Raw genomic sequence first — 144,179 nt, forward strand, 5'->3', positions numbered from 1 at the left:
CAGTAAGTGTTAAAGACACCTCGGAGAAAAAAATATATAAGGCACGCTGTGTAGTGCAAAAATTATACTGTCACTTTCAGAGATGACAATCCCCAAAATCTAGAACACCCCACATTACCCTCCTAAACACGTGCAGAATACTGCTGCTACCTTGCAGAGGCCTAATTTCAAATCGTGCCAAAACGCACTCAGCAAGTATGGCCAAAACCCCCCTTTTCCACCATGGATTTTCTTCAAACCACTTGCAATCAAAATTAGACATTCCAACAAGTGTTCCAAGACCCCACCCAGTCGTAAAAATCTAGAACCCCCGCCCAAACACATGCAATACAATACTGCTAACCCTAACGAGCCCTAAGTTAAGAATAGTGGCAAATGCTTTCTTTAACTAGGCCAAATGCCCCTTTCCCACCATGGATTTTCTTCAAACCACTTGCAACCAAAATTACACATTCCAAAGAGTGCTCTAAGACCCCAGAACCCAGTTGCAAAAATCTAGAACACTCTCAAACACATGCAATACTGCTGCCAGTGCTAACCCTAACGAGCCCTAAGTTAAAAAAGTGCCAAAACGCTTTTCAGCATGGATTTTCTCCAAACCACTTTTATCCGGTATTAGACTTTCCCAGCAATGCCCCCAGACCCGTCAACCCAGGCGGAAACAAGTAGAAGACCCCTAAACAGGCAAAAAGCAACCCCGGAAAAGCTCACACTTAGAAATATTTAGGCCTCATTCCAAAATCACTCCAAGCGCGCTGTGCAGCTAGGCCATAACTCCCGTTTTCCACCATGGATTTCCTGAAAAACAAATGCAATCAAAATTAGACTGTGCCAGCAGTGCTCCCAGGCCCCAAAACCCACCCCCAAACACCAGGAACCCCCCAAAAAGGCCCCAAAAAGACATGAAAGTGAGTAAAAAGGCAAAAACTTTTTCAACTCTGATTTTCTCCAAAACACTTTTACCCGGTATTAGACATTCCCAGCAATGCCCCCCAGACCCGTAAACCCAGGCGGAAACAAGTAGAAGACCCCCAAACAGCCAAAAACCAAATATACAAAAATGGGGACTTAGAAATTTTCAGGCAAATTTCCAAAATCACTCCGCGCGCGCTCTGCAGCTAGGCCCTAACTCCCCTTTGCCACCATGGATTTGCTTCAAACCTCTTGCAATCAAAAGTATTCATACCCAGCAGTGCTCCCAGACCCCAAAACCCACCCCCCAAACACCAGGATCCCCCCAAACAGGCCCCCGAAAACATGAAAGTGAGCAAAAAGGCAAAAACTTTTTCAACTCCGATTTTCTCCAAAACACTTTTATCCGGTATTAGACCTTCCCAGCAATGCCCCCGGACCCGTCAACCCAGGCGGAAACAAGTAGAAGACCCCTAAACAGGCAAAATGCAAAACCGGAAAAGCTCACACTGAGAAATATTTAGGCCTCATTCCAAAATCACTCCAAGCGCGCCGTGCAGCTAGGCCATAACTCCCGTTTTCCACCATGGATTTCCTGAAAAACAAATGCAATCAAAATTAGACTGTGCCAGCAGTGCTCCCAGACCCCAAAACCCACCCCCAAACACCAGGAACCCCCCAAACAGGCCCCCAAGAACATGAAAGTGAGCAAAAAGGCAAACACTTTTTCAACTCTGATTTTCTCCAAAACACTTTTATCCGGTATTAGACATTCCCAGCAATGCCCCCAGACCCGTCAACCCAGGCGGAAACAAGTAGAAGACCCCCAAACAGCCAAAAAGCAAATATACAAAAATGAGGACAGAAATTTTCAGGCAAATGTCCAAAATCACTCCGCGTGCGCTCAGCAGCTAGGCCCTAACTCCCCTTTGCCACCATGGATCTGCTTCAAACCTCTTGCAATCAAAAGTATCCATACCCAGCAGTGCTCCCAGACCCCAAAACCCACCCCCAAACACCAGGAACCCCCCAAACAGGCCCCCCAAAACATGAAAGTGAGCAAAAAGGCAAAAACTTTTTCAACTCCGATTTTCTCAAAAACACTTTTATCCGGTATTAGATCTTCCCAGCAATGCCCCCCAGACCTGTCAACCCAGGCAGAAACAATTAGAAGACCCCCAAACAGGCAAAAAGCAAATATACAAAAATTGGGACTTAAAAATGTTCAGGCAAATTTCCAAAATCACTCCGCGCGCGCCCTGCAGCTAGGCCCTAACTCCCCTTTGCCACCATGGATTTGCTTCAAAACTCTTGCAATCAAAAGTATCCATACCCAGAAGTGCTCCCAGACCCCAAAACCCACCCCCAAACACCAGGAACCCCCCCAAACAGGCCCCCGAAAACATGAAAGTGAGCAAAAAGGCAAAAACTTTTTCAACTCCGATTTTCTCAAAAACACTTTTATCCGGTATTAGACCTTCCCAGCAATGCCCCCGGACCCGTCAACCCAGGCGGAAACAAGTAGAAGACCCCTAAACAGGCAAAAAGCAAAACCGGAAAAGCTCACACTTAGAAATATTTAGGCCTCATTCCAAAATCACTCCAAGTGCGCCGTGCAGCTAGGCCATAACTCCCGTTTTCCACCATGGATTTCCTGAAAAACAAATGCAATCAAAATTAGACTGTGCCAGCAGTGCTCCCAGACCCCAAAACCCACCCCCAAACACCAGGAACCCCCCAAACAGGCCCCCAAGAACATGAAAGTGAGCAAAAAGGCAAACACTTTTTCAACTCTGATTTTCTCCAAAACACTTTTATCCGGTATTAGACATTCCCAGCAATGCCCCCAGACCCGTCAACCCAGGCGGAAACAAGTAGAAGACCCCCAAACAGCCAAAAAGCAAATATACAAAAATGAGGACAGAAATTTTCAGGCAAATGTCCAAAATCACTCCGCGTGCGCTCAGCAGCTAGGCCCTAACTCCCCTTTGCCACCATGGATCTGCTTCAAACCTCTTGCAATCAAAAGTATCCATACCCAGCAGTGCTCCCAGACCCCAAAACCCACCCCCAAACACCAGGAACCCCCCAAACAGGCCCCCCAAAACATGAAAGTGAGCAAAAAGGCAAAAACTTTTTCAACTCCGATTTTCTCAAAAACACTTTTATCCGGTATTAGATCTTCCCAGCAATGCCCCCAGACCTGTCAACCCAGGCAGAAACAATTAGAAGACCCCCAAACAGGCAAAAAGCAAATATACAAAAATTGGGACTTAAAAATGTTCAGGCAAATTTCCAAAATCACTCCGCGCGCGCCCTGCAGCTAGGCCCTAACTCCCCTTTGCCACCATGGATTTGCTTCAAAACTCTTGCAATCAAAAGTATCCATACCCAGAAGTGCTCCCAGACCCCAAAACCCACCCCCAAACACCAGGAACCCCCCCAAACAGGCCCCCGAAAACATGAAAGTGAGCAAAAAGGCAAAAACTTTTTCAACTCCGATTTTCTCAAAAACACTTTTATCCGGTATTAGACCTTCCCAGCAATGCCCCCGGACCCGTCAACCCAGGCGGAAACAAGTAGAAGACCCCTAAACAGGCAAAAAGCAAAACCGGAAAAGCTCACACTTAGAAATATTTAGGCCTCATTCCAAAATCACTCCAAGTGCGCCGTGCAGCTAGGCCATAACTCCCGTTTTCCACCATGGATTTCCTGAAAAACAAATGCAATCAAAATTAGACTGTGCCAGCAGTGCTCCCAGACCCCCTGACCCAGCACCGCAAATCTAGAACACCCCCAAATAAACCCAAAATCCTGCAATACTGGTATATTGAAAATATGGCAAATTGCGCTGTTCACAAAAAACAAACAGCAATTGGTTTCAACAGAGACAGGCAGCCATTACTGTCCACTGCATGCCACCTTCTCATTATTCATTACCTGTTCTACTTTATGTCCGCATCTTCTTCAGAAAGTGAGGGCCCACAGGGCAGCCTCTCCTGTAAATTTCAGAAGTAGGTCTGTCAACAATCAGCAAGCATGTAGTCAGTCAGTTATTTCAGTCCCACTTGAGGGGACTCGTCTACGAAGACAAAGTTTGTTTTTTCTCCATAATCCATCCATCTCCCTTGAGGGAAATGGATAGGGGGAGTCTGGAGGAGGAGGATAGAGGAGCATGATTGAGTTGTGAACTTGTGAACATCTGAATGCAGACTGCGGGACCTTCAAATCAATAAGGAAAATAAGATAAAGACAGTGCTGATGATGGACTTATTGTGATTGGGTGACTAGAGTTTTGTTGTGGTAAAAGTAGCAAAACAAAGAAAGACACACAGGAATAAAAGTGAAAAAGTACGGAAAAAAAGGAAGTAATTTTCAGTCCTCGGTGTCAGGGAAGCAGAGCTCGTCCTCCAAGTCTATGAATTGAGACGGGAGTAGGTCTGGTGACCGAGAAGAACTTCGGTCGTCGTCACCTAGGTCGGTGTCCTCTTCTTCCTGCGTGCATTCACGTATCTTGTAATCGGGTGGTATGAAGTGCTGATTCATCTTAATTATTGTTAACCTCTCCACATTTTTGGGCAAAAGGCGGGTCCTTTTTGAAGTAACAATGGCACCAGCAGCACTGAAAACACGTTCAGAAGACAAGCTTGAGAGTGGGCAAGACAAATAATTCAGAGCCAGGTTGGTGATCAGTCGCCATTTTGAGCTTTTCGTATACCAATATCCCAATGGGTTCTCATTATGACAGACCTCTGTTGGGTCATCCAGATAGGCCTGCACCACCGACTCAAGGATCTCCAGGGTTGATCCACTTTGCGTACCATCTGCGACCTTTTCATCAGTGGACCGAGCTAACCCTTGCTGAGTTAGCCAATCCCCTTCCGACAATATTTGTTTGCGGCCTGGTGCAGGTGAGGATGATGATATGGTTGCTGGTGTCGTTAACGGCTGTGAGGGAAAGTGACTCCCTTCGGGCGTGGATTCAGAAGTGGAACTTGACGCCGGATGGCCTGCTGATTCAGTTGTACTTGTGCTGCCTCCTTGAAGGTTCTGCCGGTCTTTTTCGAACCGAGTGGCTGACACAGCTAGCCAATGTTTGTACTTTGAAACATCTGCTTCAGAAAAAAGAATGAAAGTATTGGTGGGAGTGCCTTTTTGTACCAGGGATCAAGAATAGTGGCACTAATGTAATGTTGTTCTGTATGTATCTTTTTAAGCCTTTCATTGTCAAGTAGGCGCCATAATAACTTCTCTGCCAAACCATATGCTTCTCGCTTTTCACCATCATCTCGAAACGTTGAAGACACCTCCTTCAGTTGGTGCTCTAGCATGCGCAACAATGGGATAGCTTTGCTCAAAGAACAGTCCTCCCTGCTGACTTCACGCGGGAAGAGCTCAAAAGGACGAAGCATGTCTGTCAGGCTTGCAATTAGCTTCCATTCCTCCAACTCTAGCATCAAGTCTTTGTGAGGAGAACCCAGTTTAAAGACAAACTCATGTATTACCTCCCACTGCTCAGACCGACGCTCAAGCATGTAAAAGGTTGAGTTCCAACGTGTTGCCACCTCCTGGATTAGACCTTTGACTGGCAGTTTACGTTCATATTGAAGGCTCCTCAGCTGCTTCCGGGCCTTAAAAGAATGGTTGAAATGTGTGCAGATTTTTCGGCAGGTGGTCAGTACGTTGACGACTGGCTCTTCTGTTTTCAAGAAGGCTTGCACCACGATGTTAATACTCTGCGCCAAACACGGCACTCTGAAATAGCCACCGTTCTCCATGGCCTTAACTATATTACTGCCATTATCCGTGGAAACATAACCAACTGTGCGGTTTCTTGGATGCAGCCATTCATTGACCTTCCTGTTAAACCAAAAGGTTAGGTGCAGTGTGAGATTTCTCCATGGCAAACATGCCTACTGTTGCATGTTTGCTAGTAGCTTAAAAAACTTCCTCCGTGTCAACATCTTTGTGTTTTAACTTTTTTTCGACCCCTGCAAAAGAGACCCAGTGTGCAGTGATGCATATATAATCAAGGGCTTGGCAACTGGTCCACATGTCTGTTGTCATGTGGATAGTGTAAACAGCACTCTTCAGAATAGCTGCGCAAATTACCTCCAGCACATCTTGATGTAGTTCTGGAACAGCAACCCTTGCAAATTAGGACCGGCTAGGAACCTCCCATTGAGGGCAGACTGTTGCCACCAATTCACGAAAACCCACCCCTTCCACGAAAGAGAAAGGGAGAAGGTCCAGCGCTAGCATTTTAGCCAGCTTTGGGTTATACAGACGCACCGTTGGGTGGTTGCGTTCAAATGGCGCATCCGACCAAAACATGCTGCTAATGGTGCGCTGGACCGTTTTACGTGATGATGATGATGCAGACTTCAAACCAGTTAGGCTCATTGATTTAGCTTTTTGCATTGGTGTCTGTCCCAGACTCTTAGTGTGCCTCATACATGTTGCAGGGGTAGAGGGTGTGGGCGCTGCCACTGCAGTGCTGCTGCCAGGGGTACTGGGTGTACCAGAAAAAATGTCTGTCGCTTCTTCACTTCCCCCCTGCACGATCAGCCTCTCGTCATCGTCAGATTCAATATCAAGGGATACATTTGGATTTGTTTTGGTCTTTCCTTCCTCGATGTCACTTAGGTGCTTATAGCACTGGATAGGGTGGTGTTTTTTGAGATGACCTCTCTGGCCTCCGGTACCATAGTTGGTACCAAGCTTACCACGACTAACTGATACTTTACAAATCGAAAAAACGACCATGTTTTCCGCATTTTGCTAACAGTAAAGAAGTCCCAAACTGGGGACTGGAGATGTCTGCTGGTGGTGGAGGCGCTACTTTGACTTTCAATTCCAGATGAAGTGGAGGATGGGCGTGGCTGAATTTGTTTCTGATGTTCACTTACAGCACCACTACTTGAGGTAATGGAGGTCGAGCTGGATGAAGGTCCCTGACGGCCCTTCTGACGAGAAAATATGGAAGCTGGAGGTCGTGTTGGTGTTGTAGTTAACTGCGTTGGTGGTGGTACCAGTGCCACGCCGACCACATCCCGCTCAGCAGCCATACGGGCTAGGGTTAAAATGTTTGTCTGCTGCATGCCCGCTGTGGCTGGAGTGACGTCTGTGATGACTGGGTCATCGTCAGACTGTTCATCAGCAGCAGAAGACACTACTTCTTGTTCGTCGTCAGCAACCATAAGTCGAAGCCTTGCGGGAACCTTCCTTTTAGGCTTAGCTACCTTTGTCGGCTCATGGCGTGCCTCACTGTCAGACTGCATTGGTGGGTTCCAATCAGGATCAAGGTCATCATAATGAAGTGGGCTTGAAGAAGAACTTGTAGTAGTAGCAGCCCTCTTAACCTTTTTCTTGCTGGGGATCTGGAAGACAATGGATCATCCTCAGGAGGAGTGGCTTCCTCGGATGATTCTTCCACTTGAATATCAATTTCCTGATGTGCCCCTACTTCTGGAGGAACAAGCGTTATAGGCAGTTGTGCCCCTCCATGAACCTCTAGTGGCACCTCTCCATGCACCTCTACTGGCGCCTCTCCTTGTGCATGTACTTGCGCCTCTCCTTGCCCATGTACTTGCGCCTCTCCTTGCCCATGTACTTGCGCCTCTCCTTGCCATGGACTTGCTCCTCTCCTTGCCAATGTACTTGCGCCTCTCCTTACCCATATACTTGCGCCTCTCCTTACCCATGTACTTGCGCCTCTCCTTGCCCATGTACTTGCGCCTCTCCTTGCCCATGTACTTGCGCTTGCACTTGTGGTTGTCGTTCAGGCTGTGATTGTTGAACACTCGTCAGCTGAGTTACACCCGGCGTTGATTGGATGGTACTTTCTTGTGATGAGCCAGCATCACTGGTCGATGGTGATTGAACAACAAAAGTGGCTGCCGCAGCAGCACTCATGGTCTTGGACCTAACTCGGTCTTGGACCTAACTTGGCGTGGTGGCACTGACCCCAATGAGGCGGAGGTGCTGCTTCAAGCTTGGTCCCCGGCGGACACCGCTGCTGCTGCAGGCGTAGTTATTTTTTTCTCCAAAAAAGGTGTCGGTGGGCACACCCATCTCCTTGGTAGGTGGTGCCACTTGCTTCTTCTGCTCCTTCTTACTGGCAGTGGCACTGGCAACTTTCTTCGCTGAAGCGCTACGGCCACCTTTCTTTGGGCCCATCTTCTTCAGATGCCAGAACAGCAGGCCGCAGTTGCACGAGTTGCAGAGTTGTCTTGTCTGTGGCCACACGTGACGTCGCGTGACGTTGTGCTGCACACACCGCTGCAGGACTTCTTCCTGGCACTGGTGGTTCTCTTGTGCACCTAAAAGCAATAGAAGACAGAGGAACATCAGTTATACACCCCAAAAAGTCGGAAAACACATAAAAATCACTACAATCCCATGCCATCCATGCCCTCAATGAGGTTTAAATTCAAGACACCCCACAGAAAGACTAGGCCCATGCACCACTCACTACCCCTGGGCATAATGAATGAAAGCTAGGCAAAATGGGTGCAGGCCTGAGAACACTGCCTGCCTTCAAAGTGGCCCCTTGCCCCCCAGCACATGGCCCGTCCCTGCCTGCACCAGCACTCAAAATGGCCCCCACCCACATGCCCAGTCCCCAACAACACCCCCAAAAATCGAAAAACACATAAAAATCACCACAATCCCATGCCATCCATGCCCTCAATGATGTTTAAATTCAAGACACCCCACAGAAAGACTAGGCCCATGCACCACTCACTACCCCTGGGCATAATGGATGAAAGCTAAGCAAAATGGGTGCAGGCCTGAGAACACTGCCTGCCTTCAAAATGGCCCCTTGCCCCCCAGCACATGGCCCGTCCCTGCCTGTACCAGCTCTCAAAATGGCCCCCACCCACATGCCCAGTCCCCAACAACTCCCCCAAAAGTAAAAAAACACATAAAAATCACCACAATCCCATGCCATCCGTGCCCTCAATGATGTTTAAATTCAAGACACCCCACAGAAAGACTAGGCCCATGCACCACTCACTACCCCGGGGCATAATGGATGAAAGCTAGGCAAAATGGGTGCAGGCCTGAGAATACTGCCTGCCTTGAAAATGGCCCCTTGCCCCCCAGCACATGGCCCGTCCCTGCCTGTACCAGCACTCAAAATGGCCCCCACCCACATGCCCAGTCCCCAACAACACCCCCAAAAATCGAAAAACACATAAAAATCACCACAATCCCATGCCATCCATGCCCTCAATGATGTTTAAATTCAAGACACCCCACAGAAAGACTAGGCCCATGCACCACTCACTACCCCTGGGCATAATGGATGAAAGCTAGGCAAAATGGGTGCAGGCCTGAGAACACTGCCTGCCTTCAAAGTGGCCCCTTACCCCCAGCACATGGCCCGTCCCTGCCTGTACCAGCACTCAAAATGGCCCCCACCTACATGCCCAGTCCCCAACAACACCCCCAAAAATCGAAAAACACATAAAAATCACCACAATCCCATGCCATCCATGCCCTCAATGATGTTTAAATTCAAGACACCCCACAGAAAGACTAGGCCCATGCACCACTCACTACCCCTGGGCATAATGGATGAAAGCTAAGCAAAATGGGTGTGAGGTTCCGTAAAAATCGATACGGTGTTGTGGGCATTACCAAATATGGACGTGTTTGGTATCTACGAACCATAAATGGCAAGTTCGGTAAGTGTACGCGTTTTCGCTACACAAACTGATAGGGTTCGCCTAAATTACGTGTTTCTTCATCTGAACCCTCGGGTTCCATTTTAGGTACGGCATCCATTTTGTTTCTTGCCCTCACGTAGTCAGCAAGCAGGCAACTGTTCGCCTCCTGACCTTCTAGTTCCAAAGACTTGCGGAAGACGCATATTACTTTCACACGTCTTTATGACCGGAGGAATGACACTGCAGAGGCAAATGGCTCAGCTTGAGGGTAATCGTGCCGTGGCGGCCTATTGTTTCAGCCGTGCACGTGCTGGGACCAAGCTCCTTGATCCTTCGATCATGTTTCCAATATTACCCCCACACTCTTTTTATCTAGATGTGTCTGACTTCCTAGCAGCTGTTCTTGTCTCTCTTCTTGCTCATTTTACAACTCTAGTGGGATGTGCCTAATGGTGGGAAGATGTGCTTTTACAGTTGGGAACCGGTAATATTACTGTGATTATGTTCCGGGGTTCTGAGAACATGAAAGCGACCCTTTGTGAAGTTTATTGTTGGAACTGAGATGTAACCTTTTGTTCACATGTTGTGCAATGGAAAAACCTTGTATAAAAGAGAGCGACTCACATATGCAAGAAGAAGCAGACTCGTAGAACCTACACGCTGTTGTACTTCTAGTGACTTCTGCCTCCCTGCAGTAATAAACTCTGATCTTTGACGCCGAAGGAAGTGTCCCGTGTCTCTGTCTTTAGTGCGCCGAAACAGGTATCCCACGAAGGTTATAGGTGTTGTTCCCTGGCACTGCTGGGCCTTAAATAGCCCAGTCCTTCAGTTGGCGCCCAACGTGGGGCGACATCGGCGGTACCGGTCCAAAACCTGACGATTGCGAGGAACCTCGTGTGAAATCTCCGAGGAAAAGGTGCACCCCGCTTCATCGATCCTGTTGTCGAAATAAGTGGTCCGAAGATTTTTCCCGCGAAGATTCCCGCCTCCTGACGGCTGCGACGGACCGATGCCCTGACTGTCGACCTGTTTCCGACGCCCGGCGCAGACCTTATGTGCAAGCGAGACGATAGACGGGCCTTCCTGGTGACGCCATTGAAATTCTGAGTTAAGTATTGGTGGGTCGCTCCCAGTCCTTAGTGGTTGTTCTAGCTTCTTGGAAGCTTTGTTGTTAGCTTACTAAAGCTTTGTTGTTCTAGCTCATTGAGTTTTGTTGTAGCCTTTTAAGGCTTTGTTGTATTGCATGGTTCCATTGCATTTGTGGTTCTTGGTTGTTGGTCCTTAGTTGTTATTTGACAATTGCAATTGCCAGAAACCGAGGGTTTTTGTCTTTCACGAAGATTTAGTACTTCGGTAACCCTTGAAGTTTGATACTAGGTTAGTGTGCACGATGCCTAGCCATAGTGGATTCCTTGGTTTTCTTAAATGTTGCAACAAGGATTCCCGATTGGAGGACTCGTGTCCGATACCTCCGGTTGGAACTCCGATATATGAGCTCTATAGTCGACATGGGGTGGGTCCTATTATTTATAATAAATATTGGGTACGATACACGAAAAGGGATGGTGTCCTTAGTTGGCCACCGCATGGAAGTTTTGAACTTACGATTTTAGATAATCTTGAAGCCAAATTATTCAAAAGGAAAGCTAGGCCAGCTATGTTTGATTCTTTTCGGTTGTGGCGTAAAGAGGCCAAGCAGAAAGAAATCAAACAGCTTAAAAAGGATCGAAGAGAAGGGTTTGTACCAATAATGCAAGTTGTACAACAATGTCAGCGAGATAAAGAAGAAAAAGACATAGAAGTTTCTACTAGATTACATCACATGAGGATAGACAAATGTTATCCGGTTTTACAAACTAGTCCTGATAAGAAAGAGGAGGATCCGAAGGAGGATCCCCTGTTAACGTATTTCATGAACTCACCACCTCCTTATGCACAGGGTGCTACAGCCCCCGTAGTTCCTCCAGTAGTCCCGCCTGTCGTTCCTCCTGTTGTCCCTCCTGTTGTTCCGGCGGCTGCTGGTCAGTCCGTCGTTAATCCTACGTTTGTCCCACCACCTGTTCCTATTTCTACTACACCTTTGTCTGTACCTCCTCAACCGCTAGCCTTTGCTACTTCGACTGTCTCGTCTGTCTCCGCTGTTCCTACGTTCACTTCTAATATTGTCGCCCCTGTTCTTTTTCCTTCTTCTCCTTGTGCTTGTACCCGTATCCCTAATACAGTTGCTACGCTCTATTCACCACTAGCTGGATCGATACTACCACCACCCAGCGTTTCTGAAACTTCTCAAAGACGAAGTCAAATCCCTGATGGAAGGGAAAGAGAGACGTTAGTGACGATGGCACATAGGTGGATAAGGCATCCTGGTAATTACCCTCCACGTGTGGTCTTCGACACATTTTCTCAGTTTAATGAGCCTACACAGAGATTCGTGTTAGAAGAAATGTGTAACTTTTTGAGAGAGCAATGGTATAACGATGATTTAGATACCGTACCGCCCGATGTGACTGAGCTTCAGAGTCAATTTTCGAACGGTATGATCGTAGGTGGAGATGTACGACGTGCCTTAGAGCGATTGTTAGCATTTAGATCCACCGTGCCTTCTCAAGTATCGTTTGATAACGACCTAGAAACTTGGAAAGCGGCTCCTGGTCAGTATCCTATGCGAGAGGTTCCGCCACTTTGGGTGCCAGGTGATCCGCAAGCTCACCCCCCGGTTTTACCGCACTTCCGAAGAGTTTGGATACACCTCCCATGGAAACGATCCGAAGTCTTGCAAGTGAAGCAATCTTTGCCAGATCCGCGTAAGAATCCGGCTGGTTACTATAAGGAGTTATCCCAGTTGGTGGACGCTTCTGTTATGAACCTTGCCGACATCGACATGCTGTTTGGTAATGTCGTACCGCAACCGGTTTGGGCGAAAATTCGCCAAGCAAATCATGCAAACGAGTTAGGTGGCGATTGGGCAGCACTATTAGCGGCTGATGGATTACAAGTTGGTGGGGCTAAGCCTGATCAGTTAATTTTAGATTTACCCCAGAAAATTATTACACTCATGAAACCTCTCATGCCGGCGATGAAGGTGAACTGGGATAAATTAGCAGCTTGTAAACAGAAGAAGGATGAGAGTGTCTCCGATTTCTTTACGAGATTCGAAGAGGCATTCGTTGATCATAGTGGTCAGGACATGGGTACGGAGGGAGGTCAACGGTTATTTGTTGACAAATTTGTAGCGAATTTGTTGCCTGAACTATGCAACAAATTGAAAAATTCAGAAAGTGCATGGGCTGTTTCAACCACTGCACAGATATTAGCAACGGCTCAATATTATGAAAATAGGGAGAAAGAAGAAAGTGATCGGTCAGACAAGAAAACGAAAGAGCTTAAAACGAAGGTTTTGTTGCAACAAGCGTATCCTCCATGTTCGACTCACAATGATTTGCAACAGCAGTATAGGCCGCAGTCACAGTCCTCAAGAGCGCAGTCACGGTCTGATTCCTCTGACTATAGATCTACACTTGGGTATAATCAGTGCGCATATTGTAGAAGAGAGGGACATATAAAATATGATTGCCCGGCTTTGCGTGATCGACTTAATGGTATATCGGCACGTGGAAGTCGTGGTGGTCCTCAACAAGCATCTCGAGGTAGAGGCCGCGGTACCTCCCAAAATCAAACTGAGCGCTCTAATACGTCAACAGAGGCGAATAATTGTTTCGACCAGCGAAATGCGGGGTCAGTTAGATCTACACAATATCCTGTGGACGATTACTACGCAGAACATGGGACTGTTGCAAACGATCATTACTAGGACAGCCACCGACAAAGAGAGGGAGTAGTATCAGTTCCGGTTGATCAGAGTGGGCCTTACGGAGCAGTAGCTACTTCTGGCGTAGTTGAGCCTTTTCTGTTAGACACTGGTGCGACGAAAAGTTCCATCATGCATTCGAAACTCCCTGGCGCACCTTTGTCTGGCTTAACAAATGTTTCCGTTGGATTCTCTGGCGCCCCTGTTAGCAATCCTGTTTCCAGCCCTTTGCCACTTACGATTGGCCCTCGTGAGCTGGAGGCTCCATTGATTCTATCTACTGGTTGTGGTGAGAATCTTCTGGGCTTGGATTTGTTAAAACGGTTATATGCGACTTTGTATTGCTCCCCTGAAGGAGTGGAGCTTACATTAGGTCGGAGAGTAATCTCTCCTATGTACTTGGCGATCGATAAATTCCCGCCGGAATTGAGCTCCCTTCCTGCGTCTCTATGGGCCACAGGTCCCAATGACGTGGGTCTCTTGGACATCCCACCTTACATGATCAAACTGAAACCAAATGTGCGACTGCCACGTATACCACAGTATCGTATCTCCATTGAGGGAGAACGAGCGCTATTAGCGATTGTACACGACCTGATCAAAAAGGATGTCGTTGAAGAAACTCGAGGAAATGTGTGTAACAGTCCTGTACTATCAATTTTAAAACGCACTGATCCATCTAAACCTCCTGTGTATCGGTTCATAATTGATTTGAGGGAAGTGAATAAAATAGTGATCCCACAGTTTCCCGTGGTCCCTGATATAACGGCTTTGTTGACCCTGATTCCAGCTTCTGCCTCCTGGTTCACGGTGATCGACCTAAAGAATGCCTTCTTTAGCATCCCGATCGCTGAGGAAAGCAGAGACCTATTCGGATTTTCGTTAGGTGGTCGCAGTTTCAGACTAAAACGCGCACCACAAGGCTATTGTGAAAGTCCGTCGATCTATAGCCAAGCACTTAAAAGTCAACTGGATGCATTTGTGTTACCGACGGGTGCGGTTTTGATTCAATACGTTGACGACCTATTAGTGGCAGCCGATACGGAGGCTATTTGCAAAACGGCTACAGTATCACTATTACGTTATCTACATGACTTACATCACAAGGTGTCACCTTCCAAGCTGCAATATTGTTGCCATGAAGTCACCTACTTAGGTCACTTATTGTCGAAAGAAGGGAGAAGGTTGACCCCAGAGAGAATTGCAGCGATTTCTCGAATGACTGTGCCAACAACTCAGAGAGATGTACGTGCCTTTCTAGGTATTACGTCATACTGCAGACAGTGGATTCCGAATTTTTCACTATTGGCGAAACCATTGTTAGCTCTCACGTGCAAGGATGTTCCGACTCCTTTGCCATGGACTGAAGAGTATCAGAAAAGTTTCTCTGAATTACGTGATGCGTTGTGTTCGGCTCCTGTGTTAGGTACTCCTGATTACAGTAAGCCGTTTACACTGTACGTTCACGAGAGGGATGGTTGTGCGTTGAGTGTTCTGGCGCAACAATTTGGTGACAAACAGCGCCCATGCGCATATTTTTCTTCGACCTTAGACCCAGTAGCTAGAGCTTTGCCGAGTTGTTTACGAGCAACAGCGGCAGCTGCGGCGTCCATTCGACAATCCGCAGGTCTGGTCATGGATAATATGCTTACGGTGATGGTTCCTCATGCAGTTGACACTCTCTTGAACCGAACAAAAACTCAACATTTGACAAGCGCAAGGTTGTCTGGATATGAGTTGACGTTACTGGCTAGTCACATACGCATAAAAAGATGTAACGTGTTGAACCCAGCAACATTGTTACCGATCAACATGGAGTCAAGTGGTGAAGCACCGCATGACTGTTATCTGAGGACTGAGGAGGAAACAAAGGGTCGTATTGACCGGAGAGATGCTCCATTGATAGATCCCGATGGTACTTTATATGTGGATGGTTCCTGTTTCAAGTTGCCGAATGGTGATGTGACGACTGCGTATGCTGTAGTGACATTAAGTACGGTTGTAGAAACTGCAAGATTGAGTCAGAATTCGGCTCAGGCTGCTGAGCTGATCGCTTTGACGAGAGCGTGTGTGTTGTCCAGAGGAAAGCGGGTGAATGTGTTTACCGACAGCCAGTATGCTTTTGGTGTGGCGCACAGTTTTGGGCGATTGTGGAGAGAAAGAGGATTCTTAACGTCGCATGGCACGAAGATTCAGCATGGACAGCTTGTGAACGACCTTCTAGACGCACTAACACTGCCTAAGCAGGTGGCCATAGTCAAATGTAGTGCGCATCGGAAAGTGACGGATGATGTTGGTCGTGGTAATGCGTTTGCAGATGAAATTGCTAAGGAGACAGCTAAAGATCTGACAAATCGAATGTATGTTACAAGTTCAGTGAGATGGCCAACGGAGACTAGTATGTGTGAAGACACAGTCGAGAGTGTGAGGGGAATACAAAATGAGGCCACTGAGACGGAAAAGACTAAGTGGAAAGAGAGCACGGGGAGGTTGGATGAGAATGGATGTTGGGTTGATTTGTCAGAGAAACAGAGATGGATGTTACCGGATGCATATGTGCTCGCTGTTGTTACAATGGCTCATGGTACAGCACACATAAGCGCAAAAGGCATATGCAAGTTGTTGTCCCCTGTATGGAAGAATGATGGGATTACTAAATGTGCAGAGAGAGTGGTTAAGAATTGTATGGTGTCTTTGATGTATAATCCCGGCAAGGGCACTCCGACTCCACCTGGTCATTTTGCCCCTCCTACATGCCCTTTTGAAGTTATCCAGTTGGACTTCATCCATATGGAGAGATGCAACAACTTGAAGTATGTTTTGGTCGTAGTATGTGCGTTCTCCAGATGGATTGAGGCTTACCCCCTCAAGGATAATACTGCCCTGTCCACAGCAAAAATTCTGCTCAAAGAGTATTTCCCCAGATATGGAATGCCTCGGATTGTATGGTCGGACAACGGAAGTGAGTTTGTGGGGAGTGTGATGAAGAGTGTGTGTCGTGGCTTAGGGATAGTACAGAAATTTCATAGTGCTAACCATCCTCAGTCAGCGGGCTTGGTGGAAGGATACAACGGCACCCTGAAACTAAAACTTGCTAAAATTCAGGCAACAACTGGTTTATCATGGCCAGATGCTTTGCCTTTAGCTCTCTTATCGACCAGGGCAACTGTGCACTCTCGAGTAGGGCTTAGCCCATATGAGATTGTGTTCGGCCGTCCAGCTAATATTTGGGGAGTCCCGAGGCCTAAAGAATTTGATAGAATTGAATATCCAATGTTGATCGATTATCTTCATGATCTGACTGCTAAATTGAGTTTGATTCATCAACAGGTCTTTGAGGCTCTGCCATCACAAACAGAGGGTCCTGGTCACCGGCTCCAACCAGGGGACTGGGTGTTGTCCCGTAACTTCGGCCGAAAACGGAACCTTGAGCCGAGGTTTGTGGGACCTTTCCAGGTGCTCCTGGCAACGAGGACGGCGGTTCGGCTAGAGGGACGGAAGCACTGGGTGCATGCCACCCACACCAAGAAAGTCCCGTTTCCTTTGCCGGCGGACACTTGGATGAGAAGAGGTTTTTCATCGTCTGAAACCGACGCTCCACAACGTCTTGTCCCGTTCAGCGAAGCTCAGCCCCTATCTGACACCCCTGTTGATCCCCCTCTCACAATTTCCTTCCCGCCAACTTCGGAGAATTCGAGTGCTGAACAATTGCCTGAACGATCGAACACTCATTTGCCATCCAATCCACTGTTTGAAGATCAGACTCGCCCTGGGAGCAGCCGATACTTTCTTCGTCCACGCACAAAAGATAATAAAAGAAATTTTTGTTATTTTTGAAATTCACATTTGCTCTGAACATTGTGGACATTTTATATTGTGTACCTTTTTCCTTTTCTTTTTCGTGCAGCCAAGAATCTTATAGTAAATTGAATGTTCAATTTATCTAGAACCTATCATCTGGGTTGGCCGTAGGGCCGTGCGGGTACTTTCTTCTGTTTAGCAGCTATCGACACTAGGTCGGTTTCTTTTGTCAATTTCTGGGAACTCCTGGGGATTGATAATCGCTACTCGGAACAAAGTGCGTCAAGAACGTCGCGGACGGTCGTTAGAGGATGGAATTTTCTAAGCTGTCGAAGGAAGAGAAAATGTTGGCGCAAAGATCTACGTTAAACAAGGTGTTTCGTACAAGATGCTTTTTGTTACAGGTTTTCATGTTGTTCCTGACTGTATCTATGCTACTAGTGGGTGGAGTGTATTTTGGTTTTCAATCACTGTTGCCCTCTACTATACCTACTCCTCCTTCTCATGACCTAAATTTCGTCTCTACTGTTTCACCACATTCTTTTCACATACTGCTCCAACATGAGGAAGTCAGACGTGCGGAATTTAGAAACAATTCTTTTGTGCAACTGTTGCATCAGCATCAGTTGGTGGTAAATACTACAAATTGTTGGGTGTGTGGACTAATGCCACATACAATGGACAGGGGTATCCCGTATTTCGTTCTTCCATACAGCCCCCAAGGGTCAGCCCGAGCATTTCAAACTATGTTTCGCAGTGCACTAGATTCCTACCCCCATCGAGAGCCACGCTCAGCACACTTCGGTCCTGGCCCGTACCACAAGCCTCTGGCGATAGCTATTGCTGATTTAGATAGAGATATTTTTGACGCATCGCTTATCCCAGAGGAGGAGGTGCGAGCCTATAGGGAACTAAGTGAGACTGAGTATAGTGTATCAGTGGGTGATAGGCAGCTCAAAAGCTCATCTCCAATCTGGATTGTACCTCACCTAGGCCACTTTTGTCTTCAAGGTCGTGGCCGAAATCCAAGAGCCCTGCTTGGGAAGAGCGCTTGTGTGGATACTTACGTTCTACCGATGCTCTCTTCCCCTGTCTTCCTAACTGCCAAGGGTACCTATTTTGCATGTTATGATCGAGCATATACGTGGTTACCTCATGACTTCTCGGGTACCTGCTATATTGCAAATCTCTTGCCTCCGACTTTCACTGTTGCTTCAGATTATCACCGAACTAGAGTTGAGAGAGGTGTTATTAGCAGAGAAGATACTGCCGGACAAGAGGCAGGAGACTTCTTTAAGGGGTTCCTACCGTTTTGGGGCCCTATGGTCAATAGTAGAAATTTGAGGCAGTTAACTCGAGTAGTAGAGTCAACTGCTAACGTAACCGCAAGTGCCCTTGGTAATTTGACAGCAGAGCTTCAAGCGGATAGGCTTATGACGTTACAGAACCGTATGGTTCTAGACATTGTTCTAGCAGATAGAGGAGGTGTGTGCAAGGTCATCCATTCGAGCTGCTGCATATTCATACCTGATAACGCTCCAACGGTTTATCAAGCCATCTCCAAGTTGCACAAAATCTCGGAATCCATACACGTGGACGAGGGAAATTGGACGCTTCTAGGATGGTTTTGGGACCTGATGTCGACCTGGGGTTGGAAGATTCTGATGATTATAGGGGTTGTTGTGACGTTTCTGTTCACGTGTTGTCTTTGTGTACAGTGTGGTCCTGCCGTATGTGGCCTTTGTGCTACAACGTGTATAAGAAGGCCATCTGTTACCAATGAGACATTGATGGATAGAATAATGTTTCAGCAACATCTGAATGATCTGATGAACATCGAGATCGATTATGATTCCGACTAGTGCTTGCCTACATGAGGGCAAAAGGAGCGTCTGAGGTTCCGTAAAAATCGATACGGTGTTGTGGGCATTACCAAATATGGACGTGTTTGGTATCTACGAACCATAAATGGCAAGTTCGGTAAGTGTACGCGTTTTCGCTACACAAACTGATAGGGTTCGCCTAAATTACGTGTTTCTTCATCTGAACCCTCGGGTTCCATTTTAGGTACGGCATCCATTTTGTTTCTTGCCCTCACGTAGTCAGCAAGCAGGCAACTGTTCGCCTCCTGACCTTCTAGTTCCAAAGACCTGCGGAAGACGTATATTACTTTCACACGTCTTTATGACCGGAGGAATGACACTGCAGAGGCAAATGGCTCAGCTTGAGGGTAATCGTGCCGTGGCGGCCTATTGTTTCAGCCGTGCACGTGCTGGGACCAAGCTCCTTGATCCTTCGATCATGTTTCCAATATTACCCCCACACTCTTTTTATCTAGATGTGTCTGACTTCCTAGCAGCTGTTCTTGTCTCTCTTCTTGCTCATTTTACAACTCTAGTGGGATGTGCCTAATGGTGGGAAGATGTGCTTTTACAGTTGGGAACCGGTAATATTACTGTGATTATGTTCCGGGGTTCTGAGAACATGAAAGCGACCCTTTGTGAAGTTTATTGTTGGAACTGAGATGTAACCTTTTGTTCACATGTTGTGCAATGGAAAAACCTTGTATAAAAGAGAGCGACTCACATATGCAAGAAGAAGCAGACTCATAGAACCTACAGGCTGTTGTACTTCTAGTGACTTCTGCCTCCCTGCAGTAATAAACTCTGATCTTTGACGCCGAAGGAAGTGTCCCGTGTCTCTGTCTTTAGTGGGCCGAAACAGGTATCCCACAAAGGTTATAGGTGTTGTTCCCTGGCACTGCTGGGCCTTAAATAGCCCAGTCCTTCAGTTGGCGCCCAACGTGGGGCGACATCGGCGGTACCGGTCCAAAACCTGACGATTGCGAGGAACTTCGTGTGAAATCTCCGAGGAAAAGGTGCACCCCGCTTCATCGATCCTGTTGTCGAAATAAGTGGTCCGAAGATTTTTCCCGCGAAGATTCCCGCCTCCTGACGGCTGCGACGGACCGATGCCCTGACTGTCGACCTGTTTCCGACGCCCGGCGCAGACCTTACGTGCAAGCAGGCCTGAGAACACTGCCTGCCTTCAAAATGGCCCCTTGCCCACCAGCACATGGCCCGTCCCTGCCTGTACCAGCACTCAAAATGGCCCCCACCCACATGCCCAGTCCCCAACAACACCCCCAAAAATCGAAAAACACATAAAAATCACCACAATCCTATCCCATCCATGCCCTCAATGATGTTTAAATTCAAGACACCCCACAGAAAGACTAGGCCCATGCACCACTCACTACTCCTGGGCCTACTGGCTAGTGAGGCTTCACAGGCACCCCAAAATAAAATAAAAAAAACATATAACAGTGAGCTAAATTTCCATGACATAAATGAGAATAAAGTTAAAATAAAATCAGAGAAACATTGTATCATGCACCCATGACTAACCCTGGGCCTACTGGAGAGTGTGGCTAGCTACCACCAAAATATATATTTTGTTAAAGTTGTGAAAAAAGTTTTAGAACTGGAGTTGCCTCAACTGCAATGCCCCAAACAAACAACACCAACTTACTTGTAAAATCTCAAGTCCAAAAGTGATTCAAACTCCAAAGTCCAAAAAGTCCTCAAATACAAAAATCCACCAGCAGCAAAAAAAAGTAATCCTTCCAGCTCAACAGCCAAATGAAAAGTGGCCAGTACATGGACAAAGCACTGGGAGGAGCCTGCTGGACAGGAACTGGAAGTTGGAGACTCTGAGGCACTTCCTTCCTCCAACCCCAAAAAATGGACTCCTGCACCAAAAAGTGCAGCCAAATGTCAATCTGAGGAGTTATTCTGATAAAAATCATCATTTTCACAAGGTTTATGCTTCCTGCGGTGGATTTCTTGTGCAGAATTGCAATTTTTGCAATTTCGGGAACTCGAGCTGTTCAAACCTCCCGCAGGAAGTCAGCTGCGCGCCGTCGCGGGCATTTATGACGTACTCGCGTTGTCAAACTCTCGCTGTGCAAGATGGCAAGCCGCGATGACGTAATTGCATTCGAAAAACTCTCGCGCAATCACGCAGCAAGATCGAAAATGGCGCAGCACACGCAAAACCGGGAGAAAAACAACTCGGCAGGCTCAGAGTCAATGCCGCGCGCGCAATATTGTATTTTTCAAGCGCGACCAAGCAAAATAATTCGTAGCTTGCGAATTTGCGTATTATTGGGTACATTCGCGCGATTCGCGGATCGCAAAATCGTCAAAAATCCGCAAATTCGCCCGCGAAACGGATTTTACGCCCATGCTTAGTATTTTTGAGTGTGTGTATCAAAGATTATTTTAGGGTGAGAGGAGGTCTGCCACTCTATCACAAGGATGATGTCATCAGTGATGTCATTTGAGATGTCATTAGTGATGCCATGAGTGATGTCACTGACCATGTCATGAGTGATGTAACATGTGACGTCATCAGCATTGCATTGGGGGCGCATGAGTTATAGTTAGCGGAACAAACTAAAGCGGCGGGAATTTCTATGGTTTTGTATGAGTGAAATGTCCAGCTAACTATAACGCCCCTGAAATCTATGATTTTTTCAGTGAATTTCATAGGTTTTTTAAATGCTAATTCCTAACTATAACGTGTATGAAACCTATGTTTTTTCAGTGAATTTCATAGGTTTTTTAAATGCTAATTCCTAACTATAAAGTGTTGGAAACCTATGGTTTTTTCAATTAATTTCATAGGTTTTTTAAATGCTAATTCCTAACTATAACGTGTCTGAAACCTATAGGTTTTTCAGTGAATTTCTAAAAAAATTTTAAATGGTATTTTTTAAGTGTAATAATAGTTTTACATATATTTTTGTACTGAATTTCTGGATTTTTTTAAAACTGTTTTTTAAAAATATATATTATTTTATTTATTTATAAAGTTTTATATAGCGCAAACTTCACCCAAGAGGGTATCAGAGCACTTTACATTTAGAATTGTTGCGTTACAAGTTACATCAGATACAGGAGCATAGTAAGGTAGAGTACACATAAACAATGTTTCAATAATTTGAAGGAGGGAGGGGAGGAAAGAGTAATAGCGGGGAGACGAGGAGGAACAATGCCCAATGTCTGGCTGGGTAGTTGACAGTCAATGGGGAAATCAGGGCCAATCTCCTCATTAGCTGTCAAGCAGCTCCACCGGTCATCAGCCATGTTGCTCAGGTCTCAGCGTTCAGGAAAAAACAGTTTTTAGTTTATTTGATTTGCGAAGGTTATATAGCGCTGTCTAGACCCAGAGGTATCAAAGCGTAAAACCAGGGGAACGTTGCATTAGGAGGTACATCAAAAGGATTAAAAAGGGCTGGCTTTACCCATTGGTATCAGAGCGCTATAACAGCGGAACATTGCGTTACAAATTACATCAGTTACAATAGCGTAGTAAGGTACAGTAAACAAACAACGAGGTTGAGAGAATTTATAGGAAAGGAGGGGAGGAAGGAGCAATAGCAGGGAGACGAGGAAGAACGGTGTCCAATGTCCAGCTGGGTAGGTGACGGTCGAGGGAAAACCAGGGCCAATCTCCTCATTAGTTGCCTAGCAACTCCATCGGGCATCAGCCATGTTGCTCAGGTCTCAACGTTCGGGACAAACAGTTTAGAATAGATACATAGGCTACGAGGATAGAGGTAAAAGAAGAGGTGGTGGGAGGGCGTAGAAACAAGCCAGAGAGGGAGCTGGGGCTACCATATAGGCCGATGCAAAATGAAGGAAAAACAAGCTTTCCTATAGTTGTGTTCATTCATCCCTCGGGTGTCGGCGGGTGGATTTGACTCAGTCTACCACTTGCAGCGGGCCTCTCACGTTTTCTGATCACGTGCCCACCCCTTCGGCCCCCTGGGACACTTCTGGGAATCTCAGCACCGCCAAAAGCCCCAAGGCCCGCGCCACCCAGGCACTGGAAGGCGTGGAGAAGCTCAGGGACCAGCCATTCAATTCCTGCAATAGGGCATGAGGGGGAGCCATGGACGAAAGAATTGTAGAGGTCCTCTTGAGGGTAGGGTTAGTCCTAGAGGGGTTGAGAAATCAATAGTCAAGCAAGGAGGTAGAAGTCATCATTGTTAGCCATGTTGGGGTCAGGCATCCTGGGACCCCTTTCCTGACAGAGTGTGCCGAGTACAATAGAGCTTAGCGGGGAGGGAAAAGTCAGGCTCTCATTGGATCCAAACAGGGCCACAAAATCTTCCCCTGAGACCCTAGGCGCTCCAATCATTGGGTAGACCCAGAAAGCGAGCAGGGACACATCACCCATTAAGGTGTGTGATGTTGGTCCTCAGTCCCACATCAGGTAACAGACAGACACAGACACTAGAGGACGGGGGCCCTTTTATTACCGGGCCCCCGTCACTTGTGACACCCGTGATGGATGGATGTGGGCATGCAGTGTGTCCAGCCCTCAAAGGAGTGGCTGGGATTACAGCTTCCTGCGGAACACTAGAACATGTCACGCAGGACATTACATTCCTTCCCAACTTTATTGGAGAACAAACAAAACGTTAGTCCAACCTGTGGAGATAAAACAATTAACTAAACCACCACAGGGTCCTTCAGTCCTCTGAGACAGTTGGCCTGAAGACGTCAGATGTGGGCTGATGATTCTGCCCGCAGCAGGACCTTCTCGGTCGGCACTCATAGTTTAACCTGAAGGGTCCAGGACACGACCGCTGGCTTGGAGACTTCCGTTGCATAGCGTCAGTTCACTTGTGATGACATGTCTTGCATGGCTTCCCTTTTGTTGAAGTCGGTGATGGTCTGTGGTGGATTCAAACAGTTCTTTCAATGGGAGGCGTCATGAGCATTGATGGAGTTCATGGTGACTGTTCGTGGAGGTATTGCCTAATCAATTGTCTCTGTGGAAGCTTTTGGCTGCAACCGATGACCCGTTGGTGGGGCAAAGTCTCTTTTCACTCTCCCGCCTGGAGAGGCCCGTTGCGGGGGTTGCTGCGGGACTGCAGGAAGGCTACACTGGTGCCGATTGTGTGCCGACTAGGGGCAGCTGCAGGCCCACCGAGGAGCCGTTACTTGGTTATACACACCACCCTCTAGGGCGGAGATGTCTTGGCCGAGGCTTGCTCTCGCCCCCGCGGTTCAAGGGTGTGCCCTGTGCCCGGTTCACAGGTAGTCTCTGTTTTTTTCCCGGGTGGTGTGGCAACAACATTTGACTCCAGTCCATCGATACTCTGGGGTGGTGTTTGACGCACGTGCTGATGGCCGGCGTGATGGGGGTTGCCCGCCATGGGGTTACTCAGGATGACAGATGGTGGTGACTCGCTGGGGGAGTTGAATGCCAGAGGTACTTGGCAGCCATGTGCCTCTGCCTTGCTGAGGTTGAGTTTAAGTGGTGGCGTGACATGTAGAGTGTGTGGATCCTCTCTTGCCAGTCTTGGGACCACTGCTGATTCCGTTGTGAGGCTGTGTGAGGAAAGACACTCAGTGCTGATCTTCACCCATGGCATCTGCAGTCAGGAGCAGGGATGCTGTTTGACTTGGACTGCTGACACTCTGGGGTGAACGGTCGCCTGGGGAAGTACACCAAAAGCGCACTGAGCACTGCGGATGGTGAACAGCCTTTACGACGCGGCTGTTACACCGCCGTGCCGTTATAACGCGGTCTTTTCAACGCAAGTCGTTACCACGACTTGCGCTGGAGGGCGCTGCAGGACAAGGAATTTTTTAATTTACTATCCAACACCTTCCCTACTGTACGTAGGCTGGTGTTGGAATAGTAAATTAAAAAATTCCTAAGTCCGCACCCCCTACAACGGAAGTCGTGGTAACGACTTGTGTTGAAAAAACCGCGCTGTAACGGCACGCGTTGTAAAAGTATGCATCGTAATGCCGTACATCCACTGCGGATACACGAATCCAAGCCGTCATTTTAGAAAAGTAGTGAAGGATCCGCGTACGAAGTGCGACGGGTTCGTGTTGTGCAGTTACATTATACACGTACATTGCGTGGTGTGCGCGTCAGTTATGGCTGGCGTTTTTCGAGCGAATTGATATAAACAACCCTTTTCGAAATATATGGTCAAACTGATAAAGGTGTGTTCCTTCATATAAAACTCTTCCTGACTATGGCCAACAGAATGAAGTGAACAAAGAAGTGAATTATGAAGATAGAGATACACATAGAGCCTAAATTTATACAAAATATAAGAAATTCATGCTGAAGAGGAAAGTTGTTCAAAAGCGGAATAAGTGAAGTCGCTTCGTAAATAGCTTGGATTAAAGATTACAGCTGCGATATGTGGAGCCCAACTTAATATGAGGTCTCCCTGGACAGATTACGTAGCTCACAGTCACATGAATTGGAGGATATCCTGTATCCACCCGATAAGCAGAAAGTGATTCTGTCAACGTCCTGAGGAAGGTGGTATAAGCCCACCGAAACGCGCATCGACCTAGTGTGCAATCCCGCATAACACTCTGTGGTTGCCACTCAGTCAGAGTTGTTCTCTAAGAAGGAGTAGTTGGTTGTTAAATGGTTTGTATGCATGTATATGTATGAATGACTGGTGAATGTGATTTGGGTGTGGGTATTTGGGTAGTTTTAAGTTTTTTGTATTGTATAAAAAAATCAAAAAAAGTATCATGATGATGATGTATGTTTTTATATCTGTCCTAATTGCCTAAAATGAATACAATGAATTTGTAAGAAAAGAAATCTTGCTATATGAAAATTCTTGGGATATATATATACTCACTTTTTATCAAAAAAAGAAATAAACTTTGATAAATACATAAACACTTGTTATTGACATATCTTGAAGGACATGTAATATGTATGTGAACTAAGATACAATATTTAAAATATGAAAGCCACAAGGGAAATTCGCTATTTTTTTGTGCGCGTCAGTTATGCAACCGGTCCGCGGCTCCTGCTCCCGTGCATTCGCGACACATGCGCATTACAGTATGTGCACACTAGCGGCCGCACTGAGCGGCGCGCTGGGTACACGACTCCGTTTTTTCCCGTAGAAAAAAACATGGCTCTTACCATTAATTTGTATTTGTCCCGGGTACCCCTTCCCCCGGGGCCCATATAACACGTTGGGGACCGTGGGGGGGGCCCCAATGCTCCCCGGCTCTCCACGACCTTCGGGAGCTGGCATAGCTTTTTGCGTACCCCTCGCATGCACACTAGCGGCCGCGCGGAGCACCGTACTAGGTACGCAACTCAGTATTTTCCTGTAGAAAAAATGGTTTGTACCAATAATTATCAATTTGCCCTGGGGACCCCATCCGCCGGGGCCCATTTAACACATTGGGGCCACCACACGCTACAGGAGGGGGCCACACAGCCCCCCTCCAAATCTGAACAAAGCCCTTTGGAGTTGGTGGTCCCCGGGGCTCCTTAAAGGACCCCCATATTTACATATTAGTGCCCAGGGGAGGTGGCGGTCCCTGGGGCATGTGGGGGGCTCAAGCTTCACCCATATCTTGTTTTTAATTTTAATAAAAAAGAAGCCCCGGGGTGGTGGTCCCCGGGGCTGCGGGGGTCCCCCTCGGCCCCCACAAATATTATTTACAAATTCCCCCTGGACTTGGCCAACCGGAGTTGATTAATAAAGAAGCGCCGGAATCCACGCTTTGTTTTTTTCATTTCCGCGGCTAGATCGGCACACCCAGCGTGTATAAGGATGATTTTTTTTTTAAACTGCTTTTTTTTACCCTGGGGGTCCTTGTGGGATCCCCTATGAACACCTAGGGGGTCAGGGGGTTTCTACCCTGCCCCCTTTTCCTGATTTCCACATTTGTTTTTTGGTTTTCTTCTGTCTCTGTTCTACAGAGGCACAAAATTGCTGCCAACACTTTTTGGTTCGGAGTGTTGACAGCCAATTAACATCAAGCTCGTGATCGGGGGGGTGCGCACAGGGTGCGTGATACACCGTGGCCATAGATTAGCCAGATTCTTCAAATCCAAATTAGAAACTATTTTCATCTCATTCACAGGTAGGATTAATGACACCTTGACGGTAATAAATCAACCAGACCAAGGTAGCCTAGGCTCTTCGACAGAAGTACTGGAATACTTCTCACTTATTAGAAAATTAGATTTGGTGAAATCTTTGCTCAAAATAAAATCGGGGGCCCCCAACGATCCGTGCCCGGTTGGTATTGGAAATTATTGGAAGGGTTCTTACACCTTTGATTAATGCAGTCCTGCAGACAGGTAGCTTTCCCATAAACTGGAAGAAGGCCTCGGTGTTCCCTCTTCTAACGAAGCAATCCCTTGATCCTAAGGACGTGAATAGCTACCGCCCCATTTTTAGGCTCCCCTTACCAGCCAAACTTCTGGAGAAAGAGATGAACACTCAATTGAGTAATTTCATCTCTGTAAATAACTCCATGGACCCATCACAATATGGGTTTAGTGCCTTTTACAGCACGGAACTGGCATTAATTAAATCAACAGAGGAAATCAGAGAAGTCGTGGATAGGGGAGGAAATGCCATCTTAATCCTCCTTGACCTATCCGCGTCCCTTGATACGGTTCACCACAAGGTTCTGATGAATAGGCTCTCGGATATTGGAGTGAGGGGTGTAGCCTGGAAATTGCTACAGTCTTTCCTATCTGATAGAGTTCAGACGCTGGATCTGGATGGAAACATCTCGAAACATTTTTCCCTCCCCTGTGGGGTGCCACAAGGCTCGGCTTTAAGCCCTACGCTTTTTAACATCTATGTGGCACCCCTGGCAAATGTCATCCAGTCTTTTGGCTTCCAGCTCACCTCCTACGCAGATGACACACAAATTGTGTTCCCGCTGATGGAGGGAGCTGAAAGGGAGGTAGGGGCGAGGTTCCATGACTGTATGAGTACGATCTCCACCTGGATGTCGTCCAATTGCTTAAAACTCAACTCAGCCAAAACTGAGGTGCTGCAATTTGGAAACAATCCTCGAATTTGGACCCCTGACTGGTGGCTTGAGGACTTGGGATCATGCCCAATTCTATCACGGAAAGCTAAGAATTTGGGAGTTCTGGTTGATAATGAACTCTCTATGGGGGACCAAGTCAATCAGGTAACCTCAGCATGTTTTATGGTCCTTAGAATCATACATTTTGTTTTAAAAATTCTCTCAGCAGACAACCTAAGGACGGTCATTACTGCTCTCATTATGTCCCGTCTGGACTATTGCAACGGTCTCTATCTAAATGTTCAGAAACAACATATGAACAAGTTGCAATTGGTCCAGAATGCGGCAGCAAGAATGCTAATGGGAACTCCTAGGTTTGTTTCGATCAAAGGAGAACTCAAGAAACTACATTGGCTTCCTGTCCCTCTTAGATCACGCTTTAAGGCACTATGTATTGTCTTCAAGGCTGTTAATGGGGTTGGCCCGGAGTTTCTTCAATCTAGGCTCACATGGTACGCTCAAAGTAGAACTCTGCGCTCCTCCGGATCTAAACTAGTCCAAACCTCCACCTTCAAGAAAACGAATTGGGGAGGTAGAAGTTTTCTTTACTGTGCCTCCAAAGCCTGGAATGCACTCTTCTTCCATCTTAGAAATGCCCCAAACCTTGCCTCCTTTCGCAAGGATTTGAAAACATGGTTGTTCTCGCTTTAATCCGCTAGCGCCCTTCAGGTAGTCAGTACTTAGCGCCAGGACACCTCAGGGTAGCAGTGCGCTTTATCAGTACAATTAACATAACATATATATCACTATCTTTATTTCTTAACTTCTCAAAAACTACTAAACGGATTTTCACCATTTTTAGAAAGGTCGCTTTCTGAGCCAAGCAGTACCTTTTTGCCAAATTTGGTGCAATTCCGTACAGCAGTTTTTGCTATTACAGTGTCTAAATTTTCCTATGGGAAAATGATTTTTTTCACCACTATTTTTTGAATTTCTCAGGAACTACTGAACCGATTTACACCATTTTAAAAAATGTCGCTTTCTGAACCAAGCTCTACCCTTTTTCAAAATTTGGTGTAATTCTGTTCAGCCACATGTGCATAGATATTTTCAATTATTTTTTCATGAAACATAAGAAAAATCTTCCAAGATGGCTGCTATGGTTGCACGCATATACAAAGCTGCTATCTTGGAACGCTTTTTCTTTGGTTTCAGGAAACATATTTTAAATATTGGCACAGTATGCATGTGTATGCTAAGCAGCCACCTGGAAGAAAATAATTGGCAAAGAAATAGGTCTCATATGTGATGCATTTTGACTTTGTCAACGCGTACTCTCTTTATCATTGCTTTCCTGTATTTCTCGTTTGCCTTTTCTGCTTTTTTCTGTCTTGCTGTGGGTCAAATTCTTATGATGAAAAATTAGTCCAGATCTCCAAAAATGATTGCTCCTGCTCACCACCTGCAATTATCAGCATACATTAAGCAGTGAACGGCTGATATGATATCTGGGAACCCTGTGAAATACTAAATGGAATTCATGGTGTAAAAAGTGGTACAATTAACCGAAATTGGCTATTTTTTACCACTCACCCACCTTCACACATTAAGTGTAAAAAGGACCTCTGCCCACATTACAGGATGCTACGGAAATGTGGTGCAATTTTGAGGCAAAGGATACACAGCGGGAATGGTTCACAAAGGTAGATATACAAAGTGTATATTTGGTCACATGCATATTTACATCTACATCTCGGTGTAGGCTTACAAGCATCCACATCCTTAAATTTGGGTGTGGACTTCTTATAACAGGACTATTAGTAACTTTGCACATGCTCCAAATCTCCACTACTGTGGTGAAAAATTCTCCATAGGAAAAAATACGGAAAATTATTGAAATGTATAATTTTAAAGATAATTTTTTTTTTTAAACCTCAATGTTTCATATGAAGATATATTGATTTAAAACATTTATTATTAAAATATAACTAACAAAATTAATTGTTAACGCACATTAGGTCATCACATTTAATATGAATTGAATAATGAGTTGATTTGAACATATTCATTTAATTTATAAATACAAATTTTAACAATAACTTTAACAAACTCCTCTGTCACTAACAAGTACATTTTGTAATATGTGGTACATTTTGTTGAAAGTTATGTATTGAATTTATTTATATTGTTTTAATTTTTTGATAAAACTTTAATTTTATTTTTTAAATAATGTATCTCATTTTAAAATAATGAATTAATCTATTAGTATATAACACACACATATGCATATAAAAAAAATTATAATATTGAAAAAGCGTACCTAATTTAACATTAGTTTCTATGGGTTGTTTATTTCCCTGACTCAATTGTTTTCTATGGGAGAATGTTGGAGCGCCAAATGTGGTGGCTGACTTACTCCAAGGCTAGGCTGGGCTGCAGTACATCTGAATGTATTTTGAATCTTTGGGGCTGTACTACCTTTAGAACTGTAGTTTGTGAATAGTAATGACCTTACCCTTTTGTGGATGTGTGCTTGTGCTAGCATTTCCCCCTCTAAACTCGTCCTTAAAGTTCCCTAATTTCCTTGCATGCAGTGGCGGCTCCTCCACTATGGCTGAGGACCGTCGCCTCACTACTCTGCGAGCAGTAGTTGGAAGAAAACTAAAATGATAATAACCAGCATTATCATCATTTTAGTTTTGCGTTTCCTGGTGCGGGCGGGGCTAGACTGCCAGAGCAGGGGTCAGGTGGAGGGGTGGTTGCTCCACTCTATAGTGAGCATAACTGTTTGGCCGGCTCTCTAGGGCCAACCATAACAGTCATGTGCACTTTGCATGTTCTCCATGCAGGCTGCATTACTGTCTGGGTGCAGAACATGCCAAGGCCCCCTTTCCCGTCTGAGCGCCGATCCATGCGCTCAGACCAATCACAACACTGCACTGCAGCGTAGTGATTGGCTAGGGGAGTCAGGAGCCTGGGTACTTCTGAGGAGCGAGAGGCGGTGGGAGTGGACGGAGAAGTGACAGCCGGTTGGGTGGCCGGCTTGAAAGTAAGTGTTTGTTTTAGTTGCAATTAGTACTAAATATTCCCTATATTCCAGCAAATCCCTTTGGTTCTCTACACAGAAAATAAAGGCTAGGCAAGGGTGGATGTCTCAAGCCATAGGTTTATGATTAGCATTTTTAGGACTGCTTTATGTACTACCAAATGCAATTTGTGAATTGGGCCCAATGACTGAACCGTACACAATTATCTCTTGTTCTGACCTGTGCATATTTGGTCGGTGAAAGTAAATACAGCTTTTGCACTGGTTGGTCCATGAAATCGTCTGCACAACACTATGCAAAGTGTTTGCAATTTGTCGTAGCTCTAAGCATGTTCAGTTTGGTTACACCACAGACATGAAATGAAATGACAGGGATATATTGACGCGGAGACACATAGACTGAGAAAGACAGCATGCGAGTAGCGAATCTCAACTTACTGTCAAGGACTTTTATTCACCCCCTCCTGACCTTACCTTCTCCACTTGCTTGTTAAGGATAACCCAATATATCAAGGCAACTGGCTTCCACTTTGTTTTTATTCTTCTGATTGAGCTAGTAAATGATAGGCTGCCATTCACGGTTTATTCTCTTATCGATCGTGATGTCAGAACCTGGGTGTATATAGATCGTAATGTCATAACCCGGATGTAGCTGTGGCTGAAGAATAAAATGCACTGCTCACGCTCGCGTGGGCTTTTTTTAAGTAAGTTGTTTTCCTCCATTTATTTCCAATATTTTAGTCAAACTTGACATGAGATTTAAAGGTCATTGATTCTGCTGTTTTTCACGCAGCAGTATTTCATGCCCGAAAAACAATCTATCCTCGGGCGCCATTTGTCAATAATGAACACGGTGCAGTGCATGTTAAATCTCAAATGCAATTAGAAATGCGGTAACTGAGAACAAACGCACGGCCTAATATCGGGCGCCGCCGCTGCGCCTAATGGCTCATTAATGTGCAATTTATTATTCGAGGTACTAAGCACTGGGTAAAGTAGCCTCTTTTCATAGCTCTGCCGTTATTGTTTCCTTCTGCTCAAGCCTCACTAGACACCACACTGCACATAAAACACACTACCAGTCCAAACATGCCTCGCTGTTCATCAGCATTACCGTTATCTGAGTGCGCATTTACAAGAGTCTACAACAAATATGGAGATAGGTTAACACCAACCGAATTTAATTCAAGGCAAACACGTAACTTAAACAAATAATGCAGCAAAACACTGCATGTTTCTATTTCATAGAGCGAAGTGCTTCTCCATAAGTTATATTTACAATTGCCTATTTTACTATTTTTACTATTTTACTATATTTACTATTTATTTTACTTGGTAGAAAACATGTGATATTATTTTAAAGACTTTTTTTGGACATGGAAAACATTTTCTACAAACAAAAACGAAACAGAGAACGCAATCGCCACTCCGTCTGTTAATGATAGTTGTCTGTTAAAAGTGAGGTGGATTATTTATTAATATGAAGCATTTTGAAGTGCCAGTTTATGAGTGGAGAGCCTTGGGATTACATACAGAAACCCAGCTCTATGGGTTAATGCTTTCACCTATAAATAAGAGCAGCGACAGCTTTGCTGTCAGTACACACTGATGGACGGCCCCTTTTCCCGCCATTATAGTCTTGTGAATGTGGGAAAATTAATTTAAGTGGTAGTTAATTTCTAATGAATTTTATTCAAGCGGTTAATATGGTCCCTTGATGTTATGGTAACCTTCATGGATCAATGCCTTATGTAAATAAATTCTGCTTTATGCATGTTTAGAACGAAAATTGTCGACTCTGGTCAAATATTTCACTTACACCCACAAATAAACTTACAGAAAGCTTCAAAAGCCGACTTGTGTGTAGTTATTAGTTACTATTTGGAAACCAAAAATATGGGGTTCTGTGTGATGTCAGGCGGAGTCCTAGCTGTACATTTATTTTATAGCCTCACGTGACCATTTCTCCGGCTAAATTGGACTTAATCTGATATTTTAGCTTACAATAGGAATATGAAATAACAGACAAGGAGGGCCACGGGCAGATAACTCACACGGGATTTGATGAAGTGACGTGGGGAGGCAGATGTGGGTGTGTCAGCCCTCGAGCCGGTGTATAGCACCGCAGAGCTAATCTTAGTCCCTTTCTGTTGCACAACAATGGTAGGTGGTGATGATCAGATACATCAGCCTGCCAATGAAGGCACACAGTAGAGTGGAGGCCCGCGGGCCTCCTGTCCAACTGATGAAGGACCTCAGCCCCGTATTGCAGGCTGGGCTAGGCACGCCAAGTAAAGTAACGCACGCTGGAGTCCAAACAGTCGTTTGCTTACGGTCCCCCAGCACCCCCCTCCGCCCTTGATGGAACTAGGGCAGCCCTACCAAGTGTCACTCATCTGCTGTTAAGCTAAACCAAGTACCTTATTGTTACCGCATCCTGGCAAGCACATCTTTTGTCACACAAATCATAGCTGCAACTGTTGCTCAAATTTCTTTGCCCTTACAAAATATTTGTCAGGTGCGCACTGAGCAACTGACCTGGTCTTTGTGACTTAAGTGTTTAACTTCTGCTGCAGCTCCCGAGACCAGGTCCTGCCAGGTCCTGTGGTTTCGGGCCTTAGGCCCACATGACTAGAATAACAGATTCAGACACCAGGTGGCATGGTGCAGTAACTGGCCACGAGCACGTGACCCCGGCACTTTTATTGGCAGGGTCACGTCACTCGTGACACCTGTGATGGATGGGTGGAGGTGCAAGGGAGTGGCTGGGAGTACAGATGCCTGTGAAACACTAGAACGTGTCCTGCAGGACACTACATTCCTCCCAAACTTTATTTAAGAACAAAAGCAAAACATTAGTCCAACCTGTGGGGACAATTAACAGCCAACTAAACACCACAGGTCCATCAGCCCTACGAGTCAGGTGGCGGCAAAACGTCAGACATGGGCTGGTAACTCGGCCTGCAGCAAGACCATCTCGGTGGGAACTCGCAGTTAAACCTGGGGGGTTAAGGACATGACCGCTGGCTTGGAGACGTCCGCAGCATACAGTCAGCTCACTGAAGATGGCGTGTCTTACAGTCTTGCGTGGCTCCACTCTGCTGACTACAAGAATGGTCTGTGGTGAGTTCTAACAGTTCATACAATGAGATGCAAGTCGTTGAGTCACTGCCAGGGGCACCGCGGCTGCTTCATGCATGCAGCAGCAGGGAGGCCGTGAATCAGAGTGCTCCTGTCCCACCAGGTCGCTGCACCATGTTACCTTCTACCCCCGCGCTGGGGAGGGAGTGCAGAGGTGAGTGCCGGTTGGTGCGCTGGTATCGATGCAGGGACCAGGCATATTGCACCGTGTCTAGACGGCGTTTCTGGTCTCCCTTGTCTCCCGGTGTAGGAGCAGCAGGTGGAATAGCCCATGGGTGCCTCAGGGCGGGGTTACTTCGAGGGACAAGAAGCACAGCTGCCTCCTGCATCCGTTTTATGTTTCCCTCACTGACCTCTCACAGTCGGGCTGGCTGGTACCAGGCTGCAGCGGCAGCAGTATGTGGGGGTCTGTAATGCCTGTTTGAGCACTGGGTGACCTTCTTCCCCCTCAGCACGGCCTCGGCCATTGTGCTGGCATTAGGCATGTGCGAGCCTCCCGGCAGGCTACACCGATCCTCCAGGGCCTAGGGGGGGGGGTGGTAACAGGGTGGCACGAGGTGCTCAATCCTCTCCGTAGTCACGGGTGGCAGAGAATGGCGTGACAGGGGGGTCACCGCATGTCAGGTTCATTTACTCCCCACGAGGGACGATGAAGCGCAGAGCCGCAGGCATGCGAGGTTAGCTACCCGCCTCGTCGCCAATGTGGTGTCAGGTCTTAGGCCCACATGACCAGAATAACAGACACGGACACCAGGTGGTATGGCACAGTAACTGGCCACCAGCACGTGCACCCGGGCCCTTTTATTGGCAGGGTCATGTCACTCGTGACACCTGTGATGGATGGGTGGGGGTACAAGAAGGTCCAGCCCACAAGGGAGTGGCTGTGAGTACAGATGCCTGCTAAATACTAGAAATAGTCCTGCAGGATACTACAGGACCTAGGAGAGGCCACGGATTATCAGGGTCACGCTGCAGAAGACTGGCGTTCTCCCAATGCACATCCGCGTCTTATAGGTCTGGATTTCCATGACTCGAAGCTTGAAAAGGGATAGTCTTCATTGCTGCTACGTCTGAAATTGGGAACCCGCATGCACCCCACACATGTAAGAGGCAACCAAAAACCTAGGAGCCTGACGCCTGACGTAGTGACTTGGTACCCTCACCCCTGATTCAGAGCTATTACTGGCTACTCAAGTGCCAGCTATAAAGTGCAGGGCCCTAGGCCCTCATGTACTAATAATCATGACACACAGACACAGTGCTGGGTTGGTAGAGCTGGCCCACACACGTGCGCCCAGCCCCTTTTATTGCCAGGGTCATATGTCCAGTGACGCCTGTGCTGGATGGGTGTGGGGTGGGGTGGGGTGTGAGCCAGCCCTCAGGGAGTGACTGGTGATAAAACAACTATACCAGTGATTGGCAGATCACTACATCCCTCCAAAACTGTATTCAAAATGAAACAGAGGCCAACCTGTGGGAGAGAATAAAACAATAAATAACAGAAACTTCCGCTGAGTCTCTTTAGCTGCCTGCAACGCAAAGACAATGATATGACGGCAGCTAGGACCACCAGTTCTATTTGGCACAGTTCATTGGTGCCCCGCGGGTCCGGTCTCTTTTCAACTCTGTGCACGGAAGTTGACAACAATGTCTTTCTATGCATGGCTCTCTTTGTGACAGAACAGGTAGAGTGGTGGTGGTTCTGATAGATGTAACTTTTCACGAACCAGTCCTGGTTGTCGTGGGATTTCCACACAGGCAGCATTGCTTCTCCCTACAAATTGGTAGAGTGGTTGCAAGATATCCCTCTCACCATGATGCCCCTCTTGCAGATGTTCCCATCTCACGGGATATCCCGGAGGCCCTCTTCACCAGGCTTCCACTGGACTGGGTGTAATTTGCTGTGTCGCTCCAACGCCACCATCTGGGTGTGTGGAGGAAGCGATAAGAGTACCACTTTACAAGTCCTTAGCTCCACCTGTAGGGTAATTGTTTACTCCTGTCATTTAGCACAAGATCTTCGTCTTTCTGGGACCTGTGGAAGGGCGGGTGTAGACTCATCTCTCGTCGTGGGACCCGCTCTCACCAGCGTCCCTGAGGCCTTTGCCCCTGGGTCGCCAAGGTGTGCTGTGGAGTGGTCGGATCCTCTTTTTCAGGACATCCAAGCAGTCTCACCATCCAGTCTCCCGTGCGACAGCAAAGGTGGATGTCTTAAATGGTCCCGCCTGCTCACCTCTGCAATCACCTGGTTTTCCGAAGACTCGTGGATAGGGGTTTGTTCCAAGTGCCACTGATGTTCTCCACGTACTGTGCTCCATGTCAGATGTTCTTGCACTTGTCACCTTTGCATTCTGGTGTGCGAGTTGGCAGATTACACACACTTCTCTTTCTTCTTTTTGAACTTTCTTCTTCGCCTCTCTTCTCGGTAGCGTCATGCCACACAATTTCCTCCTTGTTCTTTCGTCGCGACGAGGTCTGGTCCCATCTTCTTGCTGGTCTTCACTTACCCGGCCTCCTTGTGTGACGTGCACTTCACACGGGTTCCCTGTTCCTGTCCTACCCCTAGGACAATGCATTCACTTCCTTCGGTGACCAGACCTGTCATCGCGATTTTTTTCTTGTTACTACTCATTCTCGGTCTTCATTCTTGGATTCCAGGTCTTTCGTTTCTGATCTCTTCTTTGGTCCTCTCCAAGGACCTGTACTCAGTCATCTGGTCAGACCTCTCGGTAATCTTCTCCGTGACCTTCAGGCAGGTCTTCTTCCCCATGAACTTCTGGCATGTCATCTTCTACTTGCCCTTCTGGCAGTTCATCTTCATCGTGCCCCCCTGGCAGGTCATCTTCTCTGCGACCTTCTGGCAGGTCATCTTCACAAGCTGGTTTCACAGGATAAGTCCTGCCGTGTGACCACCTGGCTTCCTCAGTCTTGGTCTCCAGCCTGTACCGACTGTGTATGGGTACATCTTCGGTGCAACTTCTCTCCTTGCACTCTTTCTTCTTCCACTTGCAGTGGTGTCCTTTCACCACTCAGCCCGCATGCTGCACATTTTCTCTGGTCCTTCTGAGGCTTGCTGCCTGGGGTCATTTCTCTGTATCACACCTGCAGTGTCCACCCATGGCCAGTGGGTGTCACCACCACTCACACCCTCCCTGGCAGCCTGTCTTCTTGATATTCCCTTACTGGCTGGCTTGCAGATTATTGCTGTAATCTGTTCTTCACCCCCAACAAACTTACACGTGGTAGGGGGTCTGCCTCTCAAGTTAAGGCAATTGTCTGACTTTCCCCATCAGTTTTCATCAGCAGTTGCTGCTCCAGAGCTGGTGGGTTTGCCCCTTACACTGTCTCTTTTGCTATACAGCCCCTTCTGCACTCGTTTTCCTTTCCTTTTATTTAAAATGCTGCAATTAGGTTTCTCTACATTTTGAGAAGAATCGTGGGCCACAGCAGTCTAGTCCCTGCTGCCTTTTAATTCAACTTGCACTCTGGTTGTCTTTCTCCATGTAAATTCTGAGTGCTGTTTCCTATCGGTAGGCTCGCCATTCATCTCCTGCTTCCGGACAGATCCTCACTTTCCTTCCTATTGTTGCAGCCTTGGTTACACTCATTCTGCCTTGTGAGATGATTGCGATGTCGCACAGTGGCCATTAGGCAGTGCTGTTTCCCTTGTGTCATATTGTCTCTGCAGCATTCTAACGCTGTGGGCCTTGTGCTTTTTGGGATTAAGAGTGGCCCCTTAGCACCAACAAGGGAGTAGGGCACTTATTCAGTGAAAAGAGGAAGATCCCTTGGGGTAAATACTTAAAAAAAACAAAAGACCTTAATGTTCACACATCACACACTTCTATCAACTTTGTCTCAAATTCACACATCCTTCCGTTGGACCATATGTAATAGGGAAAGCAACATGTACACAATTTATATAAAGAAATTATATCACATATGTTTATTGTTTGTTTATACACATAATATTATGATTTAAAAAGACACATCAATTCATACAGTTCATAACATACAATAATTTAAAAAGAATGAAATAAAACACCTTAAAAACAAATAAGCATGAAGACATCAAGAGTGAAACGCTAGCAGCTAGACAGAAATATTTAGTCTATACAGTTTACACCTTTGTCACAACATAAAATTGCAAGACTGGGAATATGACATCTACACTTAGCCTTCTTTCCCCAGTATTCAAAGACAGGATTGTGTATCAAAAATTGTGGCATAGACGCATTTCGAAGGTATTGTATCTTTTTAGTCCATCTTTGTCAAGACATCTATTTTGTGCACAATTTCTTGTATTTGGAGGTTTTCATACAAACACCTGTTACAATAGGCAAGCACTCTCCACTAGCACCTTTTTTCCATCTGTGCATAGGGGGGAATTGCTGTCATCAAAGCTTATAAGGACCGTCTTAATATGAGGACTTGTAATTTAAAAATAGCAAACACCTCGGTTTGGAATGTACAATATTGTTTGAAGTATGACTCAACTCTGTTTGGGAAAATCTATCTGAGGTGAACAGCATTTGTTGGTCATATATAAATGACATATAATCCAGGTACAGCCATCGCTGGTATTAAAAATTCCTTATGGTCGAGTGATTGTTCTCAAGTGGCCCTCTTTTTATTAATTGGGGTCCAAAGTTACTGTGTTGTCACCTCACTAAGGTCGACCGTCCACACTTTCGGGTCGAATATCATCACTCATGGGCGGGGCACCTTCTCTCATGGCGCTGCCTGAATCCGCTCTCCAGGGGACTCCCAAGTCACCGGACTTCACTGAGGGATTTCCTCTACACAGCAGTGTCTTGGTTCCTCTCTCTTTAGGGCTGCACCGCAACATGCAACTTAAGTGGCATTGGAGAGGGACACTACTCCCACGTCCTAACGCCTCCTCAGTTGATTTAATTTTTAGCGGCATTGGCAGCACACAGTCATTTGGTCTACTCCGCCCCTCGCAGCAGGCCCTCTCACATCACAGGCTGCGCGGGGCTACAACTCTCCATTGAAAACGGTTTAGGTTTCTGCCCGACACCACCGGCTCTCGCCGGTGTAATGTTCCTGCTAACGTTCCCAAACGACATGACACAGCAATGCAATTTAGTTTTTTTATTGAATATATATATCCCTCTCAGAGAGCGCCGAGCCGATCTGTCCAGACTCCGGCACTCGCGCCTTTATCGCGGGATGCGCGTGCAACTACAAAATGGCCACCGGGAGCATCGCGTCATTATGCGACGTGCATCAGCTAGAGCGCTGACGCTACATATCTCCCCTTTTTCCTGCCAATAAAACAACATTAACATACAATCCATCACTCATATCATAGTCCTGGAACCTGCACCGTCTCACCACCGTTCTTTCACTGCGGGTGTGTCTTACCGGGGTGGTCGTGGCACCTCCCTCGCAAGTCCCTTCATCACCTCCCCTATTGTTCAGTGCAGTCTGGCTCCCCGTCGACCTTTCTACATTCAACTCCATCTCCAGACGGGGGATACCTCTGCGGCCTTGCTCCTCGGTTCCCTCTCTATTATCGGTGTCCAACTCCAACTCGAATATTTTGTTTCCTCCATGGGGCTCCGCTGCTCCTTCCATCTCCTGCTCACCCTGACTCCATTGTAGCACTTTGTTGCATCTTGCCATGCGGTCCTGGGACCACACATTGCCATCACTTAACAGGGCAGCTCTGTCATATACCTCCTTGACCTGAAGGAGTCTACTGTATTTGCTGTCTCCCTTCCTTTGCTTTACCGCCAACTTGACTCTCACCCATTCACCTTCTTCTAGTCCAGTGTCTCTCACATTCCTTTGCAAATTATAGTATTTGGCATAGACAGCTTGTGCTCTCTCTAAGTTCGATTGCACCACTGCCGGGGACCATTTACTGGTTACGGTTTTCTCCTTCCACACTCGGTTGTCCTTCGTGAAGGGGACGCGACCCCTCAGAATTTGGAAGGGGCTATACCCTGTTCCTGTGGAGGTGATTCTGTACGCCCAGATCATTTGCCATATTTTTTTCTCCCAGTCCTTGTCACTCATTATCGCCGCTTGCACAGATCCCATTACCACCCGATTAAAGCGTTCCACTAGTCCGTTACCCGCCGGGTGATATATAGATGTGTGTTTGGAGAGTATGCCATTTCTCTCCATGAATTTAGTCCACTTTTCTGAGGTAAACTGAGGGCCATAGTCACTTAGGATGACCTTGGGAATGCCCTCTCTCACGGACGTGTCATCCAGAAATCTTAGAATTGTCTCTGTGTCCATTACTTCTGCTACCTTTGCTTCTGACCACTTGGAGTATCTGTCTATGAGGACGCACACATATTTCTGGGTACCTTGTCCACCCAAAATCAGGCCCAGGATATCTATAGACAACTCTTCCCACGGGTTCTTTGGGGAATCAAATTTTCCCAGCGCCGGTCTCAGCGGCTTGAGTGTTTTGTCCGCTCCTTGGCACGGAATGCATTCCCTGACATATCGTTCAGCTTGTAGATCCATGCCTGGCCACCAGTATCCTTGTTTTGTCAGCAATTTCGTTTTCCCGATCCCCAAATGTCCTTCATGGAGTATCACTAGTAATCTTGGAACTACTCCTGCTGGGGGGATGACGTTGTCGCCCCTGTACACAAACACGCCCTTATCGTCCATGGACAGCTCTTTCCTGACCTCGTAGTATTTCCGTAGATTCTCGCTGAGGTGTTTCTTTTCCGGCCAGCCATTCACTATGTACTCCTTCACCTCCTGTATAGTCTGATCCTCCTTATAGGCCTCATCCCACTCTTGGTTGCTAATGACCCTCTCCTGGTCATCCATCAGGGCCACCATTTCCTCTCCACCGTCTTTGTCTTCTTCTTCCGTTTCCATGGCTGCCGCCCTACTCAAATAATCTGCCACTTTGTTCAGACTGCCCGGAATATATTCCACGTCATATCTATATTCCAACAGTTTCAAAGTCATTTTTGCGATCCTGGGGGTGGCGTGGCGTGCCCACTGGAGGTGAGAACCTTTACCAATGGTTTGTGGTTGGTCTTCAACTGGAAACGTGTTCCCCATAGAAATTGTCGGAACCTTTTCATCGCCCACACCACGGCTAACATTTCTTTCTCTATGAAGCTGAACTTTCTTTCCGTGTCACTCAGTGTGCGAGATGCAAAGCTCAGTGTCTCCACCACTCCTTGTCCTCGGTCCTGCATCAACACGGCGCCTAGCCCCTTGTCACTGGCATCCGTTGTGAGTACCTTCTCCCTTGGGGATCATAACCTTGCAGGGGCACTGCTCCTACTACATCCATCTTTATGCTTTCGAACTCCCTTTGTGCTTCTTCCGTCCAACTGAACGTTGTTTTTTCCCTCGTCAATTGTCTCATGTGGTGTGTTTTCGTTGCGAAATGCTGAACAAACTTACTATAATATTCTGCCATGCCTAAAAAGGACCGGGCATCTTCCTTGCTGGTGGGGGGTGGAGCGTCGCAAATCGCTTTCACATTTTCAGTCTTAGGGGTGATTCCTTGCACTCCTATTTCATGTCCTAAGTAGGTCACTGATTCCATACCTAGGCGGCACTTCTGCCACTCTGCCATTAGCCCTTTTTCTTCCAGCACCTTCAGCACCTTGGTTAGTTTGGCGTCGTGATCTATCCTGTCTCGCCCCATCACCAGGATATCATCCTGAAAGTACTGGATGCCATCCATGTTCTTGAATAGTTGGTGCATCAGTTTTTGAAACACCGCTGACGCCAGTCCAAACGGCATGCGACGGAACTGGTAACATCCGAAGGGGGTGATGAATGACGTCAGCCTCCTACTCTCCGGGTGTAACGCAATCTGATGGTATGCAGATGTTAAGTCAATGGTGGAGTACCACTTTATTCCTCTTGTTTTGGCCAACATCTCTTCGATCCGTGGTAAGGGGAACTTCTCCACTACGATGTTTTTGTTTAGCTCGCGTAGGTCTACACATAGTCTGACCTTCCCATTGGGTTTCATCACTACCACTCGTGGCGCCAACCATTCGGCGCACGTGATCGGTTCGATTATGCCCTTTTTTTCCAACTCTTGCAGTTCTTCCTGCACCGCCTCTCTCACGGCAAGCGGTACATTTCTCACCTTGTGGGACACTGGTTCCGCTCCTGCTTTGAGTACAATCCTGTGCGCAAACTTCTCTAATTTCCCAACTATGCCATCAAACACCTTGTGGTACTCTCTCTTCCATCTGTCCAGGTCTGGCCATCCTTCAGGTTCAGTGAGCAGGATCTGCTCTTTCCCTCCCGGGTGATGCCCAGGTCTCCCTGGTCCAACCAACCCAGAACCGATGGTCCTTTTTCTGATATGTATAGCTTGCAGTTGGCACTGCGTCCTCTGAATTCGAACTTCAATGGCCTGAACCCTACCATGGGTATGCGGTCTCCATTGTACGTGACGGGCCTTATGTCCAACCGCTCTAGCTCTGGGCCCAAATGTGGTTTAAATGTCTCGTTCCACACCGCCCTCTGGACTATGGTGTAGGGCGAGCCTGTATCTGCCACTATGCTTATTGGCACTCCGCCAATCGTCATGTCCGGCACTGGCTTGGTGGATCTCTTGGTATCTACACACATCACTTGGTCATAGATGCACAGTACAGTGTCTTCCTCTTCTTGAACACTCTCCTCTGGTTCCTCTTGACCCTGGTATACATATCTTACCATGCTCTTGGTAGACTTCCTGCGACACACCTTCTCATAATGCCCTACGATCCCGCAGAACAAGCATTTTAGCGCGAAACGCCGGACATTTTCTGTCGTATGCCTCATGTGCCATGCTTCCGCATCGGTAACAGGCCTTCTTGCTGCTCCCCATATGTTTTCCAGGTGGGCCTGAATTTCCCTGCCACCTGTTCGGTCCTTTTTGTGCGGTCCCTTTGTACTTGCTTTCTCTACGGGGTTCCTCTTCTTCTATTCTGTTCACCATCGGCCTGGCCAACGTCTCCTTCTTCGCCGCCTCCGCACATCGCCGTGCTAATTCCGCTTTCTTAACTATGACCATGACTTCTTTCAATGTGGCATCCCCGCTCGCCCATAACTTATCCTGCACAGCCTTACTCGTGGTGTGCATCACTATTTGATCCTTAATGAATTCGTCTTGAAACGTGTCGGATCTACACGTGGATGCCAGCTTCCTCAATGCCGCTACATATTCTTCTACCGATTCCCCGGCTTCCTGCTTTCTCTGTTGAAAATTGTACCTGTCGATTGAGACACACACTGCAGGCCTGTAGTGTTCATTCAATTCTTCAATTGCATGGGCGTAGACGTCATCATCAGTACTTGCTCGTTGTTTGGGTACTAGGTTTTTGAAAACTCTGAGCCCCTCCGGGCCTAGATTATGTAACAGTATTCGTTTCTTTCGTTTACTTGTACATTTCTCCTCATTTTCATCCTCTAGTACTTCAATAAAGTTATCAATGTAGTCTCTCCAGGCTTTCCACCTCATAAGGGGTTCACCTGGTTTGGGCAGGAATGACACAGGTGCCGTTGCGGACGATGCCTGTGCGCACATGGTCCCACCTTGGCTTTTAGGGCTGCCTGGTGCGCCGTCTTCCTCTTGCTTCTTGAGCTGCAGTTGGGGACTTTTCGTTTCTACCCCTACACTCTTCCCTGAGGTCACCAGTGCTCCTGTCTCTGGGGTGTGCTGTGCTGCGGGGTGCCCTTTATAGTCTTACCCCACTGCGCTTCGTTTTCGTCCTTCTCTAGCCCAAGGTGGCTCCTGTGTGGGGTAGTGGGCTCTGCCGCGCTCTCTGAGGTTTCTCCTTTTACTGTGTGGCTGTGGTTCCTTCAGGCACGTCGTGCTGGTCTGGTGGTGGCACTTTCCCGGGTTCGGTATTCGATGTTTCTTGTGTGGTCAATTTTTTTTTTCTATCCCGTCCTCGTCGCCATTGTAATGTTCCCGCTAACGTTCCCAAACGACATGACACAGCAATGCAATTTAGTTTTTTTTAATTGAATATATATATCCCTCTCAGAGCGCCGAGCCGATCTGTCCAGACTCCGGCACTCGCGCCTTTATCGCGGGATGCGCGCGCAACTACAAAATGGCCGCCGGGAGCGTCACGTCATCACGCGACGTGCATCAGCTAGAGCGCTGACGCTACAGCCGGTATTCCTCTTCACTTCTGCTGGCCTCCGGTTGCCAACCTCACTCCTGCACGGGCACTTCACCCTGACCACACTCGAACGGACAATCCCGGCCGAGCAGCGGCTCCTCCTTTTGCTGATTAGTCGTCACGGCAGGGGCTGTAGGGCCTTCATCTTGTCGGCGCCAATGGCAATTCACCTCTTCTCCGCCTCACTCTTGCAGACCTTTGCCAGTGCAGGGTGTGGATCCGCCTCACTGCGAGCTTTTGGGGGTAGGACTCATTTCATGCTGTCTGCTCCGATCGGCCGCGGGCCGCACACTGTCTCCTCCTTGCTCTACCTGCTGCTGCACGGAGATCCGGGGCTTACTTCACTACGGGGCAGTGTTCTTCACAGGGGTGAGAGGGAGCGGGCCACTGCCCCACTGTATACTCCCCTCTTTGGCTCACTGTCCCCGATGTCCCGCAGTCAAGGCTCACCCTCAGTCCGATCCTGGCTCAGGCCTCTCTCACCTCACGGCAGTCTGCGGCGCTGGACGGCATCTTCGCAGTCCGGCCTCGCTCGCCTTGCATCTCCGCCATCACGGATCTCACTTCATCCCGGATGGCTCCGCAGAAGGCTCATCATTACGGGGTGGGCTCCCGCTCCCCCACCTTCACCCCAGGGCTCTTCACATGCTCCGCATGTGCTCACATGACTTACTTCACCCGCTGCAGGGAGTGCCCGCGAGACTGGCAGCACTCTCCCCCTTCACCAACGTTTTGGGCTGCTGCACACACAGTCACAGCCGTCTCATCACCATTGTAAAGTGCAGGGCCCTAGATCCTCATGCACTAATAATCATGACACACAGACACAGTGCTGGGTTGGTAGAACTGACCCAGGGCACGTGCACCTGGCCCCTTTTATTACCAAGGTCACATGTCCAGTGACACCTGTGCTTGATGGGTGTGGGTGGGGTGTGAGCCAGCCCTCAGGGAGTGGCTGGTGATAAAACAACTAGACCAGTGATTGGCTGATCACTACACCAGCCCTTTGAGAAAGAACCGGTATTCTGCCCTGCTCCTCGAGCCCCACTCACAGCTTTCGTTCTCCAGCAACAAAGGTAAGGAATATGCAGGGCTTTAAGATGGATGAAAAAAACTGGAGGGTCTCTCAAAGGGGTGTGGCCAATGTAATTCATGGTGTGGCTTAACACACATAAAATAAAAATATGTGCTTAGCATTGTGGGCCACCCGACTTGTATTTTGCTGTTTCTGCCATTGCATCTACATATATGATACAACAAGTAACATCATACCTACAACAAGTCAGGGCTATTGGCTTTGTCAATGGTTGTTAGCTGCATAAGAGAAATAAGCAGCAACTATGGCTTGCATATAATATTTAAAAAGCTTCCACTTAAAGCCTTGGTGACACCACAACAATGTTGCTGCTCCCGAGTTTCTAAAAGAGAAGGGAAATCCAGAGAGAAAATGACTCTAAGGTTTTCCCGTCCCCACCAAGGCTAACCTAGCAGGACGTCATGCTGTAACTTCTTCACTAGTAAGAAGTGAGCAGTGTGAGCAGCGCACATCGATGTGTCTACTGTCACTGCAGTCCGGAAGAAAAATGGACTGCCTGTGTCAGGGCACAGAACAGAGTCCAACAGAGACCCGTTTTGACGGTCTCTTTAAAAAACTGCTGGTGCTCAGAATATGAGGCAGGACATATACATACTTTTTAAATTTAATCAAAACAGTTCTCCTGCTTTTTGTTAAAAGACAACTGTCCCTGTACTGTTAATTCCGACAGGTAAGATTTCTCAGCTGAAATGAATGGGAAGGAGTTCTCTGTGCTGTGCAGCAGAGGGAGGGGCAGAAGGCTAAACAAGAAACAAAAAAATATCAAAAAAGGGAGTGAAGAGGTGGTGCAACAAGGCACCGCGGTGGGCTAATCCTCCTCTTATGAACGCTTAAATAATCAACAGAGACCACCTGAAACAAATATACAATACATATTCCGATGTTGTTGGAATACACTCAGTGTGTTAAAATACCCCTCACACACCAAAAGGGCCCTTGGTGTCATGCTTCATCATCGGGGTCTTCCCGCCCCCGCTGCGGGACGGGGCAGTGCTGCGACAAGCGGCTACGCCGGAGCACCTTTTAATTGTGAGTACTATGTGAGTGATGATGGAGTGAGTGTCAGTGAGGTCAGGAGTGATAGACAGTGAAATTAAAAGATACCTGGCCTGGTGTTTAGAAAAAATTATTTAATAGGCACTGGCTGGTATCGTTAAAAGGGTGAGGCGGAGGGCAAGATCGGGTTACTAGTTACACAGGAGAGCAAGACTAGTAACCCGATCTTGCCCTCCGCCTCACGCTTTTAACGATACCAGCCAGTGCCTATTAAATAATTTTTTCTAAACACCAGGCCAGGTATCTTTTAATTTCACATAGTACTCACAATTAAAAGGTGCTCCGGCGTAGCCGCTTGTCGCAGCACTGCCCCGTCCCGCAGCGGGGGCGGGAAGACCCCGATGATGAAGCATGACACCAAGGGCCCTTTTGGTGTGTGAGGGGTATTTTAACACACTGAGTGTATTCCAACAACATCGGAATATGTATTGTATATTTGTTTCAGGTGGTCTCTGTTGATTATTTAAACAAGAAACAAGCCTCCTTGCCGGGATGCTTGCTGCCTGACATAAATGTAAATATGTGCAGTTAGTTAATCTGCGAATGTCAGTGTTGCTTGGAAGCCGGTATTGACTTTAATCAATGGAGTCACTTGATGGTTGTGATGACAAACCTTTATTCTTTTTGAGAGTTATTGTAAGGGTGATGCCAGCTGAGCTGTGGAGTGCCAACTTTTAATGAACATGTATAATATAGTTTTGCACTGGGTACAGTGTAATTGCATATCACTAACATAGATATTTTCAAAACGCTTTTTTACCTGAAATCTAAAAAAAATTCTCCATATTTTATGGCATCCTATTTTATTCTGGGTTTTATGCAAGTTTCAAATAATGGCATATATTCACAGTGTCTTCTGTGACAGACTGGGACCTTTTACCACTAGAAATACACGTCTCTCTCCCCCCACTGTACCAACCAGGATTCAATCCATGGCTCTCTGCTTACCCAGTCAGATAACTGCAGAAATTACATTAACCAATGTAAAGACTGTATAAACAAAATCAGGCATTTCGCACTGAGTAGTTTAACTTTCATATTTTTTTTTATTTAAGGTGTATGCTATTTTACATGCAGTTTACTGAAGGTAAAAGGTCAAAAAAGTGATACAGAAGATTTCGTTCATTTTGGTTACGACTTTGACCCTTCCCCTACGCTCACCGTTTGCCCTTCCATTGCACTTGAGATCACAGTCCCCATGCTTTTATTAACGCACTTCGACCACATTAACAGCACTCACAGTTTGCAGCAGGCAAAAAGCCTTGCCACGTGTCCTTTACCACGCAATGCCTTAAACAGACAGCCTTTACCACACATGGCTTTACTGCGCTAGTGCCTTTATACTCCATTATACTACTGCTATATTTGCAGGCTTTGCAGTTTATGCATGGGAAGAAGCCTGTTTGTGTTTGTATTATGCGTAACTATTGTCGGAGTGGGAAAATGGCTGTGCACCAAATAGTATTTCAAGGAGGAACTACTCCTTTTGGTGACCTCTGGGTGTGTGTTCAGACTATCTCCTATAATATTGTCCGTTTTAAGTATATGCCAGTTCTTCCTAAGTATGCCATAAATTTGTGCTGCATCAACCGAGAAGTTAGTAATAAGTCTTGTCTGTGTTTTTTTTCTCTTCACTGACCCGGTCAAGTAGCAGTCCTCTGTTTGAATGCTATCTCACTTTATTATTTGCAGTCTCGAGGACGGGGATAGTACCACCGGGCCATAAACCTGGCAGACATATTCTACTGTCTCGAAATCCTCATCAGAAGTGTAATTGCGTTTACCGCGTAGAAACTCTCCCTAAGAGATGCTCCACTTGAGACTTTGCGGAAGATTGCTGTTGGCACGTAGAATACTATCCCCTGGTGTCGGTCTCCTGATTAGCATAGTGTTTATGGTATTGTCACTGATGGACAGGGTTAACCCAAAAATAATTACCCTACTTCTGATGTAGCAGGTGAAGTGCACATTAAGGTTATTCATGATTAAAATATATTGTTAAGCCAATAACTATTTTACCTTTCAGACAATAAAAAGGTCATCAATATAATTGACCTAGAATAACAGGTGTTCTACCCACTGGCTGTATTCATCTGTCTAGGTTTTTTGCTTTTCCCAACAGCCCACAAACAAGTTTGCATAGATAGCTGGGGTCGAAGCAGGTATTGTAAGCTGTTCCCTGTTTTTTCTCTACAGTACTGGCGCCCAAACAGAGCAATATTCTTGTTCAGCCAATATTCAATCAGTTGTATAATTATGCGATTGTGTGCATAGTACTTGAGTGATGTACTTCTTAGAAAATATTTCACTGCCCTTGTGCCATCCTGATGCACAATACTGGTGTACAGACTTGTGACATCAAGAATAATCAGGAGGAAATCCTCATCACACCTGATGCCATCAATTCTAAGCAGAAAGTCTTTGGTGTCTGTCCCATGAGACCGGAAGTCTTTGATGAAGGGAAACAGATAATAATCAATGTACGCCACAGCTTTCCAAACTTTCCATGTTGGTGACACACCATTCTGGGCAAAAAAAATTCGGGACACGGTAAAGCACCCACAGGGGGCTTCGGGGGGATCACCCCCCGAGAAATTTTTTAAAAAGTTGTGGGTAATGGTGCATTTTGAAGCAAATTTGAGAAAGCAGGAAGGTTAATAAAGCAATTATTAATCTGTTCTAACAAAGACAGTGACTGGCAAAACTGAGTGTAATCAAGGTTAGGTTTGTGCGTGAAACAAGAATATAATCATGCACACATTGACACATGCCCCAGTGATTTATGGCACAAAAAGGGCGGGTGCACTCACTGCCAACCATTTTAACCACGCACAAAGTCCACCTGCTGCCTTACTGAATATGGGTTGTGCAAGTAAACGCTTGGGGCATTCTTTCTTCACTTTGTGGTTCCTGAATCTTGGAGGGTCTTGATCCGACGCTGCTGCCCTGCTCTGTGTTGTCCTCCTGCCGCCGCACATGTCATCGCGGCCGCAGTGAGGAGGACTACAGCAACCAGACTCCTTAGCGGCTGACGCCGCCCCTGCCAATCACCGCGCCCGGAGGCGATTTAAAATCCGCTTGCCTCCGGTGGAGCGGGTTGTGCAAGTAAACACTTGGGGCATTCTTTCTTCACTTTGTGGTTCCTGAATCTTGGAGGGTCTTGATCCGACGCTGCTGCCCTGCTCTGTCTTGTCCTCCCGCCGCCGCACATGTCATCGCGGCCGCAGTGAGGAGGACTACAGCAACCAGACTCCTTAGCGGCTGACGCTGCCCCTGCCAATCACCGCGCCCGGAGGCTATTTAAAATCCGCTTGCCTCCCGCGTCGCGGGAACGCGCGCGGGACGAGCCGGGCGAAGCTCGGGCAAAGGGTGGGCCCTCTGTGGCCCTCGGAGGCCAGAGAAGACTGTGCTGGGGCTCACCCCTTTCATCTATGCAAGGTATCCTATTCTCAGCACGACCGCAAACATCAGGTGACATCTGCCTGATTAAGGTAAATCCTGTTTTTCCTGTCTATCTCCGAAGTCTGCTGTGAATCTGGGCCAAGGACACCATTATCATGCCACCACGACAAGAAAAAGGGGCAAAGTCTATTACTAACACAGACTGTGGAAGTATAGTGGGAACCATGGACAAATATATCACCAGGACTGTCGATGCCCTTGATCAAAAGATCTTATCTACTGAAAAATGACTTTCCGCTGAACTCTTTAACTCCAAACGGTCGTCTTTGGGCCCAATCTAGAACTGTATCACACCCGAAAACCGGCTGAGCCAGAGTCTTAGCGACCTAGGCTTACCTGACATTAGCATTGGGTCAGACACACTAAGTGGTTTTACAGCGGGGAATAGCACTAGAGACAGCGATATCATTCTGGAGGACATTGGACAATGTAACACAGACCTCTTGGATAGCTATGAACTTTCCGATGTAAATGTAATACCTGCAAGTGTGAACCAAACAGGGAAAAGAAAGCGGGTTGGGGAAGGACAAAAAGGCAAACAGGCCAAGATTCCTAAACTAGGAGACAAATCAGTCACATCAAAGGGTTCTAATAGCCCTAACCTCACACCAGATGGAGTTGTAGTCCCTGTACGAAAAAAGGATGCCCATCTTAATATTAATTATAACCAACAGCAGCCACCAAGAAGAACGCACATAGTTGGGTTAGGAGAGGGCGGGCTGATCGGGCAAGTGGAGCATCTTGTTAAGTCCCTAGTACTCCCTATCATAGTAAGGCTAAAGATAATCGATAAAACCCTAGGTAACCTCCAAAAGGCCACAGCAGACAATACCCAAATATTACATTCTGCACTAAATAGCATGAGGTTGGAGGGTCAGGCACTAAACAGCACAAGGTCGTAGGGTCAAGATGCGCACACCAAGACCCTGATTAACACAAAACACCCTAACGCCGCAAACACGGGTCAAAACATAATGCCTACAGAGAAAGTGACGGGGGGGTTAGCAGGGGAAGCGCAAGGAAGAAACTACAGGGAATAGAGGGCAGCGACAGGAAAACAAGGCTACCGGAGAAATCCCTAGAAGGGGAGAAAGAGCGAGGCCCGAAACTTACCGACAAACAAGCCATTGGTGCAGGCGACCAAACTATCTTAAATCTACCACCTGAATGTTCTCCGCTAGTGATAGTCCTGGGAAATGTCCCCCCACTATGACAGGGAGAGAGAGAGGAGTTTTATCAAATAAAAAATAAGGTAACCCACTGGTTAAGTCGCAACACTAGCGAAGGACGCGGAGTAGGACACCACATAATCATGGCCCGTAGAGTAGTGTGGCTAGGAAAAACAAGGAAAACTGGGGATGGAGACTGTCTAGTGATTAATTTTAACAGCCCAGTGCCAGTGGAAAGGTTACTGAGGGAAGCACAGGGCGGTATACCACAGGGGAGGCAGGGTATAGTCATATTGCCCCTTGGTTTCTCTTATAGGCCAGGCAGATATGACACCCCTAACTACAGAAACACGATACACATACCCAAGCCACAGTTCCCTGAAAGATTAGCTGGGTGGGATATTATACCACTGAGGCTAAATAGAGCTAGGATGGTGGACATATCAGGACAGCTTACACCTTTGGAGGTCACAAACAGATTTAATGCCCTATCAGGTATCGATGACTGCGATTGACAGAGGGAGGATTGTTCCAGCTACTCCCCTGCTACTGAACCACATATCGTGTATGTACATCACACCAACCCCGCAAAAACCCAGGTACTGGACCAGGCGGCTCAGCGATTGGTAACCAACTCATCAACTAGTCAGGGTCCAGAATACGTAAAATCTGCACAGTACCCCATATCAAGTGTTAGGACAACATCACTAGAGCAGGCACAGAACGCTTCACCCTTGGTACTAGCTGGAACTCTCTCGGCAACATCAAACCAGACTCCATCTTTAGTACCCGGATATGACCCCAGTAAGATTGAGAATTTCAACGTAATGTCATGGAACGTAGCAGGGCTCGCTGATAAGATGTCTGACCCCGTTTCGATTCAGTTCATTAGTAACTTTCTGATCATATGTTTATAGGAGACTTAGTTAGTTGACTGTAACTATTCTCTTGAAGGTTACAAAGCCTTTTTTGTCCCTGCAGTCCCCACAGTTAGAGGAAGAGCTATGGGTGGACTGGTGATTTTTACCTCCCTATCATTAAATTGTAAAATTAAGTCTATCCCCTCTCTGAACAGGGATATACAGGCTATTGTTCTTGAACGGGGTAATCTTAGCCTATGTTTAATAAATTTCTATAACGCTGTTAACAGGGAAAAAGGCAATAAGATCACGGAGCTGGATAAATTCATTAGGCTGCACCGTGGCCTTCAAAGGAAGAGTATAATGGTAATGGGGGATTTTCCTACACACCCATGTGGAAAGCCCGGGATTTCTAAAATGAATGAAATGGGCTGCCCGAGGGTGAAGGGAATACACTTTGAGCACTCAACACATGGTGATGCACTAGATGACATGCTAGATGATTTTGATCTTTTTTTAGCTACTAGTCTGTTACCCCCTTTGAGCATACAAAAGGTTCCTAACTTTAAAGGAGGTTATGATGGGTCATTTATTGATCACATATTAGTTTCTACCAACTTCCACACCTCGATAATGGGTTATACAACTATGGAAAGCCCTTTTAGCGATCATAACCCCGTCTGTGCTAGAATATGTACTAATCTTTTGCATAGGAAGGAGGTTGGGCAGGCAGGGGGTACCCTCAAAACAACTAGCAATAGGCGGCGTCTAAAGTGGACCCAAGTAACTCCCCCATTATTTTATGGAAATCTGAATGAATTATGCAAGGTAGAATTCATGTACTGCTTGGATCCAGAGTCCCCAGCCACAGGTATAATAACTGCCTTTAAAGGCATACTTAGTAAAGTAGGGACCCTACTAACCGTTGGCTGTCGGAATACAATAAATGCAGACTCAAAATGGTTTGATCATGGATGTTCTAAAGCTGCAAGGGACTTAAAAAATGCATTAAAGAGTGCCCCTAGGGACTATGCGTTAATTTGTGTGGCTCGAGCTACATATAAAAAAACAGCTAGGCCTACGCAAGAGGGAGTTGAAGGAGGACTTATGGCGGGAACACCTAGAACCCCAGACTATCAAGTAGCTCTAGATTCGGGAATATTATTAATAGTCCGTTATTCCCAACCAAAAAATCAGAAGATATGGGAACCAACATAACCGAGGAGGAATGGATAGAACATTTCAGGGTTATCTTCGAACGCACAACACCAGTCCCTGTGCCTCAAATAATTCCCAAGCGTGGAAATGAGATCATAATTACAGCACAAGAACTAGAAAATAGTATCAATAACCTCACCTGTAAAAAAGCCCCAGGCCCTGACGGTGCCCCACCTGATCTCTATAAATCTAACATATCCCTGTGGTCACCAGTTTTGGTGGTGGTGTTGAACGCAGCAGCAAAGGTTGGATGTCCTGAATCGTGGGGATTGTCTACCATAGTCCCTGTTTATAAAAAAGGGGACAGGAACAGTACTATGAACTACAGACCTATCTCCCTGATAGATTCAGTCGTCAAAGTTGTAGGGGGTATAGTGTTGAATAGATTGAGGGCCTGGGCAGAAGAAAATAGCATTATATCAGAAGTTCAGTATGGATTCTGCCCGGGAAGATCTACTGTGGCCCAATGTGTCAACTTGCACCTCATACTCGGAAAATACACTAGAGCCCGAGGGGGATCGATATACATGGCGTTCATGGACCTATCCTCAGCCTTTGATTGTGTAAATCGGGAGGGGCTGTGGGGGGACCATGAACGCTATGCGGGTTGACCCTAATCTGGTGGAATTCTTGAGAGATCTTCATAAAGAGACCAAGGCAAACGTCAGGTACTCACAGGACTTAAGGGTCTCGAGGGTCTTTAGTATAGAAAGGGGGGTACGTCAGGGATGTATCCTAGCCCCCTTTCTTTTAAATTTTTATATAAATGATCTGGACCGAACGCTGCAGGCAACTGGGGTGGATTACCCATACGTGGGCAACAGGGGGCTGCCCGGTCTGCTATACGCGCACGACGCAGTTCTCCTAGCACGGACACCAAAAAGTCTACAAGTCTTGCTAAATACATTTCAGGGGTTTATGGCAGAAAAAGACTTGGCCATAGGTAGGGTCTAGATCTAAGAGTCATTATCCATTAATGGTAAATGGAACGAGAGTGCCAACAACCTCCACCTTTTCGTACTTGGGCGTTCTCCTAGACGAGAGACAAAATTGGGCCCCTCTGATCAAGAAGAAACGGGGGGAGGTGACCAGGAGTAATGCAGCAATTCTTAATTTTGCGAGTAAGATTGGTAATCGGCCAGTGGCAGCAATGTTAAAAATGTATCAAGCCAGGAGCGTAGCCATAGCCACATACGGGAGTGAGCTGTGGGGGTACGCCAAAGTCGAAGGTATACAGGTGGCGGAAAATATTTTCTTAAAACCTCTGCTGGGGGTCCCACAAGGGACCTCAAATTTCTCCATCCATGGAGAAACTGGTGTTCAATATATCAGCAACACTATTGGATCACGCCCCCTGCTCTTCTGGCTAAAAGCTGGCTGAACAAAGATCTCGGTCTCACACACAAAATATACAGGGATTTGCTGAAACTGGACCATATGTCCGCAATACCTTGGGCCAAATACCTAAAGAGCACTTTTAACAAGCTGGGAAGCCCGGATCTTTTCTTAACCCCAGAATGCATAACTAAGGAAGATGTGGCCTTTGTAAAGGGATCCTATTTAATGTGTCAGCAGATTAAGCGGGAGGAGCAGGAACTTCAAAAATCTGGAGCGCGTAGACACCTAATGCTTAAAACCTCCCCTGGAATGGAGCAGTACCTTGCATGGCCTCTCTCAATGCATGAAAGATTCTTGCTAGTAAGGTTTAGATTGGACTATTTCCACCTCTTACTGGCAGTACCTGTGGCTGCGACAACTGTCTCCACAGGATCTGCTACACTTTGTCCTTTTCTGTGATTTTTATGTGGCCCCCCGCAGACTGTTTTTAAAACCTCTTTTAAAAAAACTACATTTTACACAGGCACGCCCAGCGTTGTTTTACCTGCAACTGTTAAAACCCGATTGCATACCGTTGATTTTAGGGTTTTTAAAATGTTCAATAAGATACAGAAAAAGTCTGGACTGAAATTGACTTGGACAATAATGTACTACTATGATTGGTTTTAAAGCGGTTTTTATACTCTTATTTACCCATGAATTTACGGAACCTGACTTGTTATGCCTACTTTTTAAAGTGTATGTTTAATTGTGTAAATGTAACGTTTATGGTTTTCATTTGGAAGCCGAATAAAGTTGAATTGAAATTGAAATTGAATATGAGTTATACAAAAATCTGTTCCAAAACATGATGTCCTTTATGAGTAACAATATGTAAATATGTGCAAGAATGAAAAACTTTGAATAAAAACAACAGCACTTACTATTTTATTGAGATGAATGAGGTGGATAAGATGAACACAGCTGGTCAATACTTGGTGGAATATTAGATAAAGACACTGATGCAATCATAGTCTTGCAGTTTTGGAAAATATTTCAAAATTTCCTTCGTTCACTTTGCTTTTCCAAATTGCTCTTTTGTCTCTCATAGCACAAGAATGACAAAATGTGAATAAAAACAACAGCACTTGTCCTACTTTTTCAATGAGATATAAGAGGCTGATAGGATGAACACAGCTGGTCAATATTTGGTTGAATACTTGATAAGACACTCGCATTTCATCATCAAGCATTTTCAAGCATCCACGTTTCAGTGTCTTTAAGTTTGTCATTGTTAAAAAGGATACTTCTCAAATGTATGTAGTAGAAAACTGCAAGAGAATTTTAACGCTTTTTTACCTAGGTTTGGGTGCATTTTTGTAACACAAACCCAAAAGCTGTCTAAATCACCCTCTGCATGCCTCATGAACATACTTCGATCATTTTTTATTTCAGCTAATTCTTCTTCTTTAGTAAGTGAGAAGTTCTCAGGTGCAGTTGAAATACATTTATTTCTGATCCAATCATAGTCTTGGATTGCAACATTTGGAAAGTAATGAGAAACTTTCTCTCCGAGCAATGTTAATTGGTCAACAATCAGCGGGCTGATATCACATTTAATCTGACACTCATCCAATTTTTTAAAAACATTTAAAAACTGCCTTCTTTCACTTTCCTTTGCCAAATTTTTATTTTGTCTCTCAAAGCACACATTTTATCTACTGCTGTTAAGATATTTTCTCCTTTTCCTTGCATACTGGTGTTAATTTTATTCAAATGTTCAAATATGTCAGCCAGATATGCCAATTTTGTGCACCAAAGTTTGTTTTGAGCTGCTTATTGTCCTCAAAAAGTTTAAGCATCATGTCACGCAATTTGTATACATGACAAAGCACACAACCTCTTGAGAGCCAACGAACGTCTGTGTGCAGTAGGTGCTTTTTAAACCTTGCCCCCATTTGTTCACAAATATGAGCAAAGATTCTTGATTTAAGAGGTCGGCTTTTAATGTAATTCACCATTTGAATCACTTTGTCCATAACTTCCCTTAATTCATTCCCAATGGTTTGCGCGACTAGTGCCTCGCAATGTAAAAAGCAATGAGTAAATATGATAGTTTCACTTTCTTGCTTTGCTAAAGCTATAAAACCTTTTGTTGTGCCAACCATTGACGGTGCACCATCCGTGCATATCCCGACGCAATTTAACCAGCGCAAATTATTTTCCTTCATGAAGCAAGCTAAAGTTTGAAATATATCCTCACCTCTAGTTCTCAATGGAAGTTCTAGGCAACACAGGAATTGCTCAATAATTTTGTCAGTATGAATGAAACGTATAAAAACCAGTAATTGAGCAAACCCACTGACATCTGTTGATTCATCTAGTTGCAATGTAAATATCATATTGTCATCTTGAAAAAGGCCTTCATTGCAGCTTAACGTTAGCAGATTTATCTTGAATCCATCTTCCAATTGTGTTATCTACCAATGGGATTTTATTAACTTCATTCTCAAATTCTGGCCCAAACATTGTTCGAACAATAGCACAGCAAGATTGCCTTATGGTGGATTTGGCAACAGTGTGTGGTTCCTTGTTTTTGGCAATTATTTAAGCAACCAAGTAACTTGCCTTTTGAGCTTTCTCTGAGGTCTTCATTCTCTTTGTGAATGATGCAGACTGCTTCCTTTTAGATTTTGCAAGGTCAATAAAGTATTCTACTGGTTTTTCTGACAAATGGCTGTGTTTTGTGGTAAAATGGCGTTTTAATTTATTTGGTACCATACTTTCATTTGCAAGTATTTCCCCACAAACTAAACACTGGGGACAGGGATGATTTTCAGCACCAGAAAATGTGAACCCCAGTTCCATATAAGCTTTTTTATATAAACGGGGATTGGCGATTTTCCCTTTATACTTCTTATGCACTGAGACAGACCATTCAGAAGATTCTTGCGTACTTTGCTCAATAGCTGCATCAGTTGGTTCTTTGCAAACGTCATCATCACCAGCTTTTCGCTTCCGAATTATAAACTTATCCATTTTGGACTTTCTGTTTGCCTTCCGGGAAAATGAAGAAATGTGGAAATCTAGAGATAGGAAGAACATGAGATGCGACGTTTAACAATCTTACGCCTTGCTTACAGTCTTCATTCTCTCCAGTAACATTTCAGGATTTGAGTAGTAGATAATCATGTGACATCAGAGCTCTGAGCACAAGGTGGGACAGAAGTAATAACTGCATTGATGCTGGCTCTGGTAGCAGTGCGGCACGCGGAAAACATGCCATTAAAGGTGGAAGCATCACGCCAACATTGCCCATGGGAAATTCCAATTAAGTTGGAGGACCACGTTTCTGAGACCTCTAAAATGGTTGGGAAATCAAACTGTTGCCCAAGCCGTGTTGAAAATAATGTCTGCCATCTTTCAAGAATCTAGTTATAATCTAGTTGTTGGAACTGGCCCTTCTTGCAGGGTCATCCTCAAACTTTTTGCTTCTTCCTCCCTTTTTTCCTGACCCGTGGCTGTTGGCAATAAGACTCTGGGCACTTTACCACTGCTGATCAGTGCTAAAGTGCATATGCTCTCTATGTAAATTGTTATTACGATTGGATATACATGATTGGCATATTTGTATCACCATGAAGTCCCTAGTAAAGTGCACTGGGTGTGCCAGGGATGGTGATGACAAATCCTACTAGTGGGCCTGCAGCACTGATTGTGCCACCCACATGAGTAGCCCTAAAATGGTGTCTCGGGCTGCCACGGCAGTGCCTGTGTGCAGTCTGTGAACTGCCATGTCCGCCTGGTCAGTGTCCCCACTGACCGGGCCTAACCCTTCCCTTTTTGTGCACATTGATCACCCCTATGGAAGGCCCAGGGTACCCCCTTGGGCAGGGTGCAGTGTATGTGAAAGGTAGAGCATGTACTTGTGCAGGTGACATGCTCTGGTAGTGAATTACAGCCATTTTCGTTTTTCACTGCTGTAAGGCTATCTTGCTTCATAGGCTATCATGGGGGATGCTGGCTACAGTGGCTACCAGCATATCTTCCCATAGAAGCAAGATAGGACATAAGAGTCTAGTATCCCTGAACTCAGAATTTAATAACATCTTTTAGGACATATTGTTTTTAAATCCTGTGTTTGAGAACAGCACTTTTAGAAAGTTGCTGTTCTCTTGTCTAACCTTCCTGTGTGCCTTGGCCTGTTTGTGTATTGACTGTCTGGTTTGAGTGACAGGGGCTGGGGATTCCCCAGGAGGCTAGCTGAGTCAGCCCTAGGCTAAATGACTGCATTTGCAACTTGAGTGGTGGGAGGAGGTAGCACCTGGGCCTGAATAGGGCTACGCCTGCCTTCCACAATGCTGGCTCCACCTCCTGCTGGGCGGCTGACGACCCAGCCCCTCACTCTGAAAGGAAAGGAGAAGCCAGGAAAACAAAGTGCTCAAGAAACACCCAGAACTGGTTCAGACCGGGCTCAGGGCCCACTTGCACAAAGAGAACAAAGACTTTTAGGGGTATAAGTACAGGACCCTTGACAACAGAAAATTAGATCATCCTGGAATCAAGAAGGAACCTCTGCCAAGGAGAAAGCTGAAACTGAAGAAGGAAGATTGTCCAGCTGTTGCTCTGCTGGAATGCACTGCTGTTGCTTTGCTGCCAAGGAGAGGGGAAGGACTTTGCTTTGTGCTGTGTCCCCTTGCTTGAAGGAATCTCCAAGGGCCTGAGAAGAGCTGGCTCCCTGTTCTGAAGTCCCAGGAACAAAAGGACTTCACCCCCAGCTTCCCCTGAGCTCTACTGAGAGAGTTCTGTCCTTCCTGGAGTGCTTGGCCCCTGTGTGGTGCCTCTGGAAGTTGTACCTGTGTTGGGAAGCTGGAAATTAAGCTTGAGAGACTTTGCTACAGAAAAGTTATTGCATCGCTCTCTGCAGGGAGCGCAACCCCGACAGTGCGAGGATATTCCCGCCGCTACGAAGGACGAGATCGTCGCAGCGCCTGTTGCCGCTGTCAGAGCCGTCTCATCCTTCGCTTGCGGGACGCACCCGATCGGTGCGGGAAGCCTAACATCGCTGCGAGTGTCATCGCAGAGCCTGTCGTCGCTGGGTGAGATCGCCGCACTGCCTGGAAGCGGACAGCATCACGTGGCAGCAGGAGTCATCGCCGAAGCCATCGCATCGAGGAGCTGCAAGAGAGAAGATCACCACTGGTCCGCGCATTGTCACCCCGGAGATCGTCGCACCTCCAAAGATCGTCGCATCGTGCCTTTGCGAAAACAAACTTCCTACGGAACCTACGCACCGGAATCCATACAAGTGGCCTTCCTCCCCATACAGACCGGATTCGTTGCAACACGTCTGCTGCTGCAGCGGGGCTGTTGCATACGCCTCCCCAGGGTTTCAGGAGCAACGCATCGCTTGTTTTCCACCGCACCAGCTTCTGCTTTTGGAACTTTGTCGCACTGTGAGCTAAACGTGACGCAACTGTGAACTTTTCACGTAACTGTGGATTATTTTATCGCAACCTAAAGAATTTTATCGCAACCTTAAGAACTCTTTCGAAACCATATTCTTAAACTGTGTATGTTGGATTTTTGTCGTTTTGTTCTTGTGTAGTTTAGATTAAATACCTTTATTTTTCTAAACTGTTGTGGAGTCAGTTTGTGGTGCTTTCACTGTGTTACTGTGAGTGTTGGTACAAATACTTTACACATTGCCTCTGGTTAGCTTAGACTGCTCGTACCAAGCTACCTAGAAGGTGAGCAGGGGTTATCTCAGAGGGTTTCCTCCTTACCCTGACTAGAAGCAAGGGTCCCTATTTGGACAGTGAGACCTACCCCTGCCAACTAGAGACCCCCATTTCTAACACTAGTCAATAATAACATAGGGCTTAAGATTGGCCTATAAAACAATAAAGCAAGCACAAGGAGATGGTGGACTGAGCGCTGAACATTTACAGACACACACCCCCCCCCCAGGCACAGATCTAGGTTGAATCCATCATCATTCTTTAGCTCACTTTGCCACCTCAGTTCAGCCCTAGCTATATGACAATGAATGTACACTAGAAGAGTAAGCAGTAAACACAGCTGGAATTGCAACCAGTTTCGAAAGCCAGAAATATTAACAAAGCATTTCCTCAAGAGAAAAAAAACATGTGCTTGAAACGTGACTTTTGGAATGTGCAACACTATCATAATGGTAATGGTAATGGGAGAAGTGTGGCTCACTGGTTAGAGGAGGCAGACCCTGAAGCAGAGGTCAGACCCGGGACCAGGGTTCAATTCCCGACGCGGCAGGGTCTTGAGCCCAAATATCCACGGACTCGATAATTCTCGTTTCGGTGCCTACTCGAATCACGGGTTCACACTCTGCAGCTCTGGGCATTAGCCTGCTTAATCTCCACTACGGCCCCCCGCGGCGGGATGCCTGGCTTTCACCTTGGGGATGCCCAGTACAGGTATCTCACAGGGAAAAATAGCCAGGACGGTTTTCCAAGGCAAGCGCCGAGATGCCTACGGGTAATCGAGTGCTATATAAGAACGCATAATAATAATAATAATGGCTAACTGAACAACTCTAGTTTTACAGTTATATTCGCAGAGCTCTTGTGTCCACCAAGAGGTGTGTCCAGGGAAAAGGGCAGCCCACTGCTCTGTGTCCACCCCAAACAAGTGCAGCGGGGTAGCTTAACTCCCCACAGGTTTTTGCATCAACCTGGCTAGTGTGGGCGTTGGTGCAATTTCTTTCCCTTTTTCAGGTTTAGATAGCAGCATGTATTTTTTTTTGTTGCAAATATTGCATTATTAAAATATCATACTCGCTTGCCAAGGCCGAGCCTACTGAGTTTGCAAATGCTTGTTTCAATGGCATTCAATCAAGATAGCGTATTTACAAATTCCAAACCTGTTTAAGAAGCAGTCAATCTACAAAATGTACTTCAGTGCATCTATCTGTAGTAAGTGTGATAGTGTTTCAGTTAATTTCATTGTAGATTATGCTAACCAAATCTAGACTTTAATCACAGGACTACTTTGGGCACCGAGTCGGTATCTGCTGTGCCCACAGTCTGGACACATCCCTTACAATAGACTCCACAGAGTCTGCAGCACAATTGACTTAAGCTCTCCCCAGGGTCTGGCAATGCTTTCATCATCAGCCTGGGCACATGCATCACATCACTAGTGCCAGTGTTTGAGGTCACAATTAACTCCAGTGATCTATTCTTTGGGCACACAACTGCTGCTATATACCTTACCTGTAAGATTAATCGCATTACGAATGCAGCGGGGAAGGGGAGGGGTCAGAGAGGAGTCTGTTGGTGACTAGGAGGTGGATTTATGATAAGACACCAATGTGCTCTTCCCATGAACACACAAATTGAGAAAGTGGATCCAACAGACTTCTGGCCATTAAAATACTTTTCTAGGTAATTCAGAAAATTCTAAGGCCACATGTACTGAATACAAGCTGCATTCTCTGCAGCTAATGTGTTTGTGTCACGATGAGAATTGTAATTTATTTTTATCTTATTGCTACATTTTATGAAGACCATATTGCTCAAATATATGTTTATCTTTTACTCTTGTATTAAAATGAGTTAACTGATCTGTCTCTATTTTTTATTTACCTTGGTTAGTGTGTGTTGGATTGGGGAGAGTGTGTGCTTTTGTGAATTTGGAACGTGCACCTCATGACAGTGGGAGTGAGTGTGAGCGATTGTGAAACACTTGAAGCAGTGCAAGCAAAGCACCTCTGTGCACCTCGTGACAGTGGGAGTGAGTGTCAGTGATTGGGAAATCCTGTAAAGCCGTGCTAGCAAAGCACCTCTGTGCACCTCATGACAGTGGAAGTGAGTGTGAGCGCATGTGAAACACTGGAAGCAACGCTAGCAATGCACCTTTGTGCACCAGATGACTGTTGGAGTGAGCGTGAGAGAGCGTGAAACGGAAGCAGCGGCCATGTTGAGACTAGCAGAGCACCTCTGTGCACCACGTGACCTTGGGAGTGAGTGTGAGAGAGCGTAAAACATTGGAAACAGTGGCCTTGTTGAGACTAGTAAAGCAGTGAGAGTGAGTGGGAGCGATTGTGAAACACTGGAAGCAGCGCTAGCAAAGCACCTCTGTGCACCTCATGATAGTGGGAGTGAGTGTGAGCAAAGGTGAAACACTGAAGCAGCGCAAGCAAAGCACCTCTGTGCACCTCGTGACAATTCTTTGAAGAGCTCATTATAACCAATGCCCCCTTTTCCACCATCCGAAGCGTGTAAATACAAACACACACACGCACACACACACACACACACACACACAAATCAAAAGGAGAGGTTAAAATGCTTGAAGGATTTGTTGAGTGGTCTGAACAAAATACTGCAGAGAAACTTTCCACATTATAAAACTACGCTTTTACACTTTCCTGGTGGATGCAAGCAGAGTTCACTTGTTAATTTCTGAAGTTTCGCTAGAGACAACTCCAGCCGTCTCTTTGGATGCAAGCCATATCCACAGAGCTAATCCTTGCTCAAGACTACATGGCTTTTCTGTTCATCTCAGTTGCCTTGGTCCTATTTGTTGCTTTCCTTACTTCATGTGTTTGACACGCCCACAGGAGCTTTTTGTTCATCAGTAGAGTTATTGCTATCCCTACCCCAAAGGCATAACTGCAAACAGAGCCACGTTTAAACAATACCAATGTTCTGCCTTTCAGTGCTCCTTAGTGACCACAAGAAAAACTACTAAAGAAATATGGAAGCTACAACATCCATCTCGACAAACTACCATGAACATGCGTTGTTAATGCCAATCGGTCTTGCTTGCATATAAAGGGAAGCAAGGCGGGTTGATATTGCCAATACTTGTTTGATTAGCTTCTTGGAGGGTTGACGACACACAATGTTAACATATATTTCAGGTGATTGGACAGTGTATAGCAGGAGAAATACTAAGTCCTGTGCTCAGCAGTTCTTCTCTTTTTGGGCGGGGCTACAGGGATGAAAAGGAAGAGCACAAAGAATGCACACAACATTCCTTCTGGCTTTTTTATACTTTAACTTCCATGGTTGACAGCTGCAACAGACCGTTTGTTATGTATACACACGCTTGTGCATCCTTCCTACCAATTCGAAAAACACTTTTTAACGCTACCACATTCACACCTACACACATAATAAACGCTAACACTTTCAAACTAATACAGTAATTCAGGTTTATTCATAATGCCAAAAAACTAATCATTGTGGACACATCCTCTTACTAAACTCACCTCAAACTAAGCATATGTGTATAGCGCAATAACAAAGGCAGCGGGTCACATGCTTAATATAAATTCCACAGAAAGAGAGCATTTAACTCAGCACCCCCTACATCACATTTCTTTGCCGTGATTACTTTACCCGGAAATGGCAGCTGCGGGTCTTATTAAAAAGTTAATACCAGTAAAGATAAATGCATTCGAGGTCAAATATGAAAGAAGGAAAATGCGTTAACCATTCCCACCCCCTCGTCGATACTGTGTACAGTTCTTGCAACATTAGGATGAAAATAACCCTCCAACTTTTTTCAAGTCTAACAAGGGATCACACTACCCCTCTCCAGACATTTATCTAGTCGTTCTCCCGAGTAGAGGGAGACTTACTGAGTGAGTGCCTGAGACCGCCGCTGAGAGATCCTGACCACAAGGCTCCACGAGATTCCGCTGCTACTCCACCTTGCACAAAAACACTGAGCGAGCCTCGAATCGCACTCCCCTATATCTGCCGCCCCTGACGTCATCGCCCGACACACCTACGCATGGGGCGCGACACAGTAACGTGTCGCGCCACACAGTTTGGAAAGCTGTGATGTAGACGGATACATTTTCCAAAAGGCTTTCCTTGGAAGAAACAGTTGGATGACCAGGTGGCGTGTGGCATGTTTGTGAATCTTTGGAATATGGTAGAAGATAAGTCCCTGGGGATGTTCACATCTCAGGAACATAAGCTCCTCATGATCTAAAATCTCTTTGTCCTTCCATTCCCCAAGTAAAGCATGAATTGTCTTTACAGTATCAATGTACTTCATTCTTGGAACAGGCTCATGACACTTCCTTTCCCCCCCAACTGTTTCAAGGACTCTTGTTTGTAATATTATCTGGTTAAAGTCATATTTCTCCACTGGTAAGAAAGTTTAACGACTATGTTGGTGTCCTCTTTCAGAGTCATTATAAGCCCTGCCATTGTGATCTAGTTATATTATGTTTAACAGTTTGCTGTTAGTTGTTGCTTAATTTGATCAACTCTTTAGTCACAACTTCCAGAATGGAATCTATTGCATTGTGGGGAATCTGCGGAATGAATCTGAGTTTAGTTTAAAAGTGACTGGGTTCACTACATTGTGTTATCCCACTCTCATCCAAAAAGTGCCTAAAATTATCATGATCTCTTTCGCTTTCACTTCCAGATGGCAGAGCTTGTGTAAAGAGGTTTCTAATGTGATCCAGGTTTCCAAGTCCTCCCCTGTCAGGATATAAATTGGATGTGTGGTATTGTGTCCCGTAGTTATTCTTTTTGTCTTGCTTAGAGCATGCATATTCTGTAATTTGATATATATATGTGTGTGTGTGTGTGTGTGTGTGTGTGTGTGTGTGTGTGTGTATGTGCATGTGCGTGTGCGTGTGCGTGTGTGTGTGTGTGTGTGTGTGTGTGTGTGTGTATGTGTGTGTTGCCGAACTCAGTGGCAGGTGTCACCCCGTTGGACTATGAGTTCACTCAACAAACAGCAGTTAACAGGTAACCAAGATGCATGTGATACGGCACACACAAAAACCTACCGGTCTGACAAACAAGAGAAAATGGTGTAGCGGAAGCTCCTAGATGTCTAGGCCAAAGAAAAAATACAACATACATCAAGTAGAAAAGAATCCCATCAGCCCACATGCGTGGCTACTCTTCGTCATCTGGGATGGACGGTAGGTTGCACCATTCGTGCAACCCACCAGGAGTAGTATCAAAACTCAGCTTGTTTTGTACCCCAGTGATCGGTACAGCCACTTGCTAGTCTTGATAAGTGGTGCCAAAGGTTTGCAGTACAAAAGTGAAACTTATACAGTGAAATTGATAAAATTGGCTACTAGGATAATTCCTGAAACTTTAATAAACATTATCCGAGTGTCAAGCTTAAAAACAGTGCACAGACAGTTTGAAAGGATAACTGTCAGTTGCGGTGGAATAACAGGTCTACATGTTTCAGCCACTAGGCTTTCGTCAGGACCAATATAGACAACGCAACTGCAAAAATTGTGAATAAGAAAAGAAAAATCCAATCAAACGGTTGGTGCGATACAGCCTACCAGTATCCTGTAGCTCCCATCAGGAAAGCCTATCGTACAGGAACGTATGGATTCCTTCCTACAAAACGATAAACAAGTATATTACAAATATAAACAGGATTGAATTTCATCCCATCTTTCTTGACCCAGACCATCCAAGAACATCGCTACCCAGATTCTCTCTCATTTCGTACATTAGCAATATTGTCCAACTAACCACTTCTATATGACCCTTATTGCCTTCAACAGAAGTATTTTTCGTACTTACCCAGCTTTATGTGGGAGCACTCCTCACCTCTCCTGGTGACTGCTCAGGGGATGAGGCCCCGCTGTAAAAATGAGTAAACAAAACAGATCACACTAGGAGTGACTATCTCTGTGGATCGGTTCCCAGACAAACCATATTACATATATAAACACTCCTCAACCAAAAACATTTCCGCAGGTTGCCCCTTCCTTAGGTGTACTCATAAAACTTCTGTTTAAAAAAACTGTTGTGGTGTAAGATTCATCCTACACATGCACAAGCCAGACGGAGGTACATACTTGTATCCCTCCGCATGGCTAGTAAGTGAGTAAAGAAATACCCAGACAAGTGATCCGAAGAGCGCTGAAAAAAAGGCTCTATCGGAAAGAAATGTCCAAACTACTATCTTACATATAGTTGCAATGAACACGGGCAGCTGGAAGAAACGACCGTGCTCAATTGTGATTCGATGTTTGGTTGTTTGAAAGTAAACCCTATATGAATCAAACGTAGGCAGTTTCTACAGCCTTGGCCTACAACCCATCTGCAAGTGCATGGGACAGAGTGTGTAGTTGTCTCTAGAGCCCACGCTCACATTTAGTTGAAAAAACATATTTAGTTAAAAAACCGTTGGCAAATGGCAGGCATTGTCTAGGCTGATGGCCAAGGGTGACTCAAAATAAGCAAAACTCGCTACATAATGTCTGTAAGGCTGTGCAGTTATAACCCTCGGGACAGATCTTCATAAACATAGAGAAAGTGCAAGACCTGCTGGTCCCTACCTGTCCGTCGGTACCTCGGGTTGAAACTAAGCCGAGTGGGAGGTGGTCGCAATGACCAATGACGTGTTTAAGTAGATACTGATTAGTGTCCTTATTGGTGGAGAAGTCCTAAATAACCCCGGAACCAGGAGACACCGTGTCCGGACACTTCGTTAGTAGTGTGGAAGGAAAACAAATACAAAGACGAACGCGCATGTGTTGAAAGCGCAATCGGTCTTGTAGTGATTCCCTCATGGTGTTTATTGGAGTTGTAGTTCGCATCGCGTTGTGTCTTTTGCGAACATAATCATTAAATAAAGTTTTGCAATATTTAAAAAAGACAGAAAAATGCACCTAATCAAGTTTGCAGGGGTTCTGTCTTATATCAGAAAAGGGAAAATAAAGTGTGATGCATCATTAGAAACGCTAAACCGCTTGGTATATTCGGTGAATGCTAGCAGGACTAAAAAGAGCGGATATAGCTAGTCTATCCCATGAAGATCACCACCCACTACTAATGGGAATGATAGTTTGAATGGTCCCCTTAGCGTCTAGATTTATTATAATGAAAAACAGTAAGCTGTAACTGCACAATGTAGTAAATAAGACTATGCATGACTCATCATGACCAAGGGTAAGTAGTTTAGGTTGTAGGTACTTCGTTTGCATGAAAGCCTACATATAACTGTTGCGCGTAGTGAGATCTAATATAATACGCAACTAACAGTCACATAATTCAGTGTCAAATGTGTAAAAATACTAGTAGTGCGTAAGTAATGCACATTGATGTTAAAAGGGTGTCACAATACACATGAAGGGCATGGCTATACAATGTCTAGGCCACTAGATTCAATCTTGGTGTACTTTCGCGATCTGTGCTAGTTAACCATGTAATTGTTCAGTATGTTAAGAAATATGATGAATGTATCTCGCACATGGATATCAGTCATTCTGCAATCAGCTTTCCCACGGAATAGCATCATTCAACCCCAGACTATCTGATTTAAGTTTGAATATCCATCTTTGTTCCTTGGCAAACAAAAACTTTGTGATGTCACTAATATGCGATGGAACAAAAGGTTGCTTCAAGACAATCAATTTCATATCCTCTGCTTTGTGCTTCATGGTTAGAAAATGATTGGTAAGGCATCTAGACTGTTTGTTGCACCGTATCATGCTCTTGTGTTCACTTATCCTTTGTTTAATACTACGTGTCGTCATGCCGATGTATCTTAGTGAGCATGGACATGTGATCATGTAGATGACCTTTTCAGAGTTACAGTTTGTATGTCTATTCAGAACCCTTGGCCTACGAGTGCCTATATCAACTGATTTGGTGGTTTTGGTCTGAGGACAGGCAGTGCAAGAACCACATGCATAGTGGCCTTGGACAGAAGGAAGGCCCCAGAGTGTATTGACTGGAACAACGGCTTGAGTTCTTGGTCTCGTATGGACCAGACTGTCTGGCAGACTCGCGCCCCTCTTGAATTAGAAAAGAGGGAGAGGAATAGTATCATTTGCCACTTTAAGAATTTTCCAATGCTTACGAACCGACCTTTGTACTTGATTGGATAAAACACTGAATGTGTTCACAAAGGTCAGTCTATTCAGAGACTGTTTCGTCACTGGTAGATCAAGCAATGCCTCGCGGTTATTGTTAGAGGCCCTTTTCTTAGCTTGTCGCACTAGGCGTGATGGATAGTCGCGATTTTTCAATTGAAGCGATAGCGCCTCAGCATGTACTTCAAAATCTTTCTTATCTTATTATTTCCTACAGATCCGTAGGAATTGGCCTACTGGCAAATTCTCCCGCAGGGCCCTAGGGTGATGACTACCGAAGGTCAGGAGGGAATTCCTCGCCATAGGTTTCCTGTAAAGTTTACTCCCCAACTTTCCTTGTGTTGGATAGATCGAGATGTCCAAGAAGGGAAGTTCTGTTTTGCTGTATTCAACTGTAAACTTTGAAATGGGGGTCTCTCGTTGGCAAGTTGTACCCTGTCCAAGTAGGGACCCTTCTTCCTAGACAGGATAAGGGAGTTACACTTCCGAAATAACCCCTGCTCACCCCCTTGGTAGCTCGGCATGAGCAGTCATGCATATCTCAGAGGCAGTGTGTAAAGCATTTGCACATAACACACAGTAATACAGTGAAAACACTACAAAAAGACACCACACCAGTTTTAGAAAAATAACCAATATTTATCTGTGTTATACAAGACCAAAACAATAAGAATCCAACATACAATTATTAAAAAATGCTCATGAAGCAAAATAGCAGTGGCATCGATGTCGGCATGGGGCTATGGCTACTGGGATACCAGGGCGGCTGTGTGAAGCAAGGCGGTGCGAAGTGCTGTGCCCACAGGTCACGGTGCAAGCAGCAGCTCGGTGGCGGCATCAGACGGCATCAGCTGTGAGATCAGGGTTGGGGTGTGAAATGCTGTGGTGCCCTCTGCGGTGCCTTCAGATCACAGAGCCGGCATCGATAAGGGCGTTGAGTTACTTTTTCTTCTGTTGCAGCACAAAATACACAGTTCCTGGTGCTGGTAGAAGATGTACTTGAAATCTTGCCTGTTCCTGAGACTTCTTGAAGGGGGCAAGATCTACCTCAAGCCCTTGGTGAAACTCAGACAAATAGGGTAGAGAAAGTCCAGTCCAGTCCTTTCACTGCCCAAGACAGAAGCAGCCATTGCAGGCCAATACAGCAAAGCATGCAGAAAAGTGGTAGTCTCTCCTCACAGCTTCTTCAGCTCTTCTTCCTGGCAGGTTTCTTGATCCAAAAGAGTTCTAAAGTTCTGGAGTCCGGAGCGTGGTCTGGCGGTGATGGAGTGAGCAGCAAAGCTCATGAGCTCCAACTGGCCGACCGCCATCAAGTTCCATCCTGAACCCCCTAAGTGTCAAATCAGACACAGAGACCCCCTAAACATATCCAGAGGTGTTGAGAGAGCCAGCAGTTGTAAATGGCGGCACCTGTCAGAAAAGCACTACAAGCGACTAACAGATGGAATCTCTGAGGCTGGTAATGCACCCGGTGAGCCAAGTGATCAGAAGGACCAAGAACCTCCTTGGAAGCCAGGGAGGTGGCAAAAGAGAAAAGAGATTGGCAGCCCCTAAGGCAGGAGACCGACGGTAGGCTGAGGCTGAAGAGGCGGTGGCACCCGCACTGACCCGGGCCCCACAGAGTGAGAGGGGCAGGCCGGGGTGAGTGGCACCAAAAGGACAGCAAAGAGAGCCTCACCTAAAGCGACGACCTCCAAGGGACCACAGGGAGCCGGAGCCAACGATGTCAGAAAGGAGGGAGTGGAGCAAGCGACTCACCCAAGATGGGATACTCACAGTGAGGAGGACGAATTGCAGGGCCGATTCCAGAGGGATGCACCAGAACTGCCTGGGAGCTGCTGGGAGCTCAGAGAACCATCGCTGGTAAGGTGACCCTGCGCCCTCCCCAGGGTGTACTGAAGAGGGTAACCACAGACCGAGACACCAGCCGTGGGCGAAGAGACCTAGGGCCTGCCTAACCCCACGGCTGTGAGAGGGAAGCAGAGCCCCCGGAACCCCCAGGGAGACTGAGACCAATGAGGGAGGCCCAGCCAGATGACTAAGACTGGGTGAGAGGAAGATCACAGGCAAAAAAGGGGGAATGACTTAGGCCCAACTGTGCGAACTGCAGGAGGCACCAATTTTGTCAGGGACAGGCCATAACATACCCAGGGGCGAGATCAGTCCCCAGGATAGGCACAACTCCGGCTTGCATTACTAAAAAGGAAGCCCCATCCAATCCTGAAAGCAAAGGCCAAGCCAAGGGGCTTATAACGCCCCACAAAAACCGGGCAAAGAAAGGAGAAACCCCTCAAAGCAGCAGCACACAGGAGAACAGACGGGGGCCAACCAGACAGGCAGGCTGCAGCACTGGGGCAGTCAGAGTGAACGGAGAGAGCGAAACTTAGGGGACCCCTAGGAAAAGACAGAGGCGGAGAACATCTAAAGAACAAGCCGCAGCTGAACCACGCTCAAAGGGGGCACCTACTCAGTACTGGTGCAAACTGTGAGCATAATATGGGGAAAGCCACACGGAAGTAGGGCACGGAAGGGTCCTCGTTGGAGGCCGCGATGGATGGAGGCGAAACCCCCAGTACCAGATGGAATGTCTGCAAACCCCAACCCTGCAAGATCTTTTACAAGCAATAACATCCTCCCTTGAGCACCAAGAGGCGAAGATAGACTCGATAGGCACAGACCTGGGCATTCTGCAAGATGATCATAAGCGCCTAGCAGAGAGATTAATATCAAACAAGCGGCAACTTGCGGAAACCTCACAAGACATTTCAGCCATGAAAAAACAATCGCCGCACTAGAAACCAAGGTGCGCACTCTGGAACTCAGAGCGGAGGACCATGAAAACAGATCCCGCAGAGACAACATCAGGATAGTGGGGCTCCCCGAAGAAGTGGAAGGCACCAACATGCTGGAGTACCTTGAACAATGGATAGGCAAAGAGGTGGCACCAGAGGGGTTGTCGGCGTTTTACGCATTCAAAAGAGTGCACCGAGTACCAGCAAGACCGGCTGCACCCGGAGCCCCCCTCCGCAGGAGGTGGTGGCAAGACTACTCCACTACCACGACAGAGACCATGTTCTGGAAAGGGCTCAGCGCAGTGGAGAACTAAGATGAATAACGCGGTGTGCGCATATTCCTGGACTTCTCCAGAGAAGTCCAGAAGCATAGGAGAGCATATTAACGCGTGAAGCAAAAACTCTGCCTACTGGACTACAAATACACCATGCTCAATCCTGCCAGATAGAGAGTGGTCACGGAGGGCGGGATGGAGTTTTTGAACCCCACGAGAGGCCTGGGTCTGGCTGGAGCGCAGGTACAGAGACGGCCCTCCTCAAGAGCTGAAGAGGCAATGGACACGCGGTGGCAGACCACGCAGCAAGCGGACCAATGGAGACCTGCCCCTGCCCACGCGAGAAGAGATGGAAATAGAGAGACAGAACGTGGTGAAAGAGGTGGCTCTCATAAGTGGCAAAGGACCAGAACTGCCACCCAAAGGAAGCGGGGATAACTTCCTAGAGTCAGACACTGACAATGCATCAAGTGTATCTGAGGCACCGAGCATTGAACTCCCGCAGGTAACACCTCAGACAGTGGATGGCATCATCTGAGTGCCATCCGAGAACATTGAGAGACAAAAACAGTATAGGGGATAGGTAGAAATGGCAGGTCAGGAGGGGGAAAATGGAGATGGCCTAGGGGGTGGAGTAAGGGATAACCCTGTCTGGCCAGAACTAGATTGCGGATCTAGGCCTAGGTGAGCAACGGGCCATACCCCCCAGATTAGTTAAGAAGCGAGAGAGCTGCTGATAGTAGAGTTCTAAAAGTTTGGCTGGAAGGCACACACCTACTTATTCTGGGGAGTGGGAGTTGGGGAGGTTGTTTACAGTTACATAGTTCAGGGGACTTAGAATTGCACCGCTTCCTAGACAAGATGACTGAGAATCTCCTACACTTAAAAACAAGAGGACAAGGAAGGAGGGATGGAGTAATCCGCTTAGAAACAGTAATTATGGCTGGGGTACAAACATATAAATGTATGTCATGGAATATCTGAGGAACGCAGTCTATGGCAAAAAGATATAAAGTACTATCTTACCTCAGAAGAAGGGAGGTACAAATAGCTCTCCTCTGGGAGACACACCTAACACAGAAAGAGGGGAGGGCACTGCATAGACGATGGAGAGGCCAGGCATACTACACCACGTACTAAGCATACGCCTGGGGAACCATGATTTGGATACAAGCAAAGATCCCATTCCAGGTGTCAGATTCTGTAGTGGACCCAGAGGGCCAATATGTTGTAGTGAAGGGGCGCCTGGAAGGCCATGACTTAAATATTATAAGTATATATGCCCCCAACATTGATCAACCTGCCTTCTTTGGGTGCTTATCCCACAGATTGGCCCCATGCATGACTGGCCCTACGCTAATAGGAGGGGACTTCAATAGTGTGGCTGACATAAGCCTAGACAGATGCCATCCCTCGTTAGGTAACAGTGCGAGCTGCACAAGCTTTTACTACCTGGTAGCATCACTGGGGACTATTAGATTCCTGGAGAAGGCTTCATCCCCATGACGAACTATTCCTACTTCTCCCCATGCACGACCTGCACGTCCGATTAGACACTTTCTTGGGCACTCCGGATGGGCAGAACTCGGTCAGTCTAGCTGAGTACCTGGTCCGAACAATCTCAGATCATAACCCGGTCATAATAACATTTAAATGGACACATCCCAGGCCTACAATCACGACATGGAGGCTCCGCCTGGAGACGTTAGAAGACGAAGTCTTTAGGGAAGGGATTCGGGCTAAAAATCGCACAGTACTTTGAGGACAACACAGGAACAGCTTACTCTCCAATGACAGAATGAGACGTTTTCAAGGTGGTTCTAAGAGGCCATTACATACTGGAGTGTACTGGGATTAGGTGTACACTCCTCTTAGAGGTAGAGAGGGCAGAGCAGCGCCTTTGAGAGGAAGAGAAAGAGTTCCTAGAGAAACTGGAGTTACAGTCGGAGGTGCAGGACGCTAGGAAGGAAGTAGCGCAACAGACCGAATGCCTTCGAAGTTTCGACTACAAAAAGTACTTTGATCGAACACATGCAGAGAGGAACAAGTCTGGGACCCTCCTGTGATGGCTAGCTAACCCCACTAATTGGGACTCCTCAATAATGGAACTGGACAATTACCTAGGTAATAGATGCTTCACCCAAGACACAATCAATGACGTCTTTGCGCAATACTATGCTGAACTATACCGCTGCCCTGTGGCGGTAATAGGACTGCAGCCAGGGAATACTTGGGGGTACAACTGCTGAGCTTAGAGCTGGACGAGACTGAAGAGCTGGAAGAGGACATAACTGTGCAGAAAATACGGGTGGCCATTAAACACATGGCACACAATAAGACCCGAGGCACCGATGGATTGCCAGTGGAGTTCTACACGGCGTATACTGAAGACTGGCGCCTAGGCTGGTCTCCCTGTACAGTGCGGCTCACAGAGCGGGAATCCTGTCGGAGAGCTCAAGGTAAGCCCTCATTGTACCGATCCTAGCCTAGAAAGCCGGTGCACAACCATACACCATCCAGGCCTCTTTCCATGTTGAAGATGGATTACAAACTACTAAGCAAATCCTAGTGACCTGCCTGCTGCCCCATATGAAAAAATTGGACCACCCGGATTAGGCCGGGTTCATCCCGGGGCGAAATACAGCGATTCACATAAGACCATCATGGAGTCACAGGACTATGATAGACCTGAGGCAACGGTGTTCACAGTGGACATCGAGTAGGCCTTTGAAAGCCTTGAATGGTCATTCCTTTATGTGGTACTGGATGCGATGGGACTGGGAGGTGGCTTTTTTGCGTGGGTGCGATTATTGTACACTAATAAAACGGCACAGGTGCGCACAGGCAGAGTGGTATTCCGGAGACAGGAAGTGAGGTGGGGAACGTGAAAGGGGTGCTCCCTCTCTCCACTGTTGGTTGCTTTGGCCATGGAGCCTCTGGTCTGCCGGGCGAGGCAGGGACACACTTATGGAGGTTTTCTGGTGGGAGGAACGCAGCACCACATGGCCCTATATGCTGATGACCTTCTCCTACTCATTTGGGATTTGGAGAGTGATGTGCGGGGAGCGCAGAACATGCTAGAGGACTTTGGCAGCCTATCAGAGCTAAAGGTTAATTGGCAGAAGTCATAACTATTTCCTATGATGCCGAACACACCTCCACCTATGATATTGGGCAACCTCCGTGGGCAGAACGATAAGCTCTCTACGTTCGACCTGAGCTTCTGTGGATCCTGCTGAAGAAGGTGGCCCTGCCTCGGTTGCTGTATTTTTTTGGGACCCTCCTGGTCTGGATCTCACGGGCAAGGTTTAAAGACCTAGAGTTAATGATCACAGCATTCTTGTAGGGAGCAGGTCGCAGGCGGGGGGCTAGAGCCACGCTGAAGCGCTCTACAGCGACGGGGGGTCTGGCGGTACTGGACTTACACCTATAGTACCTGGCCGCACAGCTCAACTGGCTGATCCAGTGGTTGGCGACAGGGCAGAACCCAGATAGGACTCAATATCCCTTTGCACCAACTAGGGCAGAGTATCTGAAACTATTGCTGCGGAGCAACGACGGACAACGCAGGACACTGCAGAGACCAAGTTGATCAATAAATGCTGGACTAGATATCTACGGTACAAAAGGGGGTGGTGATGGACGGAGCGTCTGAATCAATCAAACACTCACACCCAGTCAAAAGATCTGGGTTTAATCCATCACCGTTCTTTAGCCCACTCTGCCACCCCAGTTCAGACATGGCTATATGCAAATCAGTCTGACCCTGTGCCTCATGGGAACAGTCCAGCCCGAACTGCCAAGCCATGCCTTCCCTGGACCAGAAACAAGCTTCCGAGGACCGGTTTCTGGCATTCCAGCCGTCTTCGGCACGGCTTGCTTGAATCCAGTGGCAAAGTGAGCAAGGGACTCACGTCTGAGCATACCCTGCCACACTTATGGCGGCCAAAAGAGGTAAAAAAGGGGGTGGTGATGGACGGAGCGTCTGAATCAATCAAACACTCACACCCAGTCAAAAGATCTGGGTTTAATCCATCACCGTTCTTTAGCCCACTCTGCCACCCCAGTTCAGACATGGCTATATGCAAATCAGTCTGACCCTGTGCCTCATGGGAACAGTCCAGCCCGAACTGCCAAGCCATGCCTTCCCTGGACCGGAAACAAGCTTCCGAGGACCGGTTTCTGGCATTCCAGCCATCTTCAGCCCGGCTTGCTTGAATCCAGTGGCAAGGTGAGCAAGGGACTCAGGTCTGAGCATACCCTGCCACACTTATGGTGGCCAAAAGCGGTACAAAAGAGGGTGGTGATGGACGGAGCGTCTGAATCAATCAAACACTCACACCCAGTCAAAAGATCTGGGTTTAATCCATCACCGTTCTTTAGCCTACTCTGCCACCCCAGTTCAGACATGGCTATATGCCAATCAGTCTGACCCTGTGCCTCATGGGAGCAGTCCAGCCTGAACTGCCAAGCCATGCCTTCCCTGGACCGGAAACAAGCTTCCGAGGACCGGTTTCCGGCATTCCAGCCGTCTTCAGCCCGGCTTGCTTGAATCTAGTGGCAAAATGAGCAAGGGACTCACGTCTGAGCATACCCTGCCACACTTATGGTGGCCAAAAGCGGTACAAAAGGGGGTGGTGATGGACGGAGCGTCTGAATCAATCAAACACTCACACCCACTCAAAAGATCTGGGTTTATTCCATCACCGTTCTTTAGCCCACTCTGCCACCCCAGTTCAGACATGGCTATATGCAAATCAGTCTGACCCTGTGCCTCATGGGAACAGTCCAGCCCGAACTGCCAAGCCATGCCTTCCCTGGACAAGAAACAAGCTTCCGAGGACCGGTTTCTGGCATTCCAGCCGTCTTCAGCCCGGCTTGCTTGAATCCAGTGGCAAAGTGAGCAAGGGACTCACGTCTGAGCATACCCTGCCACACTTATGGCGGCCAAAAGCGGTACAAAAGGGGGTGGTGATGGACGGAGCGTCTGAATCAATCAAACACTCACACCCAGTCAAAAGATCTAGGTTTAATCCATCACCGTTCTTTAGCCCACTCTGCCACCCCATTTCAGACATGGCTATATGCAAATCAGTCTAACCCTGTGCCTCATGGGAACAGTCCAGCCCGAACTGCCAAGCCATGCCTTCCCTGGACCGGAAACAAGCTTCCGAGGACCGGTTTCTGGCATTCCCGCTGTCTTCAGCCCGGCTTGCTTGAATCCAGTGGCAAAGTGAGCAAGGGACTCACGTCTGAGCATACCCTGCCACACTTACGGCGGCCAAAAGCGGTACAAAAGGGGGTGGTGATGGACGGAGCGTCTGAATCAATCAAACACTCACACCCAGTCAAAAGATCTGGGTTTAATCCATCACCGTTCTTTAGCCTACTCTGCCACCCCAGTTCAGACATGACTATATGCAAATCAGTCTGACCCTGTGCCTCATGGGAACAGTCCAGCCCGAACTGCCAAGCCATGCCTTCCCTGGACCGGAAACAAGCTTCCGAGGACCGGTTTCTGGCATTCCAGCCATCTTCAGCCCGGCTTGCTTGAATCCAGTGGCAAGGTGAGCAAGGAACTCACGTCTGAGCATACCCTGCCACACTTATGGTGGCCAAAAGCGGTACAAAAGAGGGTGGTGATGGACGGAGCGTCTGAATCAATCAAACACTCACACCCAGTCAAAAGATCTGGGTTTAATCCATCACCGTTCTTTAGCCCACTCTGCCACCCCAGTTCAGACATGGCTATATGCAAATCAGTCTGACCCTGTGCCTCATGGGAACAGTCCAGCCCGAAATGCCAAGCCATGCCTTCCCTGGACCGGAAACAAGCTTCCGAGGACCGGTTTCTGGCATTCCAGCCGTCTTCAGCCCGGCTTGCTTGAATCCAGCGGCAAAGTGAGCAAGGGACTCACATCTGAGCATACCCTGCCACACTTATGGCGGCCAAAAGCGGTACAAAAGGGGGTGGTGTTGGACGGAGCGTCTGAATCAATCAAACACTCACACCCAGTCAAAAGATCTAGGTTTAATCGATCACCGTTCTTTAGCCCACTCTGCCACCCCATTTCAGACATGGCTATATGCAAATCAGTCTAACCCTGTGCCTCATGGGAACAGTCCAGCCCGAACTGCCAAGCCATGCCTTCCCTGGACCGGAAACAAGCTTCCGAGGACCGGTTTCTGGCATTCCAGCTGTCTTCAGCCCGGCTTGCTTGAATCCAGTGGCAAAGTGAGCAAGGGACTCACGTCTGAGCATACCCTGCCACACTTACGGCGGCCAAAAGCGGTACAAAAGGGGGTGGTGATGGACGGAGCATCTGAATCAATCAAACACTCACACCCAGTCAAAAGATCTGGGTTTAATCCATCACCGTTCTTTAGCCCACTCTGCCACCCCAGTTCAGACATGGCTATATGCAAATCAGTCTGACCCTGTGCCTCATGGGAACAGTCCAGCCCGAACTGCCAAGCCAAGCCTTCCCTGGACCGGGAACAAGCTTCCGAGGACCGGTTTCTGGCATTCCAGCGGTCTTCAGCCCGGCTTGCTTGAATCCAGTGGCTAAGTCAGCAAGGGACTCACGTCTGAGCATACCCTGCCACACTTAGGACAAACAAAGCGATACAAAAGGGGATGATGGACGGAGAGGTTTGAGCAAATCAAACACTCACCCCCAGTCAACTGATCTGGGTTTAATCCATCACCATTCTTTAGCCCACTCAGCCACCCTATTTCAGACATGGCTATATGCCAATCAGTCTGACCCTGTGCCTCATGGGAACAGTCCAGCCCGAACTGCCAAGCCATGCCTTCCCTGGACCGGAAACAAGCTTCCGAGGACCGGTTTCTGGCATTCCAGCCATCTTCAGCCCGGCTTGCTTGAATCCAGTGGCAAGGTGAGCAAGGGACTCACGTCTGAGCATACCCTGCCACACTTATGGTGGCCAAAAGCCGTACAAAAGAGGGTGGTGATGGACGGAGCGTCTGAATCAATCAAACACTCACACCTAGTCAAAAGATCTGGGTTTAATCCATCACCGTTCTTTAGCCCACTCTGCCACCCCAGTTCAGACATGGCTATATGCAAATCAGTCTGACCCTGTGCCTCATGGGAACAGTCCAGCCCAAACTGCCAAGCCATGCCTTCCCTGGACCGGAAACAAGCTTCCGAGGACCGGTTTCTGGCATTCCAGCCGTCTTCAGCCCGGCTTGCTTGAATCCAGCGGCAAAGTGAGCAAGGGACTCACATCTGAGCATACCCTGCCACACTTTTGGCGGCCAAAAGCGGTACCAAAGGGGGTGGTGTTGGACGGAGCGTCTGAATCAATCAAACACTCACACCCAGTCAAAAGATCTGGGTTTAATCCATCACCGTTCTTTAGCCCACTCTGCCACCCCAGTTCAGACATGGCTATATACAAATCAGTCTGACCCTGTGCCTCATGGGAACAGTCAAGCCCGAACTGCCAAGCCATGCCTTACCTGGACGGGAAACAAGCTTCCGAGGACCGGTTTCTGGCATTCCAGCCGTCTTCAGTCCGGCTTGCTTGAATCCAGTGGCAAAGTGAGCAAGGGACTCACTTCTGAGCATACCCTGCCACACTTATGGTGGCCAAAAGCGGTACAAAAGGGGGTGGTGATGGACGGAGCGTCTGAATCAATCAAACACTCACACCCAGTCAAAAGATCTGGGTTTAATCCATCACCGTTCTTTAGCCCACTCTGCCACCCCAGTTCAGACATTGCTATATGCAAATCAGTCTGACCCTGTGCCTCATGGGAACAGTCCAGCCCGAACTGCCAAGCCATGCCTTCCCTGGACCGGAAACAAGCTTCCGAGGACCGGTTTCTGGCATTCCAGCCGTCTTCAGCCCGGCTTGCTTGAATCCAGTGGCTAAGTCAGCAAGGGACTCACATCTGAGCATACCCTGCACACTTAGGACAAACAAAGCGATACAAAAGGGGATGATGGACGGAGCGTTTGAGCAAATCAAACACTCACCCCCAGTCAACTGATCTGGGTTTAATCCATCACCATTCTTTAGCCCACTCAGCCACCCCATTTCAGACATGGCTATATGCCAATCAGTCTGACCCTGTGCCTCATGGGAGCAGTCCAGCCTGAACTGCCAAGCCATGCCTTCCCTGGACCGGAAACAAGCTTCCGAGGACCGGTTTCTGGCATTCCAGCCGTCTTCAGCCCGGCTTGCTTGAATCCAGTGGCAAAATGAGCAAGGGACTCACGTCTGAGCATACCCTGCCACACTTATGGCGGCCAAAAGCGGTACAAAAGGGGGTGGTGATGGACAGAGCGTCAGAATCAATCAAATACTCACACCCACTCAAAAGATCTGGGTTTAATCCATCACCGTTCTTTAGCCCACTCTGCCACCCCAGTTCAGACATGGCTATATGCAAATCAGTCTGACCCTGTGCCTCATGGGAACAGTCCAGCCCGAACTGCCAAGCCATGCCTTCCCTGGACCGGAAACAAGCTTCCAAGGACCGGTTTCTGGCATTCCAGCCGTCTTCAGCCCAGCTTGCTTGAATCCAGTGGCAAAGTGAGCAAGGGACTCACGTCTGAGCATACCCTGCCACACTTATGGCGGCCAAAAGCGGTACAAAAGGGGGTGGTGATGGACGGAGCGTCTGAATCAATCAAACACTCACACCCAGTCAAAAGATCTGGGTTTAATCCATCACCGTTCTTTAGCGCACTCTGCCACCCCAGTTCAGACATGGCTATATGCAAATCAGTCTGACCCTGTGCCTCATGGGAACAGTCCAGCCCGAACTGCCAAGCCATGCCTTCCCTGGACCGGAAACAAGCTTCCGAGGACCGGTTTCTGGCATTCCAGCCATCTTCAGCCCGGCTTGCTTGAATCCAGTGGCAAGGTGAGCAAGGGACTCAGGTCTGAGCATACCCTGCCACACTTATGGTGGCCAAAAGCGGTACAAAAGAGGGTGGTGATGGACGGAGCGTCTGAATCAATCAAACACTCACACCCAGTCAAAAGATCTGGGTTTAATCCATCACCGTTCTTTAGCCTACTCTGCCACCCCAGTTCAGACATGGCTATATGCAAATCAGTCTGACCCTGTGCGTCATGGGAACAGTCCAGCCCGAACTGCCAAGCCATGCCTTCCCTGGACCGGAAACAAGCTTCTGAGGACCGGTTTCTGGCATTCCAGCCGTCTTCAGCCCGGCTTGCTTGAATCCAGCGGCAAAGTGAGCAAGGGACTCACGTCTGAGCATTCCCTGCCACACTTATGGTGGCCAAAAGCGGTACAAAAGGGGGTGGTGTTGGACGGAGCGTCTGAATCAATCAAACACTCACACCCAGTCAACAGATCTGGGTTTAATCCATCACCGTTCTTTAGCCCACTCTGCCACCCCAGTTCAGACATGGCTATATACAAATCAGTCTGACCCTGTGCCTCATGGGAACAGTCAAGCCCGAACTGCCAAGCCATGCCTTACCTGGACGGGAAACAAGCTTCCAAGGACCGGTTTCTGGCATTCCAGCCGTCTTCAGTCCGGCTTGCTTGAATCCAGTGGCAAAGTGAGCAAGGGACTCACGTCTGAGCATACCCTGCCACACTTATGGTGGCCAAAAGCGGTACAAAGGGGGTGGTGATGGACGGAGCGTCTGAATCAATCAAACACTCACACCCAGTCAAAAGATCTGGGTTTAATCCATCACCGTTCTTTAGCCCACTCTGCCACCCCAGTTCAGACATGGCTATATGCAAAGCAGTCTGACCCTGTGCCTCATGGGAACAGTCCAGCCCGAACTGCCAAGCCATGCCTTCCCTGGACCGGAAACAAGCTTCCGAGGACCGGTTTCTGGCATTCCAGCCGTCTTCAGCCCGGCTTGCTTGAAGCCAGTGGCTAAGTCAGCAAGGGACTCACGTCTGAGCATACCCTGCCACACTTAAAACAAACAAAGCGATACAAAAGGGGATGATGGACGGAGCGTTTGAGCAAATCAAACACTCACCCCCAGTCAACTGATCTGGGTTTAATCCATCACCATTCTTTAGCCCACTCAGCCACCCTATTTCAGACATGGCTATATGCCAATCAGTCTGACCCTGTGCCTCATGGGAGCAGTCCAGCCTGAACTGCCAAGCCATGCCTTCCCTGGACCGGAAACAAGCTTCCGAGGACCGGTTTCCGGCATTCCAGCCGTCTTCAGCCCGGCTTGCTTGAATCCAGTGGCAAAATGAGCAAGGGACTCACGTCTGAGCATACCCTGCCACACTTATGGCGGCCAAAAGCGGTACAAAAGGGGGTGGTGATGGACGGAGCGTCTGAATCAATCAAACACTCACACCCACTCAAAAGATCTGGGTTTAATCCATCACTGTTCTTTAGCCCACTCTGCCACCCCAGTTCAGACATGGCTATATGAAATCAGTCTGACCCTGTGCCTCATGGGAACAGTCCAGCCCGAACTGCCAAGCCATGCCTTCCCTGGACCGGAAACAAGCTTCCGAGGACCGGTTTCTGGCATTCCAGCCGTCTTCAGCCCGGCTTGCTTGAATCCAGTGGCAAAGTGAGCAAGGGACTCACGTCTGAGCATACCCTGCCACACTTATGGCGGCCAAAAGCGGTACAAAAGGGGGTGGTGATGGACGGAGCGTCTGAATCAATCAAACACTCACACCCAGTCAAAAGATCTGGGTTTAATCCATCACCGTTCTTTAGCCCACTCTGCCACCCCAGTTCAGACATGGCTATATGCAAATCAGTCTGACCCTGTGCCTCATGGGAACAGTCCAGCCCGAACTGCCAAGCCATGCCTTCCCTGGACCAGAAACAAGCTTCCGAGGACCGGTTTCTGGCATTCCAGCCGTCTTCAGCACGGCTTGCTTGAATCCAGTGGCTTAAATGCGAGGCAAGATGGCGGCCGCCTTGGACGGCTGAACGGCAGCACGACTGAAGAGATGCCGGCAGACGATTTGACCCGCATCGTTGCTTAAACCTGCATTCAGCATCCAGTTTCTGTACAAACATACGAGCGTGTATCCCTGTGGTTTGTAAAGGCCTTGCTCCGGAAAGAAAAAACGGTGATTGTGAACTTGCCGTATGCCCCGTATGCCCCTTACCTGTAATCGACCGCTAAGGCGGCTCCTACGGGAGCTGACACAAACTGCGAGGAGGGTTGCGTCAGGAGGCGCAGCAGGGGGAGGTTTGATCGCGGAGCTCACGGAGTTTGCCGATTGGAAGCGGAGCTTGCGAGGAGGACGGCGCTTGCTTCACAGATCTCGGCAACAGCTCCTGAGAGCAAAGAAGAAAACGAGCCCTCAGGGGGAAGGAGAGCCTAAAGGATTACGGAGCAAGCTGGAAGCTCCTAAAGAAGAGGAGGGAAGCGATCAGGACTCTGAAGCTGCGGGTAAGGGGGGTTTTGGTGTTAAAGAGAGGAGAAAATTGATAATGGCTCCTAAAATGAATGCTGCAGCCAAAGCGGCTGCAAAAAGGAAAGCTGCTGCGGAGCAGGCAGGGCTGACATTGGAAAAAGGGGGAGAATGAATGAAAAGGAAAATTCAAAGTCCAATATCCCCGGTTAAAAAAGCAGCACAGCAAGGAGTGGCGAAAGCTAGTCACGGTACTACCCCAATTACGAACATCTTTCAAAAGATAAGGAAAGACAAGGAGATTATTGGCGATGCGCTGGAGGACTCTGAATTAGGGTCCAAAGAGAAAGATAATTTGAAGGAGGAAATGACGGGTGTACAGGTCTTAGGTCTTCAGAGTCAGGTGATGGGCTCCATAAACAAAGAGGAGGGCGGTAATGTGCTGCCATACGGAGTGGAGAATACTGAAAATCTGGAAAACTCTATTCAATCTGTATCCCAACCCGAGCCTAATATATGTACTATGCCGGTGCTAGAACAAGCCACTAAAATCCCAAATCAGGAGCTGGAGGGGGGAATGGAGCAGGAGCAGGAGCAGGAGCTCAAGGAGAGTGCAGAAACTGCAGAGAATACAGAAACTTTTGAAGATAAAAAAGAGGCTCCTAGCGAGGCCTTCTTCTCACTCTCTGAGGGAGGGGAATGGTCGGATGAAGATGAAGGGAGCTTGGATCAAGAGGAAAGTGGCTCTGCCTCAGAAAGTGACCCTGATCGGGAAGAGGCTTTACCCTCAACATCAGCTGGAAAATCTAGTATAGGACCTGGAATACGCGGTCAGAGACATGATCAGCCTCAGCGTAATCCACTAATAGAGAGCCCTGGTGGAGATCTTGCACAGATGTCACTGCTGGAGGTAATACATCAAGAAATATTGGCGCACAGAGAAGAGGCTCGACAAGAGAGCCGTAAGTCACAAGCAGCAGCTAGGAAAATACAAGGAGCGGTAAGGAAATTGGCAAGAGTATGTACGAACTTGGGAGAACGGGTGACTAATCTTGAGGAAAGAATTGTGACGACAGAATCAGAAACGACTACTACCTTGCACAAAGTGGCTCAGCAAGGTGAGCAGCTGATTGACGTGCAGTGGAAGCTCGAGGCGTTGGAAAATAGAGCGAGACAAAATAATCTACGTATTCTTGGAATACCGGAGGGATCAGAAAATACGGACACAAGAGCCTTCGTGATGAAACTTTTTGAGCATGCCTTCACTGAATTGAAGGGGTGGGATTGGCCGAAGGAGATACAGAGAGCACATCGTACCCCCGCTAGAGTTCATAAGAATGCTAAAGAGGGAGATAAACCCAGAGCGATTTTAATCTTTCTGGGTAATTTTAATCTGAAACAGGCAATTTCAGAAAAAGCAAGACCGGATTCAAAAAAGAATATTGATGGCTTTTCTTTCTTTGTCCGACCGGATTTTTGTCATGTCACGGTGGAGAGACGCTGGCGGCTCAGGCAGATGATAAAACCATTTCAGGACAAGGGCATGCAAGTTTATCTAATTAATCCGGCACAACTCAAAGTAATTAATGGGGGCAGAACCCTGTATTTTTCCTCGGAGGTCAAAGCAAAAGAGTATCTTGATTCTCAAAGCTCTTAGACTGTATTTTGCACTGTGGTTGTACGATGGCTGTATTATGGATGTGACTAGATAGAATTGTACAGGGTGTTGGTGTAGGTGCTGGTGCTGGTGTAGGTGGCACATAGGTTTAGGGAGGTAAACGGGTCTACGGGTTCATGATGGTTAATATTGAATCTCTTCAGTTAGTACTGCAACCATCACATGCACAGACCACTGGGTCTGAGCGCCTCTGTAAGGGGGAGGAAGGGGAGGAGGGGGGGAAGGGGTGGGAGGGGCAAGAGTGTTGAAGGGGAGGAAGGGTGGAGCGGGGGGTTCAAGGGGAGGGCAGGGGGGGTGGGGGTGGGGAAAAAGGGAGAAAAAAATATTGAGATGAAAAAGGGCCAAATACCAGTTCGGGATGGTTTTGATAGATGTGTGTATACAATCAGGTTGGAATTGAAAAAAGATAATAATGTCAGACATTAGGATATGCACTATTAATGTAGGGGGCTTAAATGATTGGAAGAAGAGACAGAGACTGAATCAATTTGTGAAGTTTAACAATATTGATGTAGCTTGTATCCAAGAAACACACTTACCCTGGGCTAAAAGGAATTTATTGAGTATCCCTGGTTATAATCTATTAGGCTGCTCGTCCCAAACATCAACTACAAGGGGAGTTGCTATTGTAGGGAAACGTAATCTGGGGGGAGCGAGACGCACCAAAACAGATGGCTCAGGTAGATGGGCCTTGGTTGAGCTGGAGCTGGGCATTACTTTAGGGGTAATTTATGGTGCAAATGAGGATGACCCAGAAGTGTTCAATTTGATGGAGGAGGAAATGGCTAACTGGGGTACCCCTGTAGTGTTATGTGGCGATTTAAACATTTCGGTAAATTGGAGTCAAAAAGACAATTACAAAGGACGTAAACAGAAGGTGTATAGAGCATTAAGCTCTCTTATAGTGTCGCATGGTTTGTCTGATGTATGGTCGGAAAAAGTTATTGGAGACCCAGGATACACATACTTTTCATTTCCAGCTCAGAAATTCTCTAAGTTAGATTATTTTTTTATCTCTACGGGTGAATTAGGGAAGGTTAAAATTGCCAAAATGCCAAGATTGATCTCAGATCATAACCCCTTGATATTGACATACAGAGTATGTAATGTAGCTAAAAAGACAACCAAATGGACTTTTGAAAAGAAACTTCTAAACGATGAAAGATTTGTTACACATATAAAACAGTGGGCAAAGGAGTTTTTCGAAATAAATAGATATAGTTCGTCCAGGAATGGGGTTTGGGAAACTTTTAAAGCAGCTTTAAGGGGGGAAATCATTAGTTGCTCCGCAAGATTAAGAAAGGAGGACAGAAAGAAACTTGAAACGCTCCTCTTAGAGCTAACAGAATCAGAAAATCGGCATTTAGAAGAAATAAGATTAGGTAATGATGGGAGGGAAACAGCTAAAAGTATTGCGCTGATTAAAGGGGATGCTCTAAGAATATTTACGCAAAAAGAGACCAGAGAATACCAGACATCGCGAGCTAAAAGATATGAGACAGGAGAGCAAGCTGGCAGGGTGTTGGCATTGCGCATAAGGCAAGATCTCAATAAGAATAACATAAAGAAGCTGGAAGAGAATGGAATAGGTTACACTGAGCCTAGTGAGATAATGGGGGTTTTTCAAAGATTTTACCAAAATTTATATGATCAAGAGGCCAGCCAGATACCATCTAGACTAGATTTCGGAATTCCTTATCCAGTTTTAGAGGAAAGGGATATAGAGCAGCTGGAGAAAGATATATCCCCTGAAGAGATCAGAGTTGCGTTACAAGAACTTGCGGCAGGTAAAGCGGCAGGCCCAGACGGGATACCTATTGAGTTATATAAAACTCTAGAAGAGGAATTATTGCTTATAATTCTAGATCTCTTTAATGGAATAGTTTGTTCAGGGAAGATTCCAGATTCATGGAAACTGACTAATATCGTGGTCTTCCATAAAAAAGGTAAACCAGAAGATAATCCAGGGTCTTATAGGCCTATTTCTTTAATAAATGCAGACACTAAACTGTATTCAAAGGTGTGGGCGAAGAGGATGGGAGGAGTCATTGGACAACTTGTCTCTCCTTGGCAGCATGGGTTTGTCCCGGGAAGAGGTACGACGGATCACATCTCGCGGGCAATTTCCATGTTCGATGCGTCAGCTGCCACGGGGAAGGAGATGGCCATGATTCTCCTGGACGCTGAAAAAGCCTTCGATCGAGTAGTTTGGAAATTCTTATGGGAGGTTTTGCTCAGTAGAGGGTTCGGAGGAAAATGTTTGAAAGCTATAAAAGCCATGTATGAAGATCCGGTAGCCCGAATTACAACTATGGGGTTACAGTCAGAAGAAGTGGTTATTAGGAGAGGGACGCGCCAGGGGTGTCCCTGTTCCCCTATACTTTTTGCGCTGTACATAGATCCACTAATTAGAAAAATTCTGGCTTCAGATCAAATCTCTCCGGTTAAACTCAATGGTCATGCCACTAAAATATTGGCCTATGCAGATGACTTGGCGATAACAACTACCAACCCACAGATGGCCATGACAGAATTGATTCAATTAGCTAAAACTTTTGGGTCTCATTCGGGGTACAAGCTAAATGAAGGAAAAACTATAATAATCAGCACTAAGAATATATATAAGGTTGATCGAAGCTATGTGGATTCTGCAGTTTATTTGGGGGTGAGGATTAACGCGAATGTGGAGAAAATTGTACAAGGGAACTATGTACCCTTGATAACATCAATAGATAAAGAGCTGAGAAGAGTAGACGTCCTACATCTATCATTAATCGGTAGAGTGAACGTTTTGAAGATGTCTATGTTTCCTAAAATTTTGTATCTTTTCCGGGCCATACCTTTACTGATAGATGAAAGTGTATTTAGGAAATTGGAAGCAGTTTTCTCACAATTTCTATGGCAATATGGGAAAATTCGAAGATCTTTAGCTAGACTATCAGCTCCATTGGAAGGTGGGGGTTTGACGGCACCAAACTTGAGATTATATCATTGGGTTTGTCTTATATTACAAATGAATGTTCTGTTTAAATATGATGATAATGAGGTCTTAAAAATACTAGATAGAACTCCAACAATATATGAATTATTAGTTGGCAGAAAAGCAGTGGGTTTGCTTACTCGAGAAATAAACTATAGGTATTTTAAAAGGAGTGGGAGTAGGTTGATGATGAGTGCTTGGGGTTTATGGAAAGCAGTAAAGAGATATTTGAAGATTCCGAAAATTAATTGTATTACAGATATTTGGCATGCAAAACCTTTTGAGCATCTAGGGCAGAATAGAAATAGTAAGCGATGGAAGGAAGCGGGGATTAAGTGTCTTGGCGATGTTATGGTAGAGGATGGAATTTTGGGCTTTGATGTGCTTCAACAAAAATTTGGTATACCAACTGACCAATGGTTTCTATATAGACAGCTAGAAGAAACAGTTAAGGCTGTTAGACCTAGGATTCGGATTCAGGAGCTTAACCCAATTCTGAAATATGTGAGGAATGGTGGTAAGAAGATAAAAATTGGCTACAGCTATCTTCTCCAAGGTTTGGGGGATGATATCGGGCGAGTGGAATCTGACTGGGCGGAAAGAATTAGTGATCCAGATGTGGATATTGATTATGTTCTTGCAATGAATAAAAAGGTGCTAAGAGCTTCAAATTTAAAAGCACAGCATTATAAAACTATTTTTAATTTATAGTATACACCTGCCAAATTGTATAAATGGGGTAAGAGGGATAATGATAGATGCCCCAGGTGTGATCAAGGACCAGCAGACCTACCCCATATGTTTTATAAATGCCAGAATATGAATCCGGTCATTATGGAAATTGAAAGATTTATAACAGGGTTGTTAGAGGAACAGATTACCTTATCCCCTACGATGGTTTTGATCGGTAGGGATGCTAGTCTAAGATTAGAATATGAAGCGGAAGCCTTTATCTTTATCTCCATGGCTGTGCTGAGGATTCTAATCTCGGCTGGATGGAAAGATCCGGTAGCCCCCACTTTCCAGCTGTGGATTACTAAACTGCTGGGAATACACAATAGTGAGGAATGTTTATACGAGTTTAAAGGAAGAAGAATGAGGGAATTGGGTTTGAAGATATGGGCCCCGTTAAAGAAATGGAGAGAAAATAGATGAGTAAGAATGTAAGGATCATAATGATGAGATTTAAGTTAGTATTATTAATAGTATATGTTAGTTGCATGTCTTATTGTCAGATTAGGTTGAACTTATATTTTGCTGTTTTGTGTACTTTTTTTTTTTTTTTTTTTTTTTTTTGTATATCTGATTTGTACTTTGGTAAGTTATGTATGTACGTGGTTTTCTTTTGTTGCCCTGAATTTTCTCAATAAAAAAAAAAAAAAAAAAGAATCCAGTGGCAAAGTGAGCAAGGGACTCACGTCTGAGCATACCCTGCCACACTTATGGCGGCCAAAAGAGGTAAAAAAGGGGGTGGTGATGGACGGAGCGTCTGAATCAATCAAACACTCACACCCAGTCAAAAGATCTGGGTTTAATCCATCACCGTTCTTTAGCCCACTCTGCCACCCCAGTTCAGACATGGCTATATGCAAATCAGTCTGACCCTGTGCCTCATGGGAACAGTCCAGCCCGAACTGCCAAGCCATGCCTTCCCTGGACCGGAAACAAGCTTCCGAGGACCGGTTTCTGGCATTCCAGCCATCTTCAGCCCGGCTTGCTTGAATCCAGTGGCAAGGTGAGCAAGGGACTCAGGTCTGAGCATACCCTGCCACACTTATGGTGGCCAAAAGCGGTACAAAAGAGGGTGGTGATGGACGGAGCGTCTGAATCAATCAAACACTCACACCCAGTCAAAAGATCTAGGTTTAATCCATCACCGTTCTTTAGCCCACTCTGCCACCCCATTTCAGACATGGCTATATGCAAATCAGTCTAACCCTGTGCCTCATGGGAACAGTCCAGCCCGAACTGCCAAGCCATGCCTTCCCTGGACCGGAAACAAGCTTCCGAGGACCGGTTTCTGGCATTCCCGCTGTCTTCAGCCCGGCTTGCTTGAATCCAGTGGCAAAGTGAGCAAGGGACTCACGTCTGAGCATACCCTGCCACACTTACGGCGGCCAAAAGCGGTACAAAAGGGGGTGGTGATGGACGGAGCGTCTGAATCAATCAAACACTCACACCCAGTCAAAAGATCTGGGTTTAATCCATCACCGTTCTTTAGCCCACTCTGCCACCCCAGTTCAGACATGGCTATATGCAAATCAGTCTGACCCTGTGCCTCATGGGAACAGTCCAGCCCGAACTGCCAAGCCATGCCTTCCCTGGACCGGAAACAAGCTTCCGAGGACCGGTTTCTGGCATTCCAGCCATCTTCAGCCCGGCTTGCTTGAATCCAGTGGCAAGGTGAGCAAGGGACTCACGTCTGAGCATACCCTGCCACACTTATGGTGGCCAAAAGCCGTACAAAAGAGGGTGGTGATGGACGGAGCGTCTGAATCAATCAAACACTAACACCCAGTCAAAAGATCTGGGTTTAATCCATCACCGTTCTTTAGCCCTCTCTGCCACCCCAGTTCAGACATGACTATATGCAAATCAGTCTGACCCTGTGCCTCATGGGAACAGTCCAGCCCGAACTGCCAAGCCATGCCTTCCCTGGACCGGAAACAAGCTTCCGAGGACCGGTTTCTGGCATTCCAGCCATCTTCAGCCCGGCTTGCTTGAATCCAGTGGCAAGGTGAGCAAGGGACTCACGTCTGAGCATACCCTGCCACACTTATGGTGGCCAAAAGCGGTACAAAAGAGGGTGGTGATGGACAGAGCGTCTGAATCAATCAAACACTCACACCCAGTCAAAAGATCTGGGTTTAATCCATCACCGTTCTTTAGCCCACTCTGCCACCCCAGTTCAGACATGGCTATATGCAAATCAGTCTGACCCTGTGCCTCATGGGAACAGTCCAGCCCGAAATGCCAAGCCATGCCTTCCCTGGACCGGAAACAAGCTTCCGAGGACCGGTTTCTGGCATTCCAGCCGTCTTCAGCCCGGCTTGCTTGAATCCAGCGGCAAAGTGAGCAAGGGACTCACATCTGAGCATACCCTGCCACACTTATGGCGGCCAAAAGCGGTACAAAAGGGGGTGGTGTTGGACGGAGCGTCTGAATCAATCAAACACTCACACCCAGTCAAAAGATCTAGGTTTAATCGATCACCGTTCTTTAGCCCACTCTGCCACCCCATTTCAGACATGGCTATATGCAAATCAGTCTAACCCTGTGCCTCATGGGAACAGTCCAGCCCGAACTGCCAAGCCATGCCTTCCCTGGACCGGAAACAAGCTTCCGAGGACCGGTTTCTGGCATTCCAGCTGTCTTCAGCCCGGCTTGCTTGAATCCAGTGGCAAAGTGAGCAAGGGACTCACGTCTGAGCATACCCTGCCACACTTACGGCGGCCAAAAGCGGTACAAAAGGGGGTGGTGATGGACGGAGCGTCTGAATCAATCAAACACTCACACCCAGTCAAAAGATCTGGGTTTAATCCATCACCGTTCTTTAGCCCACTCTGCCACCCCAGTTCAGACATGGCTATATGCAAATCAGTCTGACCCTGTGCCTCATGGGAACAGTCCAGCCCGAACTGCCAAGCCATGCCTTCCCTGGACCGGAAACAAGCTTCCGAGGACCGGTTTCTGGCATTCCAGCCGTCTTCAGCCCGGCTTGCTTGAATCCAGTGGCTAAGTCAGCAAGGGACTCACGTCTGAGCATACCCTGCCACACTTAGGACAAACAAAGCGATACAAAAGGGGATGATGGACGGAGAGGTTTGAGCAAATCAAACACTCACCCCCAGTCAACTGATCTGGGTTTAATCCATCACCATTCTTTAGCCCACTCAGCCACCCTATTTCAGACATGGCTATATGCCAATCAGTCTGACCCTGTGCCTCATGGGAGCAGTCCAGCCTGAACTGCCAAGCCATGCCTTCCCTGGACCGGAAACAAGCTTCCGAGGACAGTTTCCGGCATTCCAGCCGTCTTCAGCCCGGCTTGCTTGAATCTAGTGGCAAAATGAGCAAGGGACTCACGTCTGAGCATACCCTGCCACACTTATGGTGGCCAAAAGCGGTACAAAAGAGGGTGGTGATGGACAGAGCGTCTGAATCAATCAAACACTCACACCCACTCAAAAGATCTGGGTTTAATCCATCACCGTTCTTTAGCCCACTCTGCCACCCCAGTTCAGACATGGCTATATGCAAATCAGTCTGACCCTGTGCCTCATGGGAACAGTCCAGCCCGAAATGCCAAGCCATGCCTTCCCTGGACCGGAAACAAGCTTCCGAGGACCGGTTTCTGGCATTCCAGCCGTCTTCAGCCCGGCTTGCTTGAATCCAGCGGCAAAGTGAGCAAGGGACTCACATCTGAGCATACCCTGCCACACTTATGGCGGCCAAAAGCGGTACAAAAGGGGGTGGTGTTGGACGGAGCGTCTGAATCAATCAAACACTCACACCCAGTCAAAAGATCTAGGTTTAATCGATCACCGTTCTTTAGCCCACTCTGCCACCCCATTTCAGACATGGCTATATGCAAATCAGTCTAACCCTGTGCCTCATGGGAACAGTCCAGCCCGAACTGCCAAGCCATGCCTTCCCTGGACCGGAAACAAGCTTCCGAGGACCGGTTTCTGGCATTCCAGCTGTCTTCAGCCCGGCTTGCTTGAATCCAGTGGCAAAGTGAGCAAGGGACTCACGTCTGAGCATACCTTGCCACACTTACGGCGGCCAAAAGCGGTACAAAAGGGGGTGGTGATGGACGGAGCGTCTGAATCAATCAAACACTCACACCCAGTCAAAAGATCTGGGTTTAATCCATCACCGTTCTTTAGCCCACTCTGCCACCCCAGTTCAGACATGGCTATATGCAAATCAGTCTGACCCTGTGCCTCATGGGAACAGTCCAGCCCGAACTGCCAAGCCATGCCTTCCCTGGACCGGAAACAAGCTTCCAAGGACCGGTTTCTGGCATTCCAGCCGTCTTCAGCCCGGCTTGCTTGAATCCAGTGGCTAAGTCAGCAAGGGACTCACGTCTGAGCATACCCTGCCACACTTAGGACAAACAAAGCGATACAAAAGGGGATGATGGACGGAGAGGTTTGAGCAAATCAAACACTCACCCCCAGTCAACTGATCTGGGTTTAATCCATCACCATTCTTTAGCCCACTCAGCCACCCTATTTCAGACATGGCTATATGCCAATCAGTCTGACCCTGTGCCTCATGGGAGCAGTCCAGCCTGAACTGCCAAGCCATGCCTTCCCTGGACCGGAAACAAGCTTCCGAGGACCGTTTCCGGCATTCCAGCCGTCTTCAGCCCGGCTTGCTTGAATCTAGTGGCAAGATGAGCAAGGGACTCACGTCTGAGCATACCCTGCCACACTTATGGCGGCCAAAAGCGGTACAAAAGGGGGTGGTGATGGACGGAGCGTCTGAATCAATCAAACACTCACACCCACTCAAAAGATCTGGGTTTATTCCATCACCGTTCTTTAGCCCACTCTGCCACCCCAGTTCAGACATGGCTATATGCAAATCAGTCTGACCCTGTGCCTCATGGGAACAGTCCAGCCCGAACTGCCAAGCCATGCCTTCCCTGGACCGGAAACAAGCTTCCGAGGACCGGTTTCTGGCATTCCAGCCGTCTTCAGCCCGGCTTGCTTGAATCCAGTGGCAAAGTGAGCAAGGGACTCACGTCTGAGCATACCCTGCCACACTTATGGCGGCCAAAAGCGGTACAAAAGGGGGTGGTGATGGACGGAGCGTCTGAATCAATCAAACACTCACACCCAGTCAAAAGATCTAGGTTTAATCCATCACCGATCTTTAGCCCACTCTGCCACCCCATTTCAGACATGGCTATATGCAAATCAGTCTAACCCTGTGCCTCATGGGAACAGTCCAGCCCGAACTGCCAAGCCATGCCTTCCCTGGACCGGAAACAAGCTTCCGAGGACCGGTTTCTGGCATTCCAGCTGTCTTCAGCCCGGCTTGCTTGAATCCAGTGGCAAAGTGAGCAAGGGACTCACGTCTGAGCATACCCTGCCACACTTACGGCGGCCAAAAGCGGTACAAAAGGGGGTGGTGATGGACGGAGCGTCTGAATCAATCAAACACTCACACCCGGTCAAAAGATCTGGGTTTAATCCATCACCGTTCTTTAGCCCACTCTGCCACCCCAGTTCAGACATGGCTATATGCAAATCAGTCTGACCCTGTGCCTCATGGGAACAGTCCAGCCCGAACTGCCAAGCCATGCCTTCCCTGGACCGGAAACAAGCTTCCGAGGACCGGTTTCTGGCATTCCAGCCATCTTCAGCCCGGCTTGCTTGAATCCAGTGGCAAGGTGAGCAAGGGACTCACGTCTGAGCATACCCTGCCACACTTATGGTGGCCAAAAGCCGTACAAAAGAGGGTGGTGATGGACGGAGCGTCTGAATCAATCAAACACTCACACCTAGTCAAAAGATCTGGGTTTAATCCATCACCGTTCTTTAGCCCACTCTGCCACCCCAGTTCAGACATGGCTATATGCAAATCAGTCTGACCCTGTGCCTCATGGGAACAGTCCAGCCCAAACTGCCAAGCCATGCCTTCCCTGGACCGGAAACAAGCTTCCGAGGACCGGTTTCTGGCATTCCAGCCGTCTTCAGCCCGGCTTGCTTGAATCCAGCGGCAAAGTGAGCAAGGGACTCACATCTGAGCATACCCTGCCACACTTATGGCGGCCAAAAGCGGTACAAAAGGGGGTGGTGTTGGACGGAGCGTCTGAATCAATCAAACACTCACACCCAGTCAAAAGATCTGGGTTTAATCCATCACCGTTCTTTAGCCCACTCTGCCACCCCAGTTCAGACATGGCTATATGCAAATCAGTCTGACCCTGTGCCTCATGGGAACAGTCCAGCCCGAACTGCCAAGCCATGCCTTCCCTGGACCGGAAACAAGCTTCCGAGGACCGGTTTCTGGCATTCCAGCCGTCTTCAGCCCGGCTTGCTTGAATCCAGTGGCAAAGTGAGCAAGGGACTCACGTCTGAGCATACCCTGCCACACTTATGGCGGCCAAAAGCGGTACAAAAGGGGGTGGTGATGGACGGAGCGTCTGAATCAATCAAACACTCACACCCAGTCAAAAGATCTAGGTTTAATCCATCACCGATCTTTAGCCCACTCTGCCACCCCATTTCAGACATGGCTATATGCAAATCAGTCTAACCCTGTGCCTCATGGGAACAGTCCAGCCCGAACTGCCAAGCCATGCCTTCCCTGGACCGGAAACAAGCTTCCGAGGACCGGTTTCTGGCATTCCAGCTGTCTTCAGCCCGGCTTGCTTGAATCCAGTGGCAAAGTGAGCAAGGGACTCACGTCTGAGCATACCCTGCCACACTTACGGCGGCCAAAAGCGGTACAAAAGGGGGTGGTGATGGACGGAGCGTCTGAATCAATCAAACACTCACACCTGGTCAAAAGATCTGGGTTTAATCCATCACCGTTCTTTAGCCCACTCTGCCACCCCAGTTCAGACATGGCTATATGCAAATCAGTCTGACCCTGTGCCTCATGGGAACAGTCCAGCCCGAACTGCCAAGCCATGCCTTCCCTGGACCGGAAACAAGCTTCCGAGGACCGGTTTCTGGCATTCCAGCCATCTTCAGCCCGGCTTGCTTGAATCCAGTGGCAAGGTGAGCAAGGGACTCACGTCTGAGCATACCCTGCCACACTTATGGTGGCCAAAAGCCGTACAAAAGAGGGTGGTGATGGACGGAGCGTCTGAATCAATCAAACACTCACACCTAGTCAAAAGATCTGGGTTTAATCCATCACCGTTCTTTAGCCCACTCTGCCACCCCAGTTCAGACATGGCTATATGCAAATCAGTCTGACCCTGTGCCTCATGGGAACAGTCCAGCCCAAACTGCCAAGCCATGCCTTCCCTGGACCGGAAACAAGCTTCCGAGGACCGGTTTCTGGCATTCCAGCCGTCTTCAGCCCGGCTTGCTTGAATCCAGCGGCAAAGTGAGCAAGGGACTCACATCTGAGCATACCCTGCCACACTTATGGCGGCCAAAAGCGGTACAAAAGGGGGTGGTGTTGGACGGAGCGTCTGAATCAATCAAACACTCACACCCAGTCAAAAGATCTGGGTTTAATCCATCACCGTTCTTTAGCCCACTCTGCCACCCCAGTTCAGACATGGCTATATACAAATCAGTCTGACCCTGTGCCTCATGGGAACAGTCAAGCCCGAACTGCCAAGCCATGCCTTACCTGGACGGGAAACAAGCTTCCGAGGACCGGTTTCTGGCATTCCAGCCGTCTTCAGTCCGGCTTACTTGAATCCAGTGGCAAAGTGAGCAAGGGACTCACTTCTGAGCATACCCTGCCACACTTATGGTGGCCAAAAGCGGTACAAAAGGGGGTGGTGATGGACGGAGCGTCTGAATCAATCAAACACTCACACCCAGTCAAAAGATCTGGGTTTAATCCATCACCGTTCTTTAGCCCACTCTGCCACCCCAGTTCAGACATGGCTATATGCAAATCAGTCTGACCCTGTGCCTCATGGGAACAGTCCAGCCTGAACTGCCAAGCCATGCCTTCCCTGGACCGGAAACAAGCTTCCGAGGACCGGTTTCTGGCATTCCAGCCGTCTTCAGCCCGGCTTGCTTGAATCCAGTGGCTAAGTCAGCAAGGGACTCACGTCTGAGCATACCCTGCCACACTTAGGACAAACAAAGCGATACAAAAGGGGATGATGGACGGAGCGTTTGAGCAAATCAAACACTCACCCCCAGTCAACTGATCTGGGTTTAATCCATCACCATTCTTTAGCCCACTCAGCCACCCCATTTCAGACATGGCTATATGCCAATCAGTCTGACCCTGTGCCTCATAGGAGCAGTCCAGCCTGAACTGCCAAGCCATGCCTTCCCTGGACCGGAAACAAGCTTCCGAGGACCGGTTTCTGGCATTCCAGCCGTCTTCAGCCCGGCTTGCTTGAATCCAGTGGCAAAATGAGCAAGGGACTCACGTCTGAGCATACCCTGCCACACTTATGGCGGCCAAAAGCGGTACAAAAGGGGGTGGTGATGGACGGAGCGTCTGAATCAATCAAACACTCACACCCACTAAAAAGATCTGGGTTTAATCCATCACCGTTCTTTAGCCCACTCTGCCACCCCAGTTCAGACATGGCTATATGCAAATCAGTCTGACCCTGTGCCTCATGGGAACAGTCCAGCCCGAACTGCCAAGCCATGCCTTCCCTGGACCGGAAACAAGCTTCCGAGGACCGGTTTCTGGCATTCCAGCCGTCTTCAGCCCGGCTTGCTTGAATCCAGTGGCAAAGTGAGCAAGGGACTCATGTCTGAGCATACCCTGCCACACTTATGGCGGCCAAAAGCGGTACAAAAGGGGGTGGTGATGGACGGAGCGTCTGAATCAATCAAACACTCACACCCAGTCAAAAGATCTGGGTTTAATCCATCACCGTTCTTTAGCCCACTCTGCCACCCCATTTCAGACATGGCTATATGCAAATCAGTCTAACCCTGTGCCTCATGGGAACAGTCCAGCCCGAACTGCCAAGCCATGCCTTCCCTGGACCGGAAACAAGCTTCCGAGGACCGGTTTCTGGCATTCCAGCTGTCTTCAGCCCGGCTTGCTTGAATCCAGTGGCAAAGTGAGCAAGGGACTCACGTCTGAGCATACCCTGCCACACTTACGGCGCCAAAAGCGGTACAAAAGGGGGTGGTGATGGACGGAGCGTCTGAATCAATCAAACACTCACACCCAGTCAAAAGATCTGGGTTTAATCCATCACCGTTCTTTAGCCCACTTTGCCACCCCAGTTCAGACATGGCTATATGCAAATCAGTCTGACCCTGTGCCTCATGGGAACAGTCCAGCCCGAACTGCCAAGCCATGCCTTCCCTGGACCGGAAACAAGCTTCCGAGGACCGGTTTCTGGCATTCCAGCCGTCTTCAGCCCGGCTTCCTTGAATCCAGTGGCAAAGTGAGCAAGGGACTCACGTCTGAGCATACCCTGCCACACTTACGGCGGCCAAAAGCGGTACAAAAGGGGGTGGTGATGGACGGAGCATCTGAATCAATCAAACACTCACACCCAGTCAAAAGATCTGCGTTTAATCCATCACCGTTCTTTAGCCCACTCTGCCACCCCAGTTCAGACATGGCTATATGCAAATCAGTCTGACCCTGTGCCTCATGGGAACAGTCCAGCCCGAACTGCCAAGCCATGCCTTCCCTGGACCGGAAACAAGCTTCCGAGGACCGGTTTCTGGCATTCCAGCCGTCTTCAGCCCGGCTTGCTTGAATCCAGTGGCAAAGTGATCAAGGGACTCACGTCTGAGCATACCCTGCCACACTTATGGCGGCCAAAAGCGGTACAAAAGGGGGTGGTGATGGACGGAGCGTCTGAATCAATCAAATACTCACACCCAGTCAAAAGATCTGGGTTTAATCCATCACCGTTCTTTAGCCCACTCTGCCACCCCAGTTCAGACATGGCTATATGCAAATCAGTCTGACCCTGTGCCTCATGGGAACAGTCCAGCCCGAACTGCCAAGCCATGCCTTCCCTGGACCGGAAACAAGCTTCCGAGGACCGGTTTCTGGCATTCCAGCCGTCTTCAGCCCGGCTTGCTTGAATCCAGTGGCAAAGTGATCAAGGGACTCACGTCTGAGCATACCCTGCCACACTTATGGCGGCCAAAAGCGGTACAAAAGGGGGTGGTGATGGAAGGAGCGTCTGAATCAATCAAACACTCACACCCAGTCAAAAGATCTGGGTTTAATCCATCAACGTTCTTTAGCCCACTCTGCCACCCCAGTTCAGACATGGCTATATGCAAATCAGTCTGACCCTGTGCCTCATGGGAACAGTCCAGCCCGAACTGCCAAGCCATGCCTTCCCTGGACCGGAAACAAGCTTCCGAGGACCGGTTTCTGGCATTCCAGCCGTCTTCAGCCCGGATTGCTTGAATCCAGTGGCAAAGTGAGCAAGGGACTCACGTCTGAGCATACCCTGCCACACTCCAGGGAAGACATGGCTTGGCAGTTCGGGCTGGACTGTTCCCACGAGGCACAGGGTCAGACTGATTTGCATATAGCCATGTCTGAACTGGGGTGGCTGAGTGAACTAAAGAATGGTGATGGATTAAACCCAGATCAGTTGACTGGGGGTGAGTGTTTGATTTGTTCAAACGCTCCGTCCATCATCCCCTTTTGTATCGCTTTGTTCGGACTAGATATCTACAGCGTGCAAATAGTAGACTCCCCTACTCGCCTGACCTGCCTCTGGCCCTGCTTCAGCACCTCCCGCATAGAGGGGGCTGGGCGGGCCTGGATGCCTGGGAAGAAGATGGAGTTTGGAAGATGGGGGACGTCTTCCGCGACTATGAGCTGCTCCCCTTCGAGGATTTTCAAGCAAAATATGACCTGCCCCTTGGCCACTTCCTATTGTGCAGAGCAATCACTATCAGCAAGCAGAAGCACTGAGGGAAGGGACTTGTGGAGCCCAGAACCTTAGATGGCAGCCGGTTATGCTTATGTCGTCACATCGGCGGGAAGGATAAAAACGGTCTCCCGCCTATACAAAGCAATGAGCCGCAACATTCAAGAACTGCTGGAATGGTCGTGGTTGAAAATGGGAGGAAGACCTGGGAATCCCAGTCCCGGAGGCAGCCTGGGAGAGCATAGTAGAGAGGACACCAAAAGCATCCTGCAACGCAAGGCTTAAGGTCATACACTATTTCGTCCTGCAACGAGCTTACCTCACTCCGGCATGCATTACGAGATACTTCAAAGTAAAGGAGGCAGTTTGCCCAAGTCCGGAGACAGGGAGGCACATATATTGCACATGTTCTGGGACTGCCCCAAGCTGAGCCCATTCTGGGAAGAGGTACTACACATAACAGAAACTATCATAGACAGAGAGATCCCGCACACCCCTGGACACTGCTTGTAGGGCTGGTTTCCTCACACAGCCAAGACATAAGTGACCAGGAAATTCCAGGACCTGGCGTTTGTACTCGCCAAACGGGAGATCACTAGTAATTGGAAATCACCGGGTGGGCCGAGGGTGGAAACTTGGAAGCAAGAGCTTGAAAACTGGGCAAGTGTGGAGGGGAGGATCTTCTTATTAGAAGCAAGGCGGGGCATAGGGACCTTGGACAGAGCCAGGGCATGGGGGTAGATGGTAGATGAATTGAAGATGCATGAACAAGAACAGGAACAGCTGTCTCCAGGTGGCTGTCCGCTTTGTGGGGGGCGGGTGGAGGGGGATCAGACCTCATAAGAAAAGAAAGGGGTTAGTCTCTGAATCCCTCCCCTAGCATATACAACTAAAGGATCCTTCACTAGGTTGATCTTGGGACTCAAAATCTCTACTGGGAGAACAACACTTAGAAGCAGAAGCAACTCTGGAGGGGGAGAGGGGGAGAGGGGGGAGGAGGGAGTGGAAACACAGTTGAATAGTTAGTAACGGACTGCCAGCAATGCACACAAAGGACCCTTGTATGACACATCAACGTTGATGCATGTAATATGATTGTTCTGAACATTTATAAAATCTGGTTTAAAAAAAATAAAGTTCTGGGGTCCTCAATATTTCTACCACCTTTTTCTTTGAAGTTGGCACAAACAATGTTCCACTGACATAAATAAACCAGTTCTGCCTGGCTTATGCCAGGTTCAGTCCAGGAGGAGGAGACAGCTTTGTTGAAGGCAGCCACAGTCCATTCAGGTGCAAGTGACAACTCCTACAACTACTCTAAATGCAGCCAGGTCTATGCATCTAGGCTATGTGTCACCCAGGAAAGGCAAGGCACACCCCAACCCATCCTCCTGGTGTCTGTCCAGTGTGAATTCACATGCCTTCTCCTGTCACTCTGCCCAGACAGTGAATACAAAAATAGCAGAGCCACACAGCGAGAAGATGCCAACTTTCTAAAAGATTCCATTTTCAAACACATAACAAAAATCATGTTCACTAAAAGATGTATTTTTAAATTCCGAGTTCAGTAAGCCTAAACTACATTTCTCTATCATGTCTTAATGGAACGTTATGCTTGTAAAATGTTACAAAGCAATTCCCATGTTAGCCTATGGGACAGATAGCCTTTCAATAGTGAAAACGAAATTGGTAGTATTTCACTATCAGGACATGTCACCAGGGCAGGACTGGCCCTAGTGGGCACCAGTAATTTCCCGAGTCTGCCGCCAGGGTGAGGGACGGTTTTAGGCCCTGGGGGGGCTGTCTTTGTTACCGGGGGTCAATCAATCAATCAATCAATCATGCCGTTTGTATAGCGCACTACTCACCCGGGAGGGTCTCAAGGCGCTTGGCGGGAGGGGTATGCTACTGCTCGAACAGCCAGGTCTTGAGTTGTTTCCTGAAGGCGAGATGGTCCTGGGTCAGCCGAAGGTGGATGGGGAGGGAGTTCCAAGTCTTGGCAGCCAGGTAAGAGAAGGATCTTCCTCCGGCGGTGGCTCTTCGGATGCGTGGTACGGCTGCGAGGGCGAGGCTGGTGGACCGTAGCTGGCGGGTGGGCGTGTAGAAGGTCAGGCGGTCGTTGAGGTACTTGGGGCCCAGGTCGTGGAGAGACTTGTGTGCGTGGGTGAGGAGCCGGAACGCGATCCTCTTGTCAACGGGGAGCCAGTGCAGGTTCCTCAGGTGGCTGGAGATGTGGCTGCGTCGGGGGACATCCAGGATGAGTCGGGCGGAGGCGTTCTGGATGCGCTGGAGTCTTTTCTGTAGCTTGGCTGTGGTTCCGGCGTAGAGGGCGTTTCCGTAGTCCAGTCGGCTGGTGACGAGTGCCTGGGTGACAGTCTTCCTGGTCTCGGTTGGGATCCAGCGGAAGATCTTGCGAAGCATACGCAGGGTGTTGAAGCACGATGAGGAGACGGCGTTGACTTGTCTGGTCATCGAGAGGGAGGGGTCCAGGATGAAGCCCAGGTTGCGTGCGTGGTCGGGTGGCTTGGGTGCGGTGCCCAGGGCTGGGGGCCACCAGGAGTCGTCCCAGGTGGAGGGCGAAGATCCCAGGATGAGGACTTCCGTCTTGTCCGAGTTCAGTTTCAGGCAGCTGTCCTTCATCCACTCGGCGACATCTTTCATCCCTTCGCGTAGGCAGGTTCTGGCGGTGTCGGGGTCTCTGGTGAGGGAGAGGATCAGCTGGGTGTCGTCGGCGTAAGAGATGATGTTGAGGTTGTGCTGGCGTGCGATGGCTGCGAGAGGCTTCATGTAGATGTTGAAGAAGGTGGGGCTGAGTGAAGATCCTTGCGGGACGCCGCAGATGACTTCGGTGGCCTCGGAGCGAAACGGAGGGAGGCGGACTCTTTGTGTTCTTCCGGCGAGGAACGAGATGATCTACTCCAGTGCCTTCTCTTTGATACCGATGTTGATGAGGCGCTGGACTAGGGTGCGGTGGCAGACCGTGTCGAACGCAGCGGAGAGGTCCAGGAGGATGAGGGACACTGTTTCCCCCTTGTCGAGCAGGGTCCGGATGTCGTCGGTGGCTGCGATGAGGGCGGTCTCGGTGCTGTGGTTGGCTCTGAAGCCGGACTGCGAGGGGTCGAGGGATCCGTTCGTCTCGAGGAAGGCGGTCAGCTGTCTGTTGACGATCTTCTCGATGACTTTAGCAGGAAAAGGGAGGAGCGAGATGGGGCGGAAGTTTTTGAGATCTTGGGGATGGCAATATCGGCCCCCTGTAACAAAATCGACCAAAATCGGTTTGAGTTCCCAGTACGGCCCTGCATGTCACACACCAGTACATGTCACACACCAGTTCATGTCCTACCTTTCACATGCACTGCATCCTGCCCATGGGGGTACCATGAGCATACCTAAGGGGCATCTTACATGTAAGAAAAGGGACGGTTAAGCCTGGCAAGTGGGTGTACTTGCCAAGTCGACATGGCAGTAGAAACTTCTCACAGACACTGCAGTGGCAGGTCTGAGAACCCTTTTAAAGGCTGCTGGTGTGGGTGGCACAATCAGTGCTGCAGGCCATTCTGTCGATCCCTTTTGATCTCTGTTGTTGCCGTATGCCATACCAGTGACCCCGTGACCCCGACGTTACGCTACGCGAAGAGCGAGGAGTGCAAGGAGAAGCAGCGGCTGGAGCTGCAGGCTGAAGCAACTCGCTGAACCGCGGAATCGCGGTGGAGCCACGAGTTGAATGTAAATCCCTCTCCGAGAGGGGGGCAAGTGAAAAGTGGAAAGTGAAAATGAGCGTGGAGCGAGGAGAGCGCCTGTGCGACCCGTGAGTCCAGATAGCGTCCCCAACCCCCATCCCCCTTCGCGTGGGTTGGGAGGCATCGTGTAGCAGAGCAGCTGGGTGTGAAAGCTGGGAGAGTCACAGCCCAGCGAGGGAGCAAGTTTGGAAAATCGACTGCCACCCCCCCCTGGCCTGAGTTTTAACAAGGTCGTGGAGATGGAGAGGGGATAGAGGAAGCAAAAGGAAGTTGGTGGCTAAGAGAGCAGCTCGCATGTAAGCAGTAATAGGAGAAAGCCTTTTGTTACATCGTCACTAAATCCTATGAACCCTCATATAAGCTAAAGCTGAGGGCGTGGAGGTAGGAATCTTGAACTATTTGGCGCATATTCTAATCATCCATGGACAAATAACATTTCAAGGAGGAGTTGAGAAGTTGATAAGGGCATGGGTCACGAGCAAAGGTTTAAGGCAGAACAGAGGTAAGTGGAAGTAAATTTTATATTAAAATTAGAGATCATCTAAACTAAATTGTTTTGACTAGAAGTGCCTAAGGGAAGTGCTTAAAGACTAAAATGGCCCCACGGAAAAATAAAAGCACAGTAGGAGCAATAAGGAAAGCAAAGTCTAACAGCGATAATAGACAAGAGGACCAAGAGAGCTTGACATCACCGGGAGTCAAGGAAAAATCAAAGTGTTCGCAAAGGACCAAAGAGAAAACCCCCAATGAAGCACCCACAGGGAGGAAGTAAGGGGAGCGTAGCGTCCCATACAATCAAAGAATTTGTGGGAAAACATTTTAAAAAGGTTTTTTCACCGGCTAAAGTTTTGTCTACCGAAGATAAGGAGGATTCATGGAAAGGGGGCACGTCTTTGATCTTTGACGACTGTTTGGTAGACTCCATAGGTCTGGTTGACCATTCGGTGCAGTCCCTACTAATTCAAAAGGGGACAATAATGTCACCACGACTTTCTTCTTCCCCGCAATTACTAAAACAGACATCGGAGGAGGTAGTTAGCTTGTGCACAAGGCACACTGATGAAAGATCCCCAAGCCCAGCTGGAAGTTTTGCTGGTTCAGAAAAGTTGTTTTTTTAAGAAGCAATGACCTTGTAGAAATGGATAAAAATGTTGACACAAATGACGAAAACCAGCACTCAGAGATAAATTTGGAGACATCAGAAACTCCAGCATCTTCAATCTTGGAACTGATGATAATGGTGCAAAAACCACTACAAGGACTGTTAGAAGTAACAATGTTAAACCACGATGTTCTGAAAAGCCAAAAAATGCACCTGTCTAAAATTGAGGGGGAATTACATGGCATTAGGGATCAAATGCCCTCAATGCTAAGACCCGTCGTAGACCCGGGGGTTACAGGTCAAGGGAGGGAAGGGGATGAGGAAGATGGAATTATAAATCCCCAATCAGCAAGTCAAGTTGATATAGCCCACTTGGGGGATCAACAAGTCTATGTGTCAAGATGGCCAATGCTGGTAAAAAGAAGAGGTGAGCATAGGAACTATGGAAAAGTGGTAAGAAGGGGAGGGAAAGAAAAGATGAGTAAAAGTGTGACAAAAAATTATCAAGAAAGGTATGAGGTAACTGAAGCAGTAGGAAAAGATCCCAAGTCCCAGACTCATAAAAAGATTAAGGAGTCCAGATTAATTGGAACAAGCTCAGAAATATGTGGCAGGAAGTTAGCAAATGAGGGAAGTAGTGGTAAGAAGCAAATGCACCAGGAAAAGGTGGAAAAAAATATAAGTCAGACGGCCACAGAGCAAATGAGTACACCCGCCCGGAAGGTCCCAGCAAAAAAGAAGGTATATTGGGAAAGTAGCCAGGTGGAGGTTCACAAAATTAACAATGGACAAAAAAAGGGGAAAGCTAAGTTGGGAGAAGAGATGGATAAAGGAAATAAGTTACTCTACTTTGAACAAGTAAAATTGGGAAGGGGTGGGAAAAAAGTAAAAAAAGAGCGCCCATCTAAATAGGTCCCACCTCCTTAACATTTTTGCGCACTGCCCAAATTTAAAAAACATAGGCACCGAAGATCTGAGACAGGTGGGATTTCAGGCAAATGGGGATGGTAGGGAAGTTATTATGGTACAGATTTATTCTGCTCTGGCCCTATCGGCAATAATAAATGCAGAGCAGGAGATCCGAAAAGAGGGGATTAGGCTAGTGCCCAAAGAAGAGCTAGTACAAGATCGGATGGTGCCTCAGCAGAGATCTTTCCTAAAGCACCATGCGGGGCTAGTTAAGAGACAAGTGAAACTACCAGGAAGGGATAGGGAACAAGGGTGGGAAAACCTTAATATAGTGATAAATAATTCAGACCTAGTGGCGTCTTGGAAAAATTGGAGCAATATTGAAAGTCCGGCAGGCCCCTCACAAAGTTATAGGGAGGAATCTGCAATCTATGACCACCTAAGTGATGTAGAATAGGTTAAGGGGCAGCCACGGAGCACATGCATGGTCTCTTGGAACATAAATGGGATGGGTACCCAAGTGAAATGGGAAGCTTTGAATGATCTCACAAAAAAGTGTGAAATTATTTGTATACAAGAGACCTGGCTCTGTGGTGAACCCCCGGTTGTGGAAGGGTTTAAACAAATTTATCGCCCAGCAGAAAAATCTTCTTCGGGCCGCCCAGCCGGTGGCTTGCTGACCTTGATCTCAACTTGTTTATTACGTACGGCCCTTCAGATACCAGTGACATCCAAGTGGCTCTTGGCTTGTAGAATTCAAACATTAATTATTGATAAAAAATATGAAAATATGTTGATTCTAAATGTATATATACAGTGGAGTTCACGGAAGGAATATGGAGTCGAATTGTCATATTTTAAGAATGATATGGAGACACTATGTGATAAGTATGGAAATGACTTGATATTGTTATTGGGAGATTTTAATCATAAACTAAACCCAAAATTGTCAGATCAGTTGTATACAGAAATCCTAGAGGCATGTGAAGTAAAAAAAAGCCGTATTTCTGGAAAATAAAATACCATCTAACGCGGCCAACTTGGGCAATTTTTTGGCAACAAAAAGTTTATTTTGTCTAAATGGAAGGACAACTCAGGATTGCCCGGCAAATAAAACTTTAATGTATGGGTCTCAAAATTGCCCGATAGATTATATTTTTATGTTGGCTTGGAATTTTGAGTTGGTAAAAGATTTTAGGATTGACCCCGCGGATTGCAGCGATCACAAAATGTTAAAATTAGAGCTTGTAAGAGCCCAACATATAGTATGCGATAAAGTTATGCCCCAAGAGATGGATTACCCTAAGCGGATAACCACTCGGTTAACAGACAAATATATCGAGAGGCTAACTAGTCTGCAACATAAGGTGCAACTAGGTCACTTGTGCGGCCAAAATTTATGTTGGTACCTTGAGAAAATAACGCAAGTAGTGAAAAGCATAAGTGTAGAATTAAGGCATGGTGAAAGAACCAATAAGAACAATGGAAGGGCACAAGCAAAGCAAGGATCCTGGTTTAACCTGGACTGCTTATTAAAGAAAAGAGAAGTTAGGAGAGAAGAACGTAGCCTACGGAAAAAAATTAAGAAATCGAGGGCGGATAACCTAGTAAAAATAAAAAGAGATTATATCGCCCTAATTCGCATTGCTAAAAGATCCTATAAAGAAATGTGTTGGAGCGAGCTATTAGCAGCAATCGAAACCAAGAACACATGGCAGTTCTGGAAGCTAATCCAGTCAGCAACGGGACTTTCGGTTGCTCCTATGTCTTGCGTAGTGGAAGAAGAGGTGTGGGCGGAATACATAGAACAATTATACGCACCTGGGAGGGGGACTGGAAACGAGGTACCAGGGGACTGGAAAGGCCTAGTAGAGGACCTAAAACAGGAATGCTCAATAATAAATGTCCATAAGATAATAAGGACTCTAAATCTAACTAGAGCTGCAGGCCCAGATAATTTACCAGCCCTGATACTAAACTCAAACCAGACCTGGTGGACGGAATTCTTTGCGAAAATGTTTGCCTTAATTTTAGATCAAGGGATTATGCCTCCAAACTGGAAGGGAGCCATAATAAGACCACTACATAAGAAAGGGGATGTATATGCTGCGAAGAATTATAGACTAATAAACCTATTGGATATAGGTGAAAAAAAATGTCTAAAATAATCCTTGGAAAGCTAAAAGTTTGGGTGGAACATAGGTCTATCGTCCCCGTCGAACAAGGTGGCTTCAAAGAAGGCCACTCGATGATAGATCATTGTTTTGCACTGTGGGCATTGGCTAGGAAATCGATGGAACAAAACGGCAAATTCTTTTGCTGTTTCGTCGATTTCCGGGCGGCGTTCGACACAGTGGACCGAAATAGCCTCTGGGAAGTATTAGAAAATTATGGAATGCCACAGGGTATTTTAAACATCTTAAAAGATTTACATAGTGGCAATTGGGCCCAGGTCATTAAAGACACAAAGGGCTCACTAACACATAAAATCCCAGTAAGGAACGGTTTGAGACAAGGGTGCGTTCTGGCACCCTTGCTTTTTTCAATTTTCTTGGCAGATCTCCCCGCAGCCTTAGAAGTTGAAAGAAGTGCGAGTCCACGTATGAATTGTAATAAAGTGTCATGCCTTTTATATGCCGATGACCTTGTGATCTTGGATCAAACCGAAATGGGCCTCCAAAGGAAATTAAATGTTTTTAAAGAATATTCTGATAAAAAGTTTTTAACTGTAAATATGGAAAAAACTAAGATCCTATGTTTTGGAAAGAGGGTAAATAATTTTAATTGGTTTTTAGGACAGGAAAAATTAGACGTAGTAGGTGAATACAAATATTTAGGCCTCTGGTTTAATAGCACACTAAAGTGGAATACCCAAGTGTAGGCACAAACGGCTAAGGCTTATTCCTCGGTCTGTGGTCTGAAAAAATTCAATAAAGATTACGGTGACATGTCACACAGACCGCTTTTAAAGGCATTTGAAGTGATGATCCCCCCACAAGTGCTTTATGGGGCAGAGGTGCTTTACCTGAGTGGTAAAAGAGGGTGGGACCGGGAAGAAGGTAACATTTTGAAAATGTTGTTGGCCTTACCAAATAGCTCCATGATTCAAGCTATCAGAATGGAGGTGGGTTTGACATCATGGGATGTAAAGACTCAAAGGAGGGAGGGAGAGATTAAAAAGTACAGTGTTTCCCAATTTTATGCTATGGTTTTATAAGTGTTGTAAATTTGTAAAATGAATTGTGGTTTTAAATATATATATATTTTTTTATCACTATGTGTAATCCATTGTTCTATGTATGGTTTATAGACTATTGTCTAAATAAACTTTGTTATCAACTCAACTCAACTCAGTGCTGCAGGCCTATTAGCACATTTGGTTTACATCCCTGGGCACTCACACTGCACTGAACTAGGGACTTAGGAGTAAGTCAAATAAGCCAATCACTGTGACAACAATCCAGAAACACAATTTACAGTAGAAACACTTACACTTTCGTACTAATCAGCAGTATTAAAGTGTGCAGGAACACTAAACCAGTTTAAACAAGATAAAGAGTACCACAAAAACCAAGAGGTCAGAAGCAAAAATACGGGGGAAACACACCAAAATATGCAAGGTCTAACACATGTACCTTTCAACTGAATGTAGATAGAAGTTGTCTTTACTAAGGTGGAAGAACCTAGGTAGACCATCAGTGTTGGTGAGTTCTGTGCGAGGGTGGTGTTCCACTGTAAAGTCCATTCCCTGTAGGGAGATGGACCACCTCAACAGTTTTGGGTTCTCACCTCTCATTTGCATCAACAGTCTGAGGGGCCTGTAGTCTCTCTGAACTCAGAAGTGAGTCCCAAACAAGTAGGGTCTTAGCTTCTTCAGCATCCAGACCACAGCAAAAGCTTCAAGCTCAATTGCACTGCACCTCTGTTCCCTGGGGAGTGCCTTCTGCTTAAGAAGACTACAAGCTGGTCTAGGCCCTCATCGTTCAGTTGTGAGAGCACCGCTCACACACCATGCTCTGAAGCATCTGTCTGCACTACAAATTCCTTAGAGAAGTTGGGTGCCTTGAGCATCGGTGCTCTGCACATTGCTGCCTTCAGTGCATCAAAAGCGGACTGGCAGGCATTCGTCTAGATCACCTTTCGGGGTTGCTCTTTGGAAGTCAACTCAGTCAAGGCTGCAACAATGGTGCCATAGCCCTTGACAAACCTCCTATAGTAACCAGTGAGACCTAATAAGGCCCTTACTGCTGGGTCTTGGGGGGACTCCCAAGCCAGAATGGTGTCACCCCAAGGGTGTTGGAGTGCCACCTAGCCACTGCCTACCTGGTGCCCTAAGTACACTACATATCTCTGCTCGATCTGGCACTTACAGGCCTTGTTTATAAGGCCTGCCTTCTTCAGTGCCTTCAACACTTCACAGAGGAGCTGCAGGTGTTTCTCCCAAGTGGAACAAAAAACTGCAATGTCATCCAGGTAGGTGGTGCTGAAATCCTCCAGTCCTCCCAACACTAGGTTAACCAACCTCTGAAAGGTGGCAGGGGCATTTTTAAATCCAAGGGCATAACCTGGTACTGGAAGTGCCCTTCGGGGTTGAAAATGTGGACCTCATGTGGAATTCTTGAAGAAAGACGCTCAGGTCAGATAAGTTGAAACAAGTAGATTTATTCTAGTACAAAATTTCATCCAGAAGGAACAGAAACAGGCATCAACTGACACCAAGTCTCCAGCTAGACCAAGGATATGGTATTAGCAAGTTCCTATGACATATAAAACATTCCAAAAGACTTGGGGTAGGAAATACATAAGTGGGATAGGAAACACTAAAATAAAATGCTATATGAAAACCACACTTGAATGATACTACCAGTATACCACAGTATACCACACACCTCCCTTGCATCATAAACTATATACAATAAAATGCAAGCAGGAGAGGAACACAGAACTAGACATAGTCTTCATGATAAGCAGGACGTTTAACCATCCTAAAGGACCGCCTAGAGTTTTCCATACCACTTTGTCCTTTACAGATTTCAGATTTAGAGTGGTCACAAACAGTGGAATTGTTTCTTACGCTAGCACCAGAGGTGTCTTCAAATTTGCTTTTCAAAATGACTACCCTGTTAAGATTCTAAAAACAATGGTCTTGGGTTTAACAGCATTGTGAAGACGTTAATGACTAACAAAGACTTCAAGAACTTGGAAGAAGAACTACTGAACAGACCAGGAAGTTTAATCATCACCCAATCTCCCAATTTAACTACTGTTTCTTCACTGAATTTCTTCTATCAAAATGTTCCTTTCTGTCAGCAGCTTTCAATTCTTCTCTCCTTTGCACATCACATCCATCACACACCTTACCCCTAGATACCTCATATTTGTTCACCCAAGAAGGTTCAAGACAAGTGTTAGGCATTCTACCACAAAATAACAAAAAAACGAGTTTCCCAGTAGTGCCATGAGGTGTCCTTGTTTCTTTGAGCACTCTATTAAATCTCAACCATCCCATTGGACTCAGGATGATAAAGAGCACAAGTTTTATGAACAATACCTTTTGAGGATAAAAAATCCCCAATCCACTTTGAGATAAGTTGAACACCATTATCTGTTAAAATTGACTCAGCAACACCTTCTCTGGAGAGATCAATTAATTCAAACTTTTTATGATATGTACAGAGTTAATATTCGAAGTAAAGAAAACTTCAGGCCAACAGGAGTACATATCGACGATGACCACAAGAAAACCTTGAAGGCCACTGCTGTGGACAGGTCCCAAAATATCCAAAGCAATATCTTGCCAGGGACTTGAAGGGTGTCTTCTTATAACCATGGGTTGTATTCTAGGACACTTAGATTTGTCAATCATAGTGCTGTGATGTATTCCTATAGGTTCTGTATCGATCCCACTATTCCTGACCCTGTTCTGGTTAATAGTTAACTAGCAGCCATCCCACAGTGCAAAAACCGTTATCTGATTAAGCCACACCACGGCACAGAAACGTGTTATCTGATTAGGTAATAACGCATGCCATCTAATTAGACAAGCACTATCCCTCCAGCCCCTGATAAGGCATACGGAGTTCTCAAAACAAATCAAACCTATGACAACCTGGGAAAATCCCTGCGGCCATTGTTTTGATTTCACCGAGAACTTCAGCAAAAGAATGTGCGAACGGGGGGCGTGGCTAACCGAGCAGCGAAATGGCCGCTCTGTGAGCGAGCTCCGCCGGCTGCACACTATTAATCCTGGACTAATCCTGTCTGACGCTGTGGAGAGACCCTGAATCGCGGATGGCCGAGCGCTAAATGACCAGGGGCACACTCGGTCATATTTTCGGGACATACTGGCACCGGACGCGTGAGTTCTGGCGCTGACACACTGACCGATGCAACCCGCCAACTGCTGTGGAGCCTGAGGCGGCGGCTGCTACTCACCAGACCCCGGGGATTATCGGGCCTCATCTGCTGATCTGTGCCCGAGCTGTGGGAACCCCCGCGCCACTTACAGAACCACTACTGCGGATTGCCGTGTGGAAGTTGCGGTGTCCGAGCCTAGCGGAGGGCATAGCGGGCGACCTTGAGCCTGCGAGACGGACGGACGCAGATCCGAAAGTGCGGCCGCCATCTTGGTACAGCGGTGAAGTGCGGAGCACTGCCGCCTAAACAATCGGCTGGGTCGGTGAGAGACTGGGACCTACTTTGCGATCCACAGCGCTGCTGACACCTGCGGACCGCGCGAAGAGACGTCACACCCCTGGTGAGTGCACCCTGCCATTGAATACAGTGGAGATTGGGGGAGCGCATGCACAGATTGAACGGAGCTCGGCTGGTGACTGTTGATGGGGGATCCGCCATTCACCCTGACCTGGGAATCACCGACTAAAGCTGCACCTCTCTAATAGACATACTGCTGGGGATCGCCTGATCTGATAACTAACGTATCCCCCTAAATACGCCTGGTTGGACCTTGTTCTAGGCTGGGCTATCCTTGGCGGCGGACTCCACGGCACGCAGGAGGGGGTGGAAACACACAGCACACGAGGTGGTGGAGCCCCTAGTCCAAGATGGGAGGCAACAGAGATGCGAGACAGCCCAAGCTAACTTTTGAGCAGAAACAGAGGGCCAAGCAGAACCCGGCTGAACAGGAGGCAGCGACACCCCCTTCCAACAGTCCCACACCGGACGTAGATTTTGGCGCCTTAATTATGGAGGTCCGCTCTAGCCTCAAAAGCATCGACTCCAAATTAGATGCCATGGCCTCACAGCTGGAAGCGGTGAAGACTAAGGTGGACACACATGAGACGCGCCTGGACCGACTTGAAAACAGGCAAACGGAATGCAGTGAATTCCAGCAACAGACTAACCAACACATAACTAATATTGAGCGCGAACTGGAATTCATGAGGGCCAAGGTGGATGATTTGGAGGCTCGTTCCCGCAGATCCAACATTCGAATCACAGGCATTCCGGAGACGGCTAACACGGGGAAGATGGAGGTATTTGTAACGGATCTCCTGCATGAACTGTTTGACCCCAACCTTTCCCAGGTGTTCACGGTAGAGAGGGCGCATAGAACCCTGGGCAAGAAACCACCAACGGGGGCCCCTCCTAGACCCATCTTGGCGAGATTTCTAAATTACCAGGATCGAGACCGTGTCCTGAGACTGGCCCGGGAGAAAGGCAAGATCACCCACAAAGGGAACCATCTCTCATTCTACCCTGACTTCACCCCTATGGTCCAGGCGGCCAGGAAGGAGTTTATGCCGGCCAAGAAACTGCTGATGCAAGCTGGAATTTCGTACTCCTTATTATACCCGGCCAAATTGAAAATACTACACGAGCATGAAGCGCATTTCTTCACGGATGCGAAATCTGCCCTGAAGTTCGCCAAACACATCTGTGGGTCTGGTGCTCGCCGCAAGTCGCCTAGACTGGAGGAGGGCGCTGACCAGATGAGCGATAATGACTGAATGCATCGACACTTGCTGGCCAAGTGCCCCCTTCTTTGGACCCTGTGTGGGCGGCACTGGTCTCGTCACGTAAGTGGGACACTGGAGAAGTTCGCTGCAGGTAGCCTGACCTGTTTGCCCTGTCTGGGGAACGACCTGGAACTGAGTGTGATCCCTGGTCTAAGTCATTACTGTTTCCTACGTTGGTTCGTTAAGGGCACCTTCGCGAAACGGGCTATCTCTCGAGGGTTACGTAAATCCTGGGATGTGCAGCCACCCCGAGCAATCTGGGATGTTAGCCGGGAGCACCTCGCCCCCATGGGGTACCTCCTGTTGGTTTTGTTTCTACTTAACTGGAGTGCTGATCTAAGCACGACGAGGGTTTTATCGCAACCTGATTGGGGGGTTGGCGAGGGTGGGGGGTGGAGAGGGAGGTTGGGGGTTTGGTTTTTTGTTTGGAACTGGTGCAAATTGAACTGTGACTTTGCTTGTATGGTGTGTAAGGGGCTGTTGGATGTGTGGTGCGAGGGCCTTAAGCAGCTGCTGAGGTTAGGGGTGGAGGGCATTCAGATACTTCGACTAAGTTGCTGGAATGGGGGGGGTTAAACTATGGACCTGGAACATTCGAGGGCTTGGGGACTACAAAAAAGCTCAATTGATGCATGGGGTACTGGCCAGACACAATGTGGACATCTGTTTCCTGCAAGAAACTCATATAAACGCGACTCCGTCGCCCAGGCTGAAGCACTCTAGATGGTCGCAGGTATACCCCGCCATTTATTCTAATTATGTTAGGGGAGTAGCTGTCCTTATGCGCAGAGGGCTGGATTGGAGGGAGCATAAATGTGTGCTTGATCAGGAAGGCCGATATGTCATTTTGCATGGATCACTACAGGGTAAACCACTAGTTCTAGCTGCTATCTATGGCCCGAATGTGGATGACCCGGAATTTTTTCGCGACGTCTGGGCACAAATTACTCTGTTAGACTGTAGCTCGATTGTGATCGGTGGGGATTTCAATGTTGTGTTAAATGATGAGCTAGACAGAAAAGGTGTGGCCAGGCCCACGCACGTCAGAGCACGACAGACAATACTAGATGTGATGGATGAGGGATTGTTGTCCGATGTGTGGAGAGTTAGACACCCGGAGGATAAAATGGGTACTTGTGTCACATGCCATCACGCTGCTTGGTCTCGATTAGACTTTTGGTTGGTGACGCCTGAGGTGGCAACATGGGTGGACAGGGCTGACATCCAAGCTAGGTCACTTTCGGACCATGCCCCCTGTGCACTAGAGCTGAGGGTTCCTGGCAGCATAAACAGAGCGTTTACTTGGCGCTTGCCCCCACATGCTTTTACGGACCAGGTGTTCACTGAGGAAATACGTACTGACATTGTGCACTACTTTGAGGAGAACGAAGGTTCAGCCCCCACGGAGGCTATTGTGTGGGACGCATTTAAGGCGGTGATAAGGGGCCAGTGTATAGCCAGATGAGCGGGGGTACTACACGACATCCGCCGTTCTCTGTCACGGTTAGAGCAAGAGCTGAAGGAGTTGGACCTGGCCTTCTGCCAAGACCAGACACTAGAGCTAGCTAGTTGCCTTAAAGCCAAATTGCTCCTATTCAATGAGGAGGCGCAGCGAGAAGTTAAATTTCTGGGTAAACAGGCGGAGGCCCGCAGGTACGGGGAAGGAGACAGGCCGAGTAGAACTTTGGCCAGATTGATCGCCCCTCGCTCACAAGCGCATCACATACACACTATACACGACAGCGCAGGCACCCCGGTAGTGGGCCAAGAGGCAGTCTTAAAGGCCTTCACTGATTTTTACTCATCCCTCTACGAGGCTAAGCAGACGGAGGTCCCTGATTCCCTGGACGGCTTTCTTGATTCTATTGCCCTTGTTTGGTTCAATGATAATCACAGGAAATTCATGGACCTCCCTGTTACTGCTCGAGATATCGCACAGGTTATTAAGAGCATGCCGTCGAACAAGGCGCCTGGCCCGGATGGGCTGACGACTTCCTTTTACAAGACTTATGTGGAGGAGCTGGCTCCAAGGCTGCACTCGCTGTTTGCTGAGGCCCTCGAGCTGAATTCATTACCTGACTCGATGCGCGAAGCTCTAATCATCACCCTCCTGAAACCAGACAAAGATAGCATGGCACTTGACTCCTACCGCCCCCTCTCCCTCATAAACGTAGACGCTAAGATTTTTGCTAAGGTCATCGCAGACAAGCTGCAACCGTTATTACCCATTATTGCTCTCCCTGACCAGTCTGGGTTTATTCCGGGCCGCGCGACTTCCCACAACCTCAGGACTCTATTTTCCGTCTTACACTATCTACACCCGTCTGTTCAAGCTGCGGTGGTGTTCCTCGACGCCACCAAAGCCTTTGACTCCTTGGAGTGGCCCTACTTGTTCAAAATCTTAGGAAGGATGGGGTTTAGTCGTAACTTCATCACGCTCATAAACCTGCTATATGATGCACCCAGAGCACGGGTGAGTGTAAATGGCCTAGTGTCCGAGCCCTTTAACATCTCCAGGGGGACCAGACAAGGGTGCCCACTGTCCCCTCTCCTTTTCGCTATTGCCATGGAGCCGCTCGCGGCCAGAGTTCGTCAACATCATACGGCGAGGGGGATAGGATTCAGCTCCCGGAGTCTGCTGATCTCCTTATATGCAGACGACGTTACACTGTACGTTACAGATCCCGCTAGCAACATGAACCCACTGCTCCGAGAATTTGTGCGTTTTGAGGGTCTGGCTGGAATATCAATAAACTGGTCAAAGTCTGTGGCATTCCCCCTAACTGACACGACTACGCAACCTCCCTCGGATTACCCCCTGAGGTGGGAACCTGAAGCGGTGAAATACCTGGGAATCTGGATTAGTCGGGACATGCAGGAATTATGGTCCCTGAATTTCGGGAGAGCGGTCGACTGGCTCGAAAGCAAGGTAGGGATCTGGAACAAGCTACCCCTCTCCCTGGTTGCACGGATAGCCTTGGCAAAAATGGTAGTACTCCCCAAATTTCTATATTTATTTGTCAATGTTCCGATACCCATGACTGCCCATTTCCATGCACGAGTGAAATCACTGCTTTTGAACCTGGTGTGGGCCGGGGGTCAAGCTAGATCTTCCTGGGCCCTGCTGACCCTCCCGCTACGGCAGGGTGGCCTGGGAGCGCCGGATCTGAAACTATACTCGTTATGCGCTCAGGCGCAGTTCCTACATTTCTGGGTCTTCCCCACCCCATACCAACCACACGTGGCGGTGGAACTGGCCGCTGTCGCCCCATCGCCCCTACAGGTGGCGCTGTATGGCGGGGTTACACGCCCTTCGAAAGACGTAGACACAATTGAGATGATCCGCTGGTCCTGGCGCGAACTGCGGAACCGGGCGAAACTTCCCTTGCTATACGCGCCATCAATCCCATTATGTGGTAACCCGATGCTACCGTGCCTATGCACCAGGGGAGACACCATCCTGCTCCGAGGGAAACGCGTAACGACATTCGCTGATCTCTATCCCGATGGGCAATTCGCTGAGTTGCGAGTGCGGGAGGACGGCCAAACTGACTCTTTCTCGGATGTGCTGCTGCACCACTCTCTACGGGAGACGTGCAAAAAGCTATGGCCCCAATTTCCTGAGGAACCACCACAACTTGATGCACTCCATAATCTGCTGTCACGACCGTCCCCTGCAAAACTAGTCTCTAGGCTCTATAACTGCATGCAAGAGCAGGCCCCGATCACTGTGCCAGCGGCCAAGCAGGCTTGGTCTGCCGACCTGGCCGACCCCCTCACTGACGACACGTGGGACTACTGCTGTGCGCAACTCTCGGCACTATCTCCGAATTATAGGTTAAGACTAGTCCACTTTAAGTTCCTGCACAGGTACTACCGCACACCGACACTGTTGCATCGCATGGGCATCAGGGCGGATGCGTCGTGCTGGAAATGTGGTGGGGCGAATGCATCCTTCCTGCATGTGGCATGGGACTGCCCTAAATTACATGAGTACTGGTCGGCCGTCTTCACTGCAATCAATCAAATACTACACAGAACTGACGAGCCCACTCCGCTCATAGGCCTGTTGGGTTATGTGAGGAACACTGCACCTTGTGACCGGAAACTGCACGCGCTGCTGCTCCTTTATGCGAAACGTCAGGTGGCTATAAACTGGGGCCGCAGGACCTTGCCTGCGTTCGCGGCGTGGATTAAAGACGTGACTTATGGTCAAACGCAACTAACGCATTATTGGGAGTCGATGCCCACCGCTACTAGGCCTAAAGACATTTGGGAACCGTTCCTCCAGTGGGCCAGAGAGAGAGAGGGCTCTGCTGACTCCGAGGGTTCCCCTGACGTGGGCGTCTCTGACGACATGGGTTGAGGCCCCTGGACTGCTCACACCCTTTCTCCGGTGGGTTGCTTGCTACTTGGGCGGCTGCGCCCCGAGGTTGCGAAACGCCCTACCCCTACCCTAGATGTACTCCACCAAGCACCTGCCCGACCTAACATTATGCCCCATTCCATGATCACGCGACCCGCTATCTGATCTGTCCCCCCCCGCCCCACGGGAGATACCTGGAATACTCCTGACACTGCCCCTGCCACATGTTTACATCCTTCAATGATTGCCTGCGCCGCACACTCACGGCCCCGCGATTGCCAGTAAAGATATATAGTTACTGACTCTACTAAGCACATCTACCGTTCTTTGTTACCCTCAAGTTGTTGTGGGGGATTGGGAGAAATGGCGCCCGCAGATTGGTCTATGCTGAATTGATGTTTCGATAAACTGGGGCCACCGTGCTCGTCACTTGATGAGGCGATGTCCAGTGATTGTGCGGTCCTGACTGTTTGCGGCACCAACTACGAAAAATGTGAGACTATGTGATTTGCTTCTGTTGCACTATATGTTTAACTACCTTTGAACTGTTTACAGGCATCACCAGCTATGACTTCACCAGGTATGCTGGACAATTCCTCCAAGAGGACCTGTAATTGATTAACACTTATACGCATCGCGGCCTGCCTCCGGGTTGTTGGCATGACGCAGTGTAACATTTCTTTCGGAACAATAAATGTCTTACACCAAAAAAAAAAAAAAGAATGTGCGAACAAGCCCGTTCGTATGACATCCTTATTGACACATCCATGTCCATCCTTACGTCAATCTCGACACCTTACAGGTATAAATATTACCGACGTTGCCTTAAGCAAACACACGCGGTGGTGACAAGATCGGAGCAGCGAGACGCGCTGAGGAGCCCAGCAGAGAGCGAAGCCCACACGCGCTGCCCCGCCTTCCTGACGCGCTGAGAACGAGACGCTGTTTTTCTCCTGCCGAGAAATCCAGCTCCGGCGCTTCCAAGCGGCCCACGGAGGCAGCTGGAATATCAAGACCAGAGACGAGAGATACCAGCCCTCAACCATTCTAGATCTCAGGTACAGAACTGAACCACCCCTTACAGAGAATTCCCGAGTCAGTCACTTGGCAAAAACAAACTTAACTTAAACTGCTACTTATCTACTCCCGCCCACGTATTAGGCTTAGGTCAGGTACATTGGGGTAGGCGTGGTTAGAAGCACCAGTTGAGTACGATTAATCAAATGTATATATGTATGTATCCATTTTATCGATTTTAAATATCATATGGCTTAGAAACCATATCAATGCTTCTGCAGTATTATTTTATACTTCTGCTTTTGTTGTATGCACTTTACTTAACCATAAGTATCGCAATAATATCAATTCATTTCTCTTGTACGAGAAAAGAGACTGATCAATAAATACCATCTTTTATTGAACACGCCCGTCTCTTCCTTTTCTCTACAATCTGGTGAAACTAAGAATGCACGTACTGACTGAGTAAAATAAGTTGTCTTTTGTTTTCACACGACTCTAGAGATACACTCTTGATTAGGGGAGAGCAAAGTTGTCATGTTCTATGGTTGTCAGAAACTAAATCCCTTCTTGTCTATCCAGGGAAGTTAAACTCCTCCTTGTCTATTCGAGAAAGTTTCTAGTGAACTCTGAGCTAGCTGGCAAAAACCAAAAACTTTAAGTCTAATATCGTCGGTAGGAGACCTAGTTAACCTCTGCCCTAGGTCTATACTACTGAAGATATTATTCTAATGCGCAGAGCCTATTGGGATAATAGGAACTACACTACATGGCGCCCAACGTTTGGATAGGCGATAAAACTAACGCAAGACATTAGAGTAACTCAGTCGTGCTTTTTCACACAGAACCCCTTTTTCCCATAATACTCCAAAGACGTCTGGAGTGGGTGAAAGGTCATATCCGCCAAACCTCGCAGGAGGAGACTCCTATGTATGGTTCTTGGTTTAGTCAATGTTGAAGGATACACTGTTCCAAAATATTGTGCATCCAATCTTTGTTTCCATAGAAACCTGATCTGCAAACAAACAGAATAACCTTCCTGTCAGTAAAATGGTAGACAGTGATGATGAAAGGGAGACAGCTAGACTAGCAGCTGAACTCGTAGCAGCTGATAATACTCTGCTACAAAATGACCCAAATGCAAAACTCATCCCGGTTAACATAAGAAAATCTATAACCTTAAAACTTATAGAAAATGGACTGACATCGAGAGGTGGTACAGTCATATTCGTAAATGAGGCACACGAATATCGGCAGACAGAGGTATTCTATTCATGGATAAACTTTCCAGCAGCAAACGCTGTAACAAAAGAGTTCCACTTTTATAAAATAGAGGAACCACCGGATACCTACACTCCTTTCGAGGAAGTGGAAGTACCACTCAAATTCCAAGACCACCTGCTCTTGTTTGATGGCGCCCTAAAACATAATAATCACATCACCAGGCTCGGTCCACTAGGTAGACCAGGAGCAACGTGGCCGGTCCTAGCCGGATACACACCACATCCAGACATTGAAGAAATGCCTGCAGCAGAGCTTTTAATACAGCTAAAACAACTAATCAAAATACATAGACAATTAGTCCAATATGTAATGCGGACTTCAACAATCCAACCAGCAAGTAAAATTCCTCAGCTGACCCCTCATCAGGGTAACACAAATAAAATTACACCACAGAACATACCGTCCTGTCTAGGTAAAGTACCCGCAAAACGGGAACAAATACCCTTCTGGCTAGCACAAAAAATCACTCAAATAGAGGCGGTGTTTCCAGACACCACCCCTGTGGATAAACACAGGATTCTGACTATCTGTCTTCCAATGGGAATCGCACCACACGTGGAGGACTGTGACACTTGGGGTACAGTCTTTGCTTCCATATACACAAAAACACATGGTGTACCATCCATGTCAGTAATACCAGATGTGCTAAAACAGATTCAAGATGAATATGGTCCAGAACCCGCTTTAACTCTTGGTATGAAATTACTGAAAGACTTCAAGCAGGTCTCGGCTATATTATTAGCCAACATAAAGGGAGAAGCAGCAAACGTGGCGATCCGCCAAAGGTTAAAAGAGACAGACATAGCAGACCAACCAACCGAAATTGCCAGAATCATAGAGAAATCCTATGAAGAACTAGGAAGGGATAGTCTGGGTGGAATACCGGTAAAACCTCAACTGATTGAAAGTCCTGAAAAGATATTTATTAAAAATAATTTAAACACTCAAAAAAAGAGCTGGGATGGAAACAAACAATCCAATCCTAAAGAAAAAAGATTCCAGTCCAGAGGAAGGTCTCCTCGGCGGAGAGAAAGATCTCCGAACCAAGGACGCAGGTCTCCCCAAAGCGAGCCCTCTGGGAAAAAATACAACCTTAGAAATAGGGATAATATAAAGAAACCTGATAGATATCAAGATAATGATACACGTCCCTCTCAATCTTTTCAGACTTCCTCACAGAAATCGGAAAGAAGAGGACGATCAGAACACAGGGAAGAGCGCGTCAAATCCAAAGACAAGGAACCTGCTCATCCAAATAAAAAGTTACAATTTCCAAAAAAGAAGGTAGCCAGTATTAAGGTGGTCAAAGATGCCGAGAATACTGAGGACACAGCTGAAAAACGGAGAATGGGCTCAGACAATGCTAGACAGCGCAGCAGAAGTGAGCATAGCTCGCAAAGTCCTTATGAATCATCTGGAGACAGTGGACACGAATGAATACATTCAGGTGGAAACTGCAGACACCAGAGTTAGCAAACCTCACAAAATGTATGAAATAACATTACGTATAGAGGGGGATAAGACTAGAAAAATAAGGGGTTTATTTTGGGATAATCTCTCCAAGGGCTATGACATCCTTCTAGCTGAACGAGACTGGCCACCCGAGTTTGTCAGGGAGTGCCCTCATGGCGAAGAAATAATCATATTCCAATTCATAAAAAATATACACTTGCTAGAAAGTGGGCAGTAGCTCAAGCTCCTGCTTTATATAAAAATCATGTAGGATGGGATGAGGACTCTCCACCTCACAAAATCCAGTTAAAATCACAACCTACTGCACAAAGGCAGTACCCAATTAAGCAAGAAGCTAAAAAACAGGTAAAAGAGATCCTAGATCAACTTGAATACCAGGGGGTGATTGAAACTTGCACCTCACAAATGAACAATCCTTTGTTTCCTGTATCCAAACCAGACAATTCATATCGTCTTGTTTTGGATTACAGACACCTTAACTCATGTTGCAAAACCTTTGCAGTACAAAACTCGCATAGTGCAGCATTAATAAATAACATAGTGCGCAAAAAATACAAAACAACATTAGACATCTCTAATGGATTCTTTTGTCAAAATATAGCACCAGAGAGCAGATACTTGACTGCATTCTCGGTAAATGGCTCGCAAAAAAGTTTCTGCCGTTTACCTCAGGGGCACAAGAACAGCCCAGGATTATTCTCAAAGAGAGTAACAGAATTACTACAAACATACGATGACGAGGCATTATCATATGTCGACGACATCTACCTAACAGATGATGACTTGGATACTCACTTGAAGAGAGTGAACACCATAATACTTGGGTTCGCAGCAGAGGGTTACAAATTCAACTTTAAAAAATCAAGAATTGCCCATCTAACAGTCCTGTTTTTGGGATATGAATTATCAAGTGAAGGCAAAAGCCTGGCAGACAATTTCCTAGAGAAATGTGCTGTACTCCAAGCTCCTAGAACACTAAAAAACTTACAATCAATTCTAGGCTTCCTAAATTTCGGAAGAACATACATTGCAAATTACGCAGAAAGGGTCAAACCCCTTTATGATCTAATAAAACCAGATTTTAAAAGAATCAATTGGACTCAAAAACACACAGAAATTTTGAGATCTTTACAAACAGACATGCTAATTAAAACAAAATCAGAAACACGAGATAACACACGTAATCTTGTGATCCGGGTTATCCCAGGAAGATGCGGATTCACATACCTGACCTCTAATGAGGGAGAAAAGGTACCAATTGCATACAAATCACACTTGTACACAGAAGCTGAAAAGAAGTTCAGTATTAAAGAAAACATTGCTCATGCAGTTCAAACGGCTATAGCAAGAGAAAAAGACAACGCTGACGGTAGACATATCACAGTCAGAACAGCGGAGTCATCCTTTGAGGCATTAACAACCCCATGTAATTTACCAACAACAGCGTTGAATCCAGAATGGATACAATGGGTGAATTCAATTACAACGGACAGAGTAAAATACTACTTTGATCCAGAATTAAAGGAATTCAAATATCTAGAATATGAAATGACATACCCTCTGCCAATCGACATTCTGCCTTTACGACAATACGCCTGTGTAATACATACAGACGGGCATGCTCAACCCTCAGTTTGGAGAGAGCTGGCTTACAAGGCCACATGCGAAATTGTAAAAGAAGTGTGGCGCGGAGGTAAATTAAGACCTCTACTTACAAAGACACACTCAGTGGAAAATAATTCAGAACAACAAACTGAAATAGTAGCGTTAAAAATGGCGCTAGATAATGCCGATCGCGAATTCCCGACACTTATTGTGTGCGATTCGTATTACTGCGTCAAGTCATACAATAATGATTTACAGAAATGGATTCAAAACGGTTACAAAGATGACACAGGTGCAACAATAAAGCAAAAAGTGCTTTGGGAACAAGTAGCTCTTTTACAGAAAGAACTACCAAAAACTCACGTGATACATTCAGTGAGTCATCAGCGTGATGGCGTTCACGTTGCAGGGAATTCATTGGCTGAAAAAGCCACAACGGCAGCAACTGAATCGGCTTCCGTAGTCAAGAAAAAGCGTGCAGTAAAATTCATTGACGGTGAAACAGTGCTGGCAGTAAAAACGTCATCAAAAGGCGACTGTTCGGCGCTACCGATCAATTATCCAATCAATTATACATACATAATCGATGCAAACTCTGTTCCTTTTGCTCGAATCCCTGGAGTGGGGGACAGAGTGATTCCAAACACGGACAGGAGAGGCTTGTTAATAGCAGACGCACATATGGGTGAGGGTCTCAGACACCTTAAACCTTGTTTGGAACTAGAATGATGGTCTTAGATCTTGACAGTCAGACTTCAGTGGTAAAAGAAAAAAGCTTTGATATCAAAGATCGTTTGGCTATTTTACAGGACTTAAACGAAACAAGGAAAGACCTGAGCAACATAAAGTTGAAACAACAGCCAACGACCACTGAAGAAAAACCACCTGTCCCAGCAAGACCTGTCTGGATTCCAAAAGTCGGGGATCTAGTCAGAGAAAAGATCGCGGTAAAGAAGGAATTTGGGCCTTCTTATAGAAAAGCAGTTCCTGTCTTGTCTATCAACGGGACAAGATCAGTAGTACTACCGCCCCTTGCTGGTAAAAAGGAGAACAGAGTTGTATCAATCGACCTGATAAAACCACAATCATGTGGCCGATAACAAACAGTAGGCCAAGTGGACTCCCGATGAGTAGCAGAACACCAAGGTTTGCTACAAACACAGAGGTTCAATCTAAGAGGCTACTCACATTTGAAATGCCAACAGAACAACAACAAGGACTATGCAACAACGCTATGGAACTTAAACCTCTAAAAACCCAAATAAAAACATTTAGCAGAGACACACCAATTTACAATGAAGTAACAAATGACTATGCTGCTGCAACAAAACACACTAATAAAGCAAACAGCAATCCTGAAGCAATTGGAACAATAGACAGAACGGCATCCGGTTACTTCATCAACTTCAGCGATTCATCCGAAAACCTGAGTGAATCAAAAGAACAAACCAACAAAAACCTTTAAAAATAAAGCTAAGGAACTTTTTCAACATCTGAAAGAAACCTATCTGATTTCTCCATGGATTGAATTCTGGGTGCCCTTAGGTGCACTTATCCTCATACTTTGGCTCATCATGGTACTATGTTTGGGACACTTCATTGAGGGAAAATATGCAAAAATGGACACAGCAAGCCAGAAAATCAACTTGGTCCTCGAACCACACACGTCTTCACACGTCGAGAAAAGAGAACTTTCTTCGGTCAACTTCACAGCCAATCCTATACCCGGTGGGGTAGCATGGGACAGTACTGATTATGAAATATATGGTCCGGTTGAAATCCTGAAGTATCCACATCAAATCAAGATCTCATTGAGTGACTTTGTAAAACCAAGCTCAGTTGCTGATGATTGGGACGTTGAAAGCATTAATAATATGATGTCTGATCTAGTGATGTCTGCTAAATTTACAAAACATGATTATTTGCAGGGCTCATCTAATTATGATAAAATGTTCTGCTATAATCACTATAGTAATCATTATCTGCATAAATCTGCACAACCTAGAAATGTGTTGAATTATAATCAATGGGAACACTGTGCAACCCCTCCAAAAAGTAGCTCAAGAACCTTTTATGACAAATATTCATATTTTTCAGGGTTCAACACAAGCAATGCAGAAACATTTTATTTCAAATTATCAAATAAGACAGGTACAAAGACCATGCTTACAAACACTAAATTGATATATTCAGACTCGTTTTTTGAGCAAATGAATACATTTGGTTTTGATTACTGGGACAAAAATGTTGAAGTAAAAAGTGTTTGGGGTACAAAGGAATGGCAAGTACAAGGTATAGAATCATTGTTTAGAGCCTGCATGATCCCAGAACAAATTATATTTTTGAATGACACTGTTCAACAAACCACCTGTCTTGGCCTAGCCAAAATCAAAGACTTAAACAAACCGTCTATTCCAAAGCCAACAATGAACAGTAATAGCTCTATAGATGAGGAGATAGACGTAAACCATATATTAAGCCAAAACAGAACACATCCTGATTGGAAAAAGTGGTTGATCTGGCCCACAGATACTAATAACTGTCAAGACAGATTCCTGAACAAAATCCAAGGGTTCAAATTGACCAGGCCAGACCCTAGATATTCCCAAAGACAACATCCAGGGATAATTACCACGTACAGTGTGGGCAAGCTCTGCCTTCAATGGCTACAAACATCCACACTGTCAGAAATTAAGCAACACCTAACTTTACTTACTGATGGTGCTGACTTGCGTGATTTCATTATGGGACCGCGCAAACAGCGTCAAAAACGCTTCATAGCAGCCTCTGTATATGCAGCTTATAACGAAGCCTGGAAACTAACTCAAATTGAAACATCGGAGAGAATACGGGAAATTGACCGTATTAATTTGGAAAAATCACTTTCTGTAGTGGACAATGGGTTAATGACTCTGTCCTCCAGAATATACTCTTTGGGCAGCATTGTGTCTTCAGCAATCGACATAATATCGCAAGACTTACTGTTGTTACAACATGGTCAGTCCCAATTGCGTTCTATTGTACAACTCGGCTGGACGTTACAAAATCTGCGTTCAGGCTATGTGCCTTGGCGTTTAATCAACACAACGTCACTGTTCAATATCTTTAACCTTACTGATAAACAAATCAGTATGGCACAGAAGGGTGCTGATTATACAATCCTGAGCATTGAGAAACTCGAGAGATTACCATTGACAATGTCAGAACGACCTGTCAGTGAGTGGATAATACATGGAATAATTAATATTCCAATATCTACTTTCAGGTTTCAATACTGCCAAAAATATATACAGGCTGGCATGTACGAAAAACTTGGGTAAAGGATACATTAAGTCAACATGGAACTTGCCCTACTCACATGCATGTGTCAGTAATAAAGGCCGGAAAGTGTTTCTTAGTGGCAATAATTGTGCCATGTCACTAAGCGGTACACTTCTGTGTAATGGTATTAGTTTACACGGAGCCTGTGAAGGGTCCTCAAATAACCTTTCATGTCACCAGCTAGGCACACCTGCGACACAAATAGAACCATTCTTTAGGAGACTATCGAACGGGAGTTACATTATAATTGTAGACCGCAGATGTTGTAGCTTGGTGCCCGGAATAGCTTATCTCATAACTACGACTGCGAAGGTCATGTGCTGTGAACGAGTATTGTTCCCCAGCGCAATGCCAGACAGGGAGGCAAGGTTATGGCCGAATTTGAAAATTTCTTCCATTAGAGTTGATACTTTAAGCAGAATGAAAACTGTGCTCCTTCAGACGCCGACCAGGCTCACGTCATCAAAAGAAACGTATGATCTCCAAGTTGCAAGGACAACGGCAGAGATTCATTCATTGTTATCAACTAATTCCCCCATACATTTCGCAGAAATCCTGAACGAAATCTTAAATATTTCTGATACCAGTGGAGTCTCAAATGTATTTAAGACAGTGTTTTTAGGGGCTCTAACACCATTTAAAGCCATTCTGGGTATTTTTCCAGACCTTGTCCATTCCGTCTTTGGTGGACTTCCTCTCCTTTTGGGACTAGTGGCAGGAATCCTATTTTTGATCCTGTTATTTCGCTATGGCAAACCGTGTCACAGACAAAACACCTGCGACAAGGGAAGAAACAATCCTAGCCATTGGATACCGGGACCGGATATCTAAAATCCTTGGACTGTCCCGGCTTAGAGACCTGAACATGACTTGGTTTCTTTCATTTAGACCTATGAGGCAAAGCTGTGTTTTACCTGTATTGAGGTGCTTGCTATGCGGAGAAGAATGCGTGTTGGACACCTGTCTGACGCTACAATCGGATGCGCCAATGGATGCAGAAACTTTGTTGGGTCCGGTCACGGCTCATGCATTGTGCAGTCCCCTGCGGCTACCAATCCTGATGACGGCATTCGTGGACACTTCCCCACTACGATTAAGGGGTAGTGAGGTTCAAGATGAAAGCAGCATCGATCAGGTACGACCTTCTGTCAGCTATGCTGATCAAAACATCAATGAAGGCAATCATGCTCATGAATGCATGGTAACATCTTTTTCCGAGTTAATGGAACTTTCACAGGAAGCTGTTGACAGCTTTTTCGAGAGTCTAAATGATATGATGTTCTCACCAGAGCAGAAATAATGACTTTTGAGCAAGCTAGCACAAGGCGTTCCAAACACCCTGAATTTGGCCTTCAACTTTGATAATAAAGTAGCATGAACAAATTTTTCTCCAGTTTACGGACAGCGGAACATAATTTTTCAGCGGCCCCAAGAATATTTTTCAAATTTTTTCGGGACACTTATCTTCTGCTTAAAGTAGAGACTATTCTTAGAAAACTATATTTCTATTTTTAGGACCTTTAGAGAGATTAGCTGCCATCTGGTATGTTCATAAATATTTTATTTTGTGATGAAATGGTCTCGAAAAATTTTTCTTCTGTATTAAGAGCCATTTCATGTGTTATTTTTCAATATTTTATTCATAATGATGTATAAATATGCGTGATTAATTTAGCATTTTTCTACTGCTTGAGTGCATATAATGCTTCTCGTATGTTACATAATTTCAAAATGCATATGGATGTATTTTGGGGTGGTACGGTATACACATACACTGCGATATATTTACTATGCCTAGATCTTGTAAATATGGACATAGTCAGCGTGGAGTGGGTGTGATGTATTCCTATAGGTTCTGTATCGATCCCACTATTCCTGACCCTGTTCTGGTTAATAGTTAACTAGCAGCCATCCCACAGTGCAAAAACCGTTATCTGATTAAGCCACACCACGGCACAGAAACGTGTTATCTGATTAGGTAATAACGCATGCCATCTAATTAGACAAGCACTATCCCTCCAGCCGCTGATGAGGCATACGGAGTTCTCAAAACAAATCAAACCTATGACAACCTGGGAAAATCCCTGCGGCCATTGTTTTGATTTCACCGAGAACTTCAGCAAAAGAATGTGCGAACAAGCCCATTCGTATGACATCCTTATTGACGCATCCATGTCCATCCTTACGTCAATCTCGACACCTTACAGGTATAAATATTACCGACGTTGCCTTAAGCAAACACACGCGGTGGTGACAAGATCGGAGCAGCGAGACGCGCTGAGGAGCCCAGCAGAGAGCGAAGCCCACACGTGCTGCCCCACCTTCCTGACGCGCTGAGAACGAGACGCTGTTTTTCTCCTGCCGAGAAATCCAGCTCCGGCGCTTCCAAGCGGCCCTCGCAGGCAGCTGGAATATCAAGACCAGAGACGAGAGATACCAGCCCTCAACCATTCTAGATCTCAGGTACAGAACTGAACCACCCCTTACAGAGAATTCCCGAGTCAGTCACTTGGCAAAAACAAACTTAACTTAAACTGCTACTTATCTACTCCCGCCCACGTATTAGGCTTAGGTCAGGTACATTGGGGTAGGCGTGGTTAGAAGCACCAGTTGAGTACGATTAATCAAATGTATATATGTATGTATCCATTTTATCGATTTTAAATATCATATGGCTTAGAAACCATATCAATGCTTCTGCAGTATTATTTTATACTTCTGCTTTTATTGTATGCACTTTACTTAACCATAAGTATCGCAATAATATCGATTCATTTCTCTTGTACGAGAAAAGAGACTGATCAATAAATACCATCTTTTATTGAACACTCCCGTCTCTTCCTTTTCTCTACAATCTGGTGAAACTAAGAATGCACGTACTGACTGAGTAAAATAAGTTGTCTTTTGTTTTCACACGACTCTAGAGATACACTCTTGATTAGGGGAGAGCAAAGTTGTCATGTTCTATGGTTGTCAGAAACTAAATCCCTTCTTGTCTATCCAGGGAAGTTAAACTCCTCCTTGTCTATTCGAGAACGTTTCTAGTGAACTCTGAGCTAGCTGGCAAAAACCAAAAACTTTAAGTCTAATATCGTCGGTAGGAGACCTAGTTAACCTCTGCCCTAGGTCTATACTACTGAAGATATTATTCCAATGCGCAGAGCCTATTGGGATAATAGGAACTACACTACAGTGCATGGCAGACAATTTTGCACCATACGCTCCACCTGCTTGTCCATCCCAGGCCACCAGTAAGACATACGCAATCTTTCTTTGGTTTTTGTAATCCCTGAATGAGTCACATGAGCCAACTCAACCAATTCTTTTTTAAGACTGTTAGGGGGAATTAACCTTATCCCTCGAAACAACAACCCACTTTCAACACCCAATTCATCATGCAGGCATCAAAAAGGTTTAATAAGATCGGACCCAGAATTAACACTAGGCCAACCTTTTTGGACAAAAGACATAACCTCTTTGAATGTAGGGTCTATAGCTATCTCCTCACGCCACCGCTCCTCACCACAGAGATGATACCAGTCTCTAACACACACACCCATTCATTCATTCCCCTCATCCATGTCTTCATCATTAAGTGTTTCTTTAGGAGTGAGGCATGATAATGCATCAGCAACCCCATTATCAATCCCTGGAATATATTTCAATGAAAAACTATATTCTTGCAAACCAATCACCCACTTGGTGATCCTGCTAGTAATTATAATCAAGACCCTTCTTATTAAAAATCTCAACTAGGGGTTTGTGATATGTGCGGATCTCAAAATCAACTCCCCACAGGATTTTTTATTTATTTCGTGACAGCCCAGAAAACAGCAAGCGATTCCCTCTCTACCACAGAATATCTGGTTTCTGCATCTCTTAAACTCCTTGACAGAAAATTTATAGTTTGCCTACCAGAAGGACCATATTGTTACAAAACTGCACCCCTTCCTCTCTCACTGGAATTGGTTGTAAGAATGGGTTTGATCATGGGGTCAAAGCTTTTAAGACAAGGAGCAGCACTAAAACCTTCCTCTATGTTAGTAAATTCTTTGTCACATAGCTCTGACATGACAAAATTAACACCTTTCCGTATAATACACCTCACATTCACGCTAAAATCCGCAAAATTCCTCACAAACTTTGCATAGTATTACACCATGCCAAGAAATGTCATTAATTCATCCTTATTGGAAGGAGAGTTCATATTTTTAATAGTAGAAACTAGATCACTTTTAGGTTTAACCCCATCACCAGTTAAATTATGACCAAGATAGTCAATAGAGTTTGATCGGAATTTGCCCTTTTCCATTTTAATAGTAAGATTGCACTCACAGAAGAACCTCCTTCAAACATCAATCATGTTCACCTGCATCGTTGAAAATCATCAGGATGTCATCTTAATATACGCTAACACCCTCTACGTCTTTAAGTACATTATCCATGGGACGCTGGAAAACGAAAGAGGCCAATACCAAGCCAAAAGGCATCCTGATTAACGTGCCAAATGGAGGTATGAACGCTGTATAACCCCAGCAAGATTCCTCTAACTCAATCTGATGGTACACAGAGGTGGGAGAGATCGATGGTACTAAAAACTTTAACCCCACCTAGCAAAACTAACAACTCAGTAATGTTCTGAAGGGGATATCTATCCACTATCACGTTCTTATTCAACTGTCTCAGATCAATGCAAAGACGCAAATCCCCATTGGGCTTTCTGGGGGCAACAAAAGGCGCAAATTATTTGGTGCCCTCCACCTCTTCAATGATACCATTGCTTTTTAGCTTAGCAATCTCCTTCCGCATATCATCTCTCACAGCAATTGGTACATTTCTCACCTTGCAACACCCAGGATCCGTATCGTGCTTCAATTTATTCTTATGCTGATAACCTTTCAAACAACCTAACTCTTGCTTGAAAACACCAGGAAATGTATTCCTCAGAGTACCCCAAAAATCATGCTCAGAGTGCATGCTCCAAAGCACACACTCTGTCCCTAATCTGAATGGGCAGATCAGAATTTGGATCAAGAAAAATTCCCAAATCACCTTGGTGAAGCCAACTGATGATGCTATCACCTTTTTTTGACACATAAATTTGCCCCGAAACTAGTCTATTCTTGTACTCAATCAGATCAATGAAATAACCATGCAATTTAATAGGCTCACCCCAATAAGCAAAAGGTGTGATGTCAATTTCATAAGCACAATTTTGTTTTTCAATTTTGAATATAAAACTCATTCGAAACAATGGTGATCTTTGCACCAGAATCAAATAAAACGTGCGTAGTTTCACCTTCTACAACAATGCAGTCAAACCGACATGACTTGACACAACTTGGATTTTGAGCCTGCACTACTTTTTGACCACACTCAAAATACTTAATGCGTACCTCAGAATTATTCCCCACATATACATCTATTTTTTTGATTAGGGGCCCAGGTCTACTTCTACACACTATTGCAAAATGGCCTTTCCTTTTGCATTTGCTACATGTTTGACATCTCTTATTAATAGCAAGATGTCCTGCATTTCCACATCTATAACATTTGCGTTCAACCACTTTTCCTTTGAACATCTCATTATCAGTTTGACTCTTATCCTTTTCTTGCGACCTTTGAGATTTCTCCTTAACCACTTGCACCTGGACATCCTTTTCACACTCCTTTTTTATTACAGCAACACACTTCATAGAATGTTCGATCCTTTTTGCCACAGAAAGAACTTCATCCAAGGTTGGTTCGTCTCTCAACCAAAGTTCCTCCATTACTTTTTCCATGTTACACCCAAACATGAATTGATCACGAATGCGCTTCTCCGCCAAATTTTCCAATTTACATGACAAAGCAAGTTTTCTCAAATCTGTTACATAACCTTCTTCAGTTACTTAATCCCTCTGAATCCTTTTGGCAAAATGGTATCTTTCTAGAATGGTGCTTACCTTAGGCAAGTAATGTTTATCCAATTTCTTAATGCATATTTCATACTCATTTAAATCCTCTGCCTCCAAAGAAGACAAATTTGGGAGATGATCAAAACATATTGGCCTTCAGAACCTAAAAAATGAAGCTGTAATGACAACCACCTCTCTGCACTAAGTGAGGCACCACAGACCTTAGCGTATCTCTCAAATATGTTCTTCCACTTTTGCCTTTTTATTTGTGGAACCCCAGTATCATTGAATTTACACGCTCTTAGACATCCATCTTCGTTAAGGAAGTGAAGCCCCTTCCCAGGCGTGTCCACTGGCCAATGAAAAGCAGCCTCACAGACCAATGCATGCCCAACAAGGAAGGAAGCTGGGGAATGCAGGCATCGAAGAGATGCACTCCGGTGACTCTCTGTCTGGTAAGAAGTTTTCCTTATTTTAAATCCCCGAGACAGCAGACAAGTATTTAAACGCATGTTACTAGACGGGCAAACCGGACTGTTTAGAACGCTCGGGGCCTGGTTGTATGTAGGCTCAGGGCCGCACTGCGAAATGAAACAAATAGGCCCGGTGGTTGAGAACGTTCACGCCCTGCCAGATTTAACTGTGCAGCAACTCAAAACAAAGAAAGCTGTACTAATTTGGGCTGTAATGTTCAGGAGTCACCATCAGGAACATCACGCTATCTTGACTGTTAACAGTTTTTGAATAGGGTATAACTGAAATCTGGCTTGAAGTAAAGCAAATGGAGGACCTGATTATTGATTGAAGACAATGTCATGAAGACATTACTAAACATGGCACATGCATGGGTAAAGCCCAAAATTGTTGTCTCTCACCAGAATGTCTTTGAAGTGTAAAGTGCCCTTGCTGAATATTCATGTGTTTAGATCTTCGTCAAGCTTACTTGCAGACTACGCCAGTGTGGAATTCTTGAAGAAGGACGCTCAGGTCAGATAAGGTGAAACATGTAGGTTTATTCATAGTAGAAGATCCCATCCAACAGGAACAGCAACACCAAGTCCCCAGCTAGACCAAGGCTATGACATCAGCAAGTTCCAATGACATATAAAACATTCCAATAGACTTGGGGTAGGAAGTACATAAGTGGGACACGAAACACTAACATAAAATGCTATACAAAAACTCAACATGGTGATACTACCAGTATACCACCCCTCTCCTTGGCCTCATCAGTCAAGGCAATCTGCCAGTACCCAGACATCAAATCAAACGTACTAAGGAACTTGGCAGCTCACAACCGATCTATGATCTCATCAGTTCTGGTGATGGAGTCCAGCCCTCTGTAGTCCACTGAGAACCAGAGTTTGGGTGGGGCACTGCGTGCTGCAGCCCTTGGAACCAAAACCACTGTTCTGTCCCAAATACTGTTGGAGGGTTCAATAACCACTAGTGCCAACATCTTACAAACCTCCTCTTTGATGCTGACCTTGACCCCGTAGGCCAACCTGTAAATTTTGTAATTGACAGGAGGACTGTTCCTAGTGCCCACAACATGGACATACCAATGAGTAACAAGTGGGGTGAGGGAGAACAGGCTTTCAAACTGCCCCAACAATCAGCGACGGTTGTCCTGCTGCTCTGGGGTCAGTGTAGGGGAGAGGATCACACCTTCCACTGACCCATCGTGCTCCTTGGTAGACAGGAGATCAGGGAGAGGTTCACTCTTCTCTTTCACCCCATCATCTTTTGCCAAGAGCATGCTTACTTCAGACCTCTCAAAGTGAGGTTTGAGGAGGTTCACGTGGTGGACCCTTAGAGGGTTCCTGGAAGTCTGCAAGTCCATGTTACTCTTACGCTCCGCCACCTAAAAAGGCCCAATCCACCACTTGTCTTGAAGAGTGAAAGGATCAACTGGGGCCATCGCCCACACTTTCTGGCCAGGTTAAACCTCTACCAGAGTGTCATCTGGTTGCACCAACATTTCATCTTTTCATTGCTGGCTTCTAGGCTCACCTGAGCGAGTCTCCGGAAGAGCGCAGTTAGGTTTCTGAAGGTCAGCATGTAACTAAATACATCCTGGGGAGTTTTCCTGGGAGCTGTCTCCCAGCCTTCCTTCACCTCCCTGAGAGGTCCACTCACAGGGTGCCCGTACATTAATTCAAAGAGATTGAACCCTAATGACTTCTGTGGTACCTCTCTGTAAGCAAAGAGATGGCATGATATTAGGACGTCCCACTTAGGCCTCATGGGTTCAGTCAGACCCTTGATCATGCCCTTCAGGGTATGGTTGAATCTCTCCACCAACTCATTATCTTGGGGTGGTAGGGAGTGCTGATCTTGCAGGTTACACCACACTCCTTCCACAGGGATTTCATATACTTTGATATGAAATCGGTACCTCAGTCGCATACCACCTCTCTGGGGAACCCGCAGTGGGAAAAGATCCCCATCAACACCCGGCCCACCACAGGTACAGTTGTTGTCCTGAGAGGGATGGCCTCCTAGTACTGGGAGGCATGGTTCACGAAGATCAGGATTTACCTGTTGCCCATGGCTGTCTTGGGGTCCAGAAGTCTCACAATGTCCCTCCCTACCCTTTCAAAAGGGGTGCTTACAACTGGAAAAGGTTGGAGAGGAGCCTTGCACTTCATCCCACTCATACCACTTGCCTGGCAAGTTCGGCAAGACCTACAATGAGCATCAGACTTCCTTTGCATTTAGGGCCAAAAGAAATGGGTGACAATCCTGTCAAAGGTTTTGGCCTGTCCCAAATGTCCTGCCAAAGGCACGATGTGAGCCAGACCCAGTAGGATGGTCCTGAAGTGCTGGGGTACCGCAAGCATACAGGCTGACCCAGTCTCAGAGACCTTAGGCTTGATGTATAGGAGATAACTCTCCCAGTAGATACAATGTGATCCAGACTGATCACCACCTGCCTGATTTGCAGCCTGCTGCTGCAAACCCTCTAGAGAAGGGCATTCTTTCTGCTCCCTGCAGAACTCTTCTCAGGTGGGACCCCCCCCTTCTTGCTGCCAATGGGTCAGCTCAGATAATTCCCACAGTTCAGCTACCTGTTCCCCTTTAGGTTCCGGGGCATTCCCCTTGAGGTCAACCTCCTTCTGGACCGTAGGAACTTGAGGGGCGAGTTTCCTGTGCCTCTTGCCATTTCTCTTGGCAGGCACCTGTTCCAGGCTCAAGGCCCTTCTGATCACTCTTGCTGGCTGCCATGGACCTAGCGGTCAGGCAAACCCACTCGGTAACCCAAGCATCTCCTGTGAGATCGGAGATCCACATCCTCCTGCAAGAAATGTTCCAGGTTGTTACCTAGCAGACAATCTACAGGCATTGTAGGGCTCACAGCCACCCTCAAGGGACCTGAGACCCCTCCTCACTCAAACTGTGACACCTTAAGCTGGCGTTCTGAATTGTCTACAGCAATTACATAGTGAAATGCACCAGGGACTACTTGCTCCTCAGAGACCAGGTGACTCCTTTGCTTTACCCTTGTCGCAGCCCACTCTTCCACCTGGGACCCTGCCCACCTTTGGCGGAGTCTCCCCCATACAACTTCTTGTGGACCCTGGTACTCACCCAGTGGTCCACCTCCATAACATGCTTCCTAGGGTCAGTCAAATTACTATCTGTCAAGTGCTACCACAGCTCTGCAAAACATAGACTAGACAAGTGCTCCCACACAATCAAATTGTACAGCCCCTGAAAATCTGTCACATTGCTGTTCTTTACCCAAACATCCAGTGACCTGCAAAAAGAATCTGCACATTCTAACCATGTCTGAGAATACGTTTTCCTACTCATTCTAAACTGATCCCGGTAAGCACTGAGGAATTGCTGTCACCATCTGTGCTGGATTTACTCTGTAGCTCAAGCATCTTGAGACCTGCTCATGGTCTAGGACCATCTTCTGTGATTCCATCTTCAGTCTCTCAAGATCTATTTGATGCCTCCTAGCGTCCCTTCTGCCATCCAGCTCCTCTGGGGACAAATAACTGCTACCTGGCCTGGAGGGTCCACCCACCCCCCAATATCCTAGGAATAGCCTCCTCCACCTCTACACTAAGGTCTCCAGAATTCCCACTGGCATGTCTGGCTACTGCCCCGGCATCCAGCTCCTTTTGTAGCTACTTTTTCCAGGTGAGGCCTCTGAGTTGGACTCTTAGGTTTTTTCAAATAGCCTTCAACTCTGTTACATTTCCAACCTTTTCTCCTCAAATGCCATTTCAAGGGATGTATGTGATGATGCTGTTGACTCAGGCATGATGCAGTAGGACATTTAAGTTAAAAAAGATGGGAACACAAAAATAGACCCAAAAAACAGTATGTGTTTTGTAGTGGTCTGCGATATGGTAGTAGTGTACAGCAATCACTGTAGATCAAGTGCAAACACAAGTCCTATCCTCACCGCGGTCAACCAGTGTTAGAAATGGGGGGTTCTATTTAGCAGATTGTACCCTGTCCAAGTAAGAACCCTTCTTCTTCATCAGGATAAGGGAGTTACACTTCTGAAATAAACCCCTGCTTACCACCTTGGTAGCTTGGCACGAGCAGTCAGGCTTATATCAGAGGCAGTGTGTAAAGCATTTGCACATAACCCACAGTAATACAGTGAAAACACTACAAAAGGACACCACACTAGTTTCAGAAAAATAGCCAATATTTATCTGTATAAAACAAGACCGAAACAATAAGAATCCAACATACAGTTATCCAATAATACTCATGAAACAAAAATAGACTTAAAAAGCAGTTCCTTGAAGTTGATAGCTCCACCAGGGCTATCATGGCGTTGTGAACAAATAAATCCTACAGTTTTGGCTGACCACGGGGTCACGGGCCAGCTACGGTGTAGGGAAGACCTGCAAACAGTACCTTAAGAAAAGCAGGGCATCGGGGACCTTGCGATGAGCCAGCATTGGCAGGAGTCGGTTCAGGCGTCGTTGGGCCCTTTAAGTCATACGCATGTCCGTGTGGTAGAAGTCGGGATGCCGGTGTCGGTGGGCATTAGGGCTGCAGTGCAAAGTGTAGTGGTTCGGCGTTCTGTGTCCTCAGGTCGCAGGGCAGGCATCGGCTAAGTGACGGTATCTGGCAGTGTCAGTGAGACCAGGGCTGTGGTGCGAAGCGAGATAGTGCTTGTCGCAGTGCTGGCAGGTCACAGTACATGCAGCATCGTCGTCTTCACGCTGTTGTCGGTTGATGAACTGGAGTCAATGGCGCTGTCATTCCTTCTAATCCGTAGGATCTACATATTGTTTGGACAACATAAACTAGGGGCTTAGTACCAAGACTGGTTTGGGAACACCCCCGCAGGATGTGTTAGCCTATAGTCCAGCTAGCTCACAGTGCCACCATAAACCCCCCCCCCCCCCCCCCCAACCTACCAGGGAGCAAATGGTTTCTGGCAAACACTAAACAGGACAACTCTGACCCCTCAGGTATCATGGAAACAGCGCAGAACCTTTCGCTCAATGATTCGTACTCACTTGTTCTTAGAGAAGTATACCGAATACACAGTGGGACATTTTCAATATATTTATTAAACCAGCATTATACTTGTATAGAACGCACGTACTGCAATGAATAATAGACAGAAGCAGATAAAAGTGATCACAAGCACAAAAGCGTGAATAGTAGATATGGGGATTTGGAGCACCCTGCTGACACGTCACAGCTGAATTACCTCATGCATCATGGTCGATGTGGTTCAATGTTGCTCGCTTCACACACAGTTCTCACAGTTTGTTGGCCAGTGCCAGTACCAGTATTCTTTTCAAGTGTATCCCCAGACACGTGTTTCTAGATTCCTCTTTCATCAGTGGGGAAAATGTTCATAGGTCGCTGGACGTGCTGCCGCAGTTTCCTCAGGGTTAGTGCCACTCTCAGCGCGCAGGTGCTCACAGAGCTCGTCAGCTCACGGCCCACGGGAGCCATCTTAAACAGTCAAAGGGATTTGGAGCACCCTGCTGACACGTCACAGCTGAATTACCTCATGCATCATGGTCGATGTGGTTCAATGTTGCTCGCTTCACACACAGTTTTCACAGTTTGTTGGCCAGTGCCAGTACCAGTATTCTTTTCAAGTGTATCCCCAGACACGTGTTTCTAGATTCCTCTTTCATCAGTGGGGAAAATGCTCATAGGTCGCTGGACGTGCTGCCGCAGTTTCCTCAGGGAGCACCTGCGTGGTTGCCTTGGAGACAATTATTTTGGGGGCAAGATGGCGTCCGCTTGAGACCGCTGTGCGGGTTGTCCAGTGCTCTCAGTTGTGAAACTGCCATAAGATGTGGTAGTGCGTGCTACACGGACTGGTACAAAAAGGCTATCTTATGAGAAAAGGGAAAACATTTGATCTATAAATCCTGCCCGGCTTATGTCGCGTTGCAGCCCTGTCCCTTCGCATATTGGTCTCGGAGAGCCTGTTAAAAGAACAGACAGCGCGTGTGAAGAGCCAAATTTTTGTGCTTGCCTCTGCATTCGGGCTGGTCCTCATTCAATATTACTCTCGTCTAACCAAGAGACATCAGGACTGTTGTCTATCTTACCTGCATTGCTCCAAGGATTGCGAGCCGAAGCCGAGCTTGTGCCCCGTGGGTATGCCGCCGAAGAATGCTGCCGCTGCAAAGACAAGAGCGGCGAAGCTCGCTCTTCGAGAGAATACTGAGGCGTCCATGAGAGGCGCAGTGAAGAGCCCAGTTCTAGTGGGACCCTCGGAGAAGACGCCCAGCAAGTTGAATTCTCAGGCTAACGCCGCTCGGAAGGGCGGCCAGAATGCTCTCTCGGTGGTAGAGCTCCTCCGGAAAATCCCGGGGAAGCTTCTTCCGGGTCAGGGCGTACAGAGTCAGCCGGGAGCCGAACACACGCCCCAGACGCCCCAGACGCCGTTTGCAGAATCCGAATCGGCTAACGACACTGCAACTGCTACAATCAGAGGAGATCCGGCAGAAGGCGAGGGGGCCCGGGATAATACGGTGAGCAGGTCTAATATGGAGAGCTTGGATGGTTTAAGGAGAGATGCAAATAATCAGAAGGGAGGGATCACTTGTCCTGCGTGAACCAGGGTATGCAGGAGATCGAACAACGGTGTCTCCAAATAAAAACCCTCATGCACATGTTGGGTAGCGTGGTAAGCGGTATATCTTGATTCTCCGCTCTTCAAACACGTGTGTGCATAATCATCGGGTTTTGTTTGCGGTATGCAGCCTCCACCAGGAGGATCTTACCCTCGGTAAAAACAGTAGTGACCCAGTGATGTGGAGGGAGTGTAGAACAATCTAAAAATCCCCCGGAGACCCAGTTGTAGAAATTTTATTAGGTCTGGGTTCGGGTGGATCCCATTAGGGGAATGCTCAAGTGGCGTGCGCTCTATTGAAAATATTAAGTTCTCAGGGCGCACTAGCATTCAGAATGATTTAAAATGGCCAACATGTTTCAGCCCTCTATGCCGTGAATCGGACTTTAGGGCTTTCGTCAGGACCCGTAGTGAAAGGTGAAAGTGATACTAGTTTACTATATTTATAGCAAGCAAGTGTGTAGAAAAAGGGAAATTTTCAACCTGTTTCGTTTTTCTCAAGGTCACGATGTACCTATAGTTCAAAATAATAGACATACACAAAGGAAAAACAAGGGTAAGGGAGACACAAAGCGTAGTGAATTCACTACTAAACAATACAAATTGTAGCAACTTAAAATGGCAATACTTCATGACCCCCAGTAATTGGCAGTGTCAACTCTCTCTTTCTCCAACAAGCTGTTTCATGCAAAAAGTGGTCTATAAATGATGAATCATACTTATATGCGAAACGAGTGTTTGGGTTTGGTAATACCTCACCACTCGAATAACTATTGTGGTGAGTCAAATATGTGGCAAACAATTACCACGTGACATGCTAAACTTGTTCATAAATATGTGCAGTTTTAACAGTCCTGAAAATGATAATGGTTGCCCAGCGTAGTGAATATCTTTCATACTGAGGTGCTCCGTGCGCCGATATCATACCTGAGATGTACATTAGTTACACCTCCTTCGGGTGTGACAAGGGCTTCGAGGGGGCTGGATAGAAAAGATAACTATGCATTAGCGCGAGGCGGTTATCAGTATATTTGCGGTTTTGGTAGCAGAAGAGTCTCGTGATGGTACCTAACGCTCCTTTCCTCGCGCCTCGCGTTGCGCTACTGCTGCCTCTTGGGACCCGGAAGTAACAGAACTGTGCTTCCGGGTCGTATTTAGCGGGTCTCTGTTCATGGTAATAGAGAGGGGACTTGGCGCTTATTCGTGTTAACCATAACACGGAGGGGAGAATGTATTGTTGATGCGTGTTCTTAGGGAGATAGTTCTAATGCTTCATCTAGAAGCGCGGTTGATCTTCCGAATATTGGGAAAATGTTAAAGAAAAATTGTTAATGAAAATAATAATAAACATAAAAATAAAATGAAAATGAAATTAAGATTAAAAATACGTGATGATCAGTTGGGAGGTCTGTAAAAATAATTGGTGACAAAAAAGTTTACTCAATTTCAGCACTGAGTTGATCATTGATGCATCTCACAGTGCGTCTTATGGATATCTGTCGTTAGGTCTCTTGAGACACACCGCATTTTAGGATGAAGATTTATAGTGAATGTGTAGGTTCTTCTGTTGCTAGTGTTAGGACGCAGTTCTGTTATTTCAACACGCTCAGCCACGGAATATTATCATTCAGCCCTCCTGTATCTGTCCCCAGACGGTGGACCCAGCGTTGCTCTTTTTCAAAGAGGATTCTCTCTGCATTGCTGTCTTTGTGTCCAAAGTTTCAAGGATGACCCAATTCAGGTCATCCACTGTATGGTTCTTCTCCAGAAAATGACTAGCCATCTTGGTTGTTGTTTTCTTACATTTCACGTTGCTCCTGTGCTCCACAATCCTTTGTTTAGCTTTCCTACATGTCATGCCAATGTAGTGCAGCTGGCAGGGGCAGGTAATCATATACACTACATGGCTTGTATTGCAGTTAGTGTGTTTGAGTATTCTCCATTTGAAATTAGGAAGTAGTTGTAACTCCTTAGTTGGTTGGGTCAAATTACAAACTGAGCAGGAGCCACAGGGATAATGTCCAATAATGGGGGGATTTCCCCATAAACTGGTTTGTTGTCCCCGTTTGGTTGCAGGTGGTCTCGTGTGTACCAGGATGTCTTTTAGGTTCCTACATCGTCTGTTCGCAAATCTCGGTTTTGGCCAAGATAGTGTGCCAGATGTGAGGATCCTCCAATTTTTGTTCACGATTTTTTTGACTTTGTCAGTTACTGGACTGAAGGTGGTGACGCAGGTAGTGAGATCCACAGGTTCTGTTTTGGTAAAGGTCTCCAATAGCCCCTCTCTGTTCTGGTTTTGTGCTCTTTTTTTTACATTTATTGATCACTCGCCTTGGATAGTCTCGATGCTGAAGTTTAGTGCAGAGGTCTTGTGCTTGTGCCCGGTACTCGGTGTTCTTGCTGCAGTTCCTCCGCAGCCTGAGGAACTGACTGTAGGGAAGATTTTCCCTCAAAGGGCGGGGGTGAAAGCTCTTGAAAGAGAGGAGACTGTTCTTTGCAGTTTCTTTGAAGAAAGTGCGTATTTGTAGATGCCCGTCTTCTGCATATATAGTAATATCCAGAAAGTCTAAGCTTCTTCTATCCGCACTGTACGTAAACTTCAGGCAGCTGTCTTTTGTATTCAGCCATGTATGGAAATTTTCAAGATCCTCTTCGTTGCCTGCCCAAATTAGCAGGATGTCGTCAATATACCGCTTCCAAAGCAGTATATGACGGATATAGGGATTGGTTTCTGTGTGTATATGTGTGCCTTCAAAAGTGCTCACATATAACCCAGCTACACTCGGGGCAAATGTACTGCCCATCGAGGTCCCATGGCGTTGTAAGTACAGTGTCTCTTTGTATAGGAAATGGTTCTCTGTCAGGGCCATGCGACAACATTCCAGAACGAAATGTCTGGGGGTTTTGTGTGTCCAGTCCTTTTCGAAGAGAATTTGTTCTAGCATATCCAAGGTTTCTTGTTGCGGTAGGCTCGTGTAGAGACTCTCTACATCAAGTCCTACAAGCATCATAGTGTCAGGTGAATATACAACATCCTTAAGTAAGTTCAGAAGGTCTCGTGTGTCCTTTAAGTAAGTAGGTGTGCTTTGTACCAGTGGTTTGAGGTAATGATCAGCAAACTGAGAGAGAGGCTCTAAGACCGACCCGATGCCTGACACTATCGGTCGTCCTGGAGGTGGTATTCGGGCCTTGTGTATTTTAGGCAGTGAGTAGAAATATGGAGTTTTGGGGTTCTTTGCTACCAAAAAATCAGCTTCTTTTTTGGAAAGCCAATTGTGAGCTTCTGCCTCTTCAATCATCATTTGTATTTCACTCTGCAACCTTCTGGTGGGATCATTGTGTAGTTTCTTGTAGAACTTCTCATCTGACAGGAGATCGAGACACTGCTTGTCATAACCTGCTGCAGACAGGATGACTACCCCTCCTCCTTTGTCGGCTGGTTTTATTATGATTTGGCCGTCGTTCTTCAATTCATCCAGCGCTGTCTGCTCTGCTCTTGTTACGTTGTGAAACGGTTTTTGTTGGTTAGATGATAGTTCGTCTACTTCTCTCATAATGGCTTGCTCAAAGGTTGCGATTTCAATCGGAACTTGAGAGGGCAATGGGCAAAAAGTGGACTTGTTCCTCAATGAGGTGTCTCCCTCTGGGATGTATTTAGGTTGGTCCTTAAAAAAGGCTTTCAGTTTGAGGGTTCGACAGAATTCGGCCAGTTCACATTTTGTTCTGAAGATGTCTGTTTTGGGGGTAGGGACAAATCCCAGGCCTTTGTTAAGGACATCCTCTTGTTCCTTTGTTAGAACTTTGTCGGTCAAATTCACGATGAGGGAACAGTGTTGGCTTTTGTCACACTCCTCGTTTGGACCTGTCGGGTTTGGTCTGACCAGGTTACTCCTCGATTCTTTCCTCGTTGCTGAGGTTGGCCCCTCCCTAAAAGAGGAACCCTGGGTTGGAAGTTTTGTCCTTGTTGTTGGGGTCCTTGATGGTTCATGGGCGGGGGTCCTGAAAAGAAAGGATTCATCCAGCCTTGAAAATGTGGGTTGAAGGGTTGGAATGGAATTCCTTGGTGGTCTACCTGGAAGAATGGGGGACACCATGTGTTCCTGCCTCTTCGGTTATTCCTCCTGTTTTGTGGTCTTCCTCTATTATAATTGGGGAATTCGTCACCACTTTGATCCGATCCATCAGCTGATGACCCACTAGTTGACCCATAATTGGATGCGTTGTCATTGAATTTGTGGTCCTTATTGCTGTAAGGATGTATACGTTCAAGGGAAAACCTCTTTAGTTCTTTTGCCAGTTTCTGAAGCTTGGTCTGAGTGAGATACTCCTGAGTGTCGTCCATCTCCTTATTGATTTCTTCAAGCCTTTTCTTATAGATGGTTACGTACCGTGTTGTTCAGTTTTGTTTCAAGGATTTGGATTTTGACAGTGAGTTCGTCTGTTAGTCTTGATGCTGTCTTTATTATTAGGACTAAGTAGTCCCTTATACACTTCCAGGATATGGCCGACCAGTCTTTTCTAAAGGCCAGATCTTTCAGAAAGATACGTGGGGCATTGGTCACCCAGAGGCCAAGGTCAAGTATTCCGTCATGATTATCCCGTGGACGGCAGTTCTTACTTGTTCTTTTTTCACCTCGGTCAATTAATCCCAGTCTGTGGTGCTTGCTAGAGTCTGAGTGAGGTCACTGTCCAAAAAGAGCGGAGGTCTTGCTAGTATTGCATCGATTTCCTCGGTTGTGTAGCTTAATCCGAAGTTTTCAGCCATGGTTGGTTCGTGCCAAGGCAAAAGGCTCAATCCGGAGTGATTATCCAGAGAGTCTTGGTATTGGAATTCTCCCACAGCTGTGCGCTGCTTAGAATATACTAATCAAATGGATGGGGGAGAAGGGAAACGCTGATCCCTCAGTTTCCTTAGGTAATTACAAATAATCAGAAGGGAGGGATCACTTGTCCTGCGTGAGGGAGAGATGCACCAGCGGGAACAAACGGACAGACTGACTCTTTGATAACAGTCCCAATATTGGTGAATGCTAACCTTGTCAATTCTGCTGATACAAACTCACAGTTGTCTCCTCTGCTGACTATAACTGCAGGAACCATTGTAGGTAACCCCGGGGGCATTAACATTATATCGACTGCACAAACTGTACTGCTGGAAGGGTCTGAGAAGGTTGGTGCAGAGCTCGTACAGCCTACCTTATCTCCCTTGCTCAATTTTAATACAGATGTCAACGTAGGTAATGGAACTGAAAATATCAGTTTGGAACGCACACAGTTCGCTCCACTCCCAGCTACATCTAGAGGCCCGGAAGCCCAGGCCGAGGATCGGTTGAACTATCAGGATTTGACACCT

This window comes from Lissotriton helveticus, chromosome 4_1 (assembly GCF_964261635.1).
Source record: "Lissotriton helveticus chromosome 4_1, aLisHel1.1, whole genome shotgun sequence".
Lineage (NCBI taxonomy): Eukaryota > Metazoa > Chordata > Amphibia > Caudata > Salamandridae > Lissotriton > Lissotriton helveticus.